This window comes from Eleutherodactylus coqui, chromosome 2 (assembly GCF_035609145.1).
Source record: "Eleutherodactylus coqui strain aEleCoq1 chromosome 2, aEleCoq1.hap1, whole genome shotgun sequence".
Classification (NCBI taxonomy): Eukaryota; Metazoa; Chordata; class Amphibia; order Anura; family Eleutherodactylidae; genus Eleutherodactylus; species Eleutherodactylus coqui.
This window is the reverse complement of record NC_089838.1, coordinates 129,818,294-129,948,187: the sequence shown is the minus strand read 5'-3', so window position 1 is coordinate 129,948,187 and position 129,894 is coordinate 129,818,294. Positions and strand designations below refer to the sequence as shown.

The window sequence follows — 129,894 nt, the reverse complement described above, 5'->3', positions numbered from 1 at the left end:
TGAGGTAAAAATCATATGTTGTGATAAGCCCCGCCCCTGACCACACCCCTCTGTCCCGCTTTGACCCTGGGAAAATCTGGTCACCTTACATGAATGGTACAACAGTTTGAGCATTATTAGTTTAATTAGATTGTTATCCAAGTCATAGCTCTAGGCAAAAACAATCAGATCATATTTTGTAAATGCAAAAATCCAGGTAATTTCAAAGGGCTCCCTTATTTGTTCTGTAAGTGAGATCTGGTTAATTTATCCTCAGTTCTAATTTCCAATTATTAAACCCATTTTAAAGCACAGTGGGTACTTCACTATAGTGGATTGTGATGGTTGGCACTACAAGTAAGAATATTGTACAATAGCACCACGTTCACAGTTATATTTCACCACTAGGTGGCATTGAGCCCAAAGGGAAACAATTCTGCAACCATTATAAATATTTCTCAATCCAACATCCTTTTGATGTCATTGCATACTGTAAATCAAATAGCACACAAGATGTGTTTTTCCTCTCATTTTCAAAGCTTTCAATAGATACACCTTATGCATAGAAATATTCAACAATGTTTCCCCTGCTCCGAATTGTAGCTCCATATTAAGTTTTACAGGCCAAAGAAACTCAGACATGATTCACAACAGATAGCACCCAGACACCTGTCCATGTACTAGACGATATTCGTGGACCCCGCACATTGCATATACTATTCTTGTCCTTGAAAATGTATGCGGATAGGACATGCTAGGATTTCTTCCACATGGACCACTGCGTAACCCTGCTTCCCCCATTGTCCTAGTGCTCCCTACTACAGCCTCAAATTAGTAACAGTGCTCAACCAATGTGGACCCCACTTAGCAACAATGCTCAACCACTATATCCCCCACCTTATCAAAGTGCTCCCCTCTGTGGCCCCCACTTAGCAACAGTACTCCCCTCCATGGTCTCCAGTAATAACATTATTTCCCTCCCCTCTGTCGGCCCCAATTAGTAACAGTGCTCCCCTCTTTGGCTCCAACCTCCTAATAGTGCTCCCCAGAGACATAACTTGAAGCTCCCGGGCCCCAATGCGAAACCTGTAACAGGGCCCCCAACTATAATGCTTTATTCATAGGACTGGGCTCCCTATATGGAGAAGAGAGGCCTTATGGGCCCCCTAAGGCTTCTGGGCCCGGATGCAACCGCATCCCCTATAGTTACGCCCCTGGTGCTCCAACATCTGTACACAGCCCGTGCACCTCCTGTAGACCAATCTCATTATTAGGGTACTTTTACTAAAGTTGATCATCCCAATAATTGTCACTCCTGTCCTTCCACACAGCAGCGAATAATTGCTCACTGAATGGAGGCGGAGCACGCCAGAGATCTCTTCCAGCCAGCCGACTCTATTCACATTGAACAGGCGGTCATTTATAGACAAATGACAGCCTGTTTACACTGAACAAGAGATTCCTGCATGGATCATCATTATGGAGAATAGAATATGCAATGTGCGTGTCTGCAGATCGGATGGCATATGGACAGATATCCGTGTGCTGTCTGTTGTGAGTTGTGCCCAAGTTTCTCAGCTACAGTATGTGAATCCGGCCTTATACCAGTATACAAGTCTTCTTTTGTATAGGTTTTACAGGCAGCGTTTGCCAGAGACGTAACATATACACTGCAGCCAGAAACATAACATATACACTGTAGCCAGAAGCATAACATATACACTGCAGCCAGAAACATAACATATACACTGCAGCCAGAGACATAACATATACACTGTAGCCAGAAACGTAACATATACACTGCAGCCAGAGACATAACATATACACTGTAGCCAGAAACGTAACATATACACTGCAGCCAGAAACATAACATATACACTGTAGCCAGAGACGTAACATATATACTGTAGCCAGAGAGGTAACATATACACTGTAGCCAGAGACATAACATATATACTGTAGCCAGAGACGTAACATATACACTGTAGCCAGAAACGTAACATATACACTGCAGCCAGAAACATAACATATACACTGTAGCCAGAGATGTAACATATACACTGTAGCCAGAAACATAACATATACACTGTAGCCAGAGACATAACATATACACTGCAGCCAGAGATGTAACATATACACTGCAGCCAAAGACATAACATATACACTGCAGCCAGAGACATAACATATACACTGTAGCCAGAAGCATAACATATACACTGTAGCCAGACATAACATAAACACTGTAGCCAGACATAACATAAACACTGTAGCCAGACATAACATATACACTGCAGCCAGAGACATAACATATACACTGTAGCCAGAAGCATAACATATACACTGTAGCCAGACATAACATAAACACTGTAGCCAGAGACATAACATATACACTGCAGCCAGAGATGTAACATATACACTGCAGCCAAAGACATAACATATACACTGTAGCCAGAGACATAACATGTACACTGCAGCCAGAGACGTAACATATACACTGTAGCCAGAGACGTAACATATACACTGCAGCCAGAGACGTAACATATACACTGTAGCCAGAGACATAACATATACACTGTAGCCAGAGACATAACATATACACTGTAGCCAGACATAACATATACACTGTAGCCAGAGACATAACATATACACTGTAGCCAGACATAACATATACACTGCAGCCAGAGACGTAACATATACACTGCAGCCAGAGACGTAACATATACACTGTAGCCAGAGACATAACATATACACTGTAGCCAGAGACGTAACATATACACTGTAGCCAGAAACATAACATATACACTGTAGCCAGAGACGTAACATATACACTGTAGCCAGAGACATAACATATACACTGCAGCCAGAGACGTAACATATACACTGTAGCCAGAAACATAACATATACACTGTAGCCAGAAGCATAACATATACACTGTAGCCAGAAACATAACATATACACTGTAGCCAGAAGCATAACATATACACTGTAGCCAGAGACATAACATATACACTGTAGCCAGAAACGTAACATATACACTGCAGCCAGAAACATAACATATACACTGTAGCCAGAGACATAACATATACACTGCAGTCAGAGACGTAACATATACACTGTAGCCAGAAACGTAACATATACACTGCAGCCAGAAACGTAACATATACACTGCAGCCAGAAACATAACATATACACTGTAGCCAGAGACGTAACATATACACTGTAGCCAGAAACATAACATATACACTGTAGCCAGAGACATAACATATACACTGCAGCCAGAGATGTAACATATACACTGCAGCCAAAGACAACATATACACTGCAGCCAGAGACATAACATATACACTGTAGCCAGAGACGTAACATATACACTGCAGCCAGAGACATAACATATACACTGTAGCCAGAGACGTAACATATACACTGTAGCCAGACATAACATAAACACTGTAGCCAGACATAACATAAACACTGTAGCCAGAGACATAACATATACACTGCAGCCAGAGATGTAACATATACACTGCAGCCAAAGACATAACATATACACTGTAGCCAGAGACATAACATGTACACTGCAGCCAGAGACGTAACATATACACTGTAGCCAGAGACGTAACATATACACTGCAGCCAGAGACGTAACATATACACTGTAGCCAGAGACGTAACATATACACTGTAGCCAGAGACATAACATATACACTGTAGCCAGAGACATAACATATACACTGTAGCCAGACATAACATATACACTGTAGCCAGAGACATAACATATACACTGTAGCCAGACATAACATACACACTGTAGCCAGACATAACATATACACTGCAGCCAGAGACGTAACATATACACTGTAGCCAGAGACGTAACATATACACTGCAGCCAGAGACATAACATATACACTGTAGCCAGAGACATAACATATACACTGCAGCCAGAGATATAACATATACACTGTAGCCAGAGACATAACATATACACTGTAGCCAGAGACATAACATATACACTGTAGCCAGACATAACATATACACTGTAGCCAGAGACATAACATATACACTGCAGCCAGAGATATAACATATACACTGCAGCCAGAGATATAACATATAACTGCAGCCAGAGACATAACATATACACTGCAGCCAGAGATATAACATATACACTGTAGCCAGAGACATAACATATACACTGTAGCCAGAGACATAACATATACACTGCAGCCAGAGACGTAACATATACACTGCAGCCAGAGACGTAACATATACACTGTAGCCAGAGACATAACATATACACTGTAGCCAGAGACGTAACATATACACTGCAGCCAGAGATATAACATATACACTGCAGCCAGAGATATAACATATAACTGCAGCCAGAGACATAACATATACACTGCAGCCAGAGATATAACATATACACTGTAGCCAGAGACATAACATATACACTGTAGCCAGAGACATAACATATACACTGCAGCCAGAGACGTAACATATACACTGCAGCCAGAGACGTAACATATACACTGTAGCCAGAGACATAACATATACACTGCAGCCAGAAACATAACATATACACTGTAGCCAGAGACGTAACATATACACTGTAGCCAGAGACATAACATGTACACTCTAGTTTTCTGGTTTGCAGCTTTGAACAATTAATTTTAAGGGCGGCGTCACATGAGCGTATTCCAAAACACGCTCCTGCGCAATGTTTTTTGTGCAGGGAATGAATGTAGTTTGCGCGTGTTCCTGCACAGATATTGAGTATATTTGCAAAGGCACTGCTAGCTCAGATGGGCTGGGGAATCACCTCGACCCGATTTAAATGGCTATTAAACCAAACAAGGTGTCGGCATTTTGTGCATATCCACGAGTACATATGTGCGCATTTGCGCACCTCCCATAGACTTCTTTGGTGTAACAGAGAGCAAGCCCTATTAGTTTGCACCCACGAGAACCACATGAACAAAACAAAAAATTGAATGAGAATGATCCCATTGAAATCAATGGGTTCTATTCTTCGCGTTTTGCAAGCGGGATTTCCTATGCGCAAAAATACGTTTGTGTGATGCCGCCCTAACACCAAGAAAAAAATTGCGCACATAAAAGTGTTAGGAAAAGCACTGCAAAAACTGCAGTATTTTTTCCTAAAAATGCCCTTTCTTTTAGCTAGATGCATATAAACTACTTTGAAAAGTCATGTGCCAAGAATCAAGAATAAATTGTTTTAGTAAAATGCATTTTTCGACACAAGCCATAAGAATACAGTCATGAAATAAAGAGGATGAAAACATTATGTTTAATACAGTCACTCAACAAAACCACTGAGAATGCTGCCTTGAAATTCTGCAATGTTTTGTGGTCGCCTCCAGCTCTGTTTGAGTTTTATAGTTTTTCATAAATGGCAAATTGTGAGGGACTTGAAATTACATCATATAAAAAAGAACCCAAGGGTATTCTAATGAATGCACATAAGTGTGCTAAACAATTCCTCCATCCACAGGCTGCATGCATGCACAATAACATTTTAGAGAGGTAAAAAAGCTAAATGTACATAGATAGCAGAAAAAGTGGATTTATAGGCATACAAAAATACAGCGCTTGGGAAAGAACGATATGAAATCTGTTTTCATGGTAAACATTCCATGCTTTGTTAGAAGAGAAACTCACAATGATCAGCCTCAGGGCTCACTCACACGGACATATGTGGCTTGCGTATTCCGGAATATGTAACATGCATATTGGTGTGTAATGAGCAGCAAATAGAACTTGTTTTTTTTTTTAATATCCGCGTGAAAAAAAAAAATGCGGATGTAAATGGCCCAATAGATATGAATGGGCTTTTAGCATTGTGTATTGCCTTGTGATATGTAGGCCACATCCGCTTGTGTGAATCCGTAAGGCCCTTTTGAGCTCCTGTGCTTCAGGCCTCCACACAATGGCCCTTAAGTTGCATTCAGACGACCGTATATCGGCTGAGTTTTCATGCCCAGCTGATATACAGCGTCTCTCTCTACAGGGGGAGGAGGGTAGAAGAGTCGGGAGCAGTGCTTTGAGCTCCCGCCCCTCTCTGCCTCCTCTCCACCCCCTCTCCGCCCCTCTGCACTATTTTCAATGAGGAGAGGCGGGACGGGGCAGAGCTAATTCCCGGAACTTAGCCCCGTTCCGCCTCCTCTTATTGCAAATAGTGCAGAGGGGTGGAGAGAGGGTGGAGAGGAGGCAGAGAGGGTCGGGAGCTCAGAGCACTGCTCCCAGCTCTTCCAGCCTCCTCCCCCTGCAGAGAGAGACGCCGTATATCGGCTGGGCGTGAAAACCCAGCCGATATACGGTCGTCTGAATGCACCCTTACTCATTGCATGGTCTGTCCAGCTGTCAGTGTCCTGCTATGCAGGAGCATTCACCTCCGAATGATGTTAACCTTGTATCAGAGAGTTGTCCGCAGAACTGCTTGTAATGTCAATAGAAAATAGATGTATATTATTTATACAAAACCCATATACAAGCAATCAGTAAATATATAATAAATCCGATCTGTGACTAAGGCCGCCTGCACACGGCGAATTTGTATTGCGGAATCCAAAGCGGGCATCCGCCGTTCTGCAGCAAATACTGCCCATAGCATGCTATGGAAAAGTGTTTTTTCCTGCCCACCAGCGGAAATCAATTGTGATTTTCCACTTGCAGTGGAAAAATTGCAGCATGCTCCATCTTGAGCCGGATTCCGTGCGGATGGCTTCCATTGAGGTCAGTGGAAGCCGTTCGACCTGCGGCCCTTACACAATCATCCTTGTGGAGAGGTCGCGGGTCTGCGTCATCGTCTAGCAACGGCATGACATAATATGTACTGTGCGTGTACGCCGGCTGGCACATCTACAGTACACAATATGAAGACTGCGGGAAGGTACGTGGGAGTCACCGGCTGGGCACCGGGTCGGATGCATGTGGCTTAAGACTGAGGGAACGGGTCATGGCTTGGCTGTTAAAGTGAATGGCACAGAGGTCCTGAACCACCATTGCGTTATAGAGGCCACACAGCGATATTCACACGGCTAAACGGGTCTTACCTGCTGCCTTCACATCCAGGATACCGAGGAGAGGGAAGCGACTGAATGCCAAGCAGGAGAAGCAGCTCAGTTTCTACTTTTAATGATGCGGGATCAAGTTGGCATGACCAGAAGCCCACAAGGAAGCATCCTGGGTTCAGCGCCTGCAGATCGTAAACCCAAGTGAGTGAACTCCACGGAGCTGCTACAGAGCAGCTTCATTCCATCGAATAGTAAGACTTCAAATCTATGCAAATGTGCTCGGAATTACGTCTCCCGATTCACAGTGAAGTCACGTGGGGACCAGGCAGAACTCTCTTCAACAACAACGTCATCATAGTCCTATGCATGGTCACATGGTATCTGTGGTTTCTTCTCCTTCTTCCAACCCAACACAACACTGGCAGAAAATGGGCGCTCTTAACAGACTTAGCACTGCGTAAACAAGTTCCTGGCTAACAAACACGCGTTGCTGATGTGTAGCACTGAGCACAGACGGAATTTGGAAGCACCTGAGAACTTGTAACCCCACACATGATATCCAACTCTAGAAATGCTGTTCTATCATCTTCACTTCTAGCCTTTTGAAGATCTATTTGCTGTTGCTGTTTTCTTTTGTCCTTTTTTCTCTTTTTGTCAAATGCCAGGTTCATCTATTGGCCTATGTTGCATCTGCTGGGCGTGCCTGGGATGATGTCTCTAAACCACTTTCATTGTATGAGAAGCTATGTAAATATGCTTTATTTATTTACTATTAATTAGGGTGATTAAGGTAGTATCCCTAAATGTCAAAGGGCTCAACAGCTCTCACAAATGAGCATTTATATGGTCAAATGCAAACACGTTAAAAAACATTTTCAAAAAATGCCTTCCATATATAACATCTGCGTTATCCTTCAGTATTTCAATCCCACTTAACTTCTAAATCTAGAAGAGTTTTAATTACCAAAAAAAAATCTATAGCATTTCAGCTATAAAAACAGATATACAAAGTAGATGATATTTTATAGTATGTAATATAAATAATACAATATATACATTAATCTCAATTTATGCGCCAAACAATAAGCAGTGGGGTTTCACCCACAAAATGATTTGCATACCCAGAGCCAAGGTGGCCATCTTCCCCTCCACTATATCAAGGATTTATTTTCCTGTCTGAATAGCTGACATCTCTATGGTGGGCTGGCTAAAGTTGTATTACTTTGTACATGGAGTGTTTAGTAATTACCAAAAGTCTAAGTCCCTAATCATGGTGCAGGAAAATACTGTGGCATGCTCTAACTTTTCGCGTTCCCCAAAACGCATTGCCCATTGATTTCCATGGGACCTTTAATGCTCAGCATGGTTCTCACATGCCCTGCGATGTGCATGTGAGGTTTCCCATTAAAATCAATGGGGAACACTTTCGATCCTCTATCATGCGAGAGGATCGGAACGTCACAGATGCAACGCGATGCTATCACTAAACCAGTTACTTACACACATTTTCCCCCAGACTAAGCATTCACATTTTATATACCAAGAGTCCTTAAATATAAGAAATAATGATCTATATAGCACATTACTTAATTGCCTTAGAACCCTGGGGGCCAAATGCCATGGTAACCAATGATTTGTTTGTTTTAATCTTTTTAAAGTGGCTCCGCACTTCTTTCAGGATTAGACTTGCAGCATTTAATGGAGAGTTTACTTTATCACTCTGCATTTCACCTGACATTTCATTTTCCTTTGTGGATACAGTGAAGAAAAAATGCTGTAGTTTTGCTTTCTCATCACACTCTACAATTCTTCCCTTGTCACTTTTTAAAGGGCCAATATTTAGTTTTAAAACTTATTTATAGAATTGAAGAACATTTTAAGGTTGGTTTGTCTATCTTTAGAAATTAATAATTCTGTCTCCACCTTTGCGGGTGTAATTTTTGCATATTTCTTTTCCTCATACATTCCTGGTGCTTCTTCACTGCCTGATATATATGTATCGAAGATGGCAATTTTAATAACATGCCTAGCTTAGATACAGCGGTTCAACTCTATCTATGGTGGAATAGCTCTAAATAATACAGTCACAATACAATGTATTCAGATACAAGTTCTACACAGTAGTAGTGATTACAGTGCTGTTACCTTCAGTAATCATAGATGATATCTTCTCTGATTGGAGTCATTCACTTTTCCTCGCTATGTTGGCCGAGACCGCCATGAAGACTTCTTACATTCACGATTCATCTCTGCACACTATACAATTCTCAATCATCTACCATAGGAGACAAAAATATACCCAGCTTCCATCCACCAATATTCTAAACTATAACTGTTATAACTACAACTAACCAACATTATCTATACTAAAATCAGAGTTGAGCTGTGTGTTGGATTTTTAATTTCAACTTATGGTGAGCAATGGAGCTAGGTATAATGCAGCAAACATGCAACCACATTAAAAAAAATAGTTGGCTGCACTGCTAGAAGTTTAAGCAGTAGAATGAAGGAGATTGTGATCCTGTTGTATGGCGCTCTGATAAGACCACATCTTTATTGCTGGTTAGTTCTGGAGATGTCACCTACAGAAAGACAATAATAAAATAGGAGTCAAAAGATGGGCTACAAAAGTAGTTCAAAGTCTCAAGAACAGGAAAGACCTAAAGGGGTATACTAGCGTTTGAAAGTTAAATGCTTTGTAAGGCGATAACATGTAATTTTGCAATATAATGTTATAACTTGTTTTACAAAGCTGCAGAGATATTGCTTTACCTGCGGTCTCCCCCCTGCTTAGTTCTCCATTGGTATCCAATCATTAAGCTCTGTAAACTCAATTGCTTTACTGGTTAGGCATGTTCGTTCCTTCAAATTCTTTAATAATGAGAACAGTTTGTATAGTTATGTATGTGCATTTGTCAGTAACTGGCAATGGGGCATTGTGGAAGCTGTAGTTTTTACACTTCCTGGTGGCCAGTTTAAATAACTATGGGAAATCTAATGCTGGCTGGAAAGTAGCGATAGTGCACGTTAGCAAAAAAGTTTGGTTTAGACACAATGATTATCGCTCAAAAGATGTCGCTTGTCTTCTGCATCCAGCTGTTCTCTGCTCGGATCGCTCAGCTGGTATACAGCTGAGCACTCCGAGCAGGGTATGCAGAACACAGCTAGACTGCTGTGTTCTTCGGTATTAGTGTATCTTGATGCCACCGGAAGCTAGGGGTTTGACTGGGAAAATGTCCCTGTCACACCCCCAGCTCCCGATTGGCTGCCTTGATCTAGGTCCTAGCAGCAGCCTGTTTATTACATTTTGGCTGGGGTGGGATTCCTGTAGCTGGGAAACATAGGCTACTTGTCCGCCAGTGTTGCCAAAGTGCTTGCCTCATTAAACTGCGTCCCCCCCACCATTGCTGTCCCCTGCTGGCTGCTCCTACACGCTCACCGCAGCCTTGTGCCACAGAGCTCCGGTGCTACCAGTCTGGCCGCCAGCCGCTCTACAGGGCTGACTGCTGGGAGGCCGACACCGCGGCCCAGGATGGGAGAGACAGGCGGAGAAGGCCAATCGTTGTGTCTAAATCAGCCGAAACAGTATAGATGGATGCTTGGAACAATGGCAATACGTGTAAACATTAGGGACATTTTTTAAAGTTTTCCCAGTCTTCAGCTGACCACTTAGGATTTTAATAATGATAGTGTTGGGTATTTTTAATAAAAGTTATATTTTAGAATATTTGAAGATGGAGGCTGAGTGTATTTTTGTCGCCTATGGTGATTGGGAATTGTATCGTTACATGCCCTACCATCATCCTAGATCTGTTTTTTCTGTTATATGTCTGTACACACTCTCCCCATCCTGTCATTGCACCTTCCTCTCAGTGCCCCCTATAGCCTCATAGTAATAGTGTCCCCACACAGTAATAATGCTCCTGTTGTGCCCACCACCAAATAATGTCTATTTTGTGCTTTCTCACAGCAATAAACCCCTTTTATGCCTCAAATAGTAATACTGCCTACTTTGTGCTCCCCACAAGGTAATACAGACCCAACAAAGTAAAAGTGCCCTCTCTAGGCCACTTAAGGAGTGACTATGCTCCTCCATTGGCCCTGCAGACCAGTGCCGCTGGGCCAAAGACTTGTGTAGGACTAACTTGATTACTCTCCCTGCTGTCAGACACAGTGTGTGTTTTGCATAGCCCGACTCCTCATCTACTCCACAAGTGTTCATACAGTACTAAGGCTATGCAAGACATGAGCGGTGTCAGGCAGTAGCAAGACCAAATTGAGAATCAGCCAGTGTAAAAGGCCCCCAATTAAATTTGCCTTGCATTAACATGCTGGCTAGAGCTTCGGGGTGGGGGTGAGGCGTTGGTTGCACAATACTACCTCCCTTCAGTCTAGTCTTGCAGAGGGTTTTGTCCAACCAGAAACTACCCTTATAGGGGTTTTGCCATTACAACAAAACCCAGTCCATCTGCTTGGCCCGGCCTAAAGTAAAAAAAGAGGGCATACTAGCCTGTCCTAGAGCCCTAGGAAGCAGTTGAGAGCGGCAGCTAGTATCGGCGGCGACTTCTGGGTTGATAGCCCGGCGGAAGTTAGGTGTTGTCTGCTGTCAATCAGAGACCACAGCGTAACTGTATATAAGTCACCATACATGCTCCTGGTAAACATGTACAATGAGGCTGTGGCCTCTGATTTACTGCAGACGGCTTTTGACTTCCGCCAGGCCATCTACCAGGAAGTCACTGTCAATTCTGGTAGTGACTCTCAACTGCTTCCAGGGGTTCCAGGATAGGCGAATATGCCCTCTTTTTTACTTTTGGCCGGGCGGAGCAGGTGGAGGAGGTTTTATTGTAATGACAATAAAGTCCCTTTAAGTGTGGAGTCATTTTCCTGTGTGACCCCACCCCAAATTCAAATGATGTCCTCATGTCAACATCTGTGAATCCAATGACATTACTTCTTGTGTCAGTGACAACACAGCCTAGTCTTACAACAGACCTAAATGTAGTGGTCACAGTCAGAGGCGTAACTTAAAGCTTCTGGGCCCCAATGCAAAGTCTGTAACAGGGCCCCCAACTACAATGCTTTATTCATAGTACTGGGCTCCCTATATGGAGAAGAGAGGCCTTATGGGCCCCCTAAGGCTCCTGGGCCCGGGTGCAACCGCATCCCCTGCATTCCCTACAGTTCAGCCCTTAGTCACAGTCAATAAATCAATAGGAACCAAGCCTAATTCAATTGTGAAAGATGTACTAGGCTAAGTTTGTACGACTAAAAACTTAAAGCGACCCACCGGGTTCAAGACAAAATTCTCTAACTGAGACAGGATCGGGAGGAGGATATATTACCCGATCATCTGCTCCATAAGTTATAGGTACTGTTTTTGGTTGTGCAAGATGACTGGAGCAATTTTCTATCTACAAACTTTGCACTGCCCTCTGGTTGGCTGCTGTTGATCATCTTAGCAGCTCTGGCCAATCAGAGAGCAGGTATAGTGCGTTTGTAGTCTAAAATTATCAATGCACTGTGAGGATTAGGTAGCCTGAAGATTTTGTCGGCCATCTTGGACACACAAAAATGGGACATAAGGGACGAAAGAGAAAAACAACTGCAGATAAAATACCCCCTCCCCCTCCTGTTCTGAAACAGAATTTTGTCCTGAATCTGGAGGGTTGCTTTGAGCATAAAAGCACAAGCACAGAGCTAGAACCTTCCTAAGGCTTAAATAGCCATTAAATCTACAAAAATGATGTATCACGTGTGTGTGTGGACAGGTCCTGCATATGCAAAAAGTACAGTAATATGCGCAGACACTTGCGCAAATCTACCTCCTCAAACCTCTCTAACATGCAAATACACTGCAGCGAGTGTTGGCGCATAACAATTAGGGCTCCTGCACACTTGCGTTTTTCTTGCACTTTTTTTCACGCGGTATCGTTGCGGTTTTTTCACGCGATTGTCAATAGGACTTTCTAATGTTAAAAACGCATGGCACAAAAATTGCAAAGCATCAACTTGCGATGCGTTTTTAACATTAGAAAGTCCCATCAACAATCGCGTGAAAAAAACGCAGCGATATCGCAGCATTAAAAAAACGCGAGTGGGTAAGAGCCCTTATTGTTCAAAAAATATCAAATGAGCTAAAGTGAACGGGAATCGTTCACTTTTCATTCATTTTATTAAACAGTACTCATTCAGTCCTTGTATTCCCTAATGCAAGGACTGAACGATTCTTGTGTGAATGAGTCACCCATGCATTTGTGTGCGAGTGCGAACGAGTAAAAGTCCATTTACACGTAACGATTATCGCTCAAAATTCGTTCAAACAAACAAATTGGAGCGATAATCATTCAGTGCGAATGTGAAACAAATTGCTCAATTTTCGTTCGTGGTTGTTTAAGCTTTAAAAACCTTGTTAGCACTCGCTGGCTTGTCATTGCGCTTAACGGCTCCCCGCTTAGCACTTAGGAGGTAAAGTGTTGCGCGAGAAGCGGACGATAAGCCCGCGAGCCGGCGGCAAGACTCTCAGTGTAAATGCTCCTCAGCAGCGCTGACGACCTTAGCGGTGACATCAGCGCTGATGCAGTCATTTAAAAGCCTGTCGCTTCGTGTAAAGGTGCCTTTCGCGGTGACATCACTTGCTCGTTCATTATAATAGCCGGTTAGGAGGTCACTAGGGTCTGGATCAATATATTTAGCAGCCCTTCTATATATTTTTTTATTATTAAAAATGAGTGTAAAATCTAAAAATAAAAAGTATATAAAAAGTGACGTTAACTGAAAAGTATAAAAAGTGTGATTTTCTGCAGTTCCTGGCAATGCCATGCACTATATAACCTGCTGAGATACTAATGTGCAGTACGTAGATCACCCTGCGCAGGTATATAATAAGTACGTATAGACGGCCATCAGTCAGAACTTTCACAACTTTTCAGTTCCTTTTTCTCATTGCCACAAATGTGCGTGCTGGGTCTCTCATTTGGAGCCCAGCGGTATTTCACATTAATTATGTAAATATTTAATGGACTCATTTGTAAAAACTAAAACTATATGAAGCGTTCAGAGGGGAGTTGGTGAGTTGTGCCGCCCGCCCCCACATGCCATTCATCTCCTCTGATACAACTCTCACGGCGGCTGCTCTATGTACACACGGAGCAGCTAAAAATAGAAAGGGCAGCCTGACAACCAGCCGCTGATTGGCTGCAAGGGCAGAGCTCTCAGCCAATCCCGGCTAAGCAAACAAAGCCATACACTGTGTGTGAAATTTTATCCTGCGTCAAAACAGCCTGGGGCTGTGGTAATGAGCCAGGCCGCGATGGCGGCGGGCCGTGTGTCACGGACACTTAGTAGGCCGAACAAAAGCTGCTTGTGAAATAAAGGGGCTCCCCTGTGCTGACGGGCTCATTTGCTCCGAGACAACAGTTGAGGGAGGAAGGGACGGCAGCTGTTTCTCCCTCATTCATAAAGTCTAATAAGTTGCCGTTGAACTCCATTTGCATCACACTGGCCCCTCACAGAATGTAGATAAGGTGCTCATTGTGACACCACAGACCTGGAAAAGTGCAAATCAGGCCTCTTGCAAAGTGAAGTAGTTTAACCCTTCAGGCTTCCATCACACACTTTTTGTGACTTTTTTTTTTAAGTCTAAAAACACAAATAAAAGAAAAACTAGCATTTTTTAAAACTGGTAATATGCCTTTTTGCAAACATGCCGGCAGCTACCACCCCAGTTTGCCTGACGAGCATTAACAGCACTCGTAGAATAGGCCTCATGTCCACTGCTGGGTTGGATTTCGTGTGCGGAATTCCGTACGGAATCCGGCCCGTGACCGCAGCAGGAGACCCTGCGTACCTGTGCGTGCAGGTGGTGGCATCCACGTAGACTCCTCTTCTGGGTTATCTGTACTGCGGATGGTTCGCTGTCGGACATGCGCAGTACAGATTTCTTTTTGGAATCTCCTGCTTTTCCCGTGGAACCCGCAGCCCGTCCCCAATGTCGATTGTGAACAGGCAGCAGATGGGGCGGCTTCCTTTGACTTAGATGGAAGCCGTCCGTGTGGAAACCGCAGTGAAATGGAGTATAGTGCAATTCGATTTCCGCACTTAAAGGCCCACAAATCAAATCCGCATGCGTTAATTCAGTTGCGCACGCCCATGTTTCCCTATGGGCGTCATGAGCTGCGGATCATTCGCATGGGTGCCCTGTGCGGACTCCGCAATTCAAATCTGCCCGAGGACATTGGGCCTTAGACTGGCTTCGCACGGGCAATAAAGTCGCGTGAGATTTGTGTGGTGTGAGATGCACAAATATGAACCTATTCTTCTGAATGGGGTCATACACATGAGCGATGTTTTCACACGACACCGCAATGCATTGCGGGAAATAGATCGCCGCATGTTCCATCTTGTGCGTGCTCTCGCATCGCTCATTATGTGCAATTGGGCCAGCGGCAGCAGCAGCGCAGCGGGTGCACATAATGTGAGGTTTCCTATTGAAAGCAATGGGAGAAACTGCATAATCCTATCAGCTGCGGCGGAAGATTTACTTCATCCCCGCTGTGATGCGAGGCTATTTTGGCATGAAAACGCCTCGTATCCTCGGGGAATTCACATGGTGGGGAGCGCGATATGGGGGCGGGATTCATAGCCTCATATTGTGCTCACCTGTGTGAAGATAGCCTAATGTCGGCTTTTTATGTTCTATAGCACATGTCAAGCTCTGGCCCGGCAAGTCATTTTATGTGACCCTCAACAAGGTGCGGATGTAGGTGGACCGCTTCTTCACTTATGGCCTCGTGTCTATGGGCGGATTTGAATTGCGGAATCCACGCGGGGCACCTGCGCAGAAGATCCACAGTGCAAGATGACCATAGGGAAGCATGGGCGTCCACAGTTCAATTTACACATGCGAATTCCGTATGGATAAAGCAAATCGCTGCATGGTCCCTTTTAGTGCGGATTACGTGTGGACGGCTTCCACTTGAAGTCAATGGAAGCTATCCGAGCCGCGGCCCAGGCCGTGGATTCCGCATGAAAGCAAGAGTTTAAAAAAAACAACATTGTACAGCACATGTGTGCCGGCACTTCCACACACATCCGTAGTACAGAAAAGACAGGCACAGGTACACAGGGTCGCCAGCTGCGCCCGTGAACATGAGGCCTTACCCAGACAATATAGCCAGCGCTTGGCAGAGGTGGTGCCGCCACCACAGGGAGCTGGCGCCATATTGGATACTGAGCTCCGAGGTGTACCTTCACACTACTCTGTTCACCAACACAAGTGGTGGCACAGTTCTGACAACCCTACCTAGGAACTCTCCAAAGTAGAAAACGTGGTGCTCAAAAGGTGGAAGTGGAGAAACGCCATCATCATCGTATAGAGGGCTCCATAGACATGTTACATTTAGGGCTCACTCGTATACCGCATTTTCACAAACCGAAACTGTGCATATTTATAGTGTATTTGGACTTTCTTGCGTTTTTTTTGGGGGGGGGGGGGCATGTATTCTGTGTTTTTCATGTGTGCAAAAAATAAAACGGTAGAAAGTCTCTGATTTCTCCAGCCATCATGCAGAAATATGCAGCTACTCCGCATGTATTATGCATATTCACTGCGTATTTACGTGATGAAACGAGGTCTTTTATTTCAATGATTTCGTTCTCACTAGCATGATTCTCACGTGATATTCCTATGCGTGAGGAAAAAATAGACCTTGCCCTGTCCTTCTCACTTATAGTTTTTATACGTGCAAGAAAAGAAATTGCAACACCTATCTTTCCAATTTTTTTTAGCGCATGCAATAGCGCGAAGTTTAAACAGTAAAAAAATTAATAACATTTTGAGTGGTTCATGCACGAAGACACTCCGTAGTGGTGGGCATATTTGCGCATGCACCCTTCTGAAGAGGCTCTTAATGAGTAATTTTGGTCTGTAATACGGACCAAATTGGGACATGCTGCAGTTTTTTTATGCACGTAAAATAGGCATGTGTGGATACCCCAATGTAAATCAATAGGGATTACGTCATTCATATAAAACACGTAATACGCAGCATAAATATGCCTGTGTGTGAATGAACCCTTATGAAAACGGCCCTCTAAAGGCAACCATAATTCTGATGCGGCCCTTGGTTCAAAGGAGTTTGACACCTCTGTCCTCTAGTCCGCAGCGGAATCTGACCCTGCCCGCAGTCTGCCACCCTGCGTACCTGTCTGGGTCTGTACTGCGGATGTGTGTGGAATTGCCGGCCAGCGCACATGCACAGTGCTTTTTTTTTTAAACTCCTGCTTTCCCGTGGAATCCGCGGTCCGACCGGCTTCCATGCAATGGAAGCCGTCTGTGCGGGAACCGCACTAAAATGGAGCATGCTGTGATTTGTTTTCCGCATGTGGAATCTGGAAAACAAATCCGCATGTCAAAATTCAAGTGCGGACGCCCATGGTTCCTTATGTGCGGCTTGAACTGCGGATCTTCCATGCGGGTTACCCACGCGGATTCCGCATTTCAAACCTGCTCGTGGACATTGGGCCTAAAGCTTACTCATTGGGCAGTATGATGTAACTTTATATCAGTTGTTCAATTTCTCACATTTTAAAAACAATTTTTTCAGTTAGTGACGGAATTTTTGCAGGTTTATCTCACGGAAGAATAACCCATTCATATGAATGCATTCATTCACAAGAGCAATTTTTCACTTTGACTAATGGTCTGAGAATAAAACACTCGCTGCATGTCTTATTGTGCGTGCCTCACACGAGACTAGGCCATGTAACGAGCGATGTCCCGCACATTGCACAGCACACGGACGAAGTTTCTGTGTGGTGTGTGATGCAAGTTGTGTCTGAGAATCTTGGACGCAAATTGAACTTGGCCGTGTAGTTATGGCCAAGTGGGAGCCCGGCCTTATATTCAGAGACTAGAAGTGTACACGGAAATTAGGATATGTTCACACATTTTAGGAGCACAAAAATGTACGCAAAGTCGATCATGTGAAGAAGCCCTCAGTGCCGAGAAACATAGTTAAGTACACAGAGGATCGCCTGTCTGTACAGGTTTTTAGACTTAGAATATACTTATTGTAAAAAAATAAATAAATCAAGCATGTAGAAGGAGTTGTCGGAATTCAATAAAACTCTCTGTGATTGTAACATTGATATAAGTGTAAGGCCGCCTGCACTAGGGCGGGTCGGATCCCGCATGTGGGATTCCTGCAGCTGAGTTCGACCCAGTGCCCGGCCGGTGACCCAAGCTTACCTCTCCACTGTCTTCTGCTCTACTGCGAAGGTGCAGTACAGAGGACGTCGCGTCGTTGCTTTGGCGATGATACAGCTCCTGCAACCATTCTGCAATGATGATTGCAGAATGTCCGTGGGATGGACGGCTTCCATTGACTTCAATGGAATCTGGAAGTGCATAGCCCGCACAAAATCGCAGCCTGCTGCGATTTCTCCCCCGCAAGCAGAAAATCGCAATCGATTTCCGCTCATGGGCAGGAAATCGCATTTTTTCATAGCATGTTATGGGCTGGATTTGCTGCAGAATCCTGCTCCGAATTTCGCAATGCAAATCCGCCTGTGTGCAGGAGGACTTAGTGATTACAATATCAGAGCAAAAGGATAATTTATTGTGGAAAACTGAGCACTTGAAGGGAGACTCTAGTACTCTGTTGTACCGCCTCTAGCTTGGATACAAGATGTGATACAGATGGATATGGAGGCTCTATTACCCTGTTGTACCTCCTCTAGCTTGGAACAAGACGGCCTATCCCTACTAGTGGTGACCAACAGTCCACAGACCATCACACCAGCAGTGGGGCAGTGTGCCACTCCACAACAAAGGCAGGATCGAGGTGCTCACCCCTACGTCACCAGACATCAACACGGCCGTCGTCAGTTCCCAAACTAAGCCTGGATTCTGTGCTGAAGACAACCCAGTTCCACTCAGCAGTATAGTTTTGTCATCACTGCAAACGGATATCATGGTGGGTGGGTGCCAAAGGCAGTAGCAGTAATAGGTGTCATGAGACCAAATGTCCTTACACCAAGTGCCTGGAAATGGTTCCAACAGACACAGGGGTGTAACAATGATGCCACCTGTCTCTGGAGGGCTGTCAACGAAACAGTTGGAGCTACTTGTGCTTGTCAGACAATTAGACGATCCTCTCCACTGGTGGTCTGTCGAGGGCGTTCTGAGCCTAGTTACCTTGTGTGCGCCCTCAGCAATACACTGGTCCCAACACTTCCTAACAGTCTGGTAAGGGCAGCCCAGGTGGCGGACAATTTGTCGATACGACCATCCAGCTTCTTACATTCCAATAATGCTCCCCTCTTGAACTCTGTTAGCTAGACAAAATATATTTGATTGCTTCGTAGAGGCGTCTAGCGGTCAACAAACTCTACGCAAGCGGAAAAAGAGGCCATGGGTGGAAGCACTTTTAGGGTCTCAGGTGGCAAGACTATTCATCTAATCACACCCCAAATCTAATCATTTGCATATCTAGCTGAGATGTAACTGCATGCCGGGTTTTGAGGCAAGATGACAACTAAGTGCTCTATTTTTTTAACAAAGTGTCTAAACATATATTTTCATTGAAACATAAAGTATATCAGACACTTATAATACTTTTAGAACTTTTTATTCTAGCAATGTTAAACTGTATTTGCATTAAATGTTCGGCTTGTACAATGTCGCCATTTTATTTTTGTGGTTACCCTTCATATCTGGATATACTTTGTCTTTTTGAGACAAGCAGTTTTCATTTACATTCGAGGGAAGATTTTATAATGGTGAAATAAAAAATACAACATTGCAAATCAACACTTTTACGCAGGTAGCCACAAAAATACACTATATTATGCTTCGCGTAAGGCCTGAAAGGCATGACACAAGGAATCTCTCTCTCTCTGGTGTTCTTTTAAGCCTTGTGTCATGCACTACACCCTCATGCCCTGCAGTAGCTAATGGGTGCATTCACATGAGCAGAATATTTCCGCAATACGCACCACAAGACGTGGAAAATTCTGCACCAAAATCCACAGCCTCCGTGCGTATTTTGAGCCAGAAGTGAAAATTTTGCTGGCAATTTCACATCAAAATGCACCCGTGGACGTGTGATTTTTGATGTGGACTTCCATATTGGCAGTTTAAAGCCCCATTTAAACTGAAAGATGATCGCTCAAAAATTGCTCAAACAACAGTTTGAGTGACAGCTTTCGGCGATCATCTTTGCATAAACTCTTAAGTAGCTAATTAGCTACTTAAGAGTTAACTGAAGGCAGAGCAGGACACCACTGATAACTCCGACAACAGCAGCTGCTTTGTATATGCAAACAGCTGCTCTGTTCTTCGAGCTTTCAGCTGGTGTCCCGCTGAGAAGTGCCAGCAGAATACCAGCTGAAAGAATGTTATCAGCAGTATAGCGCTGAGAACTCAGCGTGCAGCTCTGATAAGAGTCATCAGTGATCTCTAGCTTGCTAAAAATCACTGATGAGCGAATAGTGCACGAAAAGTGCACGATGGCAGCATGTTTAGACGCAACGGTTGTCGCCCAAAAAAGGCTTTTGAGCAAATTTTGAGCGATAATCGTCACATCTAAATGGGCCTTAAGTCATGAGTTGTAGTGCGTATTGTGTAAATATTCTGCTTGTGTGAAATTACCCTAAATGGGTGCTCCCATAAATGACATTACACTTATCCACAGGATAGATAAATGTCGGTTCACTGATGGGACCGATTACTCAAGCAGACGTGTTGAACCCCACTTTCTTTATCAGTGTACAACTCTTGTGAAGAGGAGTTTAACCCCTTAAGGACATTGCCTATTTTGGTGTTAGGGACGCAACGATTTTTGGGGGATTTTCATCTCCACTTTTCAAAATCCATAACTTTTTTATTTTTTTGATCGACATGGCTGTATGAGGGCTTGTTTTTTGCATGGCAAACTGTAGTTTTTATTGGTGCCATTTTTGGCTGCATAGACTATATTGTAAAACTTTTTAATTTTTTTATGATCGCAGGGAGAGAAAACATCAATACTGCCATAATTTTTTCTTTTTTTACAATGTTCATCATGCAGCATAAATGACAGAATACATTATTACTGCAGGTTCGTACAATTGCAACGATACCAAAATTCTTTTTTAGTTTTTTTTTAGGTTTTTTTAACTTTTCCACAATAAAAAAACCCTTTTTTGGAAATTATTTGTTTTTCTAAATTGCTGCATTCAAAGTCGTATAACTTTTTAAATTTTCCATCGACGGAGCTCTGTGAGGGCTTGTTTTTTTGCGTAACGAGAGGCAGTTTTTCTGGGTACCATATTAGGGTACATAGGACTTTTTTGATCACTTTCATTTCTTTTCTTAGGAAGCAAAATGAAAAAATAAGCATTTTTGCCTCTATTTTTTAAAGTTTTTTTTTTACTCTTATTGCCATGCAGGTTCAAAAGTGTATTCAATTTGTTGTACGAGTCGTTACGGATACGACGATACCAAGCATGTGGGGTTTTATTTTTTTTTATATACTAATGGAAAAAGCACAAAAAAGTGTTTTTTTGGTTTTTTTTACACTATCTGTGTCCCTGTGGGGAACCTGCACCATAGCACCTATGATGACTATTATAAAGCATTGAAGGACTGTCCTGCAATGCCTTATTGCTTGTTATAGCGTTTATAGGCAATGGCAATGCAGGACGCCTGTGTCTGGCATTCTGTTGCTATGGCAACCTGTTGGGGTCGCTGTCCGGATGCACCCCTGCTGTTGCAGCAGGAGGCCGTCTATCAGTGACCTGTGCACCTCTACTTGTGCATGTTTCACTACACTTTACAGTAATATAATAAACGCATTCTGTCCTATATTACAGTTATTTTCTTTAGTTTAAAGCTTGACATTTTCCTTCATTCATTCGTTAGGACTCTTCATAGAGTTACTCAGGGGCCAACAAAAACCTTAGTCATATTCACATCATAAACATTTCCTGAAAAACCTGCACACGAAGAAGGTAAAAGACATTGATTATTCTCAAGCGGATATTTATATAGAAACTAAGTGACTAACCTCCTTAAGATACGGCCAGTAGCACCAACTTCAGAAAGAAACAAACATCATTTTGTCCAGAAATAGCACTAAACAGCTTTATTGCAAAAAACCCTAATTCCACAAGGTGGTGCTAACTGGCTTTTATGTCAGGCAACATGTATGTAGTCAACTGCTCTAACAGGTCCAGAGTGATTTAACCCTCCTGCAGTACCAGTTTTCAAAGTGCTGGACTACAATGAACTGGTGTCTAATAGATTCCATGGTACCACATGGGGGTTAAGGATGGATGGGAAAAGGTTACTGTGTGGTCTATCCAGAGGCCAGGAAGCACTTCGGTGTACAGAGAAAGTGGCTGCTTTCTCATCTTCTTAATCACAACTACTAATCAGAATGAAGAAAGACGACGTGGTCCACTCATCTAATCTTTACTGTGATCTGCTGTTGCTAAGCAAAGTGTATTAGCCCACTTAACACTTCATCACAACCTCAATCAAGTTTCTACTCTTAAACAATAAGTACTTGGTTATCTTTGTCAGTACCACAGAGGTGAATGGAGAGAGGTAGAGTGTGCACATTCGACAGTCACTCCATTCATACAAGAACACTCTGTACTCCTATACTAAAGGCCCATTTACACGGCCCAATGATCGGTCAAAGATCCCTCAAACGACAGTTTGAGTGACAGCTTTGAGCGATCATTTTGCATAAACTATTAGGTAGCAACTCAGCTACTCAATAGCAATTAGGTGTGCAAATGAAGCCTTTAACTGAAAGCAGTAAATAGCCCAAGGGCTCTTATCTGCTTTCAGTTCCTTTGTTCTCCGATGGGAAACAATGCTATCAGCATTACCTGTGAAGAACTGCTGATAAGGCGGAAGGACGATTTTTAGGTTGGCCTGAATTTGACGATCAGCTAGCAGTGCACCAAAAGTGCACGATGGCCGCGTGTTTAAACGTAACAATTGCTGCCCAAAACTATCGCTTTTTAGCGTTTTTTGAACAATCATCGCTCCGTGTAAATGGGCCTTAATGATCGTGGGGGTTCCAGCAGTCAGACTCCGATCAATCAGATACTTATCACCTATTCTGTGGAAGAGTGATAAGAGCGTTTTGATGGAATAACCACTGTAGTATTAAACACAGGATCACACATTTAAGCAACCTATTACTTGCATGAGGAACAATCCAGTCTTTCTCATGATTTAAGGTCCATTTAGACAGGATGAATGTCGGGCAAACAATGCCCGACATTCATCCCTGCATACACTCACTCCTGTGCTGTTGCACGGGAGCTAGTATCGCTGGCTCGCTCACAGAGTGGCCAGCAGGGAGGCGGGAAGGCTGCAGGCGATTTCTCTCGTCGCGCTCCCCTGCCCCTCTTCATTGACTTAACAGGTACTGCTGTATTATGTTGACACAGGAAGTAAGGGGTGGCGACATAATACACCTGTCAATCAATGTAGTAGTGCCCCAAGCTTCTGATTGGCTGGGGGTGCGGAACTCGCCAGCAGAGGCAGAGGGCAAGACCTAAGTCCTGTTCTGAGAGCGCAGGAGGAGGACAGCGACAACACTTCGAGCGCCGATGGCGGCGGCCCGCCACACCTGCCGCCTGAGGCACTGGCAAGCAGCCCATATAGAGGTGTGCCGCGCAGCTACAACAGAACCCACTGCCGAGGCTGATGGAGTCTCAGCGCACTGGCCAGCAAACTTAATAGGCCGACTGTGGAAACTTGGAGGCGCTGCATGTGAGTAGCATGCTGCTGGCGCCCGGACAGAAAGGACGAAGTAGCTGTTGTGTGTTTCCCCCCGGCCAGCCATCCTTTCATGCATCGCAAATGTTGTGGACAGCAGCGGGGAACTGGTGAGCTGACACATGGCAGCCTGTTCCACTGCTGTCCCTGCCTGCTGGACACACCACAGACACAACTAGAGATGGGAGAGTGTCAGGTCAGCTTAGGGGTGCTCGTCAGGGGTACATGCCACCGCATACAGTGTCCTGCTCGGCTCCCCTGGCACTTACTGCTGTATATTGTCAGCCAATCCAAAGCTAGGAGTGTTACAGGAGCGTTCACTCCTGCTGACAGCTGTCACAACCCTAGGTTCTGGTGGCTTCAAGATACACCAGTAACGACTTAATAATAGCCGTTCAGTACTGAACGGCTGCTATTTACACTGATTGATGATCGTTCAGCTCATCGTCCATCGTTTATGCTGCATAAACGATGGGCTGATCACTGATTGTTCAATGTAAGTAGCAGCCATTCAGTACTGAACGGCCACTATGTTAAGTCAATGGAGAGGGGAAGGGGGCGCAAGGAGAGAACTCTCCTCCAGCTGCCCAGCTGTGAGCCAGAAATAGTAGCTCCCGTGCAGGCACACTGGAGCTAGTATGTGCGGGGATGAGTGTCGGGCATCGTTTGCCCGACATTTGTCCCGTCTAAATGGGCCTTTACCCAATTTTGTTTATTAGCGGGAGACTGTATAAGTCTTTCTTGATAAATATTTGGTATGTTTTAAAATGAGCCAAAAACTTTATAAGAGCAGTTTTACAGAGCTAGTAGCATTTATAGTGGTGTTTTCCAATGCTTTCTATTTTTTTCTTGCCCCAAAAACACATAGTGGCAGATGCCAGTGAAAATTTTATTAAAAAAATTATATAATGTTTACATACATACTGTCTTGGTTGTGATGTTTTAGTGGTGTTTGTTTTTGGGTGGGGGGAGGGTGAGGAGCATTTCTATTAAAACACAGCATACTGATGGTTACTTACTAGCATTTTTCTCCATAGACTTCTCAATAAAAAAAAAACACTTTAAAAACACCAGGGCAAATTTTTGTATACATTGACACAAAATAAAGAACACAACCAAACAGGCATGTAAAAAAATGTTTCGAACTGCAGACATTGTTTTACAACCCAGAAAAAAATAACCACATATGAAAGACAAGAAATGAAAAACTTCTTTAAGAATTTCAGCATGGTCGACATGCATTGGCAGTTTGCTAAAATTGAGGCATATGGGTAAAAAATGTCCTCAAAAAATGTCACACCCAGTGCATGGTGAGTTTGAGAAAACTGCAACCAGGGTGTTGTGTGAGTTTGAGCTTGACCGTGCATTTGGGCTTCTTTGTGTATATCAGCTGTTTATAATTCCCTCCTGGCCTGGGTTCAATGCTGGCCAATTTCAGTGCAGTCTCCTTCAGCAGTGGAGTGGGGACCTCTCTGGATCTGGTTTCTGTGGTTCTTTCAGCGGCTCTTCAGATATGTTAAGAGATTTATTACTGAGATTTATTCTTTGAGGTTTTGGTTTACTCTTATGGTGGCTTTTCTTTTGTCTTTTATCAGGGTTAGTGAGTGGCACAGGCAGGAGGGTGGATGTGTCCTTTTCAGGGCAGGCCAACCATGAGTAGGCAGTGGTTTTCACCCTCTAGTTCCAATTAGGGAAAGTTTCCCTCCTTTGTTTATTTTCTCCTTGTACTGCAGGAGGTTCCTAGTAGTGTGGTGTGAACATTGCCAGAGTTTATATGTTGTTTTGCAGTTATTGCACGCATGAAACAGGGCCAAAATAAAACGAACAAAAATACACTGAGTAAAGAACTTTGCATTAACTACTAGAAAGCATATAGCCACAGCATAAAAATATCACAAAAAACCTGACTTAGGCCTCCTTCCCACGAGCGTGACGGGCTCCGCCGCGTAATATTCCGCTGCGAAGCCCGTCACGGCGCCCCCCAGAGACCCCATACTTACCAGCGGAAGATAGCGTGAAGACGCTTCCCCGCCCACCGCCGTCGCGTCATGTGACACACCCACCGCGTCACATGACGCGGCCGGCCGTGTCACGTGACGCGTCGGCCGTGTCACGTGACGCGTCGGCCGCGTCATATGACGCGCGGCGGTAGGCGGGGAAGCGTTTTTTTACGCTATCTTCCGCTGGTTGCAGCGGGAGATAGCGTGAACGGACGGCTTCCATTGACTGCAATGGAAGCCGTCAGCGCGTACACCCGCAGCAAATAGAACATGCTGCGGGTGAGAACGGGAGATTTCACGGTGCGTAATTCCGCGGTGGAATTACGCATTGTGTGCATTGTGCTATTAGGTTCAATAGAACCTAATAGCAGGGTGCAACGCAGCGGATTTTTGCCGCGGATTTACGCGGCGTAAATCCGTTCGTGGGAAGGAGGCCTAAAAGGGCTTATTCAGACGAACGTATATCGGCTGGGTATTCACACCGGCCGATATACGGCATCCCTGTCTGCAGGGAGAGGAGGCTGGAAGAGCCAGGAGCAGTGCTCTGAGCTCCCACCCCCTCTCCGCCCACTCGGCACTATTTGCAATGCAAGGAGGTGGAGCTTAGTTCCAGGAGTTCGCTCCCACTGCAAATAGTGCCGAGGGGCAGAGAGGGGGCGGAAGCTCAGTGCACTGCTCCTGGCTCTTCTATCCCTCCCCCCTGCAGAGAGGGACGCCGTATATTGGCCGGCGTGAATACGCAGCCGATATATGGTTGTCTGAATAAGCCCAAATGCTGTGACGATGTGAGTGCCTTGCCCTACTTACAATAACCATAGGGACCTTTCACATGGGACAGAATTAGCCCACGCTCACATTTTTGCATCACAATATAGTCCTTATGAGGCTTGAATTCCGTACCTGGTAAAATCTGTGCGTCTTTCCTTCAATACCGTAAAAGCTTTCTGCTGCAGACTTAAGAACGTCTTAAGAAATTGTTGTTGTGGATTTCTACCATACAGGAGATGTAATTCCACAATTAAAGTTTGCAGAATAAAATGCAAGAAATTCCGCAAGACGTTCCACAGAACACATTCTGCAGCTAAAAACGCAACAAAAACCGCACTAATTGACAAAATCTGCATCCGTCTTGCGGACAATTCCGTTCTCTGCGAAAGGTCCCTAATGGAAAGACTTGCACATCTTGGGTATTCTGGAGCCACTCCTAGTTTGGTCTTACAAATACTGAAGCAAAATACTAGTGTGTGAAAGGCAAAATGCAAATGGAGAAACAGTGATTGCGGCCGGCAACTGGACTTATCGCAGTGATCAAATTGCCGGGTCCAGGTACCGGCCATAATCAGCGTAGCTCCACCTGTGTTATGCTGGGGAAAACCGCTTATGTAATAACGCCTTAATTACCAATACATTTGCACGAACTGAGGGAGGAGTAGAATTCTTTGTATCCTTTTATAAAACAATTCCTAGAATGAAGCCAACGTAGCCTAGAATTGCAAAATAGATTTACACTGGAGGAACGCCAACTCTTTCCAAAAAGAACTGCATATTCTGGTATGGAAACCTTTCCTGCAGAACTGAACTCAGTTAGTAAATGTAAATCTATGAAAAGTGTAATGGTCAGGGTCTATTCATAAAGAAAGACATTCATGTAAGGCTACATCCTAAGGGCTTATTCACCGAGCGCATATACAGCACATTTTTTACGCCCGACAGTATATACGCAACCATCTGAGTCATTGGTTTCCAATGTATTTGTTCACACGGGCGATTATATGGCGCGTAAAAAACGCAACTCGCTGAAAACAGAACATACGCGACCAAAATACATGCCAATGCATATACAGTGGCGAAAAAGATAGTTCTGAAAGTATGAACAGGCGAGAATACGCTAACTAGCTCTGACCGTGATTGCCAGAAAATGTCCTTTCAGGCAATTATACGCCTATGCTTGTGTGAATAAGCCCTTACATATAGTCCATAATGTAATAAGACCCTGTTCTATATGAATAGGCATTAAAGGGAAATTCCAGTTTTATGTAAGTAAAATGTAATAACAGTATAATGAAAAGTTCTTCAACTTTTAATATACTTTGTTTTAAGTCCTCACCATTTCTATGATCATCATTTAGTCCCAATGCACACGGGCGGATCTTTGCTGCGGGATCCGAAGCTCCGGGTCCTGCAGCAAATACTGCTCATTGACATGCTATTAGGGATGAGCGAGTATACTCGCTAAGGCACTACTTGCTCGAGTAATGTGCCTTAGCCGAGTATCTCCCTGCTCGTCCCTAAAGATTTGGGGGCCGCCGCAGCTGACAGGTGAGTTGCGGCGGGGAGCAGGGGAGAGCGGGCGGGAGAGAGGGAGAGAGAGATCTCCCCCCCTTTTCTCCCTGCTCTCCCCCGCAGCTCCCCGCCCCGCGGCGGCTCCCGAATCTTTTGGGACGAGCGGGGAGATACTCGGCTAAGGCACATTACTCGAGCGAGTAGTGCCTTAGCGAGTATACTCGCTCATCCCTACATGCTATGTAAAATTGCTTTTTCCTGCCCACGAGCAGAAATCAACTGCGATTTTTCCGCATATTAGGGTAAAATCGCATCATGTTCTATTTTGGTGCGAGCCTCGCACGGACAGCATCCATTGATATCAATAGAAGCCATCCGTACCGCGGCCTGTTCGCAGTAAGCAATGCACACTAGACACGGGATCTCCATCATTGCCTAGCGACAGAGCGTCACACACTGTACTGCACATGTGCACTGACGCGACGGCTAGTACATCCACAGTACAGAGGCCCAATGCACATGAAGCCAGTGGATAGGTACGCAGGAGTCACCATCAGGGCACAGGGTTGAATGCCGGGGAACATGGTTGTATTGAAAAGCCCAATAACTTAAAGCTAAGCTTATGGGCTGAAAGTAGGTGACCAATGGAGTCTGGGAATATTATTTTACCTCCTCTGTCATTCTCCCAGTGTGAGCGCTGTAAGCCACCGCTCAGTGCATTGAGTGGCACACTAAGTAGTCCTCCCAGTATAAAATTAGAACAGGGAGACTACTTATTGTGCCACTCAATGCATTGAGTGGTGGCTTTCGGTGCTGACATTGGGGGAGCGACCGAGGAGGTAAGTATAAGAATTACATCCCCAGACTCCATGGGTCACCTACTCTCAGCCCATAAGCTTAGTAGGTGACAGTTGATATTGGGGAAACCTAATGTTTCCAGACCAAATGTATGCTGAAAGTACACCCTTTTGGCATGTGATTACCCACTGAAGTCTATGGGCACATTGGTGTATGTATCGTTAGATTTTCCCAGACTATACCACAAATATGGTGTCATTTGCACCTAACCCTACACTCAAACATTGTAGCCAACTATTGATCCAATCATATTGGTTCATGTGTCTAAAATGTTTTTTTTTTGCATTACAGGGGTTTCCCAGGGAGAATACTACTGATGACCTATCCTCAGGATAGGTCATCAAGAGTTGATCGGCTGGGGTCCGTCGCTCAGGACCCTGACCACTCAGCTGAACGGGCGCATGCAGTCAGCGCCGCAAATACACAGCTGAAGCAGCGGAAGCCTCCATGCTGACCTCTGTGTAGTGGCCAGTGCTAGCAACTGCAGGCACTGCTCTCATTGAAATCAATGTGAGCTGTCCCTGCAGTTAACACTACTTTCTAGCAATTAAATCCATACAATATAACTACCACTGAAGGCTTACAGAAAATAACTAGTTTGAACATTAGTACATATTGGCCTGTTTCACTGAATGGGGTAGAGCAGGGGTTCCCAACTCCAGTCCTCAGGGACCACCAACAGGTCATATCTTCAGGATATCCTATGGTAAGAACACCTGTGGTAATGTCTGATGCACTGACAATAATTACATCACCTGTGCAACACTGAGGAAATCCTGAAAACATGACCTGTTGGCGGTCCCTCAGGACTGGAGTTGGGGAACACTGGGGTAGAGGACTGAAAATTGTACACTGAATAGCCAATTATTTGAGCTTCCATGTATAGAAATTAGACATATGACCCCAAAGTGCAGCACAAAATAAAGTGAACTTGTCGTTCCTTAGCATGGATAAAGGCCCATTTACATGGAGCGATGATCGCTCAAAAATCGCTCAAACGACAGTTTGAGTGACAGCTTTGAGCAATCATTTTGCATAAACTTTTAAAGTAGCTACTCAGCTACTTAATAGCAATTTAGTGTTCAAATGAAGCCTTCCCTGAATGCAGTTAATAGCCCGAGGGCTCTTATCTCCATTCAGTTCCTTTGTTCTCCGACAGGAAACAATGCTATCAGCACTACCCTCCGAGAACGCCCGATAGGTTGACCAGAATCTAAGGATCAGCTAGCAGTGCATGAAAGTGCACGATGGTTGCGCGTTTAGACGCAACGATGATCACTCAAATGATCCCTTTTTAGCGACTTTTGAGCGATTATTGCTCTGTGTAAATGGGCCTTAAAGGAGATGTCTCGAGGAAGCAGTGAATTTTTTTTTTTGCCCAGTCCCCCCCATTAAGTACACATTACTAAGCCCCCCTGTAAATGACTTTTCTAGCTGGTTTGTACTTACCGTTCCAGCGTTTCAGCAACTTATAAAAGTTTCCCCAAGATGGCCGCCGGCTCTTTTCCCGTCGCTCGCTGCAGCCCGACGTGCGTGCTCCCGAGACGCTGCCAGCTGTGTCTCCATGACAACACGACGCCCCGCAGCCGCCGACCGGACCCCTGGAGTGAACACGGCCGACCAGTCACCCACCGCCAGGCAGAAGGTAACCGGCGCAGCCCCCCCCCCCCCCGGCCCAGCGACAGCCCCCCCCCGGCCCAGCGCTAGTTCCCCCGGCCCAGCGCTAGTTCCCCCGGCGCAGCGACAGCCCCCCCCGGCCCAGCGCTAGTTCCCCCGGCCCAGCGCTAGTTCCCCCGGCGCAGCGACAGCCCCCCCCGGCCCAGCGCTAGTTCCCCCGGCCCAGCGCTAGTTCCCCCGGCCCAGCGCTAGTTCCCCCGGCCCAGCGCTAGTTCCCCCGGCGCAGCGACAGCCCCCCCCGGCCCAGCGCTAGTTCCCCCGGCGCAGCGACAGCCCCCCCCCATCGCAGCGACAGCCCCCCCCCGGCGCAGCGGCAGCCCCCCCCCCGGCCCATCACTTACCAGGACAGCTGGACGGCGGGACAGCTGGGCGGCTTGACAGCTGGGCGGCTTCTCCGGGCAGCTCGGCAGCTCTGCACCTTCCTCTAACAGAGGAAGGTACAGAATGGCCGCTCCAGCGCGCTCCCGAGCAGTGACAGCTCATCTGCGCATATGCAGAAGAGCTGTAGCGGGGAGCACACTGAAGCGGCTCGTGCTGAAAGGAGAAGACCGGACTGCGCAAGCGCGTCTAAAAAAGCAAGCTGCCAGCGAATTTAGACGGAACCATGGAGACGAGGACGCTAGCAACGGAGCAGGTAAGTGGAATAACTTCTGTATGGCTCATATTTAATGCACAATGTACATTACAAAGTGCATTAATATGGCCATACAGAAGTGTATAACCCCACTTGGTTTCGCAAGACCACCCCTTTAAGCAATAATAGGAGACAGCCAGTTTGGATACCAATTTTAAGAGAAACAGAAAGGCAAGACTCCAGTGAGCAAACATTCGATCCCTGAGCATTGGAAAAACATCACCTGTTCAGATGATTGTAGATTTCTGTTGCACCAGGCCCATGGGAGGGTCAGTTTGGCATAAGCAGCGTGAATTGATGAACGCTTCCTATCATCTGTCTACATCGCAGCAATTGCAAGTAACTATTCTGTCCGTATGGACCAATATTCCTACAGAATGATTAATACCTAGTGGAATCTATTCCACAACAAATTTCCATGATTCATAAGGCCAAAGAACATTCAACAAGCTAATAAATGAGGTCTTTAATAACATGGCTGTTCAGTGCATATGCACTATTGCTATAACTTTCATTCTTAGGCCAGTTTCAGATCAGCATATTGTAACACATCCATAATACGTATCTGTAATATGGACGTGTTAAAATTGACATTACAGCCATATGTCAACAGTATTTGATTTGTATTTCCCCCGTATTGGTTTTATTTTCTACTGGACGAATACAGATTTATATTAACCCAATAGAAAATAACGCCAATACGGAGGCAAAAATCGCCAAAAATAGGTCAAGCTGCGTTAAAAAAAAAAAAAGAATGCAGCTATGAAAATACGTATGTAGATTCACATTAGCTCTGTGTGACGATCCGCAATACACAGACCAAATACAGAGCTAAAATACGCCTGCCTGAAAAGGATCATGGGGTCTTTTAACATGAGACGATTGTCAGGCATAGAAACACCCCATAGTGATCCCAGCGATAATCACCCCATGGCTTTTAAACAGGAGAGATGTTACATCTGTGTTAAACATTCAAGCTCCACGCCCAGCACGGACACAAGTTAGTGTTCACACAGGACAAAAACTCCAGAAAATCCTACATAAAACACTAAAACCACTACCAAACATAAACAAGAAAAAAAAGATGGTGAATCTAGCCCTAATAGCTGAAGCGGGTTGTAGGGGGGGAATACCACTGCCTAAAGTGGAGCAATCACTCTGATAGGGACGGCCCCATGCTGGAACCTAGGAGCCACCTGCACTTTCCCTAGGTGGACACAGGGAATATCTAAGAATAAGTGGTGAGAACTAACGGGAGTAAGAGCAAAGGCTAAGATATAAATTACTACGTAAACTACTTAGCTTGGTCGAAGAGAAAAGAAGACTGGACAAACTTCACCCAGAAAAGATGAATAATCAGCAACTTCAGACAGCAGGGGTAGAAATATGTAAACCCCTCTCAACTAGATTGACCAGCCAAGGAAAAGACAAACCCCCTAGGGGAATTTCAACATATGACTACAATGACCCTTTAACAACGCTGAAAATCAAGGGGATAGCAAACATACAACCAAAGAGTATCATACCATGGCTTGGACTGACCTTGTACCCCTAATCCATTTCCATATCGCAGCTGGTATACTACAGACTTGTCGTGGCCATCAAGCCGAGGCAAGAGATTATCGCTCAGTAAAGGGAGTCGGAACAGGCTGGAGATTACTTTGGTCATCCGTCCCGATTCACAGTCAACAGGCAGCACTTCATAGCTGATTTTTATGCCTTTACTATCTGAATGACCAATGTTAAGAGAATGAATTACTGTATGCCATACAATTCGTGCAGACATTTACACTGAACGATTATCATTGAGTTTCCCACAATCTCAACAATAATTGTTCTGTGTAAAGGCCCATTTACATGCAAAGATAATCTTTCAAACAACTGAAAGATTGAAAAATGTTGCAATCTATTTGCACAAAGTGTTAATGGCCATCAATGGCCATTAACACTTTATCATCTTCATTTGTATGTAAAAGTGCCTCTAGGAGCTGTTTGCAGAGCCCAGCGTGTGATTAATCACATGCCCAGCTGTGCACACAGCTGCACTGTTCTGCTCATGGCTGAAAGCAGGTTGCAATATTATCTGCCGACTCCCGTGGAGATAACAGCATGTGGTCTATTGAGAGATACTTTATCTCTCAGTAGCTGAAGGATGGATTTTAAGTTCACCTTAAAACCATCGTTCAAATGAAAAGTGCATGATGCCCATGTTCACATTATCGCTCATTGTAACTAATTTTGAGCGATAATCATTACGTGTAAATGGGCCTTAAAGGGGTTGTCCCGCGGCAGCAAGTGGGTCTATACACTTCTGTATGGCCATATTAATGCACTTTGTAATATACATTGTGCATTAATTATGAGCCATACAGAAGTTATAAAAAGTTTTTTACTTACCTGCTCCGTTGCTAGCGTCCTCGTTCCCATGGAGCCGACTAATTTTCGCCCTCCGATGGCCAAATTAGCCGCGCTTGCGCAGTCCGGGTCTTCTGCAGTCTTCTATGGAGCCGCTCGTGCCAGAGAGCGGCTCCGTGTAGCTCCGCCCCGTCACGTGCCGATTCCAGCCAATCAGGAGGCTGGAATCGGCAATGGACCGCACAGAAGAGCTGCGGTCCACGGAGACAGAGGATCCCGGCGGCCATCTTCAGCGGTAAGTATTGAAGTCACCGGAGCGCGGGGATTAAGGTAAGCGCTCCGGTAAACTTTCTTTACTTCCCTGCATCGGGGTTGTCTCGCGCCGAACGGGGGGGGGGGGTTGAAAAAAAACAAAAACCCGTTTCGGCGCGGGACAACCCCTTTAAGAGGGCCCTTAGACTATGTCTCATACAATTGTTTTTGTTATTCCTTTGTTGCAGCGGCACTCATGGACAGCGTAATACTGCATCACTTTAAATGGTTGTTTCCTATTCTGCGTGAATGAACATGATGCAACTGCTGCAAGTGGGGTCACAGTCTGCGGCAGTTCTGGCACAACGTCTGCTGTCACAGTCTCAAGTGGACCTTAGAACCAAATATGAGCTCAAGCAATTCTCTCCTGTAATAGCAGAATGCTGGTGATTCAGTGTCTGGGCCTCTCTGCTGTCTCTTAATGGTTAATCCTTTTTACAAATGGGCAGGGGAATTCAGAATTAAACCTCAGTGATCTCTTGTGTCCAAAGTACTATGGCAGCTGTTCAATTTGCAATTCAAAATTCTTTCCCAGCAGAAGCATTGATTGTTATAAAGACAATGGGAGGGTTGCATGTGATAAACATTAGTTTTATACCATGAAGCCCTGCCATTCTGCAGGAAGGGAAAATAGGGAGCTTTTGTTTTTCCTTTAAAAGAGGCTAGCTTAAAAGTAATATGTGAATCCCGTGATTTACGTTCACACAAGTGCCAGCTTTCATTAGTCTGTGTATAAATCCCTCTTCTTACTACCTAACAAACTATAATATAATACGCTAGCCAGAATTTGGTCATTTACTGTTAAGGAGAATACGTCATACTCTAGGGAGTTGCAAACCAAGGATTATCAAACCTGATAGCTCTGCTTTGGTTTTAAAGAAGGCACTCACACACACATTAATGGCTCTCTATAGCAACACTAAAACCTAGCAAATGAGTCTGCAGAAGATCAATCTCTGGAAAGCTAACTGCATTATATTATCATACCGTTAATAGTGACGCCGCTTTGTATCTTCTGACCTTGAGCAAAAATAGCCTACTATGAATTATCACTGATGGCATAATGCATATTGAGTTCTCCATGTACTAATGCTGAATGATAAAGCTAATATAGTTCATTAGTCTATATTCTCTTAAACTAGTTAAGCCGAGGGTTTCTTGAACATATATACAGATGTAAGAGATGACCTCACAAAGCCAAAAATCATAAATTATTAAGTGGTGTTGTGGCTATCATTCAAAAGCTGGAAAGCTTATCATTTTTCTCAGTAACTGGTTTTAGGGGCCTCAAACTGGGAATTCGCCCAGTGTCCCAGACTGCTGGAGCAACCTATCAGTTCCAGTAGACAGCCAGAGCAATAATTCATACTAAGGTCGGTGTCACACAAACGTATTTGCTTTCAATGCGTTCGTTCACATAAATGTATTTTGCGTGTGCTTTTTGTTGGCAAAAATTAAAAAAAACTTGCACTCTATTTTCCTGCTCGTTTGTGCATGGAGAAAGCACATATAGAACTAATTAGACTAATTGTCCAATTCTATGAATGGGAGCGCCAATACACAAGATTGCACGTGTAAAAAGTACAGTAAAACACAAAATCGCGATATCGCCACGCGAAAACACAGCAGTATCACACAGAACACCAATGTGATATTGCAGCGATTTTCTCATGGCGATATTGCTGTTGCCTGTGTTGCCTCAGTCACTTCACCACCTTAGATCACCAGGTATTTTCACCCTTAGGCCTAGTGCCCACGGCGCCCCCCCCCCCCCCCCCAGAGACCCCATACTTACCTCCGGATCTGCCACCCGACGTCCCGCATGATGCTCCGGCGCGCATGCGCAGTATAGCGCATGACGCGCCGGCAGCGTCATATGACATGCCCACAGCGTCCCATGACGCGCCGGCCGCGTCATATGACGCGGCTGGCGGTGGGCAGGGAAGCGTTTTCACTCTATCTTCCGCTGTACTACAGTGGAAGATAACGTAACGGACAGTTTCCATTGACTGCAATGGAAGCCGTTTGCGCGTACGCCCACGGCAAATAGAACATGCCGCGGGTGAGTACGGATGCCTTCACGGTGCGGAATTCCACGGTGGAATTCTGCACCGTGAGCACTGTGCTATTAGGTTCAATAGAACCTAGATTTCCGCCGTGTGGGAATTAGGCCTTAATCTCTTTACCACTCTAGAATAAAATTAACCCTATAACCACATTCTGCACATTATTTGGGTACAATTGACTGATCAGACATAACATTAAAACCACAAAGAGTGGAAGTCAATAAGCCCGAGTACACATGCCCCCGACAGGGCACTGAGCGAAAAGTCTCTCAGTAGTTGTTAGTCGCTCCATTTCAGTGACCTGGAACGGAATGGCTACTAAGCAACTTCTCGCTGAGTGTAAACAGGGGTCGTTCAACTTTTGGGCGACCACCTGTTTACAGTGCATAGAGGCAGGTGGCCAGAAGAGATCTCCAATGTGCTCTTCCTCCATTCTCTGACAAACTATTGATCCTGTGTTGAAGCAAGGAGCAATAGTTGTTGGGATGGCTGTCGGGTGTTTATGCGCCTGCCAGTTGTCCCATGTAAAGTCACCTCGTTCAGCAGGATAATGCACCCTGCCACACTACAGGCATTGTTCAGGAATAGTTTCAGGAACACAAAGTTTATTTGGTCTCTAAATCTTCCAGATCTCAATCTGGTTTAGAATCTGTGGTATGTGCTAGAAAAATAATTCCGATTTATGATGGCCCAGCTACACCTGTCAAGTCCAACCGGGTGTGGATAAGCCAGAGTTGAGTTGCCCAATGGACACTTCTCTTCCAGTCTGGCCCTTTTTAAAACTAAGTTTTCTCTAAAACGCCACAATGTTTCAGAGTGAGGGCTTGTTTTCATGGCTGGCTGATATATGCTTCCATCTAAGCAGTTCCCCCCCTTCCCTCCCCTCACCGGCACTCTGCCTCTCTCCTACCTTCCGAGCGGTTTGCAATGGGAGTGGGCGGGGCAGAGCTAAGCTCCCACCCACTCCCTGCCCCTTGTCCATAGTCAGCAATGGGAGTGGGCGGGGCAGAATGGAGCTTAGCTCCGCCCCTACCCCAGCCCTCCCATTCCAAACAGAGAGAGGCAGGGAGCTGGTGAGGGGAAAGGAAGGGCGGGACTACTTGTGACTGCCGTGATTGTACACGGCACACTTGGCTGATAGAATTTGTTCTGTATCGGGCGCTGATTTGCTCACTGATCATAGCATCAGTCTGTTTGTTCACTTTTGCGATTGTTTGGCAGTTCACCTGGCAGATTGATTTGTGTAAATATAGCGCTGCTACTTCACTGTTTTTCATGTATCACGGGGTCTCTGGAACGTAACCCCCGCGATAGACGAGGGATCACTGTATTCTCACTCTGTGTGCTGTTCTTGTATTTGACGGACAGTAGATTGTGGCCAATTAGGGTATTCAGACAAATGTTTTTTTCACACATGTGGATGACCCATGTGAAAACATTTGCTTCATGTAGTATTCTTATCTATTTTTTTGGACAAGTGTAGGACATGCGGTGATGACATCTGTGTACTGTCCAATTTACCTTTTTTTTAAATTTTTGCACTCGTCTGACAGGTTGGCCTATAGCTCTTCTCTAAGTCTTTTATAACCCATAAATGATTCAAATATGTAGAAGTGTTAGCATTAGCTTTATTGATTTTGCTACAATGGTATTAAAGAGCATTAGAAAAAAAAGGTCTAATTTTTTTTCCAGAAACAGCCCCACGTCTGTCTAAAGGCTGTGCCTTGTATAAGGAGTACTGGGCAATGCAGGGCACAGACCATGAACAACTGTGATGCTGTTTCTGGGGAAAAGCAGAAACCTGTTTCTGAAACCTGGGCAACCCCTTGAAAGGGATTACGTAATGACATCAACATCCCTGTAAAAGAAACAGGTGCTGCTCTTGCCAGGGAAAACCACATCTAGTCATAAATCTCACTAGGGACATGTAGCGTTACGTGTTGACCATTAACATTAATAGCCTTCAATATAATAGATAGACACATAATGGCTCTTCTATTTGGCACATTGTAGGGTCTCTAATAGGGTATATGAACAGGAGTTATTGTCGTGGGACAACCCCTATAAATTCTTAGATGTCATGAATTCTGGCATTGACTTTGTGAATGACATTTTTTACAACCCTTGTACGTACTTGTATATAACTCCAGTTAGTTATTAGGACATATTAGATGAAAAATCTTACTGTCATCATGCTGGTATATTCAGTTGGGAGTATTTCTATTCAGTTGTACATTTTGACAAGCTATGAGGGTAAAGCGTAAATGATTCAGGCTATACTCATCTTTGCCTCAGAACCTTTGTTTGGAGCCTTCATTGCAGATATTGTTGTATTTGATAGAACAAGATTAACTCCTCAGTACAACCCTATGAACCCCATTACAAGTCAAGAAGTTTATTGGGTGCCAGTGATATCTAACATGTGCTAGATCTGGAACACGTTGCATATGTGAACACAGCCCTACATTGTGGGAGAAATTAGGAGTATTTAGTTTGAAGAAACATACCGTATTCATAGGAGCACATTTTAAAATGGTTGAACTATGGAGACAAATACGGATAGAGTATACAGAAATTTGTGTCTGCATTTACCTACATATGTATATATTATGTCTGTATTTATTTTGAAACCTTCAGCTGTATTTAAAGGCGCATTTAGAAACAACGATTATCGCTCAATAATCATTGTGTCTAAACACACTGCTATCAAACATTTTTCGTTCATCAGTGATTTCTAGCAAGCTATAAATCACCGATGACTTATCAGCGCTGCACACTGGTTTTCTCAGCGGGCAGCGCTGATAGTATTCTTTCAGCTAATATCCTGCTGGCAGTTCTCAGCTGGACACCACCTTAAAGCTCCGAGAACAATGCAGCTGTTTACATATACAAAGCAGCTGTTTTGTTCTTTGAGCTATCGCGGTGGTATACCACTCAGCCTGCCTTAACTCTTAAGTAGCTAATTAGCTACTTAGAGTTATGCAAAGGTGATTGCTCAAAACTGTCACTCAAACTGTTGTTTGAGCGTTTTTTGAGCAATTATCTTTCAGGCCTTTAGCCATTTTCTTATCTTTTAGCCTTGCCATGATGATAGGCCAAAAAATCCTGTATATTGCCATGAACCCTTGCTTCTCTGGGTACCAATATTGTAAGTCTGCCTTTACATCTGCATTGAAACCTCTGGTCGGAGGTTCCATCACAGGTCTGTCACAAAATACCGGAAGTAATAGAGCTGCATTCACCGCTTTTTCTTCTGGTAAAATTGTGGGCAGCTGAGCAGAGACCGAACGGGCCCCATTATAGTCAACGGGATACGTTTGACTCTGTTCAGTTCCAATATAAGATGGACGCATTCAGCCAGGGGATTCTCCTTACTCCTTTTTAGGCTCCTTTGCCGGGCGGAGAACGAAATCCCTGCTGCAAATGTGAAAGCAGCCTAAAAGATAACACTGACTACACATTTCAAATACAGAAGAAAAGCCATGTGAATGGCTAGATTGGCTAGTTAGATCTATATTCAGGATCAGTCAACTATAGAACATAGGTGAAAATGAGACATGCTTGTCTGAATAAGGTCTCTGGGGGAAATTTCTTTGAGGACTTCGAAAGACGAACATATGAGCAAATACACTTGCTGCAATGGAGCAAGAGTTGTACTCCAGGTTACATGCTTCCTCTTGCTTTTTTTAACCTGCCATAAACTTCTATGGCATTTTTTTGCGTAACACGGAACAAAAAATAGGGCAAGTCGCATGAACGAACCCACTGAAATGTAGATGAGTTGGAGGATAGTTTATACCAATCTGCATTTTACATATAATACATGGGCAATTAGTTTTAGTTAATTGAACACAAATCCAATTTTTTATTGCTTATTGCCTCACTAGATGTGTTGTTAACAGTAGACGATGCCATCAGTTAGCTTGTTGCAGGTGTCATTTGTGATACTTCATTTATAAATTTCCATCCAGATTATCTATTTCAGTGTAACCAACTGTGGTAGACTAGAATTGTAGAACTCACAGATAACAGGATTTTTGTTATAACCATAAAATCCATTTTTGTTATGTTAATTGGGGGACACAGCAAGACCTTGGGTATAGCTGCTGCCGCTAAGAGGCATCACTAAGCAATGAAAGAGTTGGTCTCTCCTACCAGCTATACACCTCCTGCAGGCACTGAGCTAAATCAGTTTGTACATGAGCAGTAAGAGAAAATACATTAATGCATGAAGGTGATCAAGACAGATCAGAATCAGAAATTTGCAAGTGGAAAGGTCTGTATATTCTCCGGTTGGCTATTGGCAAAAAAGTGGATCTCTGAACATGGTTGAATCAACACTGAAAAGGAGATACCAGCTTGACCTTTTCTAGAATAGCATGCTGTAGTGCTCTGTACTCAAGAGTTAATGCTGGCCTTCTGGCCACCCACATCTGAATAAGGACAGTCAGGAGAGCTGTTTTAAAGCTGACTCTCGGGCTGTCTGCCATTGAATGTAGAGAACAGAAGAGTAGTGCGTAGTTCACCATGGCACGCAGGATGCCTCTGATATGGCTAAAGCGATGTGCTGATGTGCTTTTTTTGGGGGGTGAGATTGTGAGTCCGGTTGACTAGGCAAGCCAATGCTGTGGTCTGCTTTTAGTGGCCTAGAACCAGAGAATGAACTAAGAAGATCTAGAACCCGAAGAACATAGGACGTAGATGACTATTCCAAGGCAGGATTCTTGTGGTATCTGCCCCGAAACCATAGCAGGGGATGCCAGAATCCTTGTAGAGAGACCAAGTCCCACTGAAAAGTGAACAGCGATGGAGAAGCATGAGGCTTAGAATGCTCTAAGTCTCTGTTCTGTAGAAAAGGAGAGTAAGGTATTGGGAGAAGGACCAGGTTGTCTAAGGCTTGGACGTCAACAGGTGGTATGCCTTGTGAAGGGTGGCTTTCTTTTTTATCACAAGGGAAGAGAGTATCTAATGAATGTGCCCCATCCAGAAGCAAGTGGTATGCCTCGTGAAGGGTGTTTTTATGTTCTTTTTTTTATTTTTAAAAAAGGTGTATCACAAGGGAAGAGGGTATGTAACGAGTGGGCCCCATCTGGAGGAAACTAGTGGAAAGCAAGTGATAATTTTCTATTAAACGTGAAGGACAACCATTCTGGGTGGCTACTAAAAAATAGTATGCCCAACACTTTGGCCTTGGGCCTAGGTACAAAGGCAGGAGACTCAGTGGAACAAACATACAGTCAAGATGTTTTGTAGAGTTTATCTTCAACACACAGGAAGGAAGAGATGTATTGTATTGACACTCCCCACACTGCAAACATTGGTGGTAATCAAACAGGTGGAAAGTGCAAGCGGATGCTTGTAGAGGAAAAGCTAAAGATAAATACTGGTGAATGTACTGGCAGATGTGCTCCAGTAATGTATAGGCCTCATAATTTATTACTTATGACAGTAATGGAGCCTAATTCTTCCTACAGAAAGGATTGCTGTGGGAAGGTAATGCTGGAGTGGATGACTTAGGGTGGTTGGTGGTGAGCATAGAAGGAGAGGGGTGTGCTCACCATGCAGACATGCAAACTGAAAAGGCTGCAATAATCTGCCGCAGTGTTATCTAGACAAGCGTCATAAAGCCTTGTCTGGAGAATGCTGTTCTGAAGGGCGAAAAATTCCCATAACTGTGAGAGGTTGGACATGAAATCCGAACATTCCACCGTACTGTGCAGGCTCAGCTACTGCAACACCAAGATATTTGGAACCTGGTGTAGAGTGATATGCTGTATATAGGGAAAGTAACAAATTTATTATCAATACTGGTGCTGAGCAGTATCAACGCAAGAAGAAACGTAGCCTGAAAAATGAGGACAATCCGCCATCCAGAAGTGCTCCGCCTAGGGGGAGTGAGAAGGCAGATACTCAAAGAGCTGTAGGTACCGGGGTCAACCACCATGTAAGAACTCCCATAGGAGAGGGATTTATAAGGCTGCATGTCGGAAGTGACTTAGAGAAAGCCACCCAAGTCTGGTAGGCATATGATAACCTGCCCTGCGGAAGCAGAGAATTAACTGTTAGGGACTGTTCATAGCATTGTGGTTATGAAAAATTGGCAATCTGATATTTGAGAACATGGCATAACCATGTTAAATATGAATTGACTATATGTAATTATCCAACTGGCTTTTTTCCTGGTGGCTTAACTAATGTGAGACAGAAGATAGCAACATACTGTACAATGACGCCTTCCTAAGGGAAATTATTACGGTCAGTCTGATGCTTTTCTGGACTGCTATATAGAATGTAGCTAAAATGTAACTGTGTTATGGAGGGCAGCACGACGGCCTACGTGGATACTGTGCCACACTGTAAAATAGATACATCTCCATGAATGGGAAAAAGTCACACCACAATGTTTAGTATAAATAATGTTAAAAATTATGTGTCGTATGACAGGGTTAATGCAGCTGATTGCAAATTCAATCACTATCTTTCAGTGTAGCTGTAATACAATCGTTCTATCTGTTTGGTGCAGCACTGTTCGCCCTCCCTACTTATGGGTTATCAGGGAAGTTATATAATAGGGGTTTTCCAGGGAGAATATTATTGAGGACCTATCCTTTGCATAGGTCATCAATAGTTGATCGGTTGGGGTCTGCCGCTCAGGACCCCGACCGATCAGCTGAGCCGGTGCATGCTGTCAGCGCCGCAAATACACAGGAGTCGGATCTGAAGCCGCTGAAGCCCCCGCTCCAACCTCTGTGTAATGGCCTGCACTTGTAACTGCAGGCACAGCAAATTTCAATGGGAGCCATGCCTGCAGTTACAAGCACCGGCCACTACTCAGAGGTCGGTGTGGAGACTTTTGCTTCAACCTCTTTGCATTTGTGGTGCTGACAGCATGCACCCGCTCAGCGTGCGCCCATGTGACGGACCCTAGACGATCAACTATTGATGACCTATCCTGAGGACAGGTCATCAATAGTATTCTCCTTGGAAAACCCCTTCAACCTTGATTTCCAGATAGAGAAGGAAAAATAACAAAAGGACAGAAGAGCTGCGGAGCAGGAAGGTGTGCCTCCTATGGACACTGAGCTAAAACTGATTTAGGTCAGTGCCCGTAGGAGCGGTATAGCTGGTAGCAGAGACTAACTCTTTCGTTGCTTAGTGTCGCCTCCTAGTTAGTGGCAGCAGCTATACCCAAAGTCTTGCTGTGTCCCCCAATGACACGGACGAGAAACTGTATTCATTATTTGAAGTGGCATCACAGTTAGCTATTGTGCCGATTTCCCAGAATTCTTCCCTGACTGACCTTTTTGCAGAAATATTCTCAACTCCTGACATTTTGTCCCTTTGAAATGTGTATATAATGATTTGTTTTTTTTATCTTGCCTTGTGTTTCTATGCCTGGCATGCTTTGCTATGACTCTAGGTGCTGGAGGAATGAATTCACTACATCATTTGGTTTAAAATCTCTGTTCAGTCGATATGTTTTTGGTTGTACAACTGTCAGATGAAAATGTGGGGTCCAAACATGAAACAAGCTTTACATAAATAGGAGTATAGAAACAGATAGTTAACGCTGTTTACTTGTAGTGATATAATGTTTGGATCTGCTCTCAACGCTGAATATTCTTTGTGGGCTGAAATTATGCATTGCAGAATGTTTCCAGTTATTTGTTCAAAGTTTCTTGTAGAGCCGTACCACAGGGCGCATTATTAAAGCGCTATATATTTCCTTTTAGTTTAGACTTGCATGTCTTACATGTATTATTATAGCTGTCTTCTGCCAGGCTGTGACGTGAATGGAAATGAATAGCTGTAAAATGAATTAAAAAAAACATCAGAGGGAAAGTTTGCATTTCTGGCTTCCAGGATGTGGTTTCTCATGTGGGTAATCAATGTAAGAGCACTTTCTCCTTGTGTACAGAGTCACAGGGGCAATAGTATGAGAGTAACATACCGATTGACAGACATAGAAGAGAAAGGGTGTGTATGTGTGTGCGTGTGCTTATGTATACTTGTATGGGGTGGGTAAGCCCACAATGGTTGACTATGGTTGCAGTAGGAAGAGCAGCTCTGAAGTACAATCCATTGCTGTACTTTTTGAAATCTTATTCAGACTAGTAGAAGAGGAGTATTCATGTGCATTTGTACATCTAAGGTTGCGTTCACACGTGTTTTTGTTGCGTACGACCGATGTTAAAAACCGCATGTTTAAACACTACATGTTTTTTGAATGCAGCTTTTAATAACCTCAATTGTCCGTATATATTAGCAGTAAACATGCAGGTTTTCTGCGTATGTCATGCGGATTTACGTATGCCCATTGATCTCAATGGGCCCATGCGGTGTGCAAGTGCAAATCAAGATAGTTCATGCCAAGTATTTCTTCACATTGCGTGAAAAAATACGCTCATGTGAATGAACCCATTGAAATCAGTGGGTCCTATTAACTGTGTACTACATGTACAGAAGTGTTAATGCCCCATATAGGCCCCCACTCAGCAATAATGCTGCATATAGGCTCCCAATCAGTAATAATGCTCCATGTAGGCCCTGCTCAGTAATAATCTCCCTCACAGGCCCCTATGTAGTAACAATGCTCCATATAGTCCCTTGCTCATTAATAATACTTTTTTCACAGGCTCCTCTCAGTAGTAACGTCCCATATAAACCCATAGTAAGTAATAATCACCCCCACAGCCACTCAGTGATAATCCTCCATATAGGCCCCTGCTCAATAGTAATTCCCCTCACAGGCCTCCACTCAGTAACAAAGCTCCATTTAGGCCCTTGCTCAGTAACAATTCTCCTCACAGGCCCCTACTCAGTAACAAAGCTCCAAATAGACCCTCACTCAGTAATAATGCCCCATATAGGCCCCTGCTCAGTAATAATCTCCCTCACAGGTCCCCATTCAGTAATAATTCTCCATATAGGCCCTCGCTCAGCAATAATACCCCTCAAAGGCTCTACTCAGTAATAATGCCTACTATAAGCCCCTTCTAAGTAATAATCATCCTCACAGACCCCCACTCAGTAAGAATCCTCCATATAAGCACCTGTTCAGTAATAATTACTCTCACAGGCCCTCACTCAGTAATCATGCCCCATACAGGCCCTCACTCAGTAATATTGCTCCATATAGGCCCCCACTCAGTAATAATTCCTCTTACATATTCCCACTCAGTATTAATGTACCATATAGATCTTCATACAATAATAATGCCCCATATAGGCCCTCACTCAGTAGAAATGCTCCATATAGGCTCTCACTCAGTAATAATTACCTGCACAGGCCTCTACTCAGTAATAATGCCCAATATAAGACCTCACATAGTAATAATGCTCCATATAGGTGCCCATTCAGTAATAATGCCCCTCACAGGTTTCACTCAGTAATAATGCACCATGTAGGCCCCATCTTAACAATAATGCCGCTCACAGGCCCTCACTGAGTAATATTGCTCCTTATAGGCCCCCACTCAGTAATAATTCTCCTTACATATTCCTATTCAGTATTAATGTATCATATAGATCTTCACACAGCAATAATGACCCATATAGGCTCCCACTCAGTAATACTGCCCCTCACAGGCACCACTAAGAAATAATGTCCCATATAGGCCCTGCTCACTAATAATACGTCTCACAGCCCCCACTCAATAATAATGCCCCATATAGGCCCCCACTCAGTAATAACGTCTCATATAGGTCCCCACTCAGTAATAATCCACCTCACAAGCTCCCATAATGGGAGGAGTGACACAGTAGGTGAGTATAACATTTTTTTTTACATTTCACCAGAAACGTTAAAAAATTCCTTCCCTCCATTGGCCCACCAGGATTTTTCCTAGTGGCCTGCATGGCCAGTCTGCCCCTGGCCAAAATTATTAAAAGGCTTGTGTCTTTTATTATACTGGTGCATCTTACTCTGTCGGCACTTATCTAAAGCTGGCATGTAAAACACCGGTCTTATATAAATGTCCCCCTTTGTGTTTTTTTGTATATTTTTTGTGCATAGTCTTGTTCTTACAAAGTGATAAAAGAACTGAACCCAGAAGAAAGCACTTATTCTTTTGACTAAGCCAACATGAAATTGCAGTGACACTTGTATTAGTACCACCTGCTCACCATTATTTTGTTGCCGAGATAGACAAAAAAGATGCTGTCTGCCAGCTTCATTTATATGTTTAAGACTGAATGATGTAGAAAACACATGTCCAGGACAAGACTGCAAAGCATGAAAGCAATGCAGACATTTCAGCAAATGTAACTCTCCATATAAAAGTCACTGGGTTTGAACTCAGAAACAAAATCGCTGGCCCAGCTGTCATATTCTTAAGAGGGGGCATCAATGCATTATAATCAATGTATCACAGCCACTAGCTGATTTCCTTCCTTCAGTGCCTAATGCAAATGAACAGAATGGGATACATGGAGTTCTTCTTACAGTAGGTTAAGAAAAGGATAAATATAAATGTTTATAAATGGGTCGTGAATGTTGCATGTTGGGAGTTCTTTCAATTCTTGTGTCATGCAACGCATTCTCAGGCACTGTACCAGGAGTAAGACAATATACTGATGTTCTCCAGCGGGTGCCATTAATCACTCGATTCATACATAAAAAGTTATATGTCTCTTTGAGTGAAATATATATTTTATTAAATTTCGCTAGAATATACAGTCAAACCTCTAGTTTCGTTGGTAATCCGTCCGAAAGCATTGGCTAAACTTGAAACCAATGAAACTAGAGGTAATTATTTCCATAGGAATCAACGCTCCCATTCATTTCAATAGGGCTGTTCACAAAAGCGTTTTTGGCCCTGTGTCGCCCATTGAAATGAATGTGCAGCAGTTTCAGCACTGCCGAAAATGCGGCACCACTTGGTACCGTGTTTTTGGCAGCACTAAACGCCCTAGCTACACTGCCTGAGAAAAAAAAATCTATATACTCACCTAGCAGGTGCCATCGGTGTCCCAGAGGCCGCTCTCTGGAGTTCCGTGCAGGCTTGTCAAGCTGGCAGAGTATAATGCTATTGATGGGGGATTGAAATCCCCCGCCTCCAGCAAGAGATTGCTCTGATTGGCTGAGTCAGCTGAGTGACAGCCCACTAAGCCAATCACAGCCAGCGCTGACAGCAGCATAGAGGCCACGTGAGCCAGCGGCCGGTGCCGAAACTAGAAGGAAGCGCTGAAAGAAGAGGCAAGATTCTGCACTGGAAGAATCGTCAAAACTAGAAATCAGCGAAAGACGAAAGCGACGAAAGTAGAGGTATGATTGTAATTAAACCATGTTTCAAGCTATTGTAATCAAGAGTAAAATAACTTGTAACCATAAGGCCACTACCACACGGGCTACAAAATTGTGCGATTTTGTAGCAATGCGACAGTGCTACAAAACGCATGTATGAGAAGCCCATGTTTTCCAATGGGTTCTTCCACACAAGCGATGTTTTGTAGCCTGCTATATTGCTAGAATGCAAAATCGCAGCATGCTCTATACAGCCGGGAAGTTTTGTAGCCTACGTTTCCCTATGGAGTCTTCCTTTTTGTTGCATCGCATCACACGAAAACGCGGTTTTCGTGCGGTGCAATGCAACATTTACAGTAGGAAATCCTACTGTAAAAGCCCTAAAATAAGCCCTAAGTGCAATAACAAACAAAAAAACCCAGATACATCACCTCTCAGCCACTACCGCACTCCGCAGCTCCCCAGCATGTCTTCAGTCTTCAGGCAAGTCTTCCTAGTCAGGCATTTGAAAAACCCCGCCTCCAGAAAGCGCTGCCTCTGATTGTTTCTCGAGCGCTGCGGCTCAGCCAATCAGAGCCAGCGCTCGATGAATCAATCATAGCCATTCATTGAAGCGCTGTGATTGGTTTAAAAAAGTGATTGGTTTAAAAGTGGCTGATCTTTTCAGTCCGGCCGATCTTACGCACCAAAAAAAATCGCCCATCTGAACAAATGCATTGGAATCCAATGTATCAGATGGTCGCGATTTTTGGCCAGCATTTTATAGCGGGAAAATTGCGGTGATAAAACGCTCATGTGAATAAAGCCTCACTCATGTATTGGCTGAAACAAATGTGTATGTTGATGGTTAAGTTAGGACTGATAACTGTTAGCCAAATGATGACAGTTGTCCTGTGTTTGTTGCCATATAGCAATTGTCTGATTGCATTAGAAAACCCATTTTTAAATACATCATTTAATAAAGTCAAAAGTCAGCTCACCAGTAGGTGGTCCTTACACACCCTGGACAGCGATACTGCAGGAGATGGAAGTGTGCACAGTTTCCTTGGTGGACATCGAAGTGGTTGAACATTCAGTAGTAGAAAGAGTCTTTCCAGCACTGCAAAAGGCAAAAAAAAATATATTCTCTGTATTAATCACATAAAATTTAAAATGTCATAAACTGCCAATCAATATGATTTGATTTTGCCATTGATTTTCTACTACTGCATTTTCTGAGTTAATAGAGGTTTCCTGTTCTTAAACGTAAAGTGACCCTTTGATCCCGGAGAAACAAAGATGGCCACACAAGCTTCTCTGATTGCCTGATGCACATTGTGCATTAGAATGCACCAGTAGTCTAAAGGCCCATTTAGACACAACGATTATCGCTCAAAAGCCGCCTTTTGAGCGATAATCGTTGTGTCTAACTGCCCTGACATCGTGCAGTTTTCGTTAAGCCATCGCTCATTGTTGTCTTTCAGCGTGCTGAAAGACAGCGATGAGCCTTATCAGGAATTCACAGCAGGATACAGCTGATACTATTGTTTCAGCTGTATCCCTCTCCCTGATAACAGGCTGGGTATGAAGAACAGAGCGCTCCAGCAGCCAGGTGCTCAACAGCCAGGTGCTCCAAGCAGAGGACAGCTGGATGCAGAAGACAAGCAGGGACACCCCGCTTGTCTTCTGCATTCTCCGCTCGGAGCGCTCGGCTATACAACAGCCGGGCACTCTGAGCGGGAAACAGCTGGATGCAGAAGACAAGTGGCCCCTCTTGTCTTTTGCATCCTCCGCTCAGAGTGCAAGGTGATCGCTCAATGTTTGAGCCATCATCTTGCGCTGTAAATGAGAGAACGATTATCGCTCAAAAGTCACTCACAAGACATCTTTTGAACGATAATCGTTGTGTCTAAATGGGCCTTAAGATACTCCACACTGATGTGACTGGTCAGTGCTGCACACACAGGCAGCATTGGTCAATCAAAGCAGGTGTATAGTGATTTACACTACTGGTGCACACTAATGTACAATGTGCATCAGGCAATCAAAGAAGCTGGTGTGGCCATCTTTGTTCCTGGACTGGAGAGTTGCTTTAATTTATTAGCCAGAGTGAAGAAAAGCTACAAAGAACATCTTGGGTTCTTGAGTGTGCCGATGTAATACACAGACAGCCCATTGATCTCAGTGGGTATTATATGATGGCTCATCATCCCTGTACAGCTTCTCCCTCAGATTACAGCTCATTGCTTGGGGTTCCCACTGTCAGGGTCCTGCCATGGTTCACTTTAATGGGAAGAATATTGCTGCTTACTGCATTATGCTTTCTGCTAAATCTGGCAGAATCTGTGATGGAGGCTCAGAACAAAACATCTGACAGTAGCGTGAACAGAGATTATGGATACTTGATTTTTTGGGGTACTCTGTTGGAACTTCTTGTCATTAGGGGGTACTTAGTTTGAAAAGGTTGAGAAACCCTGATCTGAAAAAACAAAGTAACCTAATGAGAAAAGAATCAAGGTTTTGATCATAGAAGGTAAATAAATGTTGTTTTTTTGAGCACTGAGAAGTTATATAATGTTACAGTATACTTTCTGTATCAATTACTTATGGTTTTTAAGATCTGGGTTTACTGCTGTTTAATAGAAACCTTCATTGTTGACCTCCAAGGGTTAAAATCTGTTCTGGCCATGCGTTGTGCTCGGTTTCTTAGAAGACACAGTTCTGATAACTGTAATGCAACAAACAAACCATCGCTGCTGTCATTACATGACCTGGAATGATTTTATCCACTCAACATAAAAATACGGGTTTAGATTAACTGACTGCAAGCAGGGAGCTTGAAAATGAATGAAAATAGAAAAATCGAGCTCTTGTTTGTTGGCTCTGTGAAGAAAGTCGAATTATCACCCTGATTTTGATGTCCGACTTTTGAGCTCTTTCTACTGACTCCAGTGTCCACTTCTTCATAATAGGGGAGTTAATGTTGATGACATTGGTGATATTGTTTTTAGCTTTCTGCAGCATAGTATGTATTTAACATATGGCTTCTTAATCCTAGTTTATTTTTACAATTTGTCGTTAATTATAAATTAACCTAATTGTCACATCAGATTAGAGCTGTGCAGTTCTGAACCTTGTGAGGACTAGACTGTTAATTATAGTATGTCTTGACACGTAAAAACAGACATAAAGTGTGTGCTTTATTTTTCCACTTACTCTACATAGAAAACATTGCAATTCTAGCCAAAGTGTGAAAAAGTGAACACATACGTTTTTCAATGCTCTACTTAGTTCTTTAGATTCAATTGTCTCTCATTGTTTCTCTTTGCTATGAATTACCTAAATGATCCTATTTTAGAAAGGCCAATGTTAAAAATACAGTTGTACAATGTATCAGTATATCTCCAGTAGTTGTAGATAGGCATAATGCTGCTGTGTAAACAGCTCACTGCAGACTATATATAAATGGGTACTAGGCAATGCTCTATGTCTGGTATTTATGTGTTTGTGCTTCTTTTGGCAGCCTTTTGAAAAACGCAGAGGCAGAATTTCCAATAAAATGAGAACACTTGTACAAGAGCTACGTTGCTGCCAAAGACTACAGAGGCTAATATGGAAATAACTTTTAGCCTTCTTCATGTTGAGGAGGATTATCATACACACGGTACACACATGTAAGATCAGCTGCAAAGGTGGGAAGATAAGATGTCTTGATGGCCATTGGTAACCTGGAGAGAGCCACCAAGTGTTTGACAAGGCAGCCATATACTGTAGAGCCAAGCTCATATGTTATAGCTTATGATTCAAAGGTTATACTTGCCATTTACTAAATACGGTAATCTTGTATATTACACAGGAGAGATGTAGTAAAGGCCCTTTTACACGGGACGATCATTGTTCTGGTTGTTCAGGGTCCCGCAGGGTTTTGAATGATAATCGCCCCGTGTAAAAGCATGCAGAAACTGAATGACTCGATGAGAATCATGCAGTTGTTCACTTTTAGGCGGCTCTAAATGCGAATGACACATTGCTTGGTGTAAGCAGTGTAAGGTCTCTGCTAGAGTTGAGCGAACATACTCTGCCGAGCTTGATGCTTGTTCGAGTATTAGTGTACTCGATGGTGCTCGTTACTCGAACGAGCATCACGCTGTGTTCGACCCCGCCCCACCTTTTGGATCCTCCCCACTGTGAAGTGCCTGTTTTGGCCCCTCCCCGTTGCAGCACGCGCGCGTCAATGGCAAATTTTTTGGTTGGCGGGGAAGGGGGGTGGAGAGAGAGAGAGAGAGAGAGAGAGAGAGAGAGAGAGGAGAGAGAGAACCAAGAAGAAAAAAAAAGCTCAGGACCCGTCGTCCAACATACAAATATGCTCGAGTCTCCCATTGTAGTCAATGGGGTTCGTTACTCGAGTAGAGCTCTTGAATTTTACTAAAAGCTTGACTCGAATAACGTGGACCCGAGCATTTGGGTGCTCGCTCATCTCTGCCTTTCCTTTATGCTTCTGTCTAGCGCTGACAGGGTTAACCAAGTCTCTGCCTCTCAGTTCACCTGTGGGGTTAATTAGGCATTACTCCCCTATTTAAGGTGAGCTGATGCACTTCCTGGTTGCCTTTGAATTTGTGTTTGTACGTTCTTGACAATCAGCCTTACTGGTCATTCTGTTCTGTGTCAGTACTGCCCGCTCTCTGGGTTCTGTCTTGCAGTCTGTCTTGTCTGAGTCCTGTCTACTTCTCTGCCCTGGGTCTGTTTCCTGATCTTTTGTTCTGTATGAGGCTTCCAGCAAATCTGTACCTGCTCTTACATATATTTTCTGCCAGTTTCTTGTCAGTTTGTCTTCGCTCTGTCCTGCATCTGTCTGTCTGGCAGTTCTGTCTGGTTCTGTGTATTACCCCTTCAGGGATAGTCAGGTTTGAGGTTCCAGCGCCAGGCCACCTTTATTGAGGTGATCACCTTGCTTTTACTTAGGGGCCTGCCATTTCCCCTGCAGCCAAGGATCAGTCTTCCTTTCCCTTAGTCCTGTCTATGCCTTCTCAGTTCTGCCTGGATTACCGTATCTGTGTTCTGTATTCCTGTCTACAGTCCGTCTATCAGAGGAGTCAGCTACCAACCACTCCAGGGCTGTCCTCAGCTTTGGTGGGTTGGTCCCGTGGATCCACTAAATCCGTAATCCATAGCAAGCAGCAGCCATTCAGTACTGAATGACTGCTGCTTACAGTGAATGGAGAGGGGCGGGGGAGAGTAAGAAGTGAAATCTCCTCCAGCCGGCCCACCTCCCTGCTGTCCGCACTGTCAGTGATCCAGAGATACTCGCTCCTGTGTAACAGCATGGGAGCAAGTATACACGGGGACAAGTATCGGGCATCGTTTGCCCGACACTCGTTATGTGTAAAAGGGCCTTAAGGGAAAAAGTAGTGTAGATTGCAATTTTATTGTAATGCTTTCACATGGAGAAGGTATTATATACATTTGAAGTATACATATACATAAAGTGATAGAGTGCACTAGTATGAAAATATCTGCATTGTCCTACACCATGGATGTCTAAGCTACATCCAAAAATGTAACTCATTTGACAGATGAGGCTCTATAAAACTAAAGCCTCTTTTACGTGGCACGATTATCCTACAAACTGCTCATTAGATCAAGCAATTTACGCAATAATTGTGTAGTGTAAATCTGCTAATCGGATTTTTCATGCAGCCAATAAAATCGTTGTTGGTCTGCCGCTGCATCTGCTAGTGTAAACAGGCAGTCGTTCATCTATGAACGACTACCTGTTTAGTGTGAATAGATGCAGGTGGGCTGGAACAATCTCCAGCCTGCTCCACCTCCATTCACTAAGCGGTCAACTTTCATCCCATGTAAAAGGGGCTTAACTGTTAATTCCAGATAAAAAAGGCAGGCTGGTTATAAAAAGAGATTTTGAAAACAGAAGGCAAATCTTCTGTTGTACACTACAATGAGCCATAAGACAAGAGCACAAGCTCAGGGTGACTACAAGCATATTGCTACTTCATACACTTTATCTGTGATCACATGTTACGATCACCGCACTATGTGAATATATATGTGTATAAAGCTGAATTCACAAAAGTATATAAAAATTAGTCCATGCATCCACAAAAACATGGAATTTTTTTATCTGTATGCAGTACTGTATGATGTCCAACATGGCATGCATTTTTGTTTTTTTACTCTGGCATGTCATCCATTTTTCCCATCCACAAAAAAACTGGAACTGGACTGATTCACTTTTTTTCTGCATCACTTAGTAATGGATCAATACATATTGTTACAGACTCTAAATGTTGACCCACTGTGCCAAACCTACCGGTTAGGCTTGACAGCTGACTCTTAGTGGTCAGAGGGGAAATCTCACCCTTTGCTAGTCAGGAAGGTAGGAGTACCCCTGCCTAAAAGTGGGATAGGTGCCCTAACAAGGATGGCTCAATGGTCTTCCTCTCAGGCCTGACTATCCCTGATAGGACACAGGACAGGGTGATACAAACCACAGAGACGGGAACAGTGCAGGGACAGGAAGGCAATAATTAAGCGCACACAGACAAGGACAGAGACAGGATTCGAACAAAGACTAGAAGGCAGCAAACAAACAAATACAGATATGAAACCGGTGTAAGCACAGACAAAGTAGTGGGGGAGAAGACCTATGCTGGGTGTCTGAGACAAACACACACCAACACTAAGGCAATGAGGGAGGATTCCCAGCTCATCTAAATGGAGAGGTAATTGCCCATGCCCTACAGCTGAGCTGGTAGCACTGGAGAAGGTAACACTTCATGTGCTGGTGAGAAGTTATGGAGAAAGCAGGACGACACCTATGTCTGCCAGAAACAGCAAAGGAATGGCAAGCCTGAGAGGCTGGTCTAATAAATATTACCTCCATATAGTACCTGAATAATATCACAATGCTGTTACCAAATAATTCCACCACATCAGGACCATATATATGGTTATACTTGAAGTACTATTTAAGATAAGAACAGGTTTGATCTGGCGCACCCTTACTTATAAAGGTAGTGCTCAGGGGGACATCAATAATGATAAAGTTAACTTTACCAAGATCAGCGAAGTGAAACACATTTCAAGACGTTATGCCTCTTCTTTAAATAGTTGGTAATTGTGCATTGATGATCAAGGATGAGAGGATCCTAATGACCACTAAAATCTATTGTGTAATGTTCTAAACAGCCGATTTTTCATTAACCACAAGAGACCGACCCATGCTTCTGGGAGGCCTTGTGGGAAACACAGCTTCTCAGTTCATACAGTGAGTATTGGTGCAGAAGTTTCCATTTAATACTTATATAGACAGTAGAAGTTCATGAAGGATGGGCATTGTTCAAGTAAAATTGACAATGGCGTGCTATACTCTTACTACAGAGTATTCTGTGCTTACATCCTCGGGAGATGTAAACTTAGTACTGGTTGTAAAGGGTGTTTTTAATGCTTGACATGCATATACTGTGATTCAGTGATGTCCAATTATTTTTAATCGTTTTATTTATGACCTTGTGGATAGGATAGAAAGTAAACTGTCAGTTTATGCTGATGCCACAAAACTTTGTACGATACTCAAAACAGCTTGATTGTAAAATATTACAGAAAGACCTTGATTAGCTCATGAGGGTAACTAAAAAGAAAGTAATGGAGCTAGAATGAAAGTTGTCTTCTGTAAAAAGGTTCCTAATTCATATTTCATTCCCCACTTCTGGCCTTGGCTCCAAAAAACTACAGTGCCTTCTTAAAGTATTTACCCTACTTTACAGAACAGTGGCTATAGAAAAGCCATTGCAGAAACAAACTCATAAGAAAGCACATTGGGCGTTTGCCAAACATGTGGCAGACTCCGCAAACATGGAAGAAGGTTCTTTAGTCTGATGAGACTAAAACTGAACTTTTTGGTCACCATGGGAAATACTATGTGATGCAAATCTAACACTTCTCGTCACCTCAAGAACACCAGTTCTACAGTAAGCCACGTTGGTGGCAGCATCAGGTGGGGATGTGTTTTCACTGGCAGGGACTGAAAAATCAGTCAAAGTTGAAGGAAAGATGGATGTTGGTATATGCAAGGGAGCAGGAAAGAGGAATTCCCTGGCTGAATGGCTCAGTCTCTGGATAGAACCGAACAGTGTTAGATGGACTCCATTGACTATAAGGAGGTCTGTCCGCTTTCTGCGCAGCTGCCCAGCTGTTGGATGGGAAAAAAAGCACTGCATGCTTTTTCTCCCGGTATTTTGAACCGGATCTGTGGTGGAACCCTCTAGCAAGAGGTTCCTGACGCAGATGGGAAACCGGCTTTATTACAACAAAAACTGTCTTCACAAAGTATCAACTCTCAAAGGTTGAATACTTATGCACAATAAAGTTCTCTGTGTTTGTATAAGGGTGCTTTCACACTTGCACTGGGGATTTCGATTTTGTACTTTGTTAAGGGGAGCAGGAACTGAGCAGCGCCGGGCGGACCCCATTGACTATAACAGGGTCCGCCCAATTTCCACCCAGCTGCCCGGTCTTGGCATGGACAAAAAAATGCTGCATCGCTTTTTCTTCTGGTACTTGCAGCCAGATCTACAACGGAACCTCCGGATGTTCCGACACAAATGGTAAACCGGCCTAAGGGTGGTTACACACCTATATTAGGGCTCAGCTCAGGGTTTCAATCTCTCTGCTCAGCTTTTCGAGTCTGTAAAATGAAAATGAGCTGATCATTTTTTTTACTCCATTGATTTCAATGGGTTTTCAAAAAAACTGAATGCTTTCAGTTAGCTTTCAGTCTGCTACAGTTCCGTTTTGCTTCAGTTTTTTTTGCCTGGAACAAAGATGCAGCAGACGTTTTAAGCTATTTTCAATTTTGCAGATTTTGGTTTGGGATTTACTGTTGCTTGCAGTGCATTGTGTGGCCTGTTCCGTCCCATGTAAAAGGTCCCTTAAAGGCCCTTATAGAGTTTGAATTTTCAGGTAAGATGTGTGTATCTACTGGTAGTATAAGGGTGCTTTTACACGAGCAGAATAATCCCGCAAGGACGCATCGCACAAAAATTTGCAGGTCTAACTACGGATTTTGATGTAGAATTGGAGGTAGATTTAATCCATTTTCAATTTCACAACAAAATTCACAGGTAGCCTGCAGATCTTGGACCAGAATTTACCGCAGCTTGCTGTGTATTCTGCAGGCTAATTCTGCCCATGTGAAAGCGCCCTAGATGGTATGTAGCATTACCAACTTACACATTATTGGGTCGATAAAACCCAATAAAGAAAATCTTATTAACTTCAATGGTGAAAAAAGGCAATAACGTTTTTCTAAGAAATCACATGTAGGCCGGTCTCACACGGGCGGATTTGAATAGGGGAATCCACGGACGGCGTCCGTACGGAGGATCCACAGCTAATAACATACATTAAAGGTATGTACAAATCCTTCATTCACACTTACAGATGAATTGCCATTTCCACGAGTGGAGGAAAAATCATAGCATGCTCTATTTTCCTGCAAACTCTGTGCAGACTACCTCCATTGAAATCAATGGAGGCCATCCTACCTGCAGCCCATCCGCAATTGACATTACAGGGTCACCGTCCGGAGTCACACCCACATGCGGAATCCGGATCGTTTGTGTGAGCCCGGCCTCAAAAAGAGAGTCACAGAATATATGTAATTTTTTGCATTATGGTGTGGTTCACACAGGATTCTGTATGGCAACCCCCTCCCCTGTCTCCACAAAAAAAGGACACCGGTTTAGTATTGCATTTTTTAATACTGAGGTCTATGGATGTAAAAAAAAACACACATAAAATATGCAACATTTCTGAAAGAATGCACAATATCCTAAAAACACATGTAGAGTTCAGCAAAGAAAAACACATTGGGGCAGATCTACCAATGTATTAATACCAGTATAATGCACAGCAGTACGCCACATGCGTATATGCATTGGAAGGAAGAATTAATTTGCAATCACAAGGTAGATACGGGACCATTTAATAACTGGAGCGTGTTATTTTGAAATAGATTAATTTGATGATTTCCAGCAGGTTATGCAATTTCCTGTTCAGTAATTGGCAAGAGCTAAGGGAAGGTTATTTTAACCTGCTTTTGAGATGGTACACTAAACTTCCTTTCTCTAATTTAACAAGGAAATTCTGAAATTCCTATTATGTCTGGTTCTTCCAACCCTTTTTGTTGTTTAGGGTCCCTGCGGAATCCTTTGCATAGCCTAGTAGTCGCTCAGGCTGTGCTGTGAATTAAGGGTGTTAAGCTTTTAAATAGTCTGCATTTACATTTCAATTATAATCCTTTTATTTTTACACTGTATACATTTTAGTGTTTTTCATATTTTCATTTTTTATTCCTTTTCATAGTGAGCTAAGAACATAAGTCGGTTGGCATAAAAAAGGATTTGCAAAATATTAAAATGATGTCTTTTAAAAACGTGAATCTGCTGCATACCTGATAAGAGCATAAGTGTAATCTATTCTCAGTTTGTCATTAAAATATGACAGGAAGGGCCACCCTTTCTACAATGCCAGACATCGTGCACAAATGTGAAATCGGAAACGTTATTTATACAATTTTGTATAGAAACGTCTTTTATGGCATTTTGCGGAGTACTTCTGCTTGGGTGAAAGCACCTTAGGGTTCATTCACACACAGGGATTTTCTGTGGAATGTCAGCAGTAAATTCCTCAAAAATGTATCATACAATGTAAGGGAATGGAGTTTTAACGTGCTGCATATTTTGGAATCCACAGCATGCTCTGTTTTGTGCGGAAGTGGAACATATTTTCACTAGAGATGAGCGAGCGTACTCACTAAGGCAAACTACTCGTGTGAGTAGTGCCTTATGCGAGTACCTGCCCGCTCGTCTCTAAAGATTCAAGTGCCGGCGGGGGAGAGCGGTGAGTTGCGGGAGTGAGCAAGGGGGAGCGGGAGGGGGGGGGGGAGAGAGTGAGAGAGAAATCTCCCCCCTGTTCCTCCCCGCTCTCCCCCGCCGCCACCCGAATCTTTAGAGACGAGCGGGCAGGTATTCGCATAAGGCACTACTCGCTCCAGTAGTTTGCCTTAGCGAGTACGCTCGCTCATCTCTAATTTTCACCATGGAATTCATTCATTGCATCAAAATTCAAACTCAAACTGTGGATGTTAATGTGGATTTTGTCACAGATTTTCTCCACTATGTGTGCACACACCCTTATGGCTCTGTTCCACGAGCGGATATACAATGACAGCGTTTTTATGTTTTCTCGCCTGCTCCGTATAAGTGCCTGAATGGGCGTTTTTCCGCGATCACGGACAGCGTTTTATTGTCCATTCACATAACCGCGAGTGTCGATTTAAGCGAAAAAATACGCCACACCCTGGAAAACTCTCGCTCTGCCACAATCCTTGGGATGCCTTCCAGTGCCTCTATAGAGGCACCTGTAAGCTTTTCATAGCATTGGACACTACAAAAATGCCTCCCCCTCCCTTCTTTTTCCCTGCTCTCATAGGTGTCTATAGGACCCACCGGCGTACATTGGCCAATGTTTTGGCTGAGTGTATATGTTGCGGCCGTGTATATGTTCTATTTTTTGCACTGCCGGCGTATTTACGCGCCGCATATTCGCCTGTCTGAACGGCTGCATTGGAAACCAATGCTTCACATGGGTACCGTATATTCGCTCGGGCCTGAAAACGTGCTGTATATGCACTCGTGGGAATAAAGCCTTAGGCCGAATGTCTACGGGCAGATTGGAATTGCGGATAGAGAATCATGGGTGTCTACACTTGAATTTTGACATGCAGATTTTTTAACTCTTCTCAACCTTCTCACCTCTCTCCCTCACCCCCTCCAAATTCCATCTGCTTTTTTATGATATCTCAATGCAGCCAATTCAATACAAACTTCCTCAAACTTAGGCCTCTTTCACACAACCGTATGCGCTTTTACGTTCGGACATACACGCTGAAAAACAAAATAGCGTGAAGTATTGCCGCAATCAAGTTCCGATCTTTCGCCGCGTATTTTCTGCCATTCACACAGGTGGCTGCAGCGTCTCGGCAAAAAAATACACTACAGTACGGAAATCCCTTTATTAGCACAGATCCTTGGAATGACTGCTAATGCTTAAATAGAGCCAGCTGTCTTCTTTCCCCAGTGTTGGACGTAGCTAAACTCCCTCCGCTCTTTTTTCTTTTTTCAGCTCCCATAGGAGTCTATGGATGCTTCCAGCATATCTTGGCCAAAGATAGGGCCAGACCTATCTTTGGACACAGCGCATTAAATCGGCGACCAAAAACGGCCGCCGATGTTTTATTTTTGTGAAGCGCTCGTGTGAATGGACGAGAGAATGCAAATTCCGAAAGGAATTAGATTGTAGCAATGCTGCGTCGTTGTGACTTTTTCGTGAAAAGGCATCCCCCGTGTGAAGGAGGCATCACGGTTCAAAGCATTGACAGTAGCGTTTGCAGATGCCAGCTCCTGAGCGCCATCATGAACTGCATGTACACCGCCGGTTTCTTAACTCCTTGTCATCACAACTCCGTTAAATGACAGACAGGCCTGACAGCAGGCATCTACTGCTTTTCTGCTCCCCCACAGCAGGAACCATGGTACTGCACAATCAAAGGTCCATAGACCAGCAAGGCAGCCAACACAGCAGAGTTAAAAACTCTAAAAATTCTTATGATTATTATTGACATTTCAGGTCCTTTACAATTTAGCCTTTCTTATGATAACCTTGAAGGAATGACCATATATACTGTATATATGTAAACTTACATGGAGCTTTTAAAATAGGATACATGTTAACTTTAAATTCAATTCTTTTATATGAATGCGATTTTAAATGCCTAATGTTGGTTTGCCTAACCATTAAGCTTATCAAAGCTTTATAATAGCCAAGGTAAAGTCATGTAAATATCACCAACTCCTTGACGGATGAATGCTTATATGACGTCAGCAGTGACCTACTTTCCCAAACTGCCAAGGGTGAACTGATTTAAAAAAATCATCTTACATAACAGCCTTGATAACCGCTCAGCCTTGTTTTCCAATAATAGAAAGGCCAGTAAGATGTAACTCACATAAAATAAGGAACTGTTGTATCCCTGCACTAGAATCTCAGTTATACAGCTTCTTTAATTCACTCTTATCTCTTTTTTAGCAATTTCTAGTAAGTGATAGCTAAAGGTCGGATCAGCCCTGGAATAAGCATAATAATTAGAGCATGCTGCTGTACTGCAGTAAACCTAGCCAATAACCAAGTGATATATTCTGTGACCAGAGGTTTCGGTTCCTTTACGGCTCATTCACATGAGGGAATTTCCACAGCTAACTTACATGCGCAAAAAAAAAACCCCAACTATTAGAACCAATGGTTTCCTATAGAAACATTCAGACAAAGGAATTTTAGCCACGCAAAAAAAAATCACACCTAAAAAGACAGGACCTCAGCGACTGAAATTCAGCAACTGGAATTCCCTGCTGTGCGAAAATATAGGTCCTGACCTATCTTTGGTGTGCTAAGGGCAGAAGCCTCCATAGACTCCTATGGGAGACTATGCGATCTGGCTGGCGAAGAGAGCTGAAGGGATAGAGGGGTTCCTACTGGGGAATCCCTTCATCTCCCCTGCAGGGGAACCCCTTCATCAGCCAATCAATGCAGCGATGAATAAACCAGTCACAGCCATCACATTGGTTCATCTAGCTCTGCAGTGATTGGCTGAGCAGCGGTTGAAGAACCAATCACAGCCATCACTTCCTTGAAGCGGGATTTTTGAATCCCTTAATCAGGAAATGATGTTGTATGAGTGACCGAGGACTGTGGGAAGCACTTCAGAGCTGTGGAGAGCAGCTGAAGGCATATTTTGTATTTCAGCTGCACTTCAGTAGCAGTGAGCGATTCCAGCGACCTCATGGTTGTTGGGTACACACCCCCCTTTGGAGATGTGCATGAGTGGGCGGCCCGCTAAATAAGCAGCAGCAGGCCCGTAGGAGGGTCGGCAACTAACCCCAACCCTAAACCCTAACCGCTAACCCAAACCTCTAACCCAAACCCTAACCCTAAACCCTAACCCCCCGCGGGTCTCGTGAAGTAGCACTCGTGCACATCTCCAAAGGGGGGTGTGTACCCAACAACCAATCGCTGGAATCGCTCACCGCTACTAAAGTGCGGCTGAAATACAATATATGCCAGCTAGAGGGACCTGGACCGAGCCTTCTAGGTAAATATAATAAGATCTCCCCTGAAAATTAGACCTAGTGCCTCTTTTGGGGCAAAAATTAATATAAGACAGGGTCTTATTTTCTAGGAAATACGATACTATGTCCTCTGCAGCATGATACATGTTTTCCCCATAAGGGGCATTCCTAGGCATCCAGCTAAACAAGTAACTGCTAAAACTAATTCAGCAAAGAACATTACAGTTTAATTAGAAATCATGGGAAACATTATAATAAGTAATATAAAAGTTTTTCATCAAGTATCTGGGATGCACTTTGGCCTACATTTACAAAAGACTAGCAGTTTATAGTTTAACAGTATGACAATATGATCCCATGAAGCAATTCAATTGCTAAGGGTTCTTTTACATTTCTAGAGATGGTCCCAATGACATGCATCGATCAATGAGATCAGCACTTATTTACCTGGCTTTTACACAGGCTGATTCAGGATCTATGGGGTACGATCATTCATATCATTGTTTGTCCCCCATAATATTTAATCACTGTTGACAGCACATCCCCCATTTACACGGAATATGTGCTGCCAGCAACAATGATTTTTTGGTGCTTCACCAAAGATGCGATCACCCAATGAGCATTAGCTCATTTAACCACTTTAATGGCACGCCCGGAAAATCTCCGGGGCTTGCTGCACTGACCATGCAGTTAAACCCCGGAAGATTTCCGTGGACACCTCTAGTGCTGAAAATTTTCAGTTTTTTAATTGCATTGTTGACTCATTTAAAAAACCTACCCTGTGAGGCATAACCACTGAAGGGGTTAATGGGTGATTGGCGGTACCTTCACATTGCTTACTAGTAAATAAAATAGACTCATCATGTTGATTCCTCTTAGCTAGCTCAATGAAAAATTAGATGAATTATTAAAGCTTTACAAATGCCGCCATCATGTCACAGCATTATATGGGGTGCCAAGTTTATAGTCAATCTAGAGGGCTGTAGGCAAAAGAAAATAATGTTTCTATATGAACTTTAAATAGCTTAAATGAGAAAAGTCACCACATCAATATACTTACTGACCTGGAAATGTGACAGCACATTAGCAGATTGCCTCAGTATATGTAATTGTTTCATTTACTATCATGTATGAGGAGTAGACTTTAAGCAGCAGTTGGCCACAGGCTCTGGGAAAAGAAATGAGAACACAGAATTTCATTCTGCTGGCATTAAAGTATCTCGGGTGATTTGTATCAGTTGGAAAAACAGTGCATGCTTATGTGTATTAAATGGTCAAGAAAGCTTGTCTCATCCCCCGGAGCTAAACACATGCATTATTCTGGATTTTATTGAAGTACATTGCATGAACTGTAGAGAAAATTGTATTAGAGTTACTGTGAGATTCGCAAGCTCATGAATTAGTTGTTGAAATAAGGTAATGAAAAGTTTGCCTTAAACGTCTGCATCGAGAATTGGTGACACAGAAAGGTGTTCTGTTTGCGAGGGTCATATATATTCCCTTCATTGTTAAGGTTTGTATGTGCAGCTGTGCCTAGTTCTGCAATGGATGGGGACTGAGCTGCGGGATAAGGCATGGATGAGCCATTGTGCCTGTGCAAATGAAGGGTCAGCCCAGGAGTTCACCGGAGACCCAGTGATGGTAAATTGGGCTTACAGAAGTCGGACTCCACTGAACAAACATTGATGGTAAACCTTTAGGATAGACCATAATGCCCATAAAAATATTTGAAAAGGGTATCTACTATACTGAATTTTCCAAAGAGGCAAGTAATCAGAGCGGCACACAGTGGGGATGGGGGAAGGCGTTGTGAGGTTAACCTCCCCCATGTGCCCTCATTTTTCCTGGCTCTCCTTCTCTGACACTTGTACTTGTAGACAGTCGGTATATAAAGCTGCCTGCCATCTGCTGGTGAAAGGTCAATATTTCATGGGAGAGATTCACAGCTCCAGCTGTGTGACAATAGCTATTCATGTGTCCATAGAGGCACATAGCATTCAAGTGACTGGAGATGACATGTATATGTGTAAGGGTCCATTTACACCAAGCCATATATCGTTTAAAGAGTGAACGAGGGAATAGCAGAGTTCGCTCATGCAGTCTGGCAGATACATCGTTGGTTTGTTCACTGTGTGAGTGAATGAGAACAACTGAATGAGCGGTATTTAAACCAAACGATTAGTGAATGAGCCAAAGATGATTTTTATCGCTGCATATAGTGGACAAACGAAAAGTGAGCGATTCATCATTTGATCGTTACATTGAATGATTCATTCATTTTTACTCATTTGAACTTGTTCCATGTAAAAGGGCTTTAAGACTGAATTCACATAGACAATTTTCACACCTGGGAGCCCAAGATGGACGGAACTCATTTGAATAAATTAGTTCACACGTGATTTTTCACTCAGGCAGTGCCTAGTCAGAGTTTCAAAAATCGCTGCATGTCCTATTTTTGTGCGATCACAAAATTATGTTTTTAGGGAGCGTTCAAAAACCAGACCACACTTGCATGCCATGTTCCATTTTTAAATCATGTTACTATGGGGACCACATAAACTAAAAAACGGGAAGATCAGTGAAAAACAAACTTGAAAAATGGATACAAATCACGCTTGAAAAATGCAAAAATGCATAGCAAACACAGGAAATTGGCATTAAGGGCTTAAACAGACGAACGTGTTGGCGCACTTTTTTGCACGTGTGAAACTCACGCCCGCAAAATATGACAAAGCAAACCAATTGATTTTGATAGGTTTGTTCTCATGCGCGTGAGAAAAGATAGGGTTTGCCCTATCTTTCTACGTTTTAGAATCCTAGAATGGTAGAGTTGGAAGAGATCTCCAGGGTCATCTGGTCCAACCCCCTGCTCAGGCCAGGATGCACTAAATCATCCCAGACAGATGTCTGTCCAGCCTTTGTTTGAACGCTTCCATTGATGATGAACCCACCACCTCTCGTGGTAACCTGTTCCACTCATTGATAACCCTCACTGTCAGAAAGTTTTTTCTAAGATCTAATTTGTGTCTCCTCCCTTTCAGTTTCATCCCATTGCTTCTAGTCTTTCCTTGTGCAAATGAGAATAGGGCTGATCCCTCTGCACTGTGACAGCCCTTCAGATATTTGTAGTCAGCTAGTAAGCGTTCCTCATAGGACATGATTTGTAGACTGCTCACCATCTTGGTAACTCTTCTCTGAACTTGCTCCACTTTGTCTATGTCTTTTTTAACCCCTTAAGGACCGGGCTGTTTTGTACCTTAAGGACCAGACACTTTTAGCCATGTGGTGGTTTTACTACCCTATTTTTTTCCTTTAGCTATCAAAATTATTTTTGCTGTGTTTTTTTTCCGTGACATATAGGGCTATTTTTTAAATATCTTTTATAGTGCCTTTTTTCCCGTTTTTAAGTTTTATTAAGGGTAAAAGGCTAAAAAAAAAAAGATTTTGTTAGCATTTCCAGTTATGTTTTTTAAATTAGTATATTTACACTAAAATAAATTATGGGAATGGGTTCCTCATTTTGTTTCGAATGTTTTGATATATAGTGTGTATGGTTTTGGATTACAGGGCGCTTGTAGCGTCGTTTTAGGTTGGCGTCGGTTTTGGGTTATTTTCTTTCTTATGTATATATTTTTTTTATTCTGTAATTTTGTCTTACTGATGTATGTAATTATGTTTTTTACTATCTTTTGTCCCCCATGACGTTATGTAAGACCTCCAGGGGGACATTCACATGTTTTGTTTTTTTATTTGACACTTTCCCACTGTAGCTGGGTCATCATAGGAGCCCCAGTTAAAGGGGAAAACAAGTCACAGGCAGACCTGGCCAGGGTCTAATATGACCCACCAGCTCTGCTGTGGTAGGGAACCCCAACGGTCACATGACCCCCTGGTTCCCGAAGTGAAAGTTACACTTTACTTTCGTTTTCTAGTGCTCAGTGCTCATTGAGCACTGTGTACTTAGGGAAGCAGAAGGCAGAAAGGGTTAAATACCCCTCCTGCCTTCTCTTCCAGGTTATCAGCTGTCACTAATAGCTGATAACCTGTTCCTGATTGATTGCAGAGGCAGGAGGCTTAAAGCGCCGCCATAATTTTACAAAACGATAAAAATGTCAGGGAGGCGTTACCCGTGTTGGCTTGGAGCTATCAAATCTTCGTATAGTTACTCTAAATAAGAGTTAGAGTACTAAGAAAAATAAATAAATAAATAAATCAATTGGACTCACCCGGTGTCTGGCGAGCACCCCTATACAGAGGTCTCACCAGCACCTCCACATCCTCGTCGGCTTTTAGATAATCTGGTGTGTCCATACGGCTGCTGGGCTCCTGTGTCCTGCTGGCTAGCAGGACCCACTCGAAGTATCTTCGTATAGGGACTTAGTAAAAAGAAAAGGCCCGCGCCCTTCAGGACCTGAACACCAGGGTCGGGCTATAGACACCACTAGTTTCAAAACTTTATTCTAAAAATCCTCTGTGCAACGCGTTTCATCGTTCTACACAACGACTTTATCAAGCACAATGACTATAGCATTACACATTCGCTATATATATAGAAAACTCACTTTTTGTCGGCAGCATCCCATTCGTTGCGGTGGTAATGGAGGTTGGCGTCCTGAGCGTCTGTCAGATGCGAGGCGCCATGTCGGAGTAAGGTAACGGTATAGTACTTCCGGGTAGGTGACGTATGTCGAGTCTGGGTGGAGCTACATGCCCTGAGCGTTCTACCTCCACGCTCATAGGTTCCTGGAGCGTCAATCAAGGTATGCCCGGTATTTGCGCTATTTGCGTTAGCTACGTAAGAATAGTGTGTAAAATTATTCCTAGCACTTGCCGTGCTGTGTATCAGCTGTATCCTAGACGACCAGGGTGAATGCCTCTGGCCATTTGTTTTGGAGCGCTTTCTGCGATCCTGATTTATATTAAATAAAAAAATAGAGATTATTTCTGGTTGTTGTGTAATATTACTTTCTCTATCGAGAGTTTTGAACAACAATGGTTCTTTTGGTAGACCCTCGCTACATAATAAAAGTTTTTTGTTAGTATCTGAGTATATTATGATTCACTTAGTATAGAATTAAATGCTTGTGTGGAAACTAATTAGCCCTAAATGTCCCATTGGTCGGAACCTATTGATAGATTTAATATGGATAAATGGTATAAACATAAAATAAAAAATATATATAAAAGAAAAATTAATATATTAATAAGGAAGAGGGTATATGTATATTATGAAATGGGTCCGTGATGGCAAGTGCTAAGAATAATTTTACACACTATTCTTACGTAGCTAATGCAAATAGCGCAAATACCGGGCATACCTTGATTGACGCTCCAGGAACCTATGAGCGTGGAGGTAGAACGCTCAGGGCATGTAGCTCCACCCAGACTCGACATACGTCACCTACCCGGAAGTACTATACCGTTACCTTACTCCGACATGGCGCCTCGCATCTGACAGACGCTCAGGACGCCAACCTCCATTACCACTGCAACGAATGGGATGCTGCCGACAAAAAGTGAGTTTTCTATATATATAGCGAATGTGTAATGCTATAGTCATTGTGCTTGATAAAGTCGTTGTGTAGAACGATGAAACGCGTTGCACAGAGGATTTTTAGAATAAAGTTTTGAAACTAGTGGTGTCTATAGCCCGACCCTGGTGTTCAGGTCCTGAAGGGCGCGGGCCTTTTCTTTTTACTAAGGCCATAATTTTACAGACGGCTAAGCTTTAAGCCCAGGACCAGGTGCCGTAAATTGACAGTGCCTGGTCCTAAATGGGTTAAAGTGGGGTGCCCAGAACTGGACACAGTATTCCAGTTTTTCGCAGTAAGTTGCCATAGAGGTCTATGCCAGCTTAAAAAATCAAGGGGAAGGGTGTGACCTGGGGAACAATGCAGGAAAAATAAGACAGCTGCCCTTATAAGGCTTTAAATAGCAATTCTATTCCATGGAAAGGGAGTAACGTGCGTGTGTTAACTTGCACTGCGAGTGCAAAAATTACATGGAAGATACTCACAGCTCTAGCATTGCCACATATTACTAGCGGGAACAGTCCTATCCTGTTCTTCATGGTCCTTTCCTCGTAGCCACCAGAGAAGGTGTTTTGATGCATACATTTCTATGTGTAGGAATATCTGTGTGACTGTATGGATATATGTGTGTGCCACAGTGAATATGTATGCGTGTGTGACTGTATGGATATATTATTGAGTCTAAGGGGCTCATTCACACGGGCATATTTTTCATCAGTATTTTGTGAACCAAAACTGGGAGTGGGTCCAAAATATAGAAGAAATGCAAATCTTTCCACTATACTTTCTCTCTATACGTTCCACTTCTGGTTTTGGCTCACAAAGTACTGATGAAAAATACGCCTGTGTGAAGCAGCCCTCAGTGTGTATAAAGTAAGTGTGTGTGTGTCACACTGCCTATACAGGTGTTTGAGGACGAAAACACACTACCGTAGGCGCAACTACACTTGCTCGTACGAAGCGTAGTTGCGACTGAATGAGGGAATTTTCTTCCGTTTTGCCGGTTAGATAGGTGATGTCTGATCTTTCTTACACGATGTAGGCACTACGTAGTATTAACAGCCGAGAAATCCCGATAGTGAAAACAAAAGCACTGAAATCCATTGAAACCAGTGGTTTGGTTTTGTTCCGTTATGCGACTATGATAATTACAGCTGTATAAGGCGAGAAAAACACGTTCATGTGTTTGTGCCCCGAATGTAAGTATATGTGTACATATATATATATATATATATATATATATATATATATATATAAAATATGTGTGTGTGTGTATATGTCTGTTGCAGTGTGTAGAACGTATGTATGTAAGGGCTTTTTTACACACGGTATGCAAAAAAATGCTTGCTGCAGCGTAGTGATACGCTGTCCATACGCAATACATTACTTATGGGCAGCATCTTCATACACATTCCCCGCTCTGAACAGCGGAAAAGAAAAATCACACTGTGCATGTCCGTGAGCGTGTGATTCGTGGGCATGCGCAGTGCCATAGGCGGTCTCTACTGGCTCTGACAGCAGAACGTATAGCTGGTAATGTGTAAAGCTCTATTGGGGGACCTGCAGCATTGCACACATATGGCCGTGGGTTTGAGCCTTTATATGCGTCCTAGTAGATTCAGTTGGGAGGTGTTCCTAACAACAGAACTAAAAGGGCTCATGTCCACAGGTGTAGGGTAAAATGCTTAGGTTTTGAGTGATAATTGTTGCGTGTAGAAGGGCCTACAGTGTGAGTGTGACTCTTGAGTTTAGAGCCCTTAAATAAGATGTATTGTAACCCTTGCGATCATGGTCTGAGAAGAGAAGTAGGGCTCTAGAGTGTGGGGCCTGGGACTGTAGTGATAGGACTCTACAGGAAAGGGTCTGTGTTGTACGAATTGACCAGTTGATACTTTGTGGAAGCAGTTGACAGGAGTTGGCATTTAGGATCTGTTTGAATTAACATGGTGTGGTTCCTTTGAAGTAAACAGGAACTTAAGATAAAGTGTTACACAGATGTTCATTGTTATATTCTGTTCAGTTAAAATTCTGCAGAATTCGAGCAACAGAATCATCTTGTGTGAATGAAACCGATGATTCTAACTATTGCGTATTGAAACCAGTAAGTGTATTGTGCCTCATATTTGTGCCACTGTATCTGCGGTTGTGTTCAGTAACATTAAATTGTTTAAAGGGGTTGTCCCGCGGCAGCAAGTGGGTCTATACACTTCTGTATGGCCATAATAATGCACTTTGTAATGTACATTGTGCATTAATTATGAGCCATACAGAAGTTATAAGAAGTTTTTCACTTACCTGCTCCGTTGTTAGCGTCCTTGTTTCCATGGAGCCGACTAATTTTCGCCCTCCGATGGCCAAATTAGCCGCGCTTGCGCAGTCCGGGTCTTCTGCAGTCCTCTATGGGGCTCCGTGTAGCTCCGTGTAGCTCCGCCCCGTCACGTGCCGATTCCAGCCAATCAGGAGGCTGGAATCGGCAATGGACCGCACAGAAGAGCTGCGGTCCACGGAGCAAGAGGATACCGGCGGCCATCTTCACCGGTAAGTATTGAAGTCACCGGAGCGCGGGTATTAAGGTAAGCGCTCCGGTAAGCTTCCTTTAGGTCCCTGCATCGGGGTTGTCTCGCGCCGAACGGGGGGGGGGTTGAAAAAAAAAAAAACCGTTTCGGCGCGGGACAACCCCTTTAAGCTGAATTTGGTCTGTGATTGTCTTCTGCATATGCCCAGGGCCACTTTAACCATAGGGCAAATGGTGCCTCCGCATTGGGCCCCTGAGAGTGCAAGGACCCATGGCAACTGCACCACCTTCAACTGTATTCAATATCCTCAGTACATTGGTACAACTTAAAAGCATTGCGGAGAATAAAAGTATAATAAAACACATTATTTTCACCTCATCGCTCCCATCTCCAAGGTCTCTGCTCACTCCCAGATTCAGCGGACACGTACTGCACCTGTCTATGCATGTGACTGTTGCCACCAATCACCAGTCTCAATACCCATTGATGAGACTGGTAATTGGCCAAGAAGAGAGCGAAGACCCCTCAGAGGGATGCAGCCTGCTGCATTAGGTGAGTGTTAGTGTTTTTTTTGCCCCCAAAAAGCTTAGTGACAAAGTAGGCAGAGGGATGGTAAGGGGGGGGGGGGGGGGGTGAAGGCCTGTTTTAATACCTGATGACTGGGCCTATTTGGGTATTAAAACAGCCCTGCGTATGCCCCTGAAATTCTGATATGCTCTTGAAAGCAAAAATGTAATCTAACAGTGTGTCGTAGAGGCATACAGCATTCCGGAGACTCTGAATGACATAGACGTGCATTTATTAAATCCTCTTATTCAAAGTCCTATTTTCCATCTGTGTAAGCCTACCTTCACATGTGCGAGCGCGATATTGGGCCAAGAAACCCGGTCCAATATCACGTTTGTCAACGTGCGTTTTACCCACGAGACGCCTTGTACCACTTCTGTGTAATTCTGATCCTCCTGTGTTTCTTTCATGGTGTCAGAAGTTCGGCATCTGTTTCCCATTGATTTAAAGGGGAAACAATTCAAAACCATTTTTGTGAATTTGCTGCTCTGGATTGAGACCAACCAAAAAAGATACTCAACTTCTCCATTTTCTCTTTGTATCATATAGAGTATTTCCCATTCTCCTCCTGACCTCTCTGACCAGTCTTGATTCATGTGCCTGTGCAGCGAGCTGGAGCTGGCAGAAGTAACTTGAGTGCGTGTTTCTAACTCAGGCCAGGTCACAGAGGTGGCTACTCTGCATAGAACAGGGCTCACTCAATATGCGGATTACACAAAGGTGGTTCATGAAAGCAATGTCATACGTTCCATGTGACGCCAGTGCCTTTTCATGCAATACAGGTTTGAAATAAAGGGCAAGTCCAAACAGATTGCAGTTAAACCGAAGGCACACAGTTTTTACTGACTTTTGCAGTTTTACAGAGTGAAATTCAATTGGCAGATTAAACAAGCAATAGAAACTTTGACTTGGTTCCAAGACACAGAAGAGCATACAGCTATTCCTGAACTCTCTCCCTTGCAAGCTGAAGCCACCACACTTGATTAAGTACTAACTGTCTGTGAAAGTTATCTGCGCTGGGTTGGAGGAACTAGCGTGGGATTGCAGAAGGGCACACTGACTGTTAGCTGCGTAGGAACTGATTAGACTCATGATTAGGTTGGCCACTCTCCATCCAGCTTCCGTGGGGTCTGCCATAGACCTGGTTTCTTCCTGCAGAGATGTAATAGACTCCGCACTTCCGTTCGGTGCTGTCGGGTACCCATTTCTACCCAATTCCCATCTCTGTGCTGCTCTGTCTTGATGAGCTCCTCGCCCACCTGCTCTCTTCGACTTATGATGCTACTCTTCCTTCTCTGCTGACTCACTTTCTCTACCACACCCTGGCTTTTTCCCAGGCTTCACTTGACTCATCTCACTCCACCAATCAGAAAATTTTATGCCAACAGCCAATTAGAACTGAGCAGTTGCTAAGCAGACTAGCTTTTTTATCCTGTTATACAGGAGAAACAGGGCTCTTCTAGCAAGGTCCCCAGGTAGTAACCATTTTGACTACCCTGTAGGGCTCTTCAAGCCACTACACCGGCAGCAGTCATGTATCTATACTGGAGGCCAAGATGCAATGCCCAGCAGGGGAGCAGAGAAGAATTTGTATAGAGTGTGTGGAGGGAGTATTTTATCTTTAATTTCATAGTTTTGGTTGTGTCCCTATATGTGCGTTGTTGCTAATCGAAGGGTAATCAGCAGCAAAGTTGACAAGTTTAGATTTGTTGCAGATCTTGACTTCCCCGTTGAACTCATTGGAGAAAATCCCCCACAAATCTGTGGTCAATTCACAGTACAAATTGACATGCTGAGGATTTTAAATCCACACCAATTTACAGCGCAGGTTCTTTTCTGCAGCATTCGGATGAGATTTCTTGGACTTTCCTCCAGGTTGCTGCTACTGGAACATGTTGAATATTTTCCTCATGCAATCCATGGCAGAAAATGCGTAGCATAGGGGGCGGAGCCTGACCGCTGCGCTGTATGGCCGTGTGAGAGCACAGCTCCGACGGCAAGACACCCACAGAGGATCACAGCGGCTATCTGAAGCGCCGATATGAGGAGAGTCGGGAAGGAGAAGGGCTCGGAGCACACAGGGACCCCGCGGGCGAGCAGGGGACAGGCTGATATGCAGCGCTATCTGAAAGAAAAGAGTTCCCGCTCACCGCTGTTCCCTGCCAAGATGGCGCCGGTACAGACCTCTGCAGCAGCTCACAGTAAGGAGGGGGAGGAGGGGGCTATCTCAGACAGCGAGGATGGAGAGGCAGTTTCAAGAGGCTTTATGAAAGACCTCATTATGAAAGCCTTACACCCCATTATGACTGAACTGGGTGAAATTAAGGAGGACATCAGGCACCTGGGACGGCGGGTGGAAGATTTGGAAACCTCTACCTCCTCCATAACTACCCATGCCACCGGAATGGCGCAGATCCTGCAGGAACATCATAATCACCTCAACAGAGCACTATTGATGCAGGAGGACTTAGAAAATAGAAACAGGAGGTGGGATATACGCATCAAAGGGCTGCCGGAATCGTGGGCAACGGACTGCCTCCCTAAAGTGGCAAAAGAAATTTTTTCAACTTTGCTCGGCTCAGAGAGAGCTGCCCCCATCACGATAGAACGGATCCATAGGGCCCTCAGACCCCTCCCAGCGAACACAGAGCCTCCAAGGGACGTGATTTGTAAAGTGCTGTCCTTTCAGGACGCGTTCGCCATACTAAGGGCCTCCAGAAGCTATAGAGATTTAAAATATTCAGAGGCACCCCTGCAGATCTTCCAGGACCTTGCCCCCACTACTCTGGCCAAGCGCCGCCTCCTCCGGCCACTCCTGGACGTACTTAAGGAAAGAGGAATCAAATATGCCTGGCTATTCCCGTTTGGCCTGGGCATTTCGCATAAAGGTCGAAGGATCAACATCAGAGATCCGGGGGATCTGCCGGCGTGCTGGCAGTTTCTGGGGATAGAGCCGGTAGACCTCCCGTGCTGGCTCCCGCTCCTGGAGCTGCCCAATTTGCCTGAGCTCCCTTCCCCGGCGGTATGGAATACGGCCGGTCCTGCAAAGTCGCCCAGGAGCAAGAAAAAGAAAAGTTGAGATACCACTCCAGCAGGAGACTCAATTTTCTATATACACACCTATTGGTTTGGCTGATCCCCTGCGGAACTCCCAGTGGGGAGCTGAAGGTCTGACTTATTACACGCCAGAGCGCTCTGGAACAGTGGCTGGACTCGGACTGAGTCCCGAAGCTTCCACGCTGTGGCCCCTGCCGACTCGCAAGGAATTCCCCGTTGGCATTGCTGGACTTACTGTTTGTTCTCTCTCCTCTTCGTAATTTGCTGAGGGCCTCTCATGCCCTTCTACCCTGACTCACTTAAGTTATATCTTTATTGTTTTGTATTCTGCCTTTTAACTAGATCCTCCAGGGTGTCTGTCAGGGCAGGTTTCGTGCAACTCGGTACCTCTGCCTGGTATCGCTTCCATACCAGTTACCCACTTTTAGTGGGTTATACCGCCTTGCACACCACCCCCACTGACTGTCCTAGGACTAATTGGTCTTTCTCATAACTAGTCAATATATTCAGTTGCTGTGTTACCCCTCCCTTGTGTGTCTTCTTCCCATCCCGGGTGTCTGTCCTCTCCCTATATCTACCCTCCTCATCCCTGATATCTTGTATAGTGCATACAGATTTACCGATATACCAGTCTCTCTCCTCTCTAGGTCACTTCTGTGACACGCCATGCCTCCGTCTCTACGACCAGCTGCAGACGATAGTCTACGCCTCTCCTCCTTTAATGTAAGAGGGATCAATTCTCCCTTCAAACGGCATAATGTAGCACAGCTACTCCGAAAATACGGCACAAAAATCGCCTTCCTCCAAGAAACCCACTACAAGAGGGGTAAGTGCTTAGCCTTACCGGGAAAACAGTTTTCGCAGGGCTTCCACAATCCACATCCAACATCAGCTTCCAAGGGGGTTTCCATCTTGTTTCATAGGTCTATTCCCTTTACATGCGAAGCGCAACATATGGATGGAGAGGGCAGGGTCATCTACCTAAGAGGGCACATTAACAATTTTAAGATCACCCTGGCCAACCTATACACACCAAACGCCAATCAGGTCTCGTGGCTGGTCGGGCAACTGGAGACCCTCAGGGAGTTTGCGGTGGGCCCCATCATATTGGGCGGAGATCTGAACCTCACAATGAATCCTTTGCTAGATTCGTCTGTGGGACGCTCTCAGATCTCTCAAGTTAAACTGAGGTGACTGCACCGTTCTCTCTCAGAGATGGGATTGGTCGACGCGTGGCGCCAGTGCTCTCCCTCCATTAAGAATTATACTTACTTTTCTCAGGTACACGCCTCATTTCAGAGGCTAGACTATATTCTCATAGCCTCAAAGCTTCTACCTTTTCTGGTTGACTCAACCATCGCCGCTACTACCATCTCTGACCACGCCCCATTGCACGTAGATTTAAAACCACTATGCAACGCACCTCGGGAGTGGAGATGGCGGCTGAACCCCTCCCTGTTAGACTCTGAGAAAGACAAGGCCTCACTCGCCAAACAACTAGACGAATTCTTTAAGTTCAATACAGGAGGGGACCAGTCACCGACTCTAGTGTGGGAAACGCACAAAGCGTTCATTAGAGGCCTACTGATAGCACTGGGTGCCAGGAAGAAAAAGAGCCAACAGAGAGAAATAGACGATTTATTGAAGCAAATTGCAAAGTTAGAATATTCCACCAAACTCTCACTATGCAAAGAGAACCCAACCAAACTGATCACCCTTAGAAAAGATTTGAAATTATGCTTGAAGTCAAGATTCAACAAAAGATGCCTCCATCTTAAACATCTAGTTTTTGTCCAAGGTAATAGGGGCAGTAAATGTATGTCAGCAATGATCAAAAAAGCCCACACCAAGAATCAGATTAACGCAATAAAAACCTGCGCAGGGGCGAAAGTCACGTCCTCTCCCGACATTGCAGCGGAATTTCAGCAATTTTACTCCCAACTATATAATTTGTGCCCCCAGAGGGATCGAGACGACATCGCAAAAGCCAGCGGCCAGATAACAGAGTTCTTAAAAAAGCTCCACCTCCCATGTCTAAAGACAGAATCAGCCAAGGAACTCTTAGCCCTGGCGAGGGAGGCGGAGGTGAACGGGGTCCTCGACTCTTCCCCCCCCAGGAAAGAGTCCCGGCCCAGATGGCCTCTCTCTTATATATTATAAATCTTTTCGCTCCACTCTAGTTCCGCACCTAACGGAAACGTTTAACAATCTTCTGAAAGGTGGCTCTCTTCCAAAGCAGGCCCATATTACTTTAATACACAAAGAGGGCAAGGACCCGGAGATGTGCGGTAGTTACAGGCCCATTTCTTTAATAAATCTTGATGTTAAGTTATGGGCCAAACTACTCGCCAAGCGTATGGAGAAATACATTCCGCATCTGGTTGATAGGGAGCAGGCGGGCTTCGTGAAGGGTGGGGAGGGGAGGGACAATTGCATGCGTATCCTACATGCAATGCATTATGCGAATGTAAAAGGAATCCTACTAGCCCTAGTAAGCACCGATGCCGAAAAGGCTTTTGACAGAGTCGATTGGATATATATGAGATCTGTCCTGCTCCACTTCAATTTCCCTCCCCCCTTTGTCGAGGCCATTTTCTCTCTATATACGGAGCCCTACGCCAGGTTAAAAATAAATAATATCCTGTCTCCCTCCTTTGAGATAAAAAATGGCACGCGCCAGGGGTGCCCATTATCCCCTACTCTGTTTATACTGGCACTGGAACCTCTACTTCAGAGTGTTAGGTTGGATCAGGAGATACAGGGACTGAATGCTGGGGGCTGCACGCTTTCTGTGACAGCCTTCGCAGATGACATCATCTTTCTAATCACTAACCCCGAGAGAGGTTTACCCAAACTGATTGCAAGTTTGGAGCATTTTGGGACCCTTTCAAACTTTAAAATCAATTTTAACAAATCAACAGTTCTGAACGTTTCTATCCCGGGAGCTAGATGCGGGAACTTGGTGTCGGGATCCCCGTTCTCCTGGTCCAACACGGCAGTCGAGTTTTTGGGAGTAAAACTGACTAGGAAGGTTGGCGATCTCTATGCAGCAAACTTCCCCCCACTGTTAGCTAAAATCAAAACCTTGCTACAGAACTACGATGTCCCCTACATTTCCTGGTTTGGGAGGAAAAATTTAATAAAAGCCTACATATTCCCTATAATTCTATACCATATCAGATCCCTCCCGATACAACTACCATCCAGCTTCTTCAGCACCCTGCGCTCGCTGTTCATAAAGTTCATATGGAGACAGAAGAGTCCCAGGCTGGCTTACAGCTTGATTATGAGAAGGAGAGAGGAAGGAGGAATAGGAATGCCCAATATCCACGACTTTTACATAGCCGCCCACATTAGCTACTGGCTGAGACTAACCTCACCCTCAGGTGACCCCCTGCTGTATCAGATGACTAACGAAATGTACGGAGCCTCAGTAATGGGGAATCTGTGGTTTCCCAGGAGAGCTATATATAGAAACGGAAAGTTCAATCCCCTGATAAGGGGACCCTGTGAGGCATGGGACTTACGGAGGGAGACGCTGGCTCCAACGCCCTCTCCGATCACCCCTCTAAGTTCTCTACCCGCCCTTCTGGGACTACCGCCGGACCCGTGCACAAATAAACTCTGGCTGAAATTCGGAAGCAAACCTCTCTGTGAGCTTCAGTCCTTGAGCCATCTGAGCCCTAAAGAGGCAGTGGGGACCCTGTTGCCCGGCCAGCCACTGACTTTTCTCCAACAAGCACAGGTAGAGGGAGTGATTGGAGATTTCACCAGGACATTTGTTTCCACTAGACCCCTCACAGTCTTTGAGAGAGCTGTGAAAGAGAATAGGCCACACGGCAGGAGAATTGCGTTCATTCGTAAACACTGCTTCCCTTCTCTGTCAGACGCTAAACCAACGTTTCTTTTTTCATGGGAAAAAGAGCTACATATCACCCTTTCATCTCATGAGATCCATCTAATCTTAAAACTCGCGTATGGGCTTTCTTCTTGCATCATCACACAGGAAGCCCATTATAAGTTTCTTGCCAGATGGTATAGAACCCCACAGTGGCTCTCTGATCATAAACTCTCGCCCTGCAGCAAATGTTGGAGATACGAAGGAGATACAGGCACCTTCTTACACATCTGGTGGAGTTGCCCAGCCCTAAACATCTTCTGGCAAGGGATAACAGAGTCCCTCCAAAAAATAGCCCCTAACTTCATACTCACCCCTGAGGTGTTGTTTTTGTGGAAGCCCTCGAGCAACTTTAATCCCCTGAAACAAAAATTGCTAGCACATGCGATTGATGCTGCCAAGGCACTTATTCCTCTTATGTGGCTGCAAAAAACTCCTCCTCTCTTGAGCCAATGGAAGGACAGAATGGATCAGACCTACAATCTGGAGGAACTCTCTGGTTGGTCTAAGGGCTCTCATGGAAAATTTCTGGAGATTTGGGGCCCATGGAGTGTCATACGCACTACGATAAGTTCTTAAGGCTTCAGAAGAGCGTGACTGAGATGCGTCCGCGGTGTCTGTAAGACGGGGAGAGGCTTCGGTGTCTAGGGCGCCGCCCGCGCCGGGATCCTTCTCCCCCCCCCACAACAGGCAGTTTCTTGGGGTCCCTTCCCCATTTTCCCGAATCCCATACCCCCCTCTCCTTTCCCTACCCGTCTGTCGATGTTTGTCGTCCCTTTTTTGGTGCCATGCCAAGCTAGATTTGCTTCACTCGGTTGGGTCATCGTCCTATTTTCTATAATAGTTCCAGTCATGATTATCTGATGTTTGACCTGTGGTCCTGGCACTATGTTTATTGTACTCATATTTGTTTTAAAATTTAATAAAAATCTGGATTTGAAAAAAAAAAAAGAAAATGCGTAGCATATATACTATGTGTGAACATACCCCAACGCTGATCTCACACAAATAATTTAGCAGCATTTTCCGTAGGGCTGTTCTGTGTGTTTTTACTTTGGCAGAAGCTCTGTAGCTAGAAGTTAGTTAAAAGCCCCTAGTAAAATATGAAAACGACTACATACATAGCCTTTTTGCTTGTACAGCTTTCATGACATTTTTGAAGTCAGTAACTTTTTTTTAGTCAATATGCAGCCTGCTCTAGGTATGGCATCTTTCCAGGTATTTTACTCAATGGGCTTCTCAGTAGATCTTCAAAACACCTCGAAAATGGTTTTCTATGAAAATATTAACACCATTTTATGAAATTACCAGCATTTATTGACAGATACCAAAATTGGGACCTAGTTAAATAGAATAAATGGTAAAAATGGGTTTCTAAAATTAGTTTGCCCAACTGTCCATCGTTTATTTGTGAATAATCATCCTTCTTGTATGATTACAGTAGCGTTTTTTTTTTTTTTTTAACATTAGATCTGTTTAATATATTGAAGCACTTTTTCCACTTGACTCAGACCTATCTGTCTCAACAGAGTCATTCCAGAACAAATGCTCAATTGCAAACACATGCTTGGAACTGTGACTTTTTTCACTTACTTTGTCTCACTTTCTTTCTTCATTGCTTTACTCAGGTCCCCCGGAGACTGTACTGAACTCAGATCATTCCATTGCTTAATTCACACTTCCTGTTACTTATTTTTGCATCCATCTAAACTGTGAAAGAAACAGCAGGATTTCACAGTGTTTTCAAAACTGCAAAACAACCCTTGACATGTCCAGCTAGAACAGGCCTTTTATTATGGCAAAAATATTATGACTGCACATAATCTATTTCATCACTTGGTAAATATACTGCACCTGGCATAACTCCGCAGCAGAAACTCCCTCTCATAGTGCAGTCCCTGTTTTACACAATCAATGGACTATGCAGACCTATAATATAAGCGGCTATGCCAACTGCAGGACATAAAGGCTGGCTTGTCTAGCTTTTCCTTAAGTCAACTTTACATTAAAGAGTAAGCTACACCACAGATGTGAGTTGTCCTTCAAGTTTCCTACAAACTCACATATAGATATTGAAAACCTAAGGTTGCTAGGAAGTAAGCTCCAACATAAAGAAATGACACACTACCTATGAAGCAAGTGGGTGCAGCTTCCTGTTGGGACTCTCTAGGAAGAAACTGAAGAGATATAAAACAGTTTGACTTCATATATATGTAACGTATATGGAAGCAGTAGTGAGTTTCTATGATACTATGACATTCTTGATCAAAGGACCTACCCTGTGATGAATTACAGTGTTGTACCTTCTTCAGTATTCTCACAATCTACATTTTAATTTTACAGGTCTGATCATGAAATCATTTCCTCTATAAAGCAACATAATTTCCTTTGGTATGACAGTCTGGATGTTTTTCCTCGCTCTCAGCAGCTCTGTGGTGCAAGGTTTAGAAAGCTAATGAATAAGAGAAACAGAATGGAAACTCCAGCTTCATCATCACACCTGACGCTTATGTCACTGTGTATCTTATTCTCTTCTTTATAGGACAGGCGCCTGGAAACGGTATATTGGTTGAATTGCTCAATTAAAATATATGAGAACATGTAAAGCTCCTTCATTTTTTGGACAAGGTTCTAACCAACAGACTCCCCCACTGAAGATCACCTTCATTAACTAGATATTCCTATAAAATTAAAAGGGCTTTCTGGGAATTTAGAGGAAATTCCACAGAAAACGTTGTGTTGTGCCTAGTACTTAAGGGACCTTTCACAGGATGCAGTGCAGATGCAGATTTTGTCAATTAACCCTTTCCAATCCACTGTCTGACGTGTAAAGACATTATGATTGAAGGCTGTACAGCTCCGATGTTGGAAGACGTCCGTCAGGGTTCTCTTACTGTATATTGCCAGCCTCTCTGCTGTCAGAGCCTATCCAACGTGTCACCTCATGCAGTACTGGCTTTAGCCAGCAGAGAGCGCCGTTGTATAACGGTAGAAAAAGAGTAAGCCCCCTAGGAAAACCAGGATACAAATGGGATTGGAAAGGGTTAATGCAGAATTTGTTGCATTTTTACAGCGGGATGAGTTCTCTGGAAATTCTTGAGTTTTTTTTAATGCAGACTATAATTGCAGAATTACATCTCCTGTGTGTTAGAACTCCACAACAACAATTTCTCAAGACGATCTTAATTCTGCAGCAGAAAACTTTTCCGCTGCGGAATTTAATCTTTGTGGTTTCGAACTAAAGATGTGCGGATTTTAACAGACATGGCATTCAAACCCCATAGAGATAACATTGGGACACAAAAAGTTCCGCTTAGACTAATTCTGTCCAGTGTGAAAGGTCTCTTAAGGCGTAGTCCCAGACATTTTTAATTTTTTTTTCTATTGATGACCAATAGGTCATCATTAGATGATTGGACCTTCCTCTCGGATCCCTGCTGATCAGCTGATTCCTGAGGTCAGCACAGGAAGCAAAAAGCGTTGATCATAGCATCGCTGGTACTGCATAGCAGCTTTCATTGAATTCAATAGAAAAAATGGGAAAAGACCCCAAATACTCCTATAAGGTGGTAGTGCATGGCATATCAAAGACAAATTCCCTGGCATACTACAAATTGGCATCATGAACTACTATCACCATTACTTTCAATTGTAGCATAACCAGATAGTAGTCAGAGAACATAGCCACTGTGAAACCCAGCTGATCCCAAGTCCAGCACGTTGCAACGTCAGAACGGTTTTGTATCTTGTGGTGCATCATTCTAGGCCTTATGTACATGAGCATGGAGGCTGTGTAGCAGTGGATTCCACTGGTTTACATATTAAACCACCATGGGCATTCTGTGTGCTGCTGTATGTGGTTCTGTATTGCACAGTAATAGATTATGTGATGAAACAGGTATATCTCTATATTAAATAGAATGCACTCAGGAGTACGGTTTCTGCTTATACAACAGATGCATAATACATCTCTGTGCATGAGATCTTCATTTACAAAAGCTGTGACTCAATGATTCCAGGGCGCTGTACATATAAAAATGGTTTAAGTGCATAACATGAGACATAAACAAGTATAGTAAACGTAAGCTTATGAAACACAGACTATTAAAGAAGTACAGAGGACACTGCCTGTAAGGGTAGGGCAAAGGCGACAGTCAGGAAGAAATAAGGTTGCCTCTTTGAATGAGGCTTTAGAGGGGTTGTCCCACTTCTAGCTGTTTTCAGACAGTTCCGTACATTTATGCAATCGCCCAGGTTGGTACTACAGGCTAAATCCTATTAAAGTCAATGGGACTCAGCCTGCAGTACCAACCTGGGCCATTGCACAACATACGGAGCTGTCTGAAAACAGCTAGAAGTGGGACAACTCCTTTAAGGAATTCTTCAGTATAAATATGTTCAATTCATGACACAGTAACATATTAACAGCAACATTTTAGGATTCTAAAACTTAGTAATAAAGATACATTGCATCGTGAAGTCTTTTTTTATTCCATTTGGGAATGGGGTTTTCTGAATATTTTTTTTTTTTTGTAAAACACTGTCCCCATGTAGTAAAATAACAGGCATATACTCCCCTTTTCCTGCTCCCCACTGTGTCCCGCCATGCCGCTCCAGGCCAATACCAGTAAGAATAAAATCTTACAGTATAGTCCAGAATAAAACGAACCCCAAACTTGTTCCTGTTGCTGACAGTCGATATTTTATTTAGGCTATGCTAACATTTCTCTTCCCATCTGTGCGGATGTACAGTAAGTACTTTTAAGGAACCACAAGACTGGGCTCAGACGGGACGGATTTGCCGTGAAAATTCTGTGCGGAAAATCCGACCTGCGGCTCCTAATCCTGGGATTAGCCAGCCATGTGGACGAGATTTTGCAAAAATCTCATCCACACGGGGCGGCCAATCTGTTGCAGCAAAGCTGTGCGGAATTGACAGCCACAGCATGTCAATTCTTTTTTTGTTGCGGTGTCCCTCCTCTCTATGGAGAGAGAAAGCCGCAATGGAATGCTGAATGCCGAACCACTCCAAAACCTGCAGCAAAATACTGGGAATTTTAAAGCTGCGGCTCTCCCGCGGACATCTTGTGGCTTTTCGGTGTGGCCAAGCAGTGGGATTTCCGTCCCGTGTGAACCCAGCCTAAGGGTAGCCTAGAAGAAGATAGTGAGAATAGGTTTAAGAGTCTGTAGTGGTAAGATGTCAATGATCTTGAAGAATGGTAAACGGACAATAGGGGGCAATACGGTGGGAAGAAATATAAAACACGATTGGGAATAAAGATGAACAGTGGGATTGAGTAGGGAGATTTAAGCTGGTGTATAAATTGCCATAGAGTTAGTTATTTGAGTAGCTGTTAGTCATTGATAAAATGGGCTGCTGAATATGTATGAAATCTTTAAATAGTTATGAAATTATTTGGCAATATAGAGAGAACCACGTAAAATAATTTCTGTCCCAGTTTCACCAACAGAGTCTCAGCATGTTTGTCTTCTCAAATCCATCTGGACCAGGTTAGTTTCAAGCCATACAATCCAACAGGTAATGAATATATTTCACTTTGCCTTTGGCTTCAGTCTGCCAACCTTAATTCTATGTTCAAAAGAACCTGCGAATGGGCTGCGTACTGACAACCCTTAACGTATTCTAATACTTGAAAGAGCCCTGCATTCAACCTTATGATCATTCATCACATCCCTGGGACTCTGTCCATTTTCAATCTGTGTTGCATTAAAGACCTGTATGTAGAAAGGGAATCATAGCAAAGTGTTCTTTCCATAAAGGATTTGCACGGATTAAAGCCTCTCTCTAAAACATGATAAGCAGCTGCTGGTTTTATATGCAAAAATCAAAGCATTATTCAGTGCAAAATGAGATTTATGTTAAACAGAAATGTTTATGTCCTGAAAACTCATCATATTATTGCTATTAGTGTCAATGGATTCTCTAATTGTTTCAATGTATATGATTAAATATTGCTAAAATCCCCTCTTCGGTCCACTGGAAAATTAATGGAGCAAGTGATACGTTCACTGCAGCTTCTGGGCAATATCATTCTGTTTGATAGTGAAAATAGATGGCATGAGAACCTGCAGGATATAATCTTAATTTCACATTTGACTGTAATTGTGAAACCCTTCTCGTGCTATATATATAAATGGCTTGTTTCTATAAAGCCATCCGCATACAGTGCACTAGTTCTGTCTCGGAATAAAGGGATTATCAGCATAAAATAATGCAGTGTGAGGAGGAAAGGAACCATAACCTAATGGGATACATTTAAAGGGGTTGTCCCGCGAAAGCAAGTGGGTCTATACACTTCTGTATGGCCATATTAATGCACTTTGTAATGTACATTGTGCATTAATTATGAGCCATACAGAAGTTATCAGAAGTTATTCACTTACCTGTTCCGTTGCTGGCGTCCTCGTCTCCATGGTGCCGTCTAATTTTCAGCGTCTAATCGCCAGATTAGACGCGCTTGCGCAGTCCGGTCTTCTCCTTTTGTGAATGGGGCCGCTCGTGCCGGAGAGCGGCTCCTTGTAGCTCCGCCCTGTCACGTGCCGATTCCAGCCAATCAGGAGGCTGGAATCGGCAATGGACCGCACAGAAGCCCTGCGGTCCACCGAGGGAGAAGATCCCGGCGGCCATCTTCAGCAGGTAAGTAAGAAGTCACCGGAGCGCGGGGATTCAGGTAAGCACTGTGCGGTTTTCTTGTTTAACCCCTGCATCGGGTTTGTCTCGCGCCGAACGGGGGGGCAATTGAAAAAAAGAAAACCCGTTTCGGCGCGGGACAACCTCTTTAATATTGAGAGTTTGTAGTTGGACTATTGTTGGATGAGTATTGCAAAGTTAATTTGAAGCACAATGCCAAAACATCAGTCAAAAGTATAGTAAAGTAGGCAGAAAAAAACAGGTACTACTACATCAAAGAAAAACAGAAGGACAAACCAGGTCAAAGGCAATGCAAAACCTGTGGGCAACACAGGACTAAACCAGCGTGGTCAGTAACAGAAGTCAAATTACACATAGTGGGCTGCCAGGGCCACACATTGTGTAGTCGTGGCCAAAAGTTTTGGGGCTGACACAAATTTTGGTTTTGACAAAGTTTGCTGCTCCAGATAGTTATGAACAGTGATCAGATGAATTGCAATAAATTGTAAAGTCATTCCTTGCCATGAAAATTAACGTAATCACACAAAAATATTTCCACTGAATTTCAGCCCTGCCACAAAATGATGCACAAGAAAGTCTAGCAAGTGTCAGTACCGTCTTCTAAAGAAAATTCTACTATGGAATCGGTTCAACACCAGTGTAGAACTTGCTCAGCAATGGCAGCAGGCTGGTGTCAGTGCATTGGCAAACACTGTGAGACGGAAGTTTTTGGAAGCTGGCCTGGTGTTAAGAAGGGCAACATAGAAGCCACATCTCTCCAAATCTGCAGAGGACTTGGGTAAAGTTATATTCTCTGATGAAGCCCCTTTCAGAGTGTTGGGGGCAGTGGCGTAACTATAGTGGGTGCAGGGGATGCGATTGCACCCAGGCCCAGGAGCCTTAGGGGGCCCATAAGGCCTCTCTTCTCCATATAGGGAACCCAGTAGTATGAATAAAACATTATAGTTGGGGGCCCTGTTACAGGTTTTGCATTGGGGCCCAGAAGCTTCAAGTTATGTCTCTGTGCAGCATGGTTTAGGTATGGGTACGGGTACAGATACAGATAGAGGAGGGGCCCCAGCTCACGTTTTGCATCAGGGCCCCTGAGCCTTTAGTTACGCCCCTGGTTGGGGGCATCTAAAAGAATGATTGCCCAGAGAAGAAAAGGTGAGCTCTACCATGAGTCCTGTATTATGCCAACTCTAAAGCATCCTGGGAAGCAGAGTTCTTCACTTTTAGTCATGGTTTAATTTATTTGATAGATGCACAGACTATTCTATTGGTGACCATAAGTTTGCTTTCTGTAAGAATGACAATACCGTCACCTTATTATCCTACCCAATAACTAATAATCATTGGGCAGCCTGTTAATTGGCCCAATTGCCCTTGTTTCATCTCAGATTGTGCTTGACACCTGCCAAACTCCTGAAAACCTAACATTAAAATATTAGTATAATGGATTATTTGTATACAGACAAATTTGTATATTATGATTATGCTAGTCATTATTTTGCCTTTCATTATTATGCACTATCCCAAGCTTTTATTTATTCATTGTTCTCATATATGTTTTAATCACAGACCCCTTCGTTTATGCTAATCTTTCCTATTTCCTTTGTTTTAAATAATTTGGTCATTTTAGATGTTTTCAAGAAGTTTACTCTCTGTATTTCATTGAAAATGAAAACTTCCTGTCCATGGACTGCAGGTGGAACGCCTATATGTCACTTCCGCATCTCGTGAAGCACACAGTTCTCACGGGATTTCAGGAGTTTGGCGTTTCCACATGCAAAATGGTGGAGACGGCATTAGGATCCCCCAGGAAGCAGACAGCACCCCTGGCTTGTGGAATGCACACCAGGTATGTGCTGCCTGGGGGTGGGGAAAACCCCTGCTGCCATTAATGTGTTTAAGGTAAAATCACATTATCCGCTCAGCCTAACAGATGATCGGTGTCATTTATATATATAAAAGCCCTCCAAACCCACAGGAGCAATAGGCTCACAAATGTGTTGCACTTTATACTGCCTACTTCAAAAAGAAAATTGATGACATCCGTCAGGAAATAACTTCCCAATCCCAGACTAGCCCTGACCCTAGTCTCATCAACACCTCATCTAGCTTCTGCTCACTGTCTGTACTCAGACCAGCGACAGAGGAAGAAGTCTCCAAATTGCTCTTCTCTGCTCGCCCCACCACCTGCGCTAGCGACCTCCTCCCCTCACACCTCCTCCGTTCCTTCTCCCCAGTGGTCATCTCTCATCTCACCACTATATTTAACCTTCCTCTGACCTCTGGCATCTTTCCCTCTTCTTTCAAACAAGACATCATATCCCTACTGCTAAAGAAGCCGACTCTGGACGCGACTGATGCTGCCAACTACCACCCATCTCTTATCTCCCCTTCATCTCCAAACTACTAGAACGCCTGGTTTACTCCCGCCTTGTAAGCTATCTATCAGAGCACTCTCTCCTAGACCCCCTACAGTCTGGCTTCCGACCTCAACACTCGACAGAAACTGCCCTTACAAGGGTATCCAATGACCTACTGACAGCCAAATCGAGGGGTGATTACTCCCTACTGATCCTCCTCGACCTTCCCGCAGCATTTGACACTGTTGACCACAAACTTCTCCTCAGTATGCGTCGCTCTATTGGCCTAAAGGACACTGCTCTCTCCTGGTTCTCCTCCTACCTATCTGACCGCTCTTTCAGTGTCTCCTTTGCTGGCTCTACCTCCCCTCCTCTTCCTCTTGCTGTTGGGGTCCCCCAGGGCTCGGTCCTCCGCCCCCTTCTTTTCTCCATCTACACAGCCCCTATTGGACAAACCATCAGGAGATTTGGACTCCAATACCACCTGTATGCTGACGACACCCAGCTATACACCTCTGCCCGTGACATCTCTGCACCCTTCCTCCAAAACATCACCAACTGTCTGTCCGCTGTCTCTAACACTATGTCCTCTTTCTACCTAAAACTAAACCTCTCTAAAACTGACTTACTGGTGCTTCCTCCTTCCACTAACTGACCTCATCCTGACATCTCCATCTCAGTGTGTGGCGCCACCACAACTCCTAGACAACATGCCCGCTGCCTTGGGGTCATATTCGATTCTGATCTCTCTTTTACCCCCTACATCCAATCTCTGTCCCGAACATGTCAGCTGCACCTCAAGAACATTGCAAGAATCCGCTCTTTTCTCACTGTGGACACGCTAAAAATGCTTACTGTTGCCCTCATCCACTCCCGGCTCGATTCTTGCAACTCGTTGCTGATCGGCCTCCCCTGCACCAGACTCTACCCTCTCCAATCCATCCTAAATGCAGCAGCCAGGCTCATCTTCCTGTCAAGCCGCTGCTCGGACGCCTCTGCCCTGTGCCAGTCACTGCACTGGCTGCCCGTTAAATACAGAATTCAATGTAAATTTGCTACCTTCATCCACAAAGCCCTCCACAGCGCAGCGCCACCCTATATTGCCTCCCTCATGTCAATCCATCACCCAGCCCGGGCTCTCCGCTCTGCTAACGAAACCAGACTGAGCGTCCCTTTAATTCGAACTTCTCATTCCCGCCTCCAAGACTTCTCCAGGAACGCACTACCAAAGGCTACCCGAGCAATCCAGGACTTGCAGAACTTCAGGCGTGCTCTAAAAACGCACCTCTTTAGGGAGGCATACCGCATTCCCTAAACAAACCCCTCTGTACTCCGCCTGATAACATGCTCCCTGACCTACTGACTGCAATCCCTGCTAGCCATCATAAACCACTCCTGCAGTCATACCGATTCTGCCGTCACACGGCTAAATGTCTGACCATTGTCTATGTGTATAGCATCCCTCACTCTACACCTCACCATACCATTCACATCTCCAGCCCCTTTACCTTCTGTATCACCCCACTATTTGTAGTATGTAAGCTCGTTGGAGCAGGACCCTCACCCCTATTGTTTCCATCAACTGATTACTATGTAAGCGTGGTTCTGTAATTTTTGTACTTTTGTCTTTCTGTATCCCCCCTGTCTATGTAAGCGCTGCGGAATATGTTGGCGCTATACAAATAAAGTTTATTATTATTATTATTATACCTTCCCTTTATGCATTTTGTTTTCTTTGTAATTTGTTTTCTTTTTTGCACAGTTATTCATATTTTATAAATTAATATTAAAGGGGTTGTCCCGCGAAAGCAAGTGGGGTTATACACTTCTGTATGGCCATATTAATGCACTTTGTAATGTACATCGTGCATTAATTATGAGCCATACAGAAGTTATCAGAAATTATTCACTTACCTGTTCCGTTGCTAGCGTCCTCGTCTCCATGATGCCGTCTAATTTGCAGCGTCTTATCGCCGGATTAGACGCGCTTGCGCAGTCCGGTCTTCTTCTTTTCTGAATGGGGCCGCTCGTGCCGGAGAGCGGCTCCGTGTAGCTCCGCCCCGTCACGTGCCGATTCCAGCCAATCAGGAGGCTGGAATCGGCAATGGACCGCACAGAAGCCCTGCGGTCCACCGAGGGAGAAGATCCCGGCGGCCATCTTCACCAGGTAAGTAAGAAGTCACTGGAGCGCGGGGATTCAGGTAAGCACTGTCCGGTTTTCTTTTTTAACCAGTGCATCGGGTTTGTCTCGCGCCGAACGGGGGGGCTGTTGAAAAAAAAAAAAACCCGTTTCGGCGCGGGACAACCCCTTTAAATACAGACCTTTCCTGCGATTCTGTGGAATGGATACTTTTGAAATCTTTTCTTCATGTCACTTAGACCTTTAACCTCTTCAGTGGCAGGTTTAGGTAGTCTTCAGTACATTTCAACACTGATTTTTAGGAGATTTTCTGGGCATGCCACTAAAGGGGTTAAGTGTGTGTCTTTTGGATTGCTCTATAATAAGTGTATTGGTGATTCTGCTAAATGGCTGTCTAAATACTTATGGGCTAGGCTTCTGAGCACGGGAGATTTTTCATTTGTCTATTTGTTCTTGATATTCGTCCGAAATGTTGGTGCTCCAGGATTCTCTCTGCATTTGCTTTCCTCTTTGGATGTCTTCTGGACAGAGTGTCTTCCATATCAGTATGTTATGTTGCATACCTGGAACCAAGGCGTCATGGCCAACCCCTTCAGGTTGAGCCATGCACCCCAGATGAGTTCCGTATATATATTTGTGATATTAATATTTCCTCCCAGAGGTGCTGTCCTGAGTTTCTTTCAGCTCATACAGGTGTTGACATACTTTTAGGCCCAATGTCCAGTTGCATGCACGGATTCCACTGCTGAATCCCGCAGCAGTATCTGTGCATGCCCGTGGACATGGAGAGGAAAAGACATTTTCTTACCTCTCCGGATTCAGCGCGGCTCTCCTCCATTGCGAATGGATCTTCTTTCTTCAGCATGGCAGATGTGTCCAGGCGTGCCGGCCGACGCGCCTGGCGCATGCACATCCACAGTGACAGTTGCAGACGATCTGCGAATCGGACAGCTTCTATTGACTTCAATGGAAGCCGCCTGCGTGGAATCCGCAGGAAAATGGAGCTTGCTGCGATTTCTTCCCGCACGTGCGATCCGACAGCCAGGAAAAAAAAATCACATCTGCATGCTTTACAGTGCTTTGCAGGCGCCCATGCATCCATATGGGCGGCTTGATTTGCGGATGTCCCGCAAATCAAATCCGCCCGTGGACATTGGGCCTTAACCATATAGTGTACCTTGTTTACCTAATGATTTTAAGCACAATTCTGGCCCTTGTTCAGCTAAACACTTAACACTTCTGTAACTTTGTATCCATTTCTTACATCCAGATTTACTACTATACATGTTCATATGTATTTAGGAATATTTATACATTAGGTAATTTATAAGTTAAAGGAAAAAACCTCCAGAAGTTCACACCTGAGCGTGTGCATTGTGCCTCATCAAAAAATGAATTGAACTATGATTATACTGGGTCAATTTTGTGTGCTGTGTGCTTGGCCCATTAGCATATTATTTCCTGCATGAAAAAGCACCAAGTGGCAAGGAAATGACAAGTAGATGCTAAAATGTAATCAAGATACAAATCATGATCTATTACTTTGATGGAACCCGTTTTACGGTTAAAAGAGTTAGGTGAGGAATGATGAATTGCTGCACACAACCCTTCGATTGAAAAGGTCTTGCATACAGTGCAATGTGCTAGAGACGATGGCATCAAAATAGATCAAGCCCAGGTTAAGACATCTGTCTCCATAAGATTAATATTTGCTTCGCCCGAACTTATTTTCCATTTGTCACATATTTCATATAGTAACTGTATACAAAGGATAGTACTCCTATGTTATCAGTTATATAGCAACATGGAAAAATGAGTTTAATCTTCCCAGCGATCATGAGTGCATCAGGGCAAAACTAGCTGAAGAGATAAGTGTAACATAAAGTGGTGTTAGTGGGCCATAATATTTATGAGCTATCTTTAGGATATTCCATCAATATCAAATCAGTGGGAGCAGGGCCAACTCCCAATTCACGTGGGCCTTTGGTGACAGAGTCATGGTGGTCCTCCTTGGTAATTTATAGGCTCTGCTGTGCTCCCTTAGTCATTTATAGGCTTTTTTGTACCCAATTGAGACATTTATGTGCCCCTGAGTCCCAATGTGCCCCTAATCAATTATTAAAGCCCCATTGTGTCCCAGCAATAAAATAAAATAATAAACTCATTCACCTCTACCATGCTTCCACAGTGTGCTTCATCTTCTACCATTGCTTCTTCTGTCCAGGATTGTGCAGAAAGATACAGGCGGCATGATGACAGCATCGCACCACCTGCATGACAGAAAAGCCATCGGGTGGCAGAGCGGGAAGCCGCTGTCATAGTTAATTATCTGTATCTTTAAGATGAGAATCAATTAATTCCAAAGAATGAGCATTGGATGATCCCTCCCTGAGTGGGCCCCTCCAGACTCAATGGGCCTTGGCACTGGCCCAGGTGTGCTGCGTGAAGATACCAGCCCAGGTGAGGGGTCCAACTCTAAACAGACCTCCTGATCTGCTGACTTGACTGAATGCGGCTGAACTGCAATACCAAGCATAGGCACTATCAAATGTATGGCACTGTACCCAGATGAACAATAAAGGAAGCAAGTGACCTAGCCAGTTCAGTTAGCTGATTGGTCACTGCCAGCACCCTGCTAATCTAAGGATAGGTCATCAACAGTATATTCCCTGGAAAACCCTGTTAACAAAAAAAAGAGATCTAGTCTTCAAAATGCTTTTTGAACCGATTCTACATGATGCTGCTGGTGGCCTTGGCTTGTTCAAGAGACCCCTAATCTCCCAATACATGTTCCAGAGACAGAGCTAAATCTGGATTCTGCAAATGTATGTAATACTGAGTATACTACAGTATATATGCACATTTACTGCAGTGAAGTTCAGTTTTAGCTATAGCGTTGTGATTTTCACTTACATGAATGGTGACAGGTGCAGTACAGCATATTCAGTGCCCTTCATGACTATGCATTTGATCATCTCCAATGTCACCCTATATTTCACACTATGCTGAAGACGTTCTGAAATAGTGGGTGACTCACATTAATTTGTTTTTACCCCAGTGAAAGTCAAGAATTCATGAATTACAAAGTGACTAGTAAATATTTTAAAATGTGAATTGTTTAGGAAAGGAAAAGCCACAGAGGCACATCAATTATAAATACCTCGGAAAGGCTTACATGAACAGATTCAGGCTGAAATGTAATGTCTAGCCAGGAGCCACTTGTTATCAGTATGCACAAATGCTGCAGAAATCAAAAATATTACCGATATGAAGACATTAAGGCCTGTGTCATAATAGCGTATGTGTATTTGCGTGCAGTTTTGTGCCATGTTTTTGCAAATTGGGCGTTACGTATTTGCATGCGTAACAGCGGTTTTTACTGTATTATTTGCACATGCAAGTCATATGTAATTGCGTGTGCCAAAAAACTCCCATCGATGCTCTCAGCCATTGGAATGGCCAATTAGTTTAATGACTTCAAGATGTGTTCTTTTTCTGCGTAAATGCGGAGAAAAATAGAGCATGCTGTTTTTTTTTCTTGCACAACGTGATGGCACATGCAAAATATACGCTTGTGAGCTAACCCATCGAAATTGATGGTTTCCATTTTATGCCTATTGCGTGCACAAAATGTTTATGCGCATATAAACACGCAAATATGTTTATGTGACACAGGCCTAAGAGACAGAATTGCAATGTAACTTATCATGTACTTTTTGTAGAGTTTGAAAAGTTAGGCCCCATTTATATGCAATGATTATCACTCAAAATTCGTTCAAGTGATGGCTTTTGAGCAATAATCGTTGCATGTACGCATTTCTATCTTTCACTCTTCGGCTGAACGATGATTTTTTGGGTGAGCATAAAATCCATCGTTCAGCTGGAGAGAGATAGCAGAGACCGCATGCTGCGTTCTCCATGGGAGCAGCTGGTTACATTGTATTTAGCTGGCAGCCCAAGTCAGCCCATGCTAAGACAATGCAGCTGAGTGCAAAGTCCAGGCCACATGCTGGGATTTTGCAAACAGCTGCTTGAGGCTCATTTACATGCAAATTAAGCTGATAAAGTGCTAATGCGCATTAGTGCCCATTAGTATTTTATTAGAGATGAGCGAACACCAAAATGTTCGGGTGTTCATTATTCGGAACGAACTTCCCGCGATGTTCGAGGGTTCGTTTCGAACAACGAACCCCATTGAAGTCAATGGGCGACCAGAACATTTTTGTATTTCGCCGATGCTCGCTAAGGTTTTCATGTGTGAAAATCTGGGCAATTCAAGAAAGGGATGGGAACAACACAGCAACGGATAGGGCAGGCGAGGGGCTACATGTTGGGCTGCATCTCAAGTTCACAGGTCCCACTATTAAGCCACAATACCGGCAAGAGTGGGCCCCCCCCAACAACTTTTACTTCTGAAAAGCCCTCATTAGCATGGCATACCTTTGCTAAGCACCACACTAGCTACAACAAAGCACAATCACTGCCTGCATGACACTCCGCTGCCACTTCTCCTGGGTTACATGCTGACCAACCGCCCCCCCTCCCCCCCACAGCGCACACCAAAGTGTCCCTGCGCAGCCTTCAGCTGCCCTCATGCCACGCCACACTCATGTCTATTTAGAAGTGCGTCTGCCATGAGGAGGAACCGCAGGCACACACTGCAGAGGGTTGGCACGGCTAGGCAGCGACCCTCTTTAAAAGGGGCGGGGCGATAGCCCACAATGCTGTACAGAAGCAATGAGAAATAGAATCCTGTGCCACCGCCATCAGGAGCTGCACACGTAGGCATAGCAATGGGGAACCTATGTGCCACACACTATTCATTCTGTCAAGGTGTCTGCATGCCCCAGTCAGACCGCGTTTTTTAATTCATAGACACAGGCAGGTACAACTCCCTATTGTGAAGTCCCTGTGGACCGACAGCATGGGTGGCTCCCTGGAACCCACCGGCGGTACATAAAAATATCCCATTGCATTGCCCAACACAGCTGAGGTAGTAATGTCGTGCGTAATACAGGTGGGCTTCGGCCCACACTGCATGCCCCAGTCAGACTGGGGTTCTTTACAAGTGGACACATGTAGGTTACACTCCGTGTGCACCTACAGCATGGGTGGCTCCCTGGAACCCACCGGCGGTACACAAAAATATCCCATTGCATTGCCCAACACAGCTGAGGTAGTAATGTCGTGCGTAATACAAGTGGGCTTCGGCCCACACTGCATGCCCCAGTCTGACTGGGGTTCTTTACAAGTGGACACATGTAGGTTACACTCCCTGTGGACCCACAGCATGGGTGGGTGCCAGGAAGCCACCGGCGGTACATAAAAATATCCCATTGCATTGCCCAACACAGCTGAGGTAGTAATGTCGTGCGTAATACAGGTGGGCTTCGGCCCACACTGCATGCCCCAGTCAGACTGGGGTTCTTTATAAGTGGACACATGTAGGTTACACTCCGTGTGCACCTACAGCATGGGTGGCTCCCTGGAACCCACCGGCGGTACACAAAAATATCCCATTGCATTGCCCAACACAGCTGAGGTAGTAATGTCGTGCGTAATACAAGTGGGCTTCGGCCCACACTGCATGCCCCAGTCTGACTGGGGTTCTTTACAAGTGGACACATGTAGGTTACACTCCCTGTGGACCCACAGCATGGGTGGGTGCCAGGAAGCCACCGGCGGTACATAGAAATATCCCATTGCATTGCCCAACACAGCTGAGGTAGTAATGTCGTGCGTAATACAGGTGGGCTTCGGCCCACACTGCATGCCCCAGTCAGACTGGGGTTCTTTACAAGTGGACACATGTAGGTTACACTCCCTGTGGACCCACTGCCTGGGTGGGTGCCAGGAAGCCACCGGCGGTACATAGAAATATCCCATTGCATTGCCCAACACAGCTGAGGTAGTAATGTCGTGCGTAATACAGGTGGGCTTCGGCCCACACTGCATGCCCCAGTCTGACTGGGGTTCTTTACAAGTGGACACATGTAGGTTACACTCCCTGTGGACCCACAGCATGGGTGGGTGCCAGGAAGCCACCGGCGGTACATAGAAATATCCCATTGCATTGCCCAACACAGCTGAGGTAGTAATGTCGTGCGTAATACAGGTGGGCTTCGGCCCACACTGCATGCCCCAGTCAGACTGGGGTTCTTTACAAGTGGAAACACATGTAGGTTACACTCCCTGTGGACCCACTGCCTGGGTGGGTGCCAGGAAGCCACCGGCGGTACATAGAAATATCCCATTGCATTGCCCAACACAGCTGAGGTAGTAATGTCGTGCGTAATACAGGTGGGCTTCGGCCCACACTGCATGCCCCAGTCAGACTGGGGTTCTTTACAAGTGGACACATGTATTAAAAACTCCGTGTGCACCTACAGCATGGGTGGCTCCCTGGAACCCACCGGCTGTACACAAAAATATCCCATTGCATTGCCCAACACAGCTGAGGTAACGTCAGCTGTAATGCAGGTGGGCTAAAAATTAATTTGATTACACCGTAGGCGAGGGCCCACAAAAATTGCTGTATCAACAGTACTAATGTACATCCCAAAAATTGGCCATGGCCAGCCAAGAGGGCAGGTGAAACCCATTAATCGCTTTGGTTAATGTGGCTTAAGTGGTAACTAACTAGGCCTGCAGGCAGCCCAGTGTAACGAAAAATTGGTTCAAGTTAAAGTTCCAACGCTTTTAAGCGCATTGAAACTTATAAAAATTGTTCAGAAAAATTATTTGAGTGAGCCTTGTGGCCCTAAGAAAAATTGCCCGTTCAGCGTGATTACGTGAGGTTTCAGGAGGAGGAGCAGGAGGAGGAGGAGGAATATTAGACACAGATTAATGAAGCAGAAATGTCCCCGTTTTGGATGGTGAGAGAGAACGTAGCTTCCATCCGCGGGTGCAGCCTACGTATTGCTTACGTATCGCTGCTGTCCGCTGGTGGAGAACAGAAGTCTGGGGAAATCCAGCCTTTGTTCATCTTGATGAGTGTTAGCCTGTCGGCACTGTCGGTTGACAGGCGGGTACGCTTATCTGTGATGATTCCCCCAGCCGCACTAAACACCCTTTCCGACAAGACGCTAGCCGCAGGACAAGCAAGCACCTCAAGGGCATACAGCGCTAGTTCAGGCCACGTGTCCAGCTTCGACACCCAGTAGTTGTAGGGGGCAGAGGCGTCACCAAGGATGGTCGTGCGATCCGCTACGTACTCCCTCACCATCCTTTTACAGTGCTCCCGCCGACTCAGCCGTGACTGGGGAGCGGTGACACAGTCTTGGTGGGGAGCCATAAAGCTGGCCAGGCCCTTAAAGACTGTTGCACTGCCTGGGATGTACATGCTGCTCGATCTACGCACATCCCCTGCTACCTTGCCCTCGGTACTGCGCCTTCTGCCACTAGCGCTGTCGGCTGGGAATTTTACCATCAGCTTGTCCGCAAGGGTCCTGTGGTATAGCAACACTCTCGAACCCCTTTCCTCTTCGGGAATCAGAGTGGGCAGGTTCTCCTTATACCGTGGATCGAGCAGTGTGTACACCCAGTAATCCGTCGTGGCCAGAATGCGTGCAACGCGAGGGTCACGAGAAAGGCATCCTAACATGAAGTCAGCCATGTGTGCCAGGGTACCAGTACGCAACACATGGCTGTCCTCACTAGGAAGATCACTTTCAGGATCCTCCTCCTCCTCCTCCTCCTCCTCAGGCCATACACGCTGAAAGGATGACAGGCAATCAGCCAGTGTACCGTCAGCAGCGGCCCAAGCTGTCTCTTCCCCCTCCTCCTCATCCTCCTCATGCTCCTCCTCCTCCTCCTGTACGCGCTGAGAAATAGACAGGAGGGTGCCCTGACTATCCAGCGGCATACTGTCTTCCCCCGCCCCCGTTTCCGAGCGCAAAGCAGCTGCCTTTATGGTTTGCAGGGAATTTCTCAAGATGCATAGCAGAGGAATGGTGACGCTAATGATTGTAGCATCGCCGCTCACCACCTGGGTAGACTCCTCAAAATTACCAAGGACATGGCAGATGTCTGCCAACCAGGTCCACTCTTCTGAAAGGAATTGAGGAGGCTGACTCCCACTGCGCCGCCCATGTTGGAGTTGGTATTCGACTATAGCTCTCCGTTGTTCATAGAGCCTGGCCAACATGTGGAGCGTAGAGTTCCACCGTGTGGGCACGTCGCACAGCAGTCGGTGCACTGGCAGCTTAAAGTGATGTTGCAGGGTGCGCAGGGTGGCAGCGTCCGTTTGGGACTTGCGGAAATGTGCGCAGAGCCGGCGCGCCTTTACGAGCAGGTCTGACAAGCGTGGGTAGCTTTTCAGAAAGCGCTGAACCACCAAATTAAAGACGTGGGCCAGGCATGGCACGTGCGTGAGGCTGCCGAGCTGCAGAGCCGCCACCAGGTTACGGCCGTTGTCACACACGACCATGCCCGGTTGGAGGCTCAGCGGCGCAAGCCAGCGGTCGGTCTGCTGTGTCAGACCCTGCAGCAGTTCGTGGGCCGTGTGCCTCTTATCGCCTAAGCTGAGTAGTTTCAGCACAGCCTGCTGACGCTTGCCCACCGCTGTGCTGCCACACCGCGCGACACCGACTGCTGGCGACATGCTGCTGCTAACACATCTTGATTGCGAGACAGAGGAGGAGGAGGAGGAGGAGGAGGGTGCTTTAGTGGAGGAAGCATACACCTCCGCAGATACCAGCACCGAGCTGGGGCCCGCAATTCTGGGGGTGGGTAGGACGTGAGCGGTCCCAGGCTCTGACTCTGTCCCAGCCTCCACTAAATTCACCCAATGTGCCGTCAGGGAGATGTAGTGGCCCTGCCCGCCTGTGCTTGTCCACGTGTCCATAGTTAAGTGGACCGTGGCAGTAACCGCGTTGGTGAGGGCGCGTACAATGTTGCGGGAGACGTGGTCGTGCAGGGCTGGGACGGCACATCGGGAAAAGTAGTGGCGACTGGGAACTGAGTAGCGCGGGGCCGCCGCCTCCATGATACTTTTGAAGGACTCCGTTTCCACAACCCTATACGGCAGCATCTCAAGGCTGATGAATTTTGCGATGCGGACGGTTAACGTTTGAGCGTGCGGGTGCGTGGCGGCGTACTTGCGCTTGCGCTCGAACACTTGCGCAAGCGACGGCTGGACGGTGCGCTGAACTACACTGCTGGATGGGGCCGAGGACAGCGGAGATGAGGGTGTGGGTGCAGGCCATGAGGCGGTAGTGCCTGTGTCCTGAGAGGGGGGTTGCATCTCAGTGGCAGGTTGGGGCACAGGGGGAGAGGCAGGGGTGCAAACCGGAGGCGCTGAACGGCCTTCGTCCCACCTTGTGGGGTGCTTGGCCATCATATGCCTGCGCATGGTGGTGGTGGTGAGGCTGTTGGTGTTGGCTCCCCGGCTGAGCTTTGCGCAACAAAGGTTGCACACCACTGTTCGTCGGTCGTCAGGCGTCTCTGTGAAAAACTGCCAGACCTTAGAGCACCTCGGCCTCTGCAGGGTGGCATGGCGCGAGGGGGCGCTTTGGGAAACACTTGGTGGATTATTCGGTCTGGCCCTGCCTCTACCCCTGGCCACCGCACTGCCTCTTGCAACCTGCCCTGCTGATGCCCTTGACTCCCCCTCTGAAGACCTGTCCTCCTGAGTAAGCGTTGCACACCAGGTGGGGTCAGTCACCTCATCGTCCTGCTGCTCTTCCTCCGAATCCTCTGTGCGCTGCTCCCTCGGACTTACTGCCCTTACTACTACCTCACTGCAAGACAACTGTGTCTGATCGTCATCATCCTCCTCACCCACAGAAAGTTCTTGAGACAGTTGGCGGAAGTCCCCAGCCTCATCCCCCGGACCCCGGGAACTTTCGAATGGTTGGGCATCAGTGACTATAAACTCCTCTGGTGGGAGAGGAACCGCTGCTGCCCAATCTGAGCAGGGGCCCGAGAACAGTTCCTGGGAGTCTTCCCGCTCCTGAGCAGGTGTCATTGTAGTGGAGTGAGGAGGCTGGGAGGAAGGAGGAGCAGCAGACAGAGGATTCGGATTTGCAGCAGTGGACGGCGCAGAACTGCGTGTTGACGATAGGTTGCTCGAAGCACTTTCTGCCATCCAGGACAGGACCTGCTCACACTGCTCATTTTCAAATAACCGTCTCCCGCGTGGACCCATTAATTGGGCGATGAATGTGGGGACGCCAGAAACGTGCCTCTCTCCTAATCGCGCAGCAGTCGGCTGCGACACACCGGGATCAGGAGCTCGGCCTGTGCCCACACCCTGACTTGGCCCTCAAGATATATAACAGTATCTTCAGCAGCATCCAGGGTTGTTGAAAAATTTGCAGTAACTTCTTAGAGATTTAAAACTTCACCTTTAATCCATTTCGCATATAAATACAGCAACGTTTCGACTGTGTAGTGTACAGTCTTTATCAAGCCACTGCATTGGCTTGATAAAGACTGTACACTACACAGTCGAAACGTTGCTGTATTTATATGCGAAATGGATTAAAGGTGAAGTTTTAAATCTCTAAGAAGTTACTGCAAATTTTTCAACAACCCTGGATGCTGCTGAAGATACCGTTATATATCTTGATTGACTTTGGATGGGAGGTCTGCATCCATTTTCAGCTTGGCATCTAGTGAGCCCATTCAGCTCTAGTGAGTATTTCTCTCCTATATATCTGTTGTGCTGCGATTATTACAATTTATTCTGACTTGGCCCTCCGCGTCCTCGGCCGCGTCCACGTCCTCTAGGCCTACCCCTACCCCTCAGCATGCTGTATTACCAGTGATTTGATTTCACAGGCAGGAAATAAATTGGCGCAAGACTGCAGGCCAAATATAATTTTTGCCCTTTTTGGAAAACGAAAGGCCCCACTGCCTCTAGTGAATGAATAATCTAAGTTTAATAACTGTGCTGTGTCCCTGCTAATGTGTCACAGAACGTGAGGGTAGCAGAGTTATTATAACTCTGGCAGAGCAGGTATTTTTTTCCCAATTAAGGAAAGCAAATGGCGAAGCCAGCAGTAAAGCGTAGCTGGGTGCGTCTGATTTAGCAATGTTGTTCACGCAGCTCACACGTGTCCACAGCCCTTAGGACGGACAGAGGCTGGACAAATAGATTTGTTTTCAGTTTTTTTCCACCAAAAGGCAGCACTGCGTATATTCAATGAACATGAGAAGTTTAATAACTGTGCTGTGTCCCTGCTTATGTGTCACAGAACGTGAGGGTAGCAGAGTTATTATAACTCTGGCAGAGCAGGTATTTTTTTCCCAATTAAGGAAAGCAAATGGCGAAGCCAGCAGTAAAGCGTAGCTGGGTGCGTCTGATTTAGCAATGTTGTTCACGCAGCTCACACGTGTCCACAGCCCTTAGGACGGACAGAGGCTGGACAAATAGATTTGTTTTCAGTTTTTTTCCACCAAAAGGCAGCACTGCGTATATTCAATGAACATGAGAAGTTTAATAACTGTGCTGTGTCCCTGCTAATGTGTCACAGAACGTGAGGGTAGCAGAGTTATTATAACTCTGGCAGAGCAGGTATTTTTTTCCCAATTAAGGAAAGCAAATGGCGAAGCCAGCAGTAAAACGTAGCTGGGTGCGTCTGATTTTTAAACGTTGCACACGCAGCCGACACGTACACACAGCCCTTAGGACGGACAGAGGCTGGACAAATAGATTTGTTTTCAGTTTTTTTCCACCAAAAGGCAGCACTGCGTATATTCAATGAACATGAGAAGTTTAATAACTGTGCTGTGTCCCTGCTTATGTGTCACAGAACGTGAGGGTAGCAGAGTTATTATAACTCTGGCAGAGCAGGTATTTTTTTCCCAATTAAGGAAAGCAAATGGCGAAGCCAGCAGTAAAGCGTAGCTGGGTGCGTCTGATTTAGCAATGTTGTTCACGCAGCTCACACGTGTCCACAGCCCTTAGGACGGACAGAGGCTGGACAAATAGATTTGTTTTCAGTTTTTTTCCACCAAAAGGCAGCACTGCGTATATTCAATGAACATGAGAAGTTTAATAACTGTGCTGTGTCCCTGCTTATGTGTCACAGAATGTGAGGGTAGCAGAGTTATTATAACTCTGGCAGAGCAGGTATTTTTTTCCCAATTAAGGAAAGCAAATGGCGAAGCCAGCAGTAAAGCGTAGCTGGGTGCGTCTGATTTTTACAGGTTGCAGACGCAGCTCACACGTGTCCACCGGCGTTAGGACGGACAGAGGCAGGACAAATTTAATTATTTTCCGTTTTTTGGCACCAAAAGGCAGCACTGCGTATATTCAATGAATAACAACTGTGTTGTGGCCCTGCCTATACAATTCTTTCCCTGCAGTATCAATGGAGGGTGCAATGCTCTGCAGAGGCGATTTTGAGAAGCAAAAAAAAATGCAGCACAGCTAACAGCAGCCTGGATAGTACTGCACACGGTTAAATATGGCCCTAGAAAGGACCGTTGAGGTTCTCGAAGGCTACACTCACTCCTAACACTCTCCCTGCCTATGCAGCACTTCTGTCCCTAATGCCGGGTGCAATGCTCTGCACTGCCGATTTTGAGAAAAAAAAAATTTGCCACTGCTAACAGCAGCCAACACACAGCTATCAGTGGCCCTAATAAGGACCTTTGGGGGGTCTTGAAGCCTACACTAACTACCAATTCTTTCCCTACAGCAGCTCCGGTACAAACAGCACTGTCCCTCATCTAACTCACCAGGCATCTGAGGCGAGCCGCGGGAGGGGCCGACTTTTATGTTCGGGTGACACCTGATCTTCCCAGCCACTCATAGCAGGGGGGTGGTATAGGGCTTGAACGTCACAGGGGGAAGTTGTAATGCCTTCCCTGTCTTTCAATTGGCCAGAAAAGCGCGCAAACGTCTCAGGGAAGTAAGTGAAAGTAACCAGAACACCGCATGGTGTTCGTTACGAATAACGAACATCCCGAACACCCTAATATTCGCACGAATATCAAGCTCGGACGAACGCGTTCGCTCATCTCTATATTTTATGCAAAACGATCGCTAGAACTGTCAATCTTTTATTCGTTTAAAAGATTTTCTTTGCGTGTAAATGGGCCTTTAGTGTATCATGACTAAATCTCTATTTACATAAATTGAATAGTCTTGATATCGGAATTATTATTGATATTTGTAATGATGATTTCCTTATTTACATTAACAATACAACCAATAGTGAACGACAAAAATAAGAAAGCATCATGACTAGAGATGAGCGAGTCTACTCGGTAAGACAGTTACTCGAGTGAGCATCGCTCTTCTCGAGTAACTACTGGGTGATCCGAGCAGGCTCGGGTGGGCTGCGGGGGGCAGGTGGGGGAGAGAGCGCAGCGGTGCGGGAGGAAGAGTGAGAGATCTCTCTCTCTTCCCCCTGCTCACCCCCGCAGCCCACCCGAGCCTGCTCGGATCACTCACTATTTACTCGAGAAGAGCGATGCTCGCTCGAGTAACTGTCTTACCGAGTAGGCTCGCTCATCTCTAATCGTGACCTTGTGAGGTGGACTTCTTATAGTTTAAAACCTTAAACATCTTTCATATTACTTCTTATTTATTTACTACTCTCTTCCCCTTCTTACTGTCTCCCTGCCGTAATGTACTTCATCTACAAATGTACTCCCCAGACCCATGTAGTTCTGCTTGCAGTTTCATGTTATTTTGTGATTCTCATTGCAATTATGTGAATATCAAAACTAGTTTCATACATTGTAGGAACATGCAATGTTACCTTTGTCAGATACGATCCTTGGTTATGGCAGTCCACACCGAGCAAAGTCTTCCAACCCCTCCCATGCAATTGCATCGCATCTTGATAATATTTATTATGCTGTTAAAATTCTCTTCCTTGTTAAGCTCCAGGGTATTTACTGCCGCACAACTTCAAAGACCAAGCTTTTCTATACACAATAAGACAGTATAATAGTGGCTATAAATAAGATAACAACTGCAGCTAGCAAATAAAATAAAAATTAACTATAGAATTACCTGTGATAGTATAACTTTATATATATTGACAAAAGTCCCACTTTGGGTAAATAAACACCATTGCACCTGATCTATTTGGGAGTGCTGCATATTCTTCAAAATTATATATTGACCTGGGATCAAGGTTATGATGCTGGTACCTTTTTGCTGTAACATAATGGGGCATTCTTGTCTTGGACATAAAAACGTTAAATGTTATTCACTTAGTACAAGTCCTTGCCGGTCAATCATGTATGTACGCTGAATACAATAATTACTTGACAAATCAAAAAAGCTCACAAGCTGGAAACATAGTGCATATGAAAGAAGTTCAGGCAAGAAAGACTATGGGCGCATTTAGATACAACGATTATCGCTCAAAATTCGCTCAAAAGCCGTCTTTTGAGCAATAATTGTTGTGTCTAACTGCACTGACATTGTGCAGTTTTTGTTAAGAAATCGCTGATCGTTGTCTTTTAGCGTGCTGAAAGAGAACAATCAGCCTTATCAGGAGTTCTCAGCGGGATACAGCTGATACTATTGTTTCAGCTATATCCCGCTCAATGAACACAGTCGGGATATGAAGAACACAGCGGTCCAGCTCTGTTCTTCATACTCCGCTTGGAGCGCACAGCTGAGCGCTCCGTGAACACAGCCAGGATATGAAGAACACAGCGGTCCAGCTGTGTTCTGCATACCCTGCTCTGAGAGCTCAGCTGTATAACAAAAAATTCTTTTTTGAAACCACCAACACCATGTCCTGCAGACTCAAGAGGCGAGAGACCATCCAGCTTGTTATCAGTGCACAGTTTTAAATCCTGCATCTCTTATGGTATGGGGTTGCATTAGTGCCTATGGCATATGCAGCGTGCACGTCTTGAATGGGACTATCTATACTGATCAGTTGATAGAGGTTTTAGAACAACATATGCTCCCATCCACACAACATCTCTTTCAGGGAAGGCCTTGTATATTTCAGCAAGCCAATTCTAAACCACATACTGCATCCATCAAAATAGCATGGCTTCACAGAAGAAGATTCTGCCTGCAGTCCAGACTTTTCACCAATAGAAAACATTTGGCACATTATGAAACAAAAAGTCCAGCAAAGATGACCCAGAACTGTTAAGCAGCTAGAATCCTACAATCAGACAAGAAAAAGACAACATTCCTCTCCCAAAACTCCAGTAATTGGTCTCCTCACTTCTCAGAGATTTAGACTGTTGTAAAAAGAAGAGAAGCCACTACACAATGGTAGACAAGGCCCTGGCCCAAATTCTTTAAGTTGTGTTGCTGCCATCAATTTCTAAATGAGTTAATTTTTTTTTAATGAAATGGGAGAATGTCTCCCTTTTGCATTCTGATATGTGTTCTAGGTTCTATTGTGAATAAAATATGGTTACGTGAGATTTCCAAATCATTGCATTCTTTTTCCCTTTTTAAATTTATTTATATTTTAACCCTTTCCATTCCACTGTCTGACCTCTGAAGACATTATGATTTAAGGCTGTACAGCTCCAATGTTGGAAGACGTCCGTCGGGGTTCTCTTACTGTATGTTGCCAGCCTCTCTGCTGTCGGAGCCTATCCAACGTGTCACCTCATGCAGTACTGGCTTTAGCCAGCATATAGCGCTGTTGTATGACAGCAAAAAAAAAGAGTAAGCCCCCTAGGAAAACCAGGATACAAATTGGATTGAAAAGGGTTAACACAGCATCCCAACTTTTTTGGAACTGGAGCTGTAGTTTGGGACCGCATAACCCAAAGTAAATCTGAGCTAGTCAAAATTGAGATCAGATAACCATCTGAGAGGAAAGAAGGCAGGAGTGTCAGATACGAGAAAGGAATAACTAACCAAGAAAGGAATAACTAACTCGTAGAAAGGAATAACTACCCAAGACAACATTAGCTTAGTTAGATATACTGGGGGGATAGCTACATCATGAGTGTAAGGCCCTTTAATGTTTGCCTTTGATAAATGAAGCTAAAAGCTTGCAGCTCGATAGAGCTAGTGCCCACTTTTCTCAACTGTTTTCTTTTTCAGAGTGAGAAGACAAATGTTGTCAATTTTAGATGTGGCATTTTATCCGGTACAGTTTCCACCAAGATCAAAGTAATAAATGTGAGCCATTGCCTTGTGAATCTATCAGCAGGATATAGCCTGGGTACAGCTGTATAGCTACACAGAATTTCATCATATCACTCCACATAAAGGGAGCAATTCAGTATGCAAGAGAACTAACATGTATGACTTTCCCTAAGAATACAAACATAAATTCCCTCTTGGCTCATCAAATGCTAAACTATGCTGTAGTTTTAACTGGTCCAATACTCATGCTTTACAGTTTTCGACCTCAAAAAATAAAACTTGACAAGGAAAATGTTTTGTTAACATGTGTGCCAACCAGAGGCATAGGTATATGGGATGTAAAGGTAGTGATTGGACCTAGGCCGTAGTACCTGATGGGGCCCAAAGAACCCTCTGCAGTATAAAAACATACCACTGTTAGAAATCACACATGATAGGTGGGAGCTGTAGTACAGATTTTACCCAGATTGGGGACAAGGAGCTTTAAGTTATTCCTCTGATGCCAGCCTCACTGGTTCATCACATTCCACCCTAATAAATGGACACTGGGGCAGATTTACTAGTACAGTTAGATAGTGCAAACTAGAGGCGTAACTTGAAGCTTCTGGGCCTCAATGCAAAATCTGTAACAGGGTCCCCAAATATAATGCTTTATTCAAAGTACTGGGCATCCTATATGGAGAAGAAAGACCTTATCAGCCCCCTAAGGTCATGGACCCAGGTGCATCCCCTATAGTTATGCCCCTGTTGCAAACTTAAGACCCTTTTACACACAACAATTATAGCTCAAAATTTGTCCAAACGGCCGAAAATGAGTGATAATCGTTACATATAAATGCAGGAATGGTGCACTTTTCATTTGAAAGATGGATTTTAGTTCACTTAAAATCCATCGTTCAGCTGCTGAAAAACTAAGAAAATACATTACATTTGAATGTACTGTATTTCGCTCATCTTTCAAAAGACTGCACAATGATCTCCTTGCGGCATATTTACACTAGCTACAAGGAGAACAATAAAATCTGCCAGCAGCCGCGAGGAAAGCAATGGAATGTGTCGGCAGCTGTTTTCACAGCTGGGCTTATGTTCAAACACACGCTGGGCTCTGCAAAAACTTGTGCAGGTCCTTTTACATGCAACTGAAGATGATAAAATATTAATGGCCATTAATGGCTATTAACACTTTATGCAAATAGAACGCAAAAACTTTCAATCTTTTATTCATTTGAAAGATTATCTTTGCGTGTGAAAGGGCCTTTAGACCAGACAGTCTTTAAATGCACCAGATCAAAGTCATTCAGTTGAATGATAAATCTGGTGTATCTTTAGACGGTCTAGTCTAACTTTATACCACCTATCAGTTGGCTTAGTATGCAACAAAAACTGCACGAAAATTTGGTGCAATTTTTGGTGCACAATGTTCCATTTTAAACATGCTCCCTGTTCGTGACACCATTCTTTTTTGACAAATGAGTTGTATAAGGTGTCTATAAGTGCCTAAAAGTACATGAGAAATGTGGTGCAAGCCATTCAAGACGGTTTTCTAGCACAATTTGCGCCAGAAAACTGTCCAATTTTCAACAGTAATTTTCCCTACTATGTGCAGCAAGAATATTCATTTCAGACTCTGACTGATTTAAAATAATGAGAAATATGCCTTTGTCTGGATTCTAAAACCACTTTTCTCTTATAGTTTGATGGTTTAGTATTATGTTTCTCTTGACATGCTAGTCTTGTGAAAGTAATATTTATTCTCCTCCAGGGATTGTATTCAATCCAGAGAGAAAAATCTAAATGACCCTTTGTGAGAGGTGGACAATGCCATGGTCATTATAGAGCTGAGCAGCTTTAGAACATATATTTGAAGATTTTATGGTTATATTCTATCTTTTATCATAGTTCTTCCCTCTAACAGTGAAATTTCAGCTAGAACAATATGCCCTAGAAAAACAGATTGGTTTACATAATATCCTGCTTTAACAAGTTTTTCAAGGCCAATCTTGTGATGAATTATGAAATTACCTGAACAGCCATAAGGAAACTAATAGGTCCATTTAATCCCCATGCCAATGTGTAAATGCACTACTGCATTCAGTTGTGAATATTTATGTATCGTGGCTGTGATTCACTTAGTACTTGTCCTTGCTGGTCAATGATATACCTACGCTGAATAAAGTAATTACTTTACAAATCAGAAAAGGTCACAAGCTGGAAAGATAATGGATATGGAAGAGTATGAGGAATACTGTTAACTTTCTGAATCATATTCTTACACATAGATGTTGCAATATAAACATATAGATTAAAGTAGCATTTTTATATCTAAATTTAAAATATGAGCAGAACAGCTAATATAGTAATTCATTTTCATTAGTATGGCATAAAATGAGACTGTAAGATTATTATTTATAGACATGCAGTTCTCCTTCTATAAATACTGTGTAAAACTTCTCTGTCCACAGAAAAGTTTATTACTCAGCTCTGAGTTCCTTTTAGTGAAGTATAGAAGATTGTGCAATACTTACAAAGAACCTGTCATTTTCCATATTTTATATCAGCCTAATGATCATGTCAGAATACTTGACAGTTCCACATTAGAAATGAGCGAGCACCAAAATGCTCGGGTCCGCGTTATTCGAGTCGAGCTTTTCGTAAAATTCGAGAGTTCTACTCGAGTAACGAACCCCATTGACTACAATGGGAGACTCGAGCTTTTTTGTATGTGGGATGCCGGGGGCTGAGCTTTTTTTTTTTTTTCTAGGTTCTCCCTCTCTCCCTCTTCCCCCCTCTCTCCCTCTTCCCCCCCTCTCTCTCCCTTCTCCCCCTCTCTCTCCCCCTCTCTCCCTCGCCTAAATTTGCCAATGGCGCGTCGGGGAGGGGCCAAAAACTGGGGCAGGGTCGAGTAATGAGCACCATCGAGTATGCTAATGCCCAAATGAGCATCAAGCTCGGCAGAGTATGTTCGCTCAACTCTATTTCACATATAATATTAGTCAAGTGAGACCAAAACATGGAACGCAATGGACTAATACCTGCGAAAGAAGCCACATTCCTGTTTTAAAGGAAATAGGCATGTTAAGTTTTTCTACCTTGAACAGCATCCACAGTAATATTTTCAGTGTTCTTTATGAATATATAGAATTGGTAGTAACTAGAGATGAGCAAACGTACTCGTTTAGGGCGTTTTTGCACTCGAGCACCACTTTTTCCGAGTAACCGACTACTCGGGCGAAAAGATTCAGGGGGCGCTGAGGGTGAGCGGGGGCTTGCAGAGGGGAGTGGGGTGGGGGGAGAGAGAGAGGTCCCCCCTGTTCCCCACTGCTACCCCCCCCCCCGCTCCACCACGCTGCCCCCCGAATCTTTTCGTCCGAGTAGTCAGTTACTCGGAAAAAGCGGTGCTCGAGTGCAAAAACGCCCTAAACGAGTACGTACGCTCATCTCTAGTAGTAACATTTTGTATACATTAACATTGGGCAGGTATTTAGAAGTAGGACTTGGCTCGCCCAACTTTTTCTCTAGTAGACTTCTGGTCAATATGGAAAGAAAAATCTAAATTTAAAAACTTGTGAAATGTTTTAGAAAGAGAAAAGGGCTTGTAAATGCATGGTCCTTAAAGTGAGGTCACATTACAAAACTAATTTCTTCTAACTTTTAAATTTTATTTCAGGAGTTTTCTGAAAGTTTTTCTTAGTCCACTGTTCCTTTTGCATAAATTACAGTAACTTTTTATTTTTGGCAGATTACTGATTTCCCTCTGAAGTTTTGTTTTCTTGAGCAGCCAAGGGATCACACTTGGTGCTATTCGGTTTTGTGACGGTGATTTAACATGCATGCATCACATGTCCCCCTTAGTAAACACACTTATCTAGTCTACAGCACATCATTAATCACATGCTGTTCATGGGACAGGATAGTTTTAAGAGCTACTGAGTTTGTTCCTCAGAGAGCATAAACTCAATCCCCTAATGTATGGCACATCACCAATCACATGCCGTATATAGAGGAGGGCTGGTATTAAGAGTTACTGAGCTAGTGCTATAGTAGATCAGATGTATGTTGACTTAGCAGTTAACTACTTTTAGTAAAGTAGATGTACACAGGCTGCAGGAGGAGTATGGACATACTGAGAAATGTAGTTTTCAGGGTATGGATGAAACTATTGAAAAGACTACATCCAGGAAGTAAAGTAGAAGAACAACGACAAATGGTCATGATAGCAGTGTGACTATTGGTGGATTGGGTTAACTACATGAGGGGTGGTAGGCCTAAAGACTTGTCACAGTGTGTTGTATCCCAATCAAGTCAGTCACATACATTAAAAGGGTGATAATGAGGAGATGCACTGGGCCTGGACTCTGCTGCCTGGTGTAGATGGTATGGTGCAGTATGTACCCACAATAAAGTCTTGAGAGTCAGGAAAGGAAATGGTTAAAACACGTTGACTTGCATTCTAAAGCATACTAATACTATACCTACTTACCGGTACACTGTCTAGTAGATGTAGCAACTTTGTTTTAGAGCCTTGAAACTTCCTTTAATCCTATCAATTTCTATCTTCCCCTAATGTAGAATATTCATTTCTACTTTTTCTCTGTTGCTATTATGGCTCATTGCAGTTAGAATACAGTGATCTGAAGTCTCTCTTGAAATGATCAATCCACCTGTGTGAACGCTAACATGATCAGGACAGATCTGCAGTCTTTGGAAGTAGATAATGAATGCTTCTTTTTAATAACAGCAGCTAGGAATCTTAATAACCCAGATTAATTAATACAGAGAGCATAACAAAATATTGAAGAACTCTTCCTTCTATAATAAATAACCTTTATTTCCCACCAGACCTAGCCTTTAAGAGCATAAATAATGTGTCAAACCTGATATCCTACAGAGCCTTAGTGTGATCTATGATTACATTAACATATTCCCTGAACTATATTTCCCTGATGTGTCTGTCAGTCAGCATGAGTACATCTCCATTGTCACATCAAACCAGCTTCTTAGTGGCTGCACTGGGACATGCAAACAATTTATAAAAACTGTGTTCCCATGTGGCGGTTGCTGGTCCTCCCGGGGCGGCGGTGTGCGGGGTACCGCGGTCGGTGCGCATCCCCCCGGCTTGTTTTCCGGTTGCTGGGGGCACGGGTGCCTAGCTGGCGTGGTGCTGGTGGCGCGCGCGCACCTGTGAGTGCAGCTGCCATGCACAAGCTCCCTTTCATTATGATCTGTTGGGAGTAGGCTGTCTCCCTCTCTCCGCTCCTGGGCGGAGGCTTTTGTTTAAAGGTCTGGCAGGGACTTGTAGTCACTGCCAGTTATTGGTTTCCCTCAGTGTGCTAGCTAGTCTGCCTCTGTAGGTCTCCTGCCTCTATCAGCTTGTCTGCTATAGTTGCTACCATCTGCTAAGTTTTTCCATCTGCCTCGGTTCTGATTAGTTTGTTCGTGTTGGTTGCTTTTCATCTGCCTTTTCTGTCAGTTTTCTACTCTTTCCATCCAGGTACACCAGCATCCCTTCTCGGTCCCTAGTGAGAGTAGGGACCACCGCCCAGTTGCCTGCCTGGGGTTAGCCAGGAGTGGAGGCAAGCAGGCAGGGGCAGGGGTTGTGGGTGAGAACCAGGGCAACCCGGGCTGGCGTATCAAGGGTAGTATACTGTAACAAACTGAGCAGGAATTATGCCAATGTAAGGGCTCATTCACATGGGTGTAGCGTTTCTCAGTCAGCCATGTCACGATCACAGCGCGACTGAAAATCGTGTGATTGGGCGCACAGATCTGCCATCTATGCGCCTATTCAGATGGCCCGGGTCCAGCGCATACACGCCGAGCCCGGATTACTCTGCTAAACTGCCTTCCCCTTTCCGCCCCCTTGACGGCTCTCGGCAAGGGAAGGGGCGGGACGGGGTGGGAGCTAGTGTGCTAAGCTCCCATCCCATTGCAAACAGCTGACAATCCCACGGGGTGGGAGCTAGTGTGCTAAGCTCCCATCCCATTGCAAACAGCTGACAAGCAGCATAGAGAAGGAGGGAAGGGGGTAGGAGTTTAGCAGACACGCTGCTAAACTCCCTCCCACCTCCCTTCTTCGGCAGCTACCATAGGCTCCCATAGGAGTCTATGGCAGTGGCTGACGTATTCTGGCCACTGCCATAGTTCTATCTTGGCCAGCCGGATGCTTTTACGCCACGGTAATACGCCCAACTGAATTGATGCATTGTAAACCAATGCATTTAGGTGGCAGCATATATCGGACAGCTGTGAAAGCGCTTCCGATAAACGCTTGTGTCAATGAAGCCTAAGATTGTAGGAATTCATAATTCTATGGTAATGTAAGATCAGGGCAATATCATGATATTTCTTGTTACAACATCTTCAGAAATCACTGAGGTTGGGTATGCACATTAAAAATAGATGGGCCGAACCTGTCAATCTTGGGGCAACTGGCCAATCCTTTAATGTGTATGGCAACCTCCTGACAGAGGTCATCATGCACATCAGAGTACTGGCCTGTCACACCATAATTGACAGGCTCAACCATCAATGTATTTCCAGTTAAGTTCCGAATTTATAAATCAGTTACACTCTGTTGGGTTATCAGCTACACACTTCAGGCTCAATACGCCCCATGAATAGTAATACTAAGCAAAAGTTTCTGCCATTTGTTTTCTCCGCTGTGTTTTTCTAAACTTAAGTATAGGTTTGCTGATGCCAGTGTCATTATATTCTAAAGACTTTTTCCTGTAATAAGATGTGCAGACACAACTTGCAATTATGCAGGAAAAGAACATGTGTGATTGTCACACCAATCTTTTGACTGTTTTGAAAGCTGTGAATTAACAAAAATGTACAGAGCTCTTCCAGTGACCAACCATGAGGTCAACGGTAACCTTAGCCTGCGCGAGTTCTGCAAATTCACACCCTACAGCTGTTCTGTACCTGACACATTGATCTGCGACGTGCAGCAGGTGTCCACACCAGGAGGTTGTGTCGGCTTCTTGTTTACTGCCTGGATAATCTAAAAAGCTTTATATTCTCACAGCTGTGTGCAATATATCAACAGTAATGAAATCCTAGTCATTATGAAGCCTGTTGGGGGGCCAAGCTTCTATGACGAATGTCTGCTCCTATTTTACTTGCTATACTTTATTCCAGGGCTGGGCTGTGCCCCCTGGGTTGATCCCTCAGTAAATATTTTGGGCCACTGAGCCCAATGTTCTGCATTGTGGCCGCTTTCCCTACCGTTATGCGTGGCTGGCCGCCAGCTGCATGAGTGTGTGTGATAAGATAAAAGCAGCACATACCTCCTGCATCGCTCATTGGCTGCTGTAGTCCTCACCGCTCTCTTCCTCCGAGTTTTACATTGTGCGATCATGTGACAAACACATGATCGCTGCAGTCAGTCCCTGGCATTATTGCTTGGTGGGGACACTTTTAGGGCATGTCCATAGGACATTGAGAAGCAGATCCACACCTGAAAGTCTGCATCAAAACCCACGCCATTTGGTGCAGATTTTGATGTGGTTTTTAAAGTGGATTTTGGTGTGGAATTCACCACCCCATGTAGAAGAGTTGAATTCCCCTACGTATCTGGTGCTAAAATTGACATGCTGCGGATTTAAATAGTGCACTGCATGTCAATTTCTGCATGGGTTTTTAGCAGATTTTTTTGCAGCGTGTAAACAAGATTTTGAAAATCTCATCCACTTTGCTGCTGCTGTAAATGCTGCGGACCCTCCACATGGAAAATCCACAGCAAATCTACTCCATGTGAACATGCTGTTATTGTGTGAGGGTTAATATAAGCAACACTTACTGTGTGGGGTCAACAGTAGTCACTATGGTGAGGGGCAACACAGGTGGCATTGTTGATATTTGGGGTACTATCGATTGTGTCAAGGTGTGGACAACATTGGGAGGGTGTTGGGAAAAGCAAGGAGCCCAAGCTGTATGTGTGTCATTCTACATAGACATGTTGTGTGCGGGAGAAATTGTCATGGCGGTCAGGACCAGATGCAGAAGAAAAGGGAAACTGAATGACTCCAGTCAGTGAGGTTGTCACCTGTGACCACTGGATATAACAGTACTGTAATCACCTATGTGGTCTGTAAAGCACCTGTGAAGAGATGGTATATACCACTACATGGTCACTGTGTGGCGATAATATTGTTTTCCTGCAGCAGCATGGGTGTATTATGTGATTACAGTCCCCAGTATTATTTGGCCTTCATATAGTGGCATTGTACTAGTCTTTATTTAGTAACTCTGTGGTGGCCTAATGGGTTAAAAATAGGTGGCACCTTATTGTGTAACTCCAGCCCTAACAAAATTGCCCTGTTTCCCCTTGTAAAAAAATATGCATGTAAAATATAAACAATGAACAGAATTGCTCTCAATTAGAGATGAGCGAACATGTCCGTTACGGACACATCCGCACCCGGACACCGGCTTTGCCGAACACTGCAGTGTTCGCGCGTAAAGGTCCGGGGGCCGCCGGGGGGCGGGGAGATGCGCGGCGGCGCGGGCGGCAGTAGCGGGGAACAGGGGGGAGCCCTCTCTCTCTCCCTCTCCCCCCCACTCCCCGCCGCACCCCCCCGCGCTGTCACGGCGGCCCCCGAACTTTTTTCGCCCGAACACTGAAGTGTTCGCAAAGTTCGATGTTCGGGCGAAAAAGGGGCGGGGCCGAACGTGTTCGCTCATCTCTACTCTCAATGCTTCTGAAAAAGTCTGGACTTTAGAATATCCCGTTATTTATCCGAAACAAGGAACAACATAAAAAGAAAAAAATGCATAATGTGAGAATTAGTTTTTGTATTCCTTTTTGGGAAGTAAAGTGACCAAAAAACATCATCAAAAATGTATATACCCCAAAATGGTACCAATAAAAAGCACGACACATCCTGCAAAAAGCAAGCCCACACACAGTCCCATTGGTGGGAAAAAAATTGACAGAGATTTTTATGCAGAATTTCCGTTGTGGACATATGCACTTAGGCCTCATGTCCACGGGGAAAATCAGATCCGCTGCAGATTCTCCATGGAGAATCTGCAGTGGGTCCCTCCTGCCCCGCGGACATGAGCGCTGAAAATAAGAATTTAAAAGCATTTACCCATCCGTAGCGGGCGGGGAAAGCCTTCACTTCCTCACGGCCGGATCTTCTTTTCCGGCCGGCGGATGGATTCGTCACGGCGGCGGCACGTCGCCGACGTGCCGCGCGCATGCGCCGGGCACATCCGCCGAGCCGAAGCAAGAAAGATCCGGCCGTGAGGAATAGAAGACCTTCCCCGCCCGCTCCGGGTGAGTAATTCTTTTAAATTCCTATTTTAGGTCTCCCGCGGATCCGGACGGCTTCCATAGGCTTCAATAGAAGCCTGCGGGAGCCGACCCCGCGGGAGACCCGCACGAAAATGGAGCATGGTCCAGATTTTTTCATGCTCCATTTTTTTTAAAATCCCTTTTATTGACGATCCGCGGGTATTTATCTACCCGCGGGTGGTCAATGCATCCCTATGGGGTGCGGATCCGCGGGCAGAAGAAGAGTTAAAATCCGCTGCGGATTTTAATTCTTATTTTGCCCGTGGACATGAGCCCTAAATCTGCTACATGTGAATGCACTCTTAGGGCTCATGTCCACGGGCAAAATATGATTTAGGATCCGCAGCGGATTACCTGCACGCGGATCCGCACCCCATAGGGATGCATTGACCACCCGCGGGTAGATAAATACCCGCGGATCGTCAATAAAATGGATTTTAAAAAAAATGGAGCATGAAAAAATCTGGACCATGCTCCATTTTCGTGCGGGTCTCCCGCGGGGACGGCTCCCGCGGGCTTCTATTGAAGCCTATGGAAGCCGTCCGGATCCGCGGGAGACCTAAAATAGGAATTTAAAGCATTTACTCACCCGCAGCGGGCCGGGAAGCTCTTCTCTTCCTCACGGCCGCATCTCCCTTGCTTCGGCTCGGCGGATGTGCCCGGCGCATGCGCGCGGCACGTCGACGACGTGCCGGCGACGTGCCGCCGGCGTCAGGAATTCATCCGCCGGCCGAAAAAGAAGATCCGGCCGTGAGGAAGAGCAGAGCTTCGCCGCCCGCTACGGATAGGTAAATTCTTATTTATTTGTATTTTCAGCGCTCACGTCCGCGGGGCAGGAGGGACCCGCTGCAGATTCTACATGTAGAATCCGTAGCGGGCCCAATTTTCCCCGTGGACATGAGGCCTTAGGCTGGCTTCAGAGGGCAAGATTCTTGCGCGAGATTTGTGCGTTGCGAGATGCACAAATCTTGCATGAATATGAATCCCATTCTTTTGGATAAAGTCATACACACGAGCGATAATTTCGTGCATTGCACCGTGATGCGGGAAACAAATTGCGGCATGTCCTATCCTTGGGTGTGCCCTTGATTCGCATTGCCCATTGTTTTCAATGGGCCGATGGCAGCATCGCACTACATGCTAGGTGCACATGAATGCGATGCGATTTCCCCCCATTGGAAACAATGGAAGACACTCCGCATTCCTCTGCTATGATCTGACAAGATCGCTACTTCCCCGAAGTGATGCAAGGCGGTTTTGATATAAAAACGTGTCGCATCCACAGGGAAACTGCATGTTGGCAAGCGCGATATTGGGCTGAGATTCACGGCCTGATATCGCACTCGCCTGTGTGAAGTTAGTCTTAAAGGGAATGTTTAGGTTGTTTTTTTTTAATTAATACTCCCAATGCCCAAACACAATAAAAGTTCTTATACTCACTTGTCCTGGGTCCTTGCAGCTCCAGCACCGCAGACACCATTTTTCCCTTTGACCCTGTTTACAGGCAGCCTGTAAATGGGAATTCACAGACTGCTGCAACCAATCACAGACCTCAACCCTCAAGCACTGAGGTCTGTGATTGACTGTACAGACTGTGACTTCCTATTCACAGACTGTTTTTGCAGATTGTAAACAGACAGTTTGGAGGTGCGGTGCCAGATATACGAGGATATTACAAAATCATTTTTGCATTGTCGCAACACAACTGTGAGTTTACTAACCTGAACTCAGCATCATAGATCCACCTGATGCTGTCAGTTCAGGTCAGTAGACAGATAATTGGACCAGGACAGTCTGTATTATGACTGCAAAACGGTGTCCTTAATGTGCTCATTCAAAACTGGCCATATAGAGGAGGAATACAGTTCTTGGTTGTGTTGCCATATTTTATGTGCTCATGTCTAGTGCCGCTTTAATGGTATGAGCTTTGTTTTGGTGCCCCATTTATAGGATGAGCTTCTTTCTGGTGCTATATTTATGTACTGAGCTTGATTCTGGTGCCGTATTTATGTTAAATTAATAAACAGATTAAGGGTAAAAACCCACATTGCTGATGGCTGCACACAGCCAAACCACACGCACACACTGTACCCAATGGCTGTACAAGTTTGCTGATAATATGTGTTGCCACTGGCGGCTTAAGGTGGGCATATTTTGGTTGAGTGCTGCCAACACCACCATGTGTTTCCACCTTTAGATGCTTGAGAAAGGCGTTTAATATGCGGAAACGCGTCACAGCAAGGATTCCGCAAGTATTTTGTCATTTTATGAGGCTGTGACCTCTTTTTGTATAAATAAACCTCTTTGTCTCCAATCTGAGACTGGCTTCTGAGACATCTATTATTGGCTCTCTATATGAAAAACTCTATAGTTTTTTTCTTTTACCTTCACCTTTAGAGCCGGCCACTGCTCATGGGCCAGTGCTGTGTACTTGCCCCCCAGACTAAAATTTGCCAGCCAGCCCCTGCTTTGTTTCATACAGAAAATAAGTCATTTCACAATAACTCTGGCTCCAGGATTGGAAGAACAATACATAAAAATACTTAGTAGTGTGATATTTAATTGTACTACTTTCCACATCATTGCTTCTGTAAAATGCCTACGTTAATATGCAAAATAAAGAAATGTACAGTAAAGCAAATCAGGCATGACAGTAACAATTAAATAAAGCGGCATAAGCGAAATTATATTCATCAAATATACAGGAGCTCATAGCTTTTTTTTAACATTTCCAGCAAATATGATTGCAGATGTGAATTATATGGATAAACCGTGCTCCTTCAAGTTACAACAGTCTCAGGTTACAATATTTCAATATACAATGGTCTTTCCTAGTCTCTTGTAAATTGAAACCACATTCAACATACAATGCTACAGACAGTCTGGAAATGAGGCATATGTAAAAGAATGGAAGATCCAGACAATCAGCATGGGCATTCTACTGGTAAAACAACCATAAAATAACTGTCTGTTTAGTAGCGCCACCATACAGAACAGTGCGGTACTATATATTCTATACTACTCATTGCTAGTGATAAGCAATCAGTGGAATAATTGGTGCATGTTGATATTGTGATTATTCCACGAAAATCATCATGAATCGGGACGACCAATTTTGACTCCCATTAAAGTCAATAGGAGTAAAAATTAGGTTCACTAATTTGCCAGAAGGTCCCCAATGCAGCCATAGCCTCCCAAATTGCATGGAAAAGCAGTCACACATGTGGGGGACATTACGCTTCTCTCACAAATTGGTCAAAATAGTGTACAGTGGTGTAGGGATCAGTTCTAGCACAGGCGTGTCACTGAAAACAAAAGAAGGCCCATATAGGGTTTAGTAAATCAAAAATTGCACCAAGGAAGACAGCAAGTGTGTTGCTTGTTTTACAAGGACAAATTCTGCCAGGTGAACACAACACTCAAGCACAGACCTGCTTCAAGGAACAGCTGTAGATCTACCAAAATTACACTAAGCAAGACAGCAAGTGTGCTGCTTGTTTTAAGAGCAATGTCATAAATATTGCAAGGACCATTTCTGCCAAGTGAACACAAAACTCAAGCAGGGTTGCCCACTCCTCCTCCGACTAAAAGCAGTAGAGTTGCCAAACATTATGCCAAAGGAGACAGTAGGTGTGGTGCTTGTTTTATACAGTGAACCTTCTGGCAGCTGATAGTTTTTTCGCTCTGTAAATATTTCAAAAACTTTTTCAGTATCTTTCACTCAGTGTCTGTGTGATGCTAATGATAGCCATGCACATGAACAAGCTATTGGCGGATCGCTTGTATCTTGCCCAACATCCCCATACACATTAATGCTCGGCAAGGCACAGCGTGTATCTTCATCTAGGTGCTGCTAGACACCTCTGGAGGTAGCTTATCTCCCCAAAAACATAAAGACTAGGCTGTTTAAATCCAGTTGGGAGGCCCCCATACATGTTAGGTAATAGGCTAGACCTGCCGATATCAGCGAGTTCTGTCGATATACATCTAGAGCGTATGGCCACCCTAATGTTATGAGAGAGGAACGAGGAGAAGAGAGAATCATGTTACAGTCTCTCTGCTTCAACTTGGTGTGAAAGATGCTGTGAGTGGAAAAGATTCAAAATATGTTGATGAGAATGTAGGTGAATTACGTAATGAAGAATATAAAAAGTACATTACATATAATAGATGCCAAGACTGTCTTTAAGAAAAATCGTCCTGATTCCTTATGTTCCAGTTCTAGAAAATAAAAGCTGATCAATGAATTTGTTGCTTTAGGCAAGAAAACACTGCTTCCTCTGATACACTTACCATTTATTTTTACAAGAAAATGCTGAAACATGGACCTAACCCTAACATATAACTAAGGCAGGGGCATAACTATAGAGGGTGCAGGGGATGCAGTTGCACCCGGGCCCAGGAGCCTTAGGGGGGCCATAAGGCTTCTCTTCTCCATATATGGAGCCCAGTACTATGAGTAAAGCATTATAGTTGGGGGCCCCATTACAGGTTTTGCATTGGGGCCCAGAAGCTTCATGTTACGCCTCTGAACTAAGGAAGTACAGTACACCTAAGACCATCTTCCAGATGCACTGTGAAGGTACCAAATATTCACAGTGTATATAGGCCAAAGTCTTAGCACTTCAGGTACTCATTAGATTAACCTAATTTTTTGAAAAGTGGGACTTCTCTTTACAGGTTTTACCCCCCAAAAATAATTTATTGCCTATCTGCAGAATAGGTGATACATGATTGACTATTGATGTCTATCGTCTGGGTCCCACCACAATCATGAGAACAACGAAGCTTGAGTCTGTCCAGTGAATGGAGTGGCTGTGAGCATGTGTGACCACCACTCTATTCACCTCTAAGGGCCTAACGGAGATAGCCAAGCGCCACACTCAGCTATTTCTATAGACCTTGAATGAAGTGGTGTTACACATGCACACTGCCACTCCATTCGCCTGGCGGTCCCAGTGTTTCTGTGATTGCGGGGGTCCTGGCAGTTGGGTCTGCAGTGAATTAATCATTTATCACCTATCCTTGGATAACTCCTTTAAGTTCTATCCAAGTGTTAGCGCTTGGAATTACTCTGAGTTTATTATTAACGGCATATCCATAGCGGCATTTTTTACATTATGTTTTTGGGAAAACAACTGGATACATCAGTTGATGGTGTGCAGTTATCACAAAAAGCTAGTGTTGAGTGAGGGACCTGTGAATGAGCCCAAACTTACATTTTATACTAATTAAATACACTTCAGATCTATGTGGATGTATTTCAGAGTGCTTTACGAGTGCCTTTTTAATTTTCTTATGTTTATAGCCTGTGAGACTTAGTTTGCATGCTTCACCATGCATAAATAATGCTGGCCTTTAGTTATGCTCTGAGCTAATGTGGGCTTATGGTAAAATATAGAACAGATATGCAAAAATAATTTATAAGAACAGACCTAGATAAAAGTTTTAGGAAAATTCCTCTACATATTCTACATCCTTATGTTCCAAACGCAGCCACAATACTTATTGGGTAAGACACATTGCAGTTTGAGTGCTGAATACTACAGTAGATTAGAATTAAGAGATTTTATAAGAAAATGTTTGTATGTGTTAAAATATATTATCTTCTCAGTAACCAGACAATTTTGGGCATGAAAGGGGTATTCTGTTTCTTTCTTTTTTTTTTTAAATTGCTGAACTACTCTTAAGGCCCATTTACACTAGACGAGTGTCGGGCAAACGATGCCCGACACTCGTCCCCGTATACCCGCGCTCCCGTGCTCTTGCACGGGAGCTAGCACAGCTGGCTCGCACACGCAGCGGCCAGCAGGGGGGCGGGGCAGTGCAGGAGATTTCTCTCCTCACACTCCCCCTCCCCTCTCAATTGAGATACACAGCGGCCGGTCGCTATGGAACTGCTGGCCGCTCTGTGACCCAGCTAGCTGTGCTAGCTCCCGTGCAGGAGCATGGGAGCGCGGAGACACAGGGACGAGTGTCGGGCATCGTTTGCCCGACACTCGTCCAGTGTAAATGGGCCTTTAGAAAATCAAACATTAGATTAGTGGGGTCCAACACACAGCACCCCCACTAATCACTTGCTGGAGCCGCTGTGCACCTTCCAGAGCAGCTGCACTATGGAACTAGCACAGCTCCGTACATTGTGCAGTGGCCCAGATGGTACTACAAGCTCAGTCCTACTGACTTCACCCCCACTGATCTGATATTGATAACCTATCCTAATGATAGTGTTGTCAGTATATTAGCTTCATTATAGCTTCAGTATATTAGCTTACACACCTCTTGTCTGAAGTCTGGTGCAGTGGCACATTTGGATACTTGGTTGAATTTTGGAGCTGTAGGGAGCAACAGCCTGCAGGAGCGCCGCAGAACATCAGAAGAAGTAAGTAATGATTTTTATTCTTTGCTCCACTGTATTGCCAGCGTATAAGGTGACAGTTGGGAGGTCGTCTTATACGCCCCGTCGCCTTATACGCCGGTATATATTTTTATTGTAACACATTTCTGGATGAATTGCAGGGAAGGGGTTATATATTTAACCTCTTCCCGACAATTCATCCTGCGATCGCCAGCAGCCCATTGCTTTCAGTGGAACCTGCTGTATTGCTGGCTCCATTGAATTCAATGGGCAAACATCGTTCTTCTCTGCCACAGCTGTTACAGCTATGGCAGAGGAGAACGATCTTTACGCTGACAGTGCGGGGGGGGGCACTCTTGCCGCTATTGTGGCTTAATAGTGGGACCTGGGAACTTGAGATGCAGCCCAACATGTAGCCCCTCGCCTGCCCTATCCGTTGCTGTGTCGTTCCCATCACTTTGTAGAATTGCCCAGATTTTCACAAACGAAAACCTTAGCGAGCATCGGCTATATACAAAAATGCTCGGGTCGCCCATTGACTTCAATGGGGTTCGTTACTCGAAACGAACCCTCGAGCATTGCGAAAATTTCGTCCCGAGTAACGAGCACCCGAGCATTTTGGTGCTCGCTCATCTCTATTGCCAGATATTCAAAGATTCTTCTGAAACCTACTATTGTGAAAGTCCCTTTAAATACTTAACATGTACACACACAGCACAACTGCATATGCTCTGCAAGCATATACACTGCACATACTGAAGTAAGGGCTGGCCGAGACCCGAAACACTTAGATTTTACACCTAAAAACCTTTTTTGTTGAACTGATTTTAAAAAGAAAAACATTTTAAAATAAAAAATGTAAAAAAAAATTTGGGGGGGTAAATTTATATTTTTTGGGTGCCATAGTTGCTATTGGCCATGGTATCTAACGGGTCAAACTGCCAACTACAGAGCTTTCTCTGATGCCTGCTGTTATCTTAGGAGCATTCCTAGTGTTATTTAAATTTGGCGTCATGTAATACTACTTTGAATGGCCAACTATAACTTCCCTCATGGTAAGAGCAGATATATAGGGGTGGCTGTCTCAAGAAGATAACTCCTTCTCCAAAGACAGCAATTGAAGTGCTGCAGATCAGATAATTAGATTTAGTAGAGTACTGTAATTGTGTTCAAGGCAGTAATGACTGTGGCCATTAGAACACAAGATGTGAATTATATGTTTTTTGCAGTTTGTTTTTATCATAGTGGCCAGATGTACAATAGTAGGGAATGGTAAAGCAGTAAACTCCAATTAAAGCATTGCTGTTTTCCTTTTCCTGTGTTTTGTATGCTATAGTTTTTATAAATCATAGCATGCTCTAGCTTGGGAATCCGTAATCTATACTGGGGTGGCACGAATAATCTACCCTATGGGCTAGATTTAGGAGTTGGGTGTTGGGAAGGCTTGAAAACCTTGTAGTTACTACACACACAAGTCCCTTCTTAAAGCATTGTAACTTCATCAGGGTCATCTTCTTGAATAGGACCAAAACTATGGAAACGGACATCTTCGTTTTTGGGATCTAGGCTGTAGGTAATGTAATATGGAACCTAGAAAAAATAATGCCTATCTAGAGCTATTTTAATGCGCCAAATTTATTAAGAGGTATGTGCCTTTCCATGAATTTGTTGTATATTTTTCAAGAACACTTGGGTTCAAGAATTCATTATGAAAGGGTAGTCTTATTTAATCCCCCCAATGGGGCAGACTTATTAAAGTTCATACACCACTGTTAAAAAAAAAAAAGGTGTAGAAAATTATGCATATCTTTAAATACACTTCGTACATTTTGGCCTATTCTCAAATCAGAAAATTAAATCTACATAGATGTGCACCACAATTTGTGCCATTTTCAAGCTTTAGGCCAGCTGTACACGACCGGGTCGGATTCCGGAAGCGAGAACCCGCAGCTGAATCTGACCCTGTGCCCCGCCGGTGACCCCGTGTACATGTCTTCTTTTCTTCTTATCTGTACTGTGGATGGTCTGGCCGGTGAGCCGTTGGACATGCGCGGTACAGATTTTCCCATGCTGTCGCTAGGCTTTTGGAGCCAGAAGTGAATCCAGAAGGAAAGGGAAGTTGAAGTCCTTCCTTTGTAGTTCTCATTCTTTCTAAATCCACTTCTGGCTTTGGCTCAAAAAAGTGCAACTGCATTTTTCAAAAATTCCTGTGTAAATCACCCTAAAAGTTGGTGGTCACACCTCTTCCTAGTAAATCCTGTCCACTGTTGCAACTTTTGCCAAGAGTAGCTAAAAAGTGAAAAATCTTTTGCGCAACTTTCAAGTGTTTATTTTTAACAAATTATGTCTTTTCTAGGCCCAGTTTATACCAAAAACTGGTATAAATTGATTAATATAATTAATGTGAGCCAATTACTTTGTATGACACTGGACTTATTTAGGTGCTGAAGTGTTCTAGCTGTTGCCTCTTATTTTAATTGCTGATTCTGTAATTGCCATCGTGGTAGTGGAAGCATAGTGTAAAAGGGCCTTTTACATGGTCCAATATCTGGTACAAATGTTCACCCGATCATCATACCATGTAATCAGTGAGCATACAAATGCTTGCTGGTTGCCTGTACATCTTCTCATATTGCAAAGGGTAAAATTAACAGCAATTTTGTAGTGAGTCCTCGTCAAAATCGACATGTACTGTATAACATGGGAATTTTGCAACAGATTTATTGGTGATACATTTTCCCACCCTGTATGAGTCTGCCCTGATGCTCTGGATTTGGATAATAGGTCAACATGTCATTAACAGCACTAGGCCCAAACAAAAGTGACTCCTCAAAGCAAAGTTATCCTAATGGGAGTCAGTGGCCCAGTGTGGGAATTCAGTTTAATTAACCCATAGTACCCTCAATGCACATACACAGTAGATGAAAGTGAACTAAACCAGCCAGTTTTGGTGGGATTAGTTATCTAACACGTAATGGGGGTAAATCATGGCAGTTAGCAAAGTTTGGGGATAAAAAAGATTGAATACGCTAGATTTCAACATACCTCATTCTTTTTTTCCACAGTAAATAGTCTGATAGCAGCGTATTTACCTCTTGCCATTGAAGTTACATGCATGCTTGTCGAGCTATGTGTACTTATAGATGGAGAAGTTGTTGACCAAATGAGCATCTAAAATGTATGGAAAGTATTACCCTTAGGACTGGAAACTATCAGTGTTCATAGAGTAGGGCCAAAGCAGAAACATAAGCATTGATGGTAGGTAATTATGGAAAGCAACAAGGCATAAATACTGGCCATATTTACTGATCAACTTGAAGTACAGATATTACTAAACTAACTAGATCTTAGGCTAGTTATACTATAATGATATAGTTCCTGAAATACCCAGGCAAGGAACCACTAGAGACAGCACCATTTGCTTATACAATTCCCCTTTCTCATGACTGCAATTTGGGTTGAGGCACTCAGCTGGCTCCAGGATTTAGTGTAAGTGGAACCAGAATAGTGTTTTCCATACTCCTGTCCGCATAACCCCAACAGGTCATGTTTTCAGGACTTACTTGGTATTGCATAGGTGATATAATTATTGTCAGTGCCTGAGGCATTGCCACGAGTGTTCTCTCTATAGGACATCCTCAACTCATGACTTGTTGGAGAGTTGTGAGAACTGGAGTTTGGGAAACACTGATATAGATGGATATTGAGGCTAGAACAAGGAGCTGAGAATCAGAAGTGAGAGTCATCAGGGGTTCTATTTTTTCAACCTCAACTAATATTATCAAAAAACCTCTCCATGGTAATATTATTCATAAGTCAGGGTCTAAAAATTGTCTTCTATTATTACACTACTTTCACTGAGCTCTGTTGCAGACTCTAGAGGTCAACGCCCAGGCGGCATGCCTCGCCCTTCATATTGCCTCTGCGGCAAAGGAGTTTGTTGTGCACTCCACGAGCATTAGTCCATGTCGGGTCTCTCCTCCACAGAGGAGAGAGTGCCATGGGGGCCCTGTTCTCCCCTCCGCAGAGGAGAGATTCCCGTGGAGGCCTGTTCTCCTGGCGCTGGGCCTACCCTCAGTCTCCCGCCCCCTACCGTCGCTGGGGGTCAGGTGACAGTGGGTAGGGCAACAAGACTTTAAATCGGTCGTGCAGACATCCCTCTCCTCTCGATGTGCCATGATGGCAGACGAGCTGGCCCAGGAGAGGACACAGTCTAGGCGTGTTGTTACTCCTGCTGGTTCACAAAGACGTCCCCTGGCACTCCCCACAGAGGCGCTCTCCTGTTTTTTTTTTCAGGCAGTTTGCCTATCCCTGTTTGGAGGTGGAGGCACCCCCTGCCACGTCCCCTGGCTCTCTCTCCACAGAGCCATTTGTTAAAAAAAATCCCTATGACTGGTCTATATAACTATCGCTCCAACCTTCAGTATTTTACAATGTCAAAAAGTCAAACTTGAGTATAATTAGTAGGTAGGAAAGAAAAACAGCAAATAATAAGAAAGCATCAGAAATTGCATATTGTAACCCAGTCATTATGTGAAGTCATACAGCTTATGTAGAAGGGGAATCCCACAGTAATAAAACCATCACAAGCTTAAAATAAACACTTATGGGAACAATTGGGCTGGAACATAATCCTCTAAAGAAAATAGTTCTATTCAGACTCACAATGCATAATAATCTAATTGTCATGGACCACCAACATTTTCAGTTAGCGCTCCTTTCTTCTTGTGGATTATGGAGAATGGTGAGTAGGGCAGCAATCGAAGTACATTGAAATGTCACCTCTAAGTTCAGCTGTAGTGTGAAAGCATAAAAAAGCTGCAAACAGCTGTTTCACTTGCCCACATGAGGGTTTGACATTAGTCACATCCTGTTTTGTCAGTAAATTCAGATGTGTCTCTAACTGCTGCAGTAACCACACATACAAATATATCTATAGTGAATCTACCTGTGCTGTCATGCTGAAGCATACGGCAAGCAACACAAACTGTGACTGATATAATTATTTCTGTTTTGAATCATTGAATGGCATCCATATACATAAAGTCATAGCAACTTTAACAATAGCTGTCGAAGAAGATATACAAGTATTTATCACTGGCCATTAATTGACAATTTTTCTACCATACAACTGTTAAGGCGCTTTTACACACAACGATTATCGCTCAAAATTCGCTCAAAAGCCATCTTTTGAGTGATAATTGTTGCTTGTAAATGTGTGCCGATTGTGCCCTTACCGTGCACTTTTTGTCCATCGCTGAGTTCAGCTCAGCTTAAAATCTGTCGTCCCTGATAAGAGGGACTGAATGCTGAATTCTCTGCAGGCAGCACTGATAACATTCTTTCAGCTTCTGTCCCACTGGAGAACAATAACGATGTATTTAGAGAACAGACCACCCGCTATTCTCTAAATACATGCACATGAAGCTAGTTAGCTACTAAAGGGCTGATTAGCCCATTAGTACCTAATGCAAAATGATCGCTCAAAACTGTCAGTTTCTGACGAATTTTCAGCGATCATCTGTGTGTGTAAATGTGGCTTTAATGACTCTCTGTAAATAATGTTCCATGTTTTATGGTCATGCAGAGTATGGCTACAATCCAATGAAATCATTTTATCAAATATAACAAAGAGGTTGTTGCAGGCAGCACCTGCTTTCGTTACTGGGTTACACCAGGTTCGGAGTGGAAGCCGCTGCTCCGATCCTTGTGCAGTGGCCGATGCTCGTAATTGCAGGCTGACGTCCCGTTGATTTAATTGAGAGCTGTGCTGGTAACTTTGAGCGCTGGAAGAAAAGGGGGAAGTGAGTAAAAAGGTTCTATGATATGTGGCCTATACTGTATTAGTCTGTTAGCTTTTTGGCCATCATAAAGTAGTGTTTTTAGTGTAAATCACTACATGTCCAGCATCCCCAGTGTGATAACAACATCCTAGCAAGCTCTGGAAAGCTTGTAAATGTAGACAATGGATAAAGAAATGCATCCAACAAAAGGCAAGCCTGTAGAAAAATTAAAACTATACAGTATATTAGATATAATGTGTCCTCAAAACATAAAGCCAAAGCTAACTAGGAATTACAGTATTAATGTCCTGGAATAGCCATTAGAGTCCAGATCAAGAAGACAAAGCATTCCAAAAAATCTGTTAACACTTATTTATTTATGTTTCTCCAAATAATTAATATTCATGTACACATTTGGTTGCAACATATGAAAACCCAATGCTTGAGTGCAGGTTATGTAACCTTTTTAGCCACAGTGCTTTATTTTCAGAAGAAATCTGGCCTGCCACTAGTAGCCATTAATAGTCGCATAAAGGATATTATATTCCAGAAAGAAGCTTTGTGTACTTGCAATGTGCTTCTTTATTTCAGCTCTCTCTAACATGCTGAATTGCTCCGTGAATAGAAAGGATTGTTTCTTTGCTTCTGGTACTTTCTAAAACGTTCTCAAGTATAAGAACCATTTTCATCTAACAAAGAGAAAAGGTAATTTCGCATTTCTATAAGCATGAAAATGAAATGTCTAAAGAGAGTTCATCTTAAATAGATAAATGGGAATAGATGAAATGTACTCATTTGGGGAGGTGAAGTCATTATTCTTGGAGTTTGAAATTACTAACTAGACTCTTAGAATTTTAAGTTACTTTGTTTCCTTGGCCTTTAGCTAAATGCATATTTTTTTGTAATGGCTTCATTTGATGTCCTGTATACTTCATAGTGAATGATGAATACAATATATGGTAAAAATAGTCTTCTACTTGAAAGTAATGGGAAGATGAATTGTTTCTTTATCTCTTCAGAGCGTCTTTTTTTTCTGTCTCCTGTTATATTTCTGATTAAATACGTATTGCCCTAGTTTTTTCTCCTTTTTAGAACTCTCTTTTTCAAGGTTTTTCTGATGTAATTATACATAGCGGCATTAATATGGCAAAAAGTTCCCCCAAAGGAACGTGGAGAGTCTGGTGCAAGGCCATCAACTCAGTGCATTACTCATCTGACTGTAGGAAGGTGCTAATTGAATTTGTAAAATGTGACTAGACTGGTGACAATATTTTATTTAATGGAATACTAAATAGCATGTTTTCTCATCTTGTATGATACAAATGTATTATCCTGTGAATTAGAATACCCTCTGCTTGTTTTTCGACCTTATCTTTATACCTTCTGTTTTTCCTTTTGTGATGCAGGCATGGATGGCATTGTTCAACATAACATTGTTTGACTATTAACATCTGACTGTAGATGATACATTTAAAGGCCCATTTATACACAACGATTATCACTCAAAATAAGTTCAAATGATGGCATATGAGCGATCATTGTGTGTAAATGTTGCCATTGTTCACTCTTCAGCTAAACGATGATTTTAAGGTGAGCTTAAAATCCATTGTTCAGCTGGAGAGATAACAGGGAGCGCACGCTGTGTTCTACATGGGAGTCGGAGATTACATTGTATTCTGCCGACAGCCTGTACTAGAACAACGGAGCTGTATGCAGAGCTCAGACCACATTCTGCGCTCTGCAAACAACTCTAGAAGGCCCTTTTAGGACTCTGTCAGACGAGCGTTTTTTCCTCTTCATCTATAGATGCGAAAAATGGTAAAATACTCACAGAAAAGTGCGGTCTCATTGCTATGCCCTGCTGCGTCTGTAACAGCTGCAGCAGGGGATTTCTTGGATCTGAAACCCCTAGATGCTGTCACATCCAAGGGTTTCACCTTGTTGTCAATGGGGTCGGCAGCAGCAGCATCGACCCCATTGAAAACATAGGGTGAAGATTGCGCTCCTCTGCCACAGCTGTAACAGGGAATTCCTTCTTCCCTGCAGGGAGTCCTCTCATCACTGAACACTATGCTATCCCATTGCTTTCAATGGGGCCGGCGCTGCTGCTGCCCTATTGAAAGCAATGGGATGAAGGGAACCCCTGCAGGCATTTTCAGGGGTGAGGTTGAAATATAAGTGCTACCCTGGAAATAAGCCCTGGATGCTGGAAAAAAAATTAATACATCACCTGGAAGCGGTGTCTGGGGCTCCGCTGCGGGTCTTATATGGTGTAGATTTAAAATATGTAGGGGGGAAAATAGAAGATACCTGTTACTACTAAAATCAGAAAAAAGATTTACATAGTTTATGCAAGCACGATCAAGTGTCCTCAACTGGAATTCAATCACAAAACCAGATGTCAAATAAATATAAATAAAATATCCGGTCGCTCAAACTTCTGACTCACTCATAGCCAGCATCATATAGGAAGATGGTGAGGTATTTAGGAATTTCATGAGGATTGCGGCATGGAATCTGTGCCGAAATCCACATTAAAAAAACCATATATTAACATACTCGTACCTTACCCCTGTCCCATTTATCAGGGTTTTGCAAAAATACACACACTTGCCGCACCACAAATCTTCGCACCAAAACTGCCATGTATGCAAATAATCTTATAGTGTAATAACCCAGCTGTTTGGATGATTCTTGATGGGCCAGTCCAACCCAGGGTAGTGGTTAGCAATAAAAATAATAATTTTGTAGGATAATCAGCGTTTGTCATTGTTTTATTAGAAGTGAAAACTATAATTACAGACAGATCCAAATGTAATATTTTATCTACATTCTAATCTATCATCACTTGTCTATACAAAATTCATACCAAACTTACATCAAAGCAAAAAAAAAAATGTTCTCTTACTTATTGTAGAGCATTTTGCTTATTGGGAACATTTGGATGCTGCAAATGAATATGCTATATGGACATGTCTCTGCCTGTCCATATTTTAATTAAAACAACACATGTCGCTTGTTGTGTTTTTATTTTAATTACTTCTTTAGATTTGAGATGCAGAATATATGCTGAAAATAATATAATAGCAAATTAGCAAGAGAAGACGAAGATGAACAGTTTTTTCCTGGTAGCTAGACCTATTGAATATTGGTGATCTTAGAGATATCTTTTTAATGTCTTTTATAAGTCAACCCATTTAAGGATGCCTGCATATGGGTGGATTTGCATAGCAGAATTTGGAGCAGGCGTCCGCCTCTGGATTTCGCAGCAAATACTGCCCATAACATGCTACTGAACATCCCTTTTTCCTCTACACGAGCAGAAATCAATTGCGATTTTCCGCTCGTGGAGGAAAAATTGGAGCATATTCTATTTTTAGGCGGATTCCATGTGGACGGCTTCCATTAAATCAATGCAAGCCGTCTGATCGCAGCCCTTCCGCAATGAGTTTTTAAAAAAATCCGTACTGTGCATGTATGATGGCTCACCATGCGGACCATACACAGTGCAGAGAAGATAGAAGAAAGGCAGGTACTTGCGGATGGCGGCTGGGCACAGGGTCGGATTCCACTCCAGGATTCCGCATGTAGAATTCGACCTACCCATGTGCAGCCGGCCTAAAAGCAGATTTATCATGACAAGTAGGGCTGGCCTTACATTTCTGATAGCTGTCATGCAAGCATGCATGTATTCTCAATAAATTATTCTACTGTAACAGCTAGATTCATAGTAGATGAAACATGTTTCTAATTAGGTTTTATATGGCCACTTTTTGTTATTCTAAGGGTGGATTCAGACAAGTGTGTTTCTGTGCGCACAGAACCACGCGTTTATTAAAAACATTGGCTCCCTATGGTGTGTTCACATGTCCGTGTTTTACAGGCATGCAAACGCATGTACCTGAAAAATATTGGACATGCATGCACTAAAGGTCCATGGTGCGTGTCAGTATTCCCCAGTGGGGAGTCCCCTTGTCACTGAACACTGACAGCACTGTCAGTGTTCAGTACCAAGGGGACTCCCTGTGGGGAGTAAAGAATCCCCTGCCACAGCTGTCATAGTTGTGACAGCTGTGGCAGAGGATCGCAATGTTCTCCCATCGCTTCTGCAGTCCCATTGAAAGCAATGGGCTGCCGGACAGCCCTGCAGGGATTTTTTGGGAAGGGCTTTAAATACAAGCTCTTCCCTGAAAATCATCCCCAGAATGTGTTAAAAATAAAATAAATACATACTCACCCCTCCTCAGCTGCCGGGGCTCAGGCGGGTCCAGC

At 44.2% G+C, this 129,894-nt stretch overlaps 1 long non-coding RNA gene across 1 annotated transcript; it reads right to left on the bottom strand.

Annotated features, from left to right (window-relative positions):
* Positions 1–9,411: 9,411 nt before the first annotated feature.
* LOC136610653 (uncharacterized) lies at positions 9,412–78,689 on the bottom strand. Its single transcript, XR_010790141.1, has 4 exons — positions 78,571–78,689; positions 62,473–62,576; positions 48,206–48,324; positions 9,412–9,594 (listed from the first exon to the last, which is right to left on the bottom strand). It is a non-coding gene; the product is annotated as an uncharacterized lncRNA (long non-coding RNA).
* Between the last annotated feature and the right edge of the window lie 51,205 nt (positions 78,690–129,894).